General features: G+C 62.7%; 2 protein-coding genes across 16 annotated transcripts; both read right to left on the bottom strand.

Annotated features, from left to right (window-relative positions):
• Positions 1 to 19,592: 19,592 nt before the first annotated feature.
• LOC135879486 (transcription factor COE3-like) lies at positions 19,593 to 102,010 on the bottom strand. 15 transcript variants are annotated; one of them, XM_065405485.1, is made up of 17 exons: positions 101,877 to 102,010; positions 84,647 to 84,803; positions 83,159 to 83,222; positions 82,325 to 82,380; positions 81,223 to 81,296; positions 79,863 to 79,931; positions 50,716 to 50,797; positions 44,268 to 44,385; positions 42,506 to 42,529; positions 40,093 to 40,226; positions 39,383 to 39,509; positions 35,851 to 35,939; positions 25,152 to 25,217; positions 23,345 to 23,522; positions 22,240 to 22,425; positions 21,491 to 21,694; positions 19,593 to 19,624 (listed from the first exon to the last, which is right to left on the bottom strand). In XM_065405485.1, exons 1-17 carry the CDS (start codon positions 102,008 to 102,010, stop codon positions 19,593 to 19,595), a joined length of 1,794 nt encoding a protein of 597 aa, XP_065261557.1. The 15 variants fall into 15 exon arrangements, with proteins under 15 accessions (XP_065261557.1, XP_065261558.1, XP_065261556.1 ...); XM_065405486.1 differs by having other exon boundaries at positions 40,093 to 40,223; XM_065405480.1 differs by lacking the exon at positions 19,593 to 19,624 and adding an exon at positions 20,352 to 20,422.
• A 22,098-nt stretch (positions 102,011 to 124,108) lies between these two features.
• Positions 124,109 to 138,634, bottom strand: LOC135879276 (RING finger protein 145-like). The gene is made up of 10 exons (XM_065405197.1): positions 138,469 to 138,634; positions 135,735 to 135,843; positions 135,229 to 135,320; positions 133,687 to 133,922; positions 130,139 to 130,314; positions 129,661 to 129,801; positions 127,926 to 128,108; positions 127,143 to 127,290; positions 126,006 to 126,362; positions 124,109 to 124,498 (listed from the first exon to the last, which is right to left on the bottom strand). Exons 1-10 carry the CDS (start codon positions 138,632 to 138,634, stop codon positions 124,109 to 124,111), a joined length of 1,998 nt encoding a protein of 665 aa, XP_065261269.1.
• Between the last annotated feature and the right edge of the window lie 390 nt (positions 138,635 to 139,024).

The raw sequence follows: 139,024 nt of genomic DNA, 5'->3' as shown, positions 1-139,024 counted from the left end.
GATGGGGAAACTGAGGCTGGAGGGGGCCGATGCCTGGCTCACCCAGCAGTGGAGCGGAGAGTGGAATCTAAGTCTTGCCTTAGCCATTAGGCCGCGCTGCCTCTCCTCACTCATTGCCAGGCTGAGGGCCGATCCGAGCCGGGGGTGGCACCCTCGCTTCCCCTCCCTCTGCCTTGGGAAGTGCTGTCCTAAGGTCAGGGCTCGGGGCCCCTTGTGCCAGGGGCTGGACACCGTGTAATGAACCCCCCTCTCCTGGCCCTCAGCCCGGCGCTTCTCCCAGCTCCGACCCCCTCCCTCGTCCCCTGTGATTCCCGCCCCGGGCTCCTCTCCCCTCGGAGCCATGGGGGACGAGGCGCCCTGATGGTGGCCCAGAGGACTCGTGTTTCCAGCCCAGCGCCAGTGGACCCACGGTTTCGACTGCAGCTGCTGAGCGATGAGCATGGCGTGGCTGGGACGGTCCCAGGAGGCTCCTACGAGCCTTTGCTCCAGTCGCCCGGCTCCCTTTCCCTGGCGTGCCCGTGGGCCGCTGCAGGTCACCGCCCCCCCCGCAGAGGATGCTTGCCAAACCAAGCCAGGAAGCAGCTGCTGTGCCATGGGCATTAGACGCACCAGGGGGGACGCTGCCATCCGGAGAAGGGGGCTGGGGTCTCGTTCTCCTCTCGCGACGGCATCGCCGGACACTTTGCACCAGGAGTCGCCGGTGAAACAAGGCGCCAGGCCGGGCTAGCGGAGCTGCTCCTCGGCTCGGCTGACGTGTGGCCCGCAGAGCTTGTGAACCGCGAGGTCTTGGTGTGGTCGTGTTCCCGAAGGAGGGGCAGGATGCCAGCCTGTCCGGGGGGCGCTGAGCCCCTCCTCTGCGGCCCTGAGCAGCCTCTGAAGGCCCCCGGCAGGGCCAGACCACGCCTGGGAGGAGTTTGGACAAGGACGGGTTTGATCATTCGTTTCAGCCTTTACTTACCTGCCCGGCCCCAGTCTGTGGCTCTGACGCCTCGCTGTGCGGAGCAGCTGCCATGTCCGCATCCCAGAGCTGCCCGGCCTGGGGCTGCGTTGTGAGTGACCTATGCACATGATGGCAGGAGCTGGTTTGCATATTTGCAGATAATGTGTCTAGCCACCACCTGCAGCATGAGCGGGGTGGGGGGGCAGCCGGTGCCCGGGGGGCGAGGTGGCTGGACAAACTCACGAGGGGTCAGGAACATCCCTGCCAACCTCATCCAGCAGCTGCTAATGCTACGCGCTGGCCCTAGCCAGACTGGGTCAGCCCCGAGGTCCAGCTGGCCCCAGGGCCTCTCGCCGGCGGGCAGTGCCAGGGGCTGCAGAGGCAGGTATCAGAACCTGCAGTGGCAGATGGGGGATAATTCGGGCTCCTCCTGGGCTCTAACAGTCAGAGGTTGCTTTAAACCCTGAAGCGAGAGGGTTAAATCCCTACCAACATTTCACCATCATTCGCTCTGGAGAGTCCACAGGTATGTCTAGTCCCCGTTTGAATTGTGCCAGGTTCTTGGCCTACAATGAAATCCTGTGGCAGAGAGTTCCACAGACTAAATCTCGCTGTGTGGAAAAGCGTTTCCTTGTACCAGTTTTGAATTTCCCACCTTTCAATTCCATTGACTGTCCCCTCGTTCTTGTGTTAGGAGACGGGGGAAGAGAAGCCCCTGATTCCGTTCTCCAGCCAAGACGTTATTTTAAAGATTTTTATCACGTCCCCTCTTCATCGTCTCCTTCCTAAGGTAACAAGCCCAGTCTTGTCAATCTCTCTTCATAGGAGAGTTTTCCAGGCCCTTGATCATTCTCATCACTCTTCTCCGAACCCCCTCTAGCTCTGCAATATCCTTTCGGAGATGGGGAGCCCAGTCCGGTTCCCAGATGGAGGCCACCATGGAGTCACACAAGGGTGTTCGAATATTCTGTGTGATTCACCGTCCCATTCCTTATTCATTGCAGCTGGTCCTGAACCGAGTCAGGCCGGAGTAGTGCTTGAATGAGGAGAACCCAGGGCTGTTGGAGGAGGGGAGGGGGGTGGCTAACTCAGGAGAGCGCATTCCCTCATCACAGTCCCCAGTCAGCGGTGCTAAGAGGTGCTACCTTTCAGCTCAACACCTCCCTTAGTGACGCCATGTTCCCTCTGGCCTCTTCCCCACTGTTCTGGCTCAGTGCTGGTCTGTGTAATGAAATCAGGTCTCTCCTCCCCCCACATTCTCCAAGACCAGGGTGGCTCTCCTGGTTTTATCTCAAGTCTCAGGGGAGTTGGTGTTTTCCAAAAAGCCCCAGCTCCTGGAGGCATGTGATTTGTCGGGAATCCCAGAAAACGTAACCCCTTGAGGCTCCAAACCCAGAAGGCATGGGGAAAAACATTGATCGATTGGCTTTGTGATGGGGCATCTGCAAGAGGTTAATAGGGCCCCAAGGGGGGCGGCGCAGGAAGCAGCCAATAGGAGAGGCTGTGAGGAGCAGCCAATCTGGGCCGGGCAGGCCCATGTAAGTAGAGCCGCAGGGCAGAGCCGGGGCAGTTGCTCCCTGGAGCTCAAGGAGGGAGGACTGGCTGCCTTGCGGGCAGAAGGAACCTGGCACCCTGGACAGAGCAGCGCTGGGAGCTCCCAGCTGGTGGCTAGGACTGGCAGGCTGAGGCCCCGAGGGGAGGGTGAAGAAGGTGCTGGGGCCACGGGAAAGTGGCCCAGGGAAATGTACAGAGCAGTTGGAGGGGACAGAGCACATGGCTGCCATTTACAGGGTCTCTGGGCTGGGACCTGGAGTAGTGGGCGGCCCCGGGTGCCCCCCACTTGCCACTGGGGAAGTGGCTGGACAGCTGACTACAGGGCCCCCGCAAAGTCAGGGAGCACAGCCCCTGACACACCCAGAGGGCTGTGTCCTGAAGAGGACGCCGCAGTCCTTGGAGCGACGTGGGCCCAGGAGCAGACGTGACGGGTGGCGAGGCACCACTGGGAGAGGGCGCACTGACCTGCAGCGTTAATCCCCAGCAGGAGGCACCAGCGTGGCGAATGGTGCCCCATCACAGGCTTCAAAATGGTGAGAGATTAAAATCATCAGCTGAGCGTTCAGGGGGGACTGATGTGCTGGCAGTGCTGCCCATGGCAAGGGGCTCCTTTCGCACCCAAGGCCTCCAATCTGCTCACATTTTGCTCCCCAGAGTCCTTTGCACTCCTACCCCAGAATCCTTTGTGCTGCTTCAACCCAGCAGGCCAGAAATACAGCAACACAGAAGGATGTTCTTTTGTATTAATTCGTTAGCTGGAAATAACGAGTACTGGCCGTTAGCTCGTGGATGTACCTGGGAGGTAACTTCACATTAAGAAACGGACTGAGAATGTGTCCAAGAGCCAGGAACTCCTGGGTTCTGAGCCCCTCTCTGACACTGATTTCCTCGGTCACATAACTGATCTGTGCCTCAGTTTCTCTATCTATAAAATGGGGACAATAAATGCTACTGACCTGCCTTGGGAGTGCTCTGTGCATTAGGGGGTTAATTTTATAAAGGTGCCAAATGTTATTATCTTATTGAAACTGCACAATCCCTGATGTGCTTTGAATGATGTATCTTTGACAGCGTAAAATACACAGGGTTGGTTTTTTTAATTCCATGTTGTTCATATCGATTCGCTGCTCAAAGCTGGGGCAGTTCTGAGTGAAAGGGAAGGGCAAGGGGTGGTTTGCTCACAGTCTATAGGTGTTTACGAGAACTTTGCGAATTGGCTCTTCAGTCGAGCAGACAAAGGTCTAGCGAGATCCAGCGGCTGGAAGTTGAAGCTAGACCAGTTCAGACTGGAAGTAAGGGATGCATTTTTAGCTGCGAGGGTAATTAACCATTGGAACAACTTACCACCATGACTTACCGAGGGTCATGGTGGATTCTCCATCCCTGGCAACTTTTCAGTCAAGACTGGCTCTTTTACTACAAGGTCTTCTCTGGGGCTTTTCCGGGAAGTCCTGTGTTTTTCGGAGGTCGGACTAGATAATCAGAGTGTTCCTCTCTGGCCTCAGAACCTACAAATGGCTGGGTGGTGAGTGTGGCCATGTGGTTGCCGTTAGATCGGTTTCATAAGTACAAGCACTAAAAAGAAATAATACGACCAAACAGCCACGTGGTATTTATACGTGTGATTTTTAAAATCATGAAGAACACAAGTGTAAAACAGCTAGAATTATGGTCAACAGTTAAACTAAGTATAAAACTCTGTACTTAAACGTGCAAAGGTATTGGAGCCGAGTGTTTGGAAGGGGGGCAGGAGGGGAGGGCGGGTTAAGTTTGCCAAAGATTTGTTATTTTTCCAAGACTTACCCAGGAAAGCCCTGACGACGGCATATATGGAATCTTGTCTTTTCTGCACACTGTAAAACGCAGGCTTCCCGCACGCTTTGGGCCGGGTTAGGTTACAGGAGATTCAATAAACCGACTCGTTGCAGCAGCTGACGTTTGGAAAGTTCCTTTTGAAATCCACAGGGACGGAGAGATTTGTTTCCAGGGCAAGTTTAGGGGCTGTTGAAAATCTTGTCTAAATCTCCCGCCCCACCCGGGAGAGCTCCACGCTTTGGAGTCACGAGGCTGAGGTGCTCCTTTGTGTGGGGCAGAGTTGGGGGCGACGTGGCCCCCATGCAGTGGGGGCAGGGTGCTAAGCAGCTGAGGGGACACGTGAAGCCACAGCGTCCACCCCGGCTATGCAAGCCTAATCCCGGCCCGGTGTGGAGTGGAGGCCGCAGGCTGGGGAGCGACCCTGCCCCTCGCTCAGCAGTGGCTTCTGTCCCACGGGGCTGGACCCGGCTCCCCACTCCGGGCGTTGTGCCCTGCTGCACGGGGTCACAGAGCTGTCAGCTGCTCCTCTGTCATGTCCCTCTCCAAGCCCCCCCGCCACTTCCCCCACCTCCCCGGGGCCTCCTCTCCGCACCAGGCTGGAAGAAGCAGATGTCTGGTTTTACACCCTTTGTTTCATGATTTCTGTGGGTGCCGTTGAACCCCAAGTGCTGTTATAGAGCTGTTGTGTTCCTCTCCAGAGCGGGCGCATTTGCACGAAGGGACACTTTCCGATCAGGCTGAAATTCTGTTCTCCTGTCCTACCCGCAGCGCACAGTCAGTCGTCTCTTCGAAGGGCGCTTGCTCCTGGTGGGGCTTAGGGACACCCTGTTTGGTCACCAGCATAGCCTGTCTCCTGACTCCAAAACCACAGCCACAGCCTGGGGGGTCACTTGGGGGTGCAGACTGTTGGCGGGGGTCCTGTGCCAGGCGTTTGCCTGGGGTCATTCCTCAGCTTCCACTTGGTCACACTGTCACCAGGCTCTGGCCCGCCAGCTCTCACTCCATAGAGTGCATTTCCGTGCGAGGGCTGTGCCCGGGGAGTTGTGCTAGAGGAGCCAGGTTCTCCGGGACCGTACACGTGGTTACTCCCGAGCCTCGCACGGGGTGTTTTGGGGCAAAGCTCCCGGTGCACGTCAGCCTCTGGGGTGGTAGAACATGCCCATGCCGTGGGGGTCGTGGCTCACGCATCCATGTTTCTCTCTTCTGCCTGCTAACGGCTGCCTGGCTCGCTCAGCGTGGGGGTCGGCCGCACAGTCCCTCTGCTGAGCCCACGGCGCTGCCTGAGCTCGGCGTCGGTTCTGGAGCGGCGTGACCACGCTGGGGCCCTGCACTCCGCTGCGGAGCACGGCCAGCCAAGGTTCCTGGAGTTCACGTCCTTTTCCAGCCTCTCACGGGGCTCTTGGCATCTTGCCATTGACTCACTGGAACTTGGGCAAGTCGCTTCCCCCCACTGTCAAATGTGGGCCCACCTTTGGAACATCTGCGGAGACGCCGCGGGGCCAGCACCTGAGAACGGCCAGACCAATGGTCCATCCAGCTCAGCATCCTGTCTGTCAGCAACGGCCAAGTGCCCCAGAGGGAATGAACAGAACAGACAGTTATCGACTGTCGTCCAGTCCCAGCTTCTGGCAGTCAGGGGCTTAGGGACACCCAGAGCATGGGTTTGTGTCCTGCCCTTCCTGGCCAAGAGCCGTTGATGGACCATCCTCCAGAAACTTATCTAGCAATTTTTTGAACCCTGCTATCGTCTTGGCCTTCACAACATCCTCTGGCAAGGAGTTCCACAGGTTGACTGTGCATTGTGTGAAGAAATACTTCCTTCTGTATGTTTTAAACCTGCTGCCTATTAATGACCCCCTAGTTCTTGTGTTATGAGAAGGAGTAAATAACACTTCCTTATTTACGTTCTCCACACCAGTCATGATTGTATAGACCTGTTTGCCAGAAGCTGGGAATGGGTGACAGGGGCTGGATCACTTGATGATTCCCTGTTCTGTTCATTCCCTCTGGGGCACCTGGCAGTGGCCATTGTTGGGAGACAGGACACTGGGCTAGATGGGCCATTGGTCTGACCCAGTAGGGCCGTTCTTATGACCTCAATCATAGCCCCCCTTAGTCGTCTCTTTTCCAAGCTGAAAAGTCCCAGTCTTACTAATCTTCATACAGAAGCTGTTCCATCCCCCTAATCATTTTTGTTGTCCTTTTCTGAACCTTTCCCAATTCCAATAGATCTTTTTTGGGATGGGGGGACCACATCTGCAGGCAGTATTCAAGGTGTGGGCGTACCATGGATTTATATAGAGACAACATGATCTTTTCTGTCCTATTATCTATCCCTTCCCTAATGATTCCCAATATTCTGTTTGCTTTTTTGACGCCGCTGCGCATTGAGTGGATGTTTTCAGAGAACTCTCCACAGTGACTCCAAGATCCCTCTCTTGAGTGGGAACAGGTGGTTTAGACCCCATCATTTTGTATGGATAGACCCTGGTGTCCGGGCTGAGCCTCGGCAATGATCCTTGTTCTTATCTGGCCCCATTGCTGCAGTCTGGGCGGCAGGGTGGTTCAGAGAGGAGCTGCGGCACAGGGAAGCTAAGGGACTGGCCCAAGGTGACACAGGCAGTCAGTGGCAGAGCAGAGACTTGACTCCAGCTCTCCCGAGTTCCCCACTAGTGCCTGTTCCATGGGGCCACCCTTCCCTCCACAGCCTGGGTCAGGCCTACAGGGGCTCTGCGCTGGGTGCCGTAGAGCAGAGTTCCTCAGGCTCCTTCCGGGTGCGCAGCCAGCACCCTGCCGAGAGGCTGTGTCTGGGCCCCCGCCCCCTGGGTGCCATCAGGCAGGGCCCGGGCAGCACGGCGCAGGCTGGAGGGGAAGCCCCAGAGGGAACGTGGTGCTGCTGTTCCAGTTCTTGAGGCTGGTAGAGCAGCGGAGGCCAGCACCAGGGGAGCAGTTGCCTCCCGGACCCCCAGCAGGCTGCCTGCTCTTCCCTGGTTGGGCCGCAGCCCACCCCGGGTGAGCCGGGAGCACCGGGCCCCACGCTGAGGTGACGGCTGGTCCTGCTGGGTCCCTGGGGCGTGTCCTGAGCCGTGTCCCTGGGGCAGGACTGGGAACCAGCAGGACGCAGCTCCCCCGGACATGGCCAGGAGCTACTGCTCTGAGGGCCCAATCCTGCTCCCCTTCAGGGTCTTTTCCCAGGGGCTCCCAAGGGAGCAGCCTCAGGATCTCCGGCACTTCCCAAGGTGGCTGGGTGTTTCCTTCTCCTGCGGGGAGACGGTTTCCCCAAAGCCTGGTGCTGCTGGAACTGGGCTTCGCAGCCTCTTCCATCCCCGTCCCTCCGCTGCAGGCTGCACCTCCCCCGCCGTGAGCAGCATGGGAACGGCCAGGAGGTCGGGCCCCCCAGCGTGAGAGCCCCTGTCCTGGGGGGGGGGGGCGCAAATCTGAGCTCCCCGGCGCATCTGGGCCCTGCTGGGGGAGTCCCAGAAGGGTCTGACGCCAGACTCAGGCTAAGAGCCAAGGACCCCCAAATCTTTGGCTTTGCAGCACGTGTGTTGCTCAGTTGAGCTAAAGGAGTCGCTCCGTTAGCTGCTAGCAGTAGGAGGCTCTTATCCAATCCGAGCTGCGGCTACTGATCCAGCTGCAATGACTCATTTCAGGGCTAGTGATTTTCCGATTGTTGTTACGGTAGCGCCTGGCGCAGTGGTACCGGGTGCTGCCCAGACCCACAGGGAGCAGGAGTCCCTGCCCCACAAGCTCACAGTCTAGACATCCCCCCACTCCACCTGCTTGTGGGGGCCGCTGTCTCCCCCGCCCTGTTACATGGGCTGGTTTCTGGGCACCCGCCCCCCTTTATTTCCCACGTGGACCCGGTTTTAGGGGCCCAGCTGCCTTCCTGAACAGCCTTGTGCTCACCCGGCCAGAGAGCCGGCAGCGCGTTAGCTTTATTTGGCTGCCCGGCCTTCTGCGGCCCTTTGAGCCCCACAGACTTGGGCCACGTCCCCTCCCAGCACAGCTCAGCCACGCAGCAGATGGCCCGGTCCGCGCGAGCCTCATGCCGCTGGGCGCCGGACTGAGACCCTGCACGCTCACTGCACATGGGCCACCCCGGGGGCCAGCAGGGGCAGAGATTTTCACTGTAGCTTGTGCAAAGAGCTGGGGGGAATGTGACCCCGGGGGCTGCCACCAGGCCACGCACCCTGATTTCGGTTCTGCAACCCGCCTTCTGGTTGGGGGTGCTGGGATCCAGCCGCCTCGCTGACTGGCACTGGAACAGACCCACGGCTTGTGAGACTCACCGTCTGTCACTGTGTAGGACCCCAGGGTGGCAGGGGGGACACAGAACTCAGCTCCCCCTTCTCCCAGGACGCAGTGACTCTCCTCGAACTAAAGGAGAATCTCCATGAGCAGTGTAGGGTCTCTGACACGCAATCGAGCAGTTCTGATTCCATCCAGCAGAGGGCAGCGGTGCCAAGCTCACGCCAGCCCGGTCCTTACAGTACGGGTGCCCTGAGACCAAGGGGCTCAGACATCAGCCCCTTGCCACGGCTGCTGGAGGGCGAAGCTGAGGACCTGGGGCAGCAACAAACACGCTGGATGATGGCATCACGGGGGCGGGTTCTGTATCATGGCAACGTATGCGCCCTGTGCAAACCCGGCACGGGCCTCAGGGTGCTGGAGAGCCGGCCCTAGAGAACCCGCTGGGTCTGAAACCCTCCCCTCCCTTCCCATGTGCCCCCTCCTGTCCCCTCCCATGCATGGCCCCTCCCCTCTCTTTCCATCCCATGGGCACAGCCCCCTCCTCTGCCATGGGCATCCCCTCCCCTCCCCTCTGCACACCCCTGCACGAGGGCGGCTGCACACGCAGCACGAGCTGGGCTCTGGCCATGCCACCGGCCCACGTGCAGGCAGCATCTCACATGCGTGGGAGGTGCAGGCGGAGCTGGACACAAGGGCACAGAGGCGGGCACCGGCCAGGCTCACATACCCCACGGGCCGGGGTCACGCTGAGGGCGAGACACAGGCAGAGACCCGCCCACAGGGCAACGCCCAGGTTCACGCCCCGGTCACGCGCACGGGCAGCCCTGGTTTCGCTGGGACGTGGCTCAGGGCCTGACACCCCCAGACCCCCATCCGCCCCTGCCCCCCGCCCAGCTAGTGCACACATCCCCCTGCCTACCCAAGGTGTTTCTAGGCCGAGCCAGGGCTGCCGGTTGAGCAGCTCCCTCCTGGGGAGGGTTAGGGGGGCGATGGGGCGACAGCCAGGCCAGCTGTGAAAACAGTCTTACAGCTGCGGCCACCCGGCCTCCCCTAGCCCCCGCCTGCCCTCCCCGCTCGGCTGCATTGGGACAGCTGGGCAACCTTCCCCCAGCCAAACCCCTGCTCCCCGGCTCAGCCTGCCCCCCCCCTGCTGCCCCCCGCAGCCTCACCTGCACCCCCTCTTCCTTCCCCTCCTGTCTGACAGCCCGGCCTGCAGCCCCTTCCCCCAGCCTGCACCCCCTCCTCCTCCTGCAGCCCCTTCCCCCAGCCTGCACGCCCTCCTCTCCCTCCTCCTCCTGCAGCCCCTTCCCCCAGCCTGCACGCCCTCCTCTCCCTCCTCCTCCTGCAGCCCCTTCCCCCAGCCTGCACCCCCTCCTCTCCCTCCTCCCCCTACAGCCCCTCCCCCCCAGCCTGCACCACCTCCTTCTCCTGCAGCCGGCCTGCAGCCCCTCCCCCCCCACCTTCTCCTGCAGCCGCTCCCCCCCCAGCCTGCACCATCTCCTTCTCCTGCAGCCAGGCCTGCACCCCCTTCCCCCCAGCCCTTGGGGAAGCCCTGCGCTTTTCACCTGTCAAACCCCGCCAGGCCTGAGGCGGGTTGGGGCGAGCGCCTGGCTTGGGCCTCTCCCGCCTCTCAGGCCCCTGCTGAGTGGGGTGGCGGAGGATGGCGCATCCCATGACCCAGTGAGAACTGGGGTGGCCCCTCCAGGCTGGGCACTGCCTGCCGGCTCCACTCCCCCGCTGCTTGGCCATCAGAGACCCGCCACTGCCAGGGCCCCGGCTGCCAGCCTGTCGGCCAAGCCCAGCTCCCGCGCCTCGCCCCGCCCCGCCCAGCTCCCGCGCCTCGCCCCGCCTCGCCCAGCTCCCGCGCCTCGCCCCGCCCCGCCCTGCCGGCACCGGGTTCGGGCCTGTGTGTGTGCACTCGAGTATCGGGCCGCGTGCCCCGTAACAACGAAATAAACCCTGAGCCCGGCCAGTGCCCCCTGCAAGCCCCCAGTGCCCCCTTTGCCCCAGGCCAGCTCCGGGGCTGGCTAGTGTCGAAGGGACGGAGAGCTGGGGGAGAAGGAAGCTTCCTTCCCATGGCAGCCCCCATCCCCCCTCGGCAGCCCCACAGCCGGGAGCATGCTGGGCAAAGGTGGGCTGCTCTGGAATTTGCCGGGAAAAGCTGGAGCAGGGGCCGGGTGCGGATCCCCTTCACCCCGCTCCAAGCTGGGGAGCAGCAGTCGCGCTCAGCTGTTGATGCAGGCTGCCCCTTGGCACGGCGGGCGGCGCTCGGGCTGCCCAGTCCCCCTGCCCCAGCCCCCCCACTCCCACCACCCGTCCACGGGGCCCAGCCGCAGCTCTCGCCCCGTGGCAGGCAGCACGTGATTGCCCCCCCCCCCCACACACACACACGCAGCACGAGCCAAGAGGCTGGGCGGGATGGATCTGGCTTCGATTAGCCCCCTGGCAAAGGGCCCTGCTCTCAGCGCTGGCCAGGGAACGGCTCCCCGGGGCCCAGCACATGCAGCTGGGGCGGGGCTCAGCAGTGCTCCTATTCATTGTTCCACTGCTTCCTCCCGCCCCCCCAGCCTCGGGGGCTGCAGCCCCACAGCGCTTTCAGCCCCATCCTCCCCGGGCCAGGGCTTGAGTCATGTGGGCCCCTGTCCCAGTGGGGGCTGAACGGGGTGGGGACCAGTCCCAGTCCTGGCACAGTCGCCACAGACAAAGGAAGGCAGATTAGCCCTGTTTGCCAGATGGGGAAACTGAGGCACATAGGTGGGCAGCAACTTGCCCAAGGCCACCCAGGCTGTCAGTGGCAGAGCTGGGGATGTACCCTAAATGTCCTGACCCTCTGTGCTCTGTAACGATGAGAGGGAGGCCCAGAGAGGAACACCAGAGCCCGGCATCTCCCCCACCTGCCTGGGCTGGGCCCTGCCCCCCTGCGGGGTGAGCTGGTGGGTAGCCTGAGTCCGCCAGCCTGCCCCGGGCTGGTGCATACCTGTGTGTGTGTGCGTGCGCGAGCGTGTGCGTGTGCATGTGTGTGAATTTGTGAGTGTGTGCATGCGTGTGTGGTCTGTGAACATGGGTGTGAGTGCATGGGTGCATGTGTGTACGAGTGTGCACAACTATCTGCATGTGTGTGTGCGCATGTGTGTGTGCACGTGTGTGAGAGCAGGGGTGTGAGTGCATGCACGGCTGTGCGTGAGCATGGGCGTGTGTGTTTGGGCGTGTGTGCGTGTGCGTGTGGGGGTGTTGTTACAGTAGCACCTAGGGGCCCCATTCCTGGAGCAGGGCCCCTCCTGCCGTCCCAGCTCACCCCCGGGCTCTCCATGCAGGGCGGGTTCGGCCAGGCCAGCTCCAGGCTGGGCCATCGCATGGAGCTGCTGGGCCGCAATGGGGCACTGCCTTTTCCTTGCTTGGCGTCTGGGCCCCGCGGGAGGCGAGCGAGGGGCCTGGCCAATGGAGAGACCAGCTGGCCTGTAACGCCCAGCAGCAGCCGCCTGGCCTGGCTCCCTCCACCAGCCAGCGGCAGGGCCCAGGGACGCCCGGCTGTGGTCGGTGCTGGGCGCCTCGGCCTGTGTGCAGGGAAGTGGGCGCTGGGCTCCAGCCTCTGCCACGGCCCCCTGCTGCAGCTGCCGGCCAGGGGGCAGCCAGTGCCCATTGCTCTGGGGGGCTGCGCCCGTGTGGATTGGGTTTAAAGGCAGGCCCAGCCCCTCCAAGGGGCCACAATCCCAGGGAGCTGAGCCAGCGCGGGGACCCCGAAGCCCTTGGCGAGCGGGCGCAGCGGCTGCAGGACTGCACGGTGGGGGCTGCTCTGGCGCGGGGGAGGGGGGGAGCTGATCTGGCCCTGCCGCCCGCGCTGGAGGCTGTGGGGCTTGCACCTGCTTCCTCTGGGCCGCGCTGCGGTTTGTGGAGGCGGAGGCAGGATATTTGCCTTGGCTCGGGCCCCCCCGGCGCCGCTCAGCGCAGGGAAAGCAGCACCAGCCCGAGGGCTTCGGCGCAGAGCCAGAGCCAGGCAGGGGCCCACCAGCATCCGAGAGGCTGTGCCGGGGCCCGCAGTGCGAATTGACAGCTGCTGAGTGGGGCGCGGGCACCAGCCCTTTGATCCAGGGGCTTCTCATGCCCAGGCCAGAGCAGGGAAAATAAATAAATTAAGGGAGATATCCTATTACCTAGAACTGGAAGGAACCTTGAAAGGTCATTGAGTCCAGGCCCCTGCCTACACTAGCAGGACCAAGTACTGATTTAGCCCCAGATCCCCAAGTGGCCCCCTCAAGGATTGAGCTCACAACCGTGGGTTTAGCAGGCCAATGCTCAAACCACTGAGCTATCCCTCCCCGCAATAGCTCAGAGGTTGGGAGCTCTGGGGCAGGGCTTGGTGAGCAGCACCGGGGATGGGGGGGGGGGGGGTAGCCTGAGTCCTGCAGTGCGTCCCAGGGCTAGTGCATGTGTGTGCAAGTGTGTACGTGTGTTCACGTGCATGTGTTTGTGCATGCATGCATGTGTGTGTGCATGTGTATGTGTGCATGTATGTGTGCACATACGTGTGTGTGTGTGTCTGTGCACCCCCTTCCACACTGGATCTACCCCCGGCCGCACTGCCCGAATCCGCCCCCTTCCACGCTGGCTTGTTGGGCCATGTTGTCTAGTGTCCAGCTCATCCCAGGACAGCACTTGGTGTCATCACTTCTTTCTTCGTGCTGCCCGGCTCCCGGCTGACCGACAGTGGGAGGCACAGCAGGGCAAGGCTGGTGCCAGCTCACTGCATCGCTGGTCCCACATGCCCCCCCCCCAGCCCCAATGTGCTGCAAAGCCCCCCTGCCCCCCCAGCTCCTCCGCTCTGACAGAGCACCCCCTTCCCTGCCCCCAGCCTCCCTGTGCCGACAAATTCCCCTCCTGCCCTGACCCCCTCAGCTCTGACTGGCCCTCCCCTCCCTACTGCCCAGCCCCCATAGACACCTGTGTACACAGCAGGGTTAAAAGCCCCCCGCCCCCATGCCGTGGGGTATAACCAGTGCGGGGGAGGGGGGGCATGCCCCCCAGGCCTGCCGTTGGCACAGCACGCTGATGGGGCCCTGGCCCGTTCCTTGCTCAGCCTGGCTGCGAGGTGGGGGGCAGGAAGGGGTCACTGACCCAGCACCCCGCGTGTGGGCAGCAGAGCCAGGCTCAGCTGCGGCCGCCCCACGGGCCCAAAGGGGGTGACTAGGGGCACAAAGGGGTCAGGGGTGCCTCCCCCACCCTGCCCCCGCGTTTCACCGCCAGCCCCGAGCAGCTGCCTCAGTGGGGCTAGAGTGGGGACGGGGGCGGGGGCGGGGTGTCAGCCTCTTCCCAGAGCAGCTCCAGAGCCTGGCTTTGGAGGCCAGGGGGGTGGGGGTCCAAGGTGCTGGGAGGGGAGGGTGCTCCTGGGGAGCCCTGAGGCCAGTGGGTGCCCCTTCCCCCGGGGAGACATCAGGGCACGTGGACGGCCCCGGGCTCATTGGCGGGGGCTTCGAACGGGGCCATGAGCCAGGGAGGAGGGACACGGTGCCGGGGCGCGGGGGGTGTCCCCTTTGATCCAGACTGTGTCCCCAGCCCATTGCGGGGCTGGGCGAGGCAGCCGGGGCTGCCTCACGCTGCCACGGCCACCACCCAATCCCTGCAGCCTGCTAAACCCCTGTCTGCCCCCGCTAGCCAGGCCTCGAACCCCGCCCCCCCCAGCCTGGCCTCGTACCCCACGCTGCCCCCGCTAGCCTGGCCTCGAACCCCGTCCCCCCCCCCAACCTGGCCTCGTATCCCATCAAGCTCCCCCTAGCCTGGCCTCGAACCCCGTCCCGCCCCACCCAGCCTGGCCTCGTATCCCGTCCCGCTCCCCACAGCCTGGCCTCGTACCCCGTCCCGCTCCCGCTAGCCTGGCCTCATACCCCGTCCCGCCCCCCTAGCCTGGCCTCGTACCCCATCCCGCCCCCCCCCAGCCTGGCCTCGAACCCCGTCCCGCCCCCGCTAGCCTGGCCTCGTACCCTGTCCCGTCCCCGCTAGCCTGGCCTCGTACCCCGTCCCGCTCCCGCTAGCCTGGCCTCGTACCCTGTCCCGTCCCCCCTAGCCTGGCCTCGTACCCCGTCCCGCCCCCGCTAGCCTGGCCTCGTATCCCGTCCCGCTCCCGCTAGCCTGGCCTCGTATCCCGTCCCGCTCCCCCCAGCCTGGCCTCGAACCCCGTCCCGTCCCCGCTAGCCTGGCCTCGTATCCCGTCCCGCTCCCGCTAGCCTGGCCTCGTACCCTGTCCCGTCCCCCCTAGCCTGGCCTCGTATCCCGTCCCGCCCCCGCTAGCCTGGCCTCGAACCCCGTCCCGCCCCCGCTAGCCTGGCCTCGTATCCCGTCCCGCTCCCCCCAGCCTGGCCTCGAACCCCGTCCCGCTCCCGCTAGCCTGGCCTTGTATCCCGTCCCGCTCCCCCCAGCCTGGCCTCGTACTCTGTCCCGTCCCCCGCTAGCCTGGCCTCGTATCCCGTCCCGCCCCCGCTAGCCTGGCCTCGTATCCCGTCCCGCCCCCGCTAGCCTGGCCTCGTACCCCGTCCCGCCCCCCCAGCCTGGCTTCGTACCCCGTCCCGCTCCCCACAGCCTGGCCTCGAACCCCGTCCCGCCCCCGCTAGCCTGGCCTCGTATCCCGTCCCGCCCCCGCTAGTCTGGCCTCGTACCCCGTCCCATCCCCCCCCAGCCTGGCCTCGTATCCCGTCCCACCCCCCCTAGCCTGGCCTCGTATCCCACCCCGCCCCCCCTAGCCTGGCCTCATACCCTGTCCTGCCCCTGTGACGAACTGGGACTGTTCTTAATGTGGTCTTTGAATGCTGAGTGGGGAGTGTTGGCCGGGGAAGGTTGCAGGGGAGTTTGGCTGGGATGGTCTGCACTGGGGGATGGGAGACTGGCCTTGAGGGAAGTTACCTGAGCACATACCATGAGAACCCAGGAAGGGGTTGGAGGCCAGGTGACACCTCTGCCCAGCAAACTGGACAAAGTCTGGGGGAGGAGCCGGGGGGAGGCTGAGGGAGAGATGCTGGAGGGAGTGAGAGTGTCAAGAGCTGGCTGGTGGAATGGAGGGAAGCCCAGATGGGGCTCGGGCTTCCCAAGGGGGCTGGGGTGCCCTGGGACCCCAAGATGGACCTAACTGGAGGGGGATCCTGTTGTCTGTGCCTGCAAGACCTGTCTTGGACCGTGTTCCTGTCGTCTAAATAAACCTTCTGCTTTACTGGCTGGCTGAGAGTCATGGTGAATCGCAGGAAGCCGGGGGTGCAGGGCCTTGTCTCCCCCCACACTCCATGACAACCCCCGCTAGCCTGGCCTCGTACCCCGTCCCACCCCCGCTAGCCTGGCCTCGTACCCCGTCCCACCCCCGCTAGCCTGGCCTCATACCTTGCCCCCCTCGTGGCCCACCAGCCTGGCCTCCTGCTAGCCCTATGTGCCCGGCATCTCTGAAGGCTGGCGTCACCCTCTTCACCCTGAGCTGGAGGCCTGTATGCGGCACAGGCCCGGCCCCCGAGTCCCCTGGCCGGGGTGTGTGTGTCACCTTGTTACCCTGTCCCCCAGCGTGGATCAGATTCTGGGGGGCTGGACTCCCCCCCCCGAAACAGGGCTCTGCAGCCTCAGTGAGGTGCGCGGGGAAGGGGGAGAGGGTCTTTCTGGCTCTCTGCCTCCCTCCTGCTGGTACGGAGCAGGCCCAGGCGTTTCTGGGCATCGCTCCTCCCAGAACTGGGCGCCGGCTGTGCCAGGGCTGCGGGTGCCCGGCTGGGCAGCCAAGGCGCTTTCCCCCAACTGCTGCCTGCCAGCCTGAGCCAACCCCGTCATGGGCTGGATGGAGCCCCCTTCCCGGGCCAAGCCTGCGAAACCCCACTGGCCCCTTTGTCTCCTTGCCACATGGGTGGCTCCCTGACCCCCTACAGTTGCCTTCAGCCTGGGTCCTGTGGGGAGCCGGGCCCAGGGCTGGTCTCCCCAGTGGGGCACAAGGCCGGAGAGCGACGGGGTGGGCTGCAGGCTGGGGAATGGTGCCCGGCCTGGGCGTGGCCGAGTCTCCGAGGGCAGGTCTGGGAGCCCAGCGCTTGGGACTAGATTGGCCCCGGCCCTGGAGCATGGACTTGGGGGGCCCAGCCCGCATTGGCCAGGGCGGGGGAACGGCCGGGCTAGTCGCCCCAAGGGGCTTTCCCCAGAGCGTGGCTCAGCCACGCTGACCCTCAGCTGCCTCCGCGGGGAGCCGGCGCAAGGTGGTGCCGGCAGGTGGTGGCAGGGGGCGCTGCCGTGGGGAGCCGGTGCAAGGTGGTGGCAGGGGGCGCTGCCGCGGGGAGCCGGCACAAGGTGGTGCGTGCAGGTGATGGCGGGGGGCGCTGCCACGGGGAGCCGGCGCGAGGTGGTGCGGGCAGGTGGTGGTGGGGGGCGCTGCCACGGGGAGCCGGCGCGAGGTGGTGCGGGCAGGTGATGGCGGGGGGCGCTGCCACGGGGAGCCGGCGCGAGGTGGTGCGGGCAGGTGATGGGGGGGGGCGCTGCCACGGGGAGCCGGCGCGAGGTGGTGCGGGCAGGTGATGGGGGGGGGGCGCTGCCACGGGGAGCCGGCGCGAGGTGGTGCGGGCAGGTGGTGGTGGGAGGCGCTGGCCCTGGGAGTGCTCGCCAAGGGGCGCGGGGAGTCTCCCGGGCTTGGTGTCCAGGCTCGATATGGGAGGTCTGGCTACAAAATGCCGCGGGCTCCCCCAGCCGTTCTGGGCGGGTCAGGAGGCGCTGGCCAGGGTCTCTGCCCAGGGCTAGGAGGGCAGCCTGGCTGAGTGACCTTTCTGGCCTTCGCATCTCTGCCCCTTGGACAAGTTTTGCTGCTGGGAGTCCATGGCCATAACCCCTCTCCCCCCATAGCAGCTCTCTGCCCCACAGGAACAGGGGAGCTACATGAGTGCAAATCCACCACCATCCATGGCCTTGCTCTGGATTGTCACCAGCGTAACCAAGCGCCGACCCAGCCCTGGTGCTGAGAAAGCCCCGGTAGGGAAGCCGGGCAAAGCTGGGCCTTTGGGGATTTGTGGCTCGGCGCGGGGCAGAGACGAGCACACGGACACGCTGGGAAGGCAGCGTCAGGCAGTATATTCTAGGCCCCAGCGCCTAGTGGGTGGATACCGAGGCTAATATTCGCTTTACATGTGCTTACATTTACACAGTGCATGAAGGTAGCGCCAGGGCTACTGTACAGGCTTCACAGACACACAACAGACAGAGTAAAAAAGTCAGCGTGGGGGAGGCGCCCGCCCGGCAACCAGAGACACACGGAGAAGCCAGGGGCCCAGCCGGCACCAGGGCGTTCCCCTTTCCTTATTTACACCATCTGGGCCCCTCGCTGCCGCCCGGGGCGAACGAGCCCTAAACCCATCCTGCCCCCGTTTATCGGCACTAACAACCGGGGGTGGGGCTGGTGGGATTTAGTACATCTCAAAGCCGGCAGCGTCTGCGCCCAGGGGCCACGGCTCGGGCCCGGCTCCGCGGGGTTAAAACGGAGCCGAAAGGAACAGGCCAACACCGGGTTTTTACACAGCGTTTCTCCCAGCGCAGCAGGGCCGTGCGCTCGGCCTCGGGCATTGCCTTTCGCTGGAGCCGGCCTGGGCCTCTCACGCTTTGTTAATTCCTGCCCCGGGCCAGGGGAAGGGCAGAGGCCGGACCCCAGCCCAAGGACTCCAGTGGGCGTTAGAGGCGGCCCTGGGAGAGCAACCAGCAGCTGGCCTGGGCTCCGGTTCCTCCTCTGCTTGGCCCAGCCAGGCCTGGCCGAGCTCCACCCCGAACTACCCCGCCCAGCGCAGAGGCCTGGGGACTCCAGCGTCCGGTGCCGGCTGCCGTGGGGATCGGTGGGTGGGCAGCTCCACAGCTGGCTGGGAACGTCCCGCTGCTGAGCGTCCAGCCCACGAGCCGAGCTGGGAAGGGAGGGCGAGGGGCTGGGGCCTGCGCTGCGGTTCTAGGCCCGGGCTCCGAACGCTGCGGGCTCTGGGCTGTGCTGGGGTCTGGTGCCGTGAGCCCATCCCGCGTGGCCCCTGGCGTCCCAGCTCCAGCCCCCCGCTCAGGTGACCCTTCCAGAGCTGCGTGGCCAGGCAGGAGGGAAAGAAAGTGGGCTAGCCGGGAGCGTCTCCCCCCCAGATTTGCCCAGCACGTAGGGGACAGGGCACGGCCGGGGGGGCTGGAAAAGGCACGAATTGCCCTGAGCCTCTGCCCCCAAACTCCAGCCCGGCCCCTGAGCTGGGCTTTGGGGTTTTGACATTAAAATAACAAAGTTTGGTTAATGTGGGAATGGTCAGTTCCCACCCCCAGGTCTCTGGGCTTCCCCGGACCCTGGGCGGCTAGTTTGGACACTGTGGGGCGCAGGACACGTCGGCAGCGCCTGCAGGGAGCTGTCACCCCAGCTGGTGGTGCCAGCGCTCCAGGGACCCGAATCCGGCCCAGCCTCGGCCCCCTGCCAGCCCTCTTTCCAGACGGGGCCGAAAAGGGGCAGCAGGTCGCCAAGGCTGCAGAGGGAGTCGGGCGGAGCCGGGATCAGAACCCGAGAGTCCTGGCCCCAGAACCTGGGCTCAGGCTGCTGCCCTCTCTGAGCTCCCGTCTCAAGCCCCAGAGCAGAGCCATGGGGCAGAGCTCCCCAGCAGGGGCCCTTCCCCCCACGGCAGAGCCCCTCATCTCGCCTAGCGCCGCTGGGGGGGTGTTACCAGGAGCTCTCCACCTGCGGCAGCCTGGGGGAGCCCCCCGAAGGAAGGAGGGCAAGGTGCAGTCAGAGTGAGAGACCCCCTGCCCCCAACCAGCCCCCACCCCTTTGCACTACGCCGTGGAGGGACCCAGCCTGCAGTCCATGCAGCCAGGCCCCGGGGGGAGCTTGGCAGGAGAACTGCCCCTGGCTAGAGGATACAGCTTCCCCTCCGGCTGCAGCCTGGCTTCCCACTGAGCTGCGTCCTTGGGGGGGGGGGGGGGGATTTTGGGCACGAGCCCCCCGCAGCCCCTGGGGCCCCAGAGTCAATGGTGAGGTTCGGTCCCTGTGCGTGGTCCGCTCCCTCCGGGGTCCTGGTCCAGTCCCGGGTCACATGGGCGGCACAAGGAGACCTGACATAGCTGCAAGAGAAGGAGAAGGTGTTGGCCGGCATCCCTGGTGCGGGGGCCACGGGGGGGGGGGGGGGGGGCGCGCTCGGGTGCCGCATGCAGCCGAGGAGAGCGGGAAGCGCCAGCCCCACCAGCAGGGCGTCGTGCGGGGAGCAGAACAGAGCTGGGGGGGGGGGGGCGGTGGCAAAGCCGGGCACCTGGGAACCTCCCACAACAGCGTCCCGCTGCCCTCTCCTGCCCAGGGGGCCTGTAGCTCAGTGCTGCAGATGCCAGCGCATGGAGAGAGGCGGGTAGGAGCGCCAGGATCCCAAGCAGCCGTCCTCAGCCTCTCACCCCTTCAGAGCGCTGGGCAGGGCCACGAACCAACGACTCGCTGGGGCCCGGCCCCACTGCCCGGGAACGTCCTGCCACCTTCCCGTCCCCGCGGGCAGGGACGGCCCCAGCTGTCACAGCCCGGCGTGTCCGGCCCAGCTCAGGGGATGCCCAGGCAGTGCAGGCCGGCGGCCTGGGGCAGTCACAGGCTCTGAGTCTCTCCAGGCCAAGGCCCTAGTCACCGGGCCGGGCCCACTCCCACCAGCGATGGGGAGAGGCCACTGGGCGAGCCTGGGTCCCCCCCAGCCCGGCTTGCAACGCGAAAGCTTCCCGTCCCCACAAGGAGCAGGGGACCCACCCAGAGCCCTGGGGGGCGGCCCCCCTCCTCACACAGGGGCAGGGGAGCCAGTGGAGAGACGTACTGTGTCTAGGAATAGGCCAGTCCTTGGAGCGACCGAGCAGGGGGGTGAAACTTGTCGGAGTCCTCAAAAGACTGGTCTGGGCAGCCGAGCACAGCGCAGCAGGGAGGGAAGAAGAGAGGGAAAGTGTCAGCGCGGGAGGGAGGGCGAGAGACAACCAAGGGGGGGGAGCTGGAGCCAGCGCGGCCACTTTACCCCCCCAGCCCACCGGCCAATCCGCGCCCGGCCCCCAGGAATTACACGCCCCCTGCGTGAGATCCCCACCCAGCCACGGCGGGGTCTGCTCCGCTCCACCCCGTCTCTGCTGGGATCCCGCCTGGCCAAGCTGGGATCCACTCCGCCTGGACACTGCTGGGATCCCACCCAGCCATAGCGGGGTCCGCTCCACCCCGTCTCTGCAGGGGATCCCACCTGGCCAAGCTGGGATCCACTCCGCCTGGACACTGCTGGGATCCCACCCGGCCATAACGGGGTCCGCTCCACCCCGTCTCTGCAGGGGATCCCACCTGGCCAAGCTGGGATCCACTCCGCCTGGACACTGCTGGGATCCCGCCCAGCCATAGCGGGGTCCGCTCCGCCCCGTCTCTGCAGGGATCCCGCCCAGCCATAGCGGGGGTCCACTCCGCCTGGACACTGCTGGGATCCCGCCCAGCCATAGCGGGGTCTGCTCCACCCCGTCTCTGGCCAGAGTTAGGCCTCACACCTTGGTCCAGAGAAGGCGCCGGGGCTTGCGAGGAGGTGCCCCAAGGCAGGAGCAGCGGGAACGCCATGTGAGCCGAAGGGAATGCATGCTAGAGCAGGCAGGAGCGGTACACTGTTAACCTGCGGGACTGGCTGCCGCAGGGCGGGAGAGTGGGGAATGACTTCGATGCTTCCAAAAAGAGCACAGGCAAAAAAGCGAGGGGGAGAGATGGACCCGGGCCTGGCCTGGCTCCCTGCTTGGCTCCAGGGCTGGGAGCAGAGTGGGAGGGAGAGGAGCTCGGCACCTTGGCAGGCGGGGCGGCCCCCCAGTGAATTTCTAGCTGTGCCCGTCCAGGGCGTTAGTATCCCAGCCCCCTGTGGGAATCCAGGCCAAGGCCCTGTCGGGCCCCCGCTGCCCACGGATGCAGAGGGGGCGCACGGCGACCCTAGGGTGCAGCCGACTCACCCTGCAGGCTGTTCCCGTTGGTGCTGGTGCAGGTGGGGGTGGGGGAGGTGGGCGGCCGCACCACGGGGGCGAAGGCGCTCTTCTGCTTGACGGCGGAGATCATGTTGACCGGGGAGAAGGAGAAGACGCCGGCGGGGGTGGAGGAGCTGGCGCCGGACGGGAGGGTGATGGAGGAGGCGCCCAGCGGGGGGCTGGAGGGCATGACTGCAGCGGGCAGAGGAGACAGTCAGACAGGCTGGCAGGGGCCCGGGGAGCAGTCAGGTTCAGGACATGGTCTGGGGGGGGCTGGGCAGGGGACTCTGGGGGGTGCCCCCTGCCCCACCCAGCACCAGAAGCTCCAAGGGGGGGACACACCCTGCCCCACCCAATGCTGGGGGCCATGGGGGGCACACCCTGCCCCACCCAGCACAGGATACATGGTGGCGGCATGCGAGGAAGACCCTGAGAGTATGTGCACAGCAGGGGGCAGGGCTGGGGGCTCCGTGATGCTGTGGGGCAGGGCTGTATCGGGCAAGGGGCCCTGGAGACATGGGACCCCCCCTAGAAAGGAGCCATTCCAATGGGGTTACAGAACAACCTGGGGGTCCAGTGCCCGTCTGCACTCTCTGGGGGCGGAGCCGGGGGGGTAAGGGGCGCCAGTGGAGTCACCCTTGCCCAGGGAGTCCCCCATGCAGCCCCCTATGGACGTACGGCAGGAGGTGCCCCCTGCACAGGATGGCAGTGCCCGCCTGTGCCCCTCTGCGACTCACTGGCGTAGGGGGAGTTGGCGGTGGAGCCGTTGAGGAAGCTGGGGGAGCCGGGCACCCCGAGGCCGGTCATGGCCGCCCCCCCGTAGCCGTTCATGCTGGACGTGATGGTGTTGTAGCCGCTCTGCTGCGGGGTGGAGCTGGGCACGTAGCCCCGCGGCGAGACGCTGCTCGTGTTGCGGGCGTAGCCTGTGGGCGACAAGGGGCAGTGTTGGCGGGATGGTTGGGGTGGGGGGGACTGCTCCCACCACCCGCTGACCCTGCTACCTGGTCACAGAGGAGGAAGGAACGCCCCCCCCCCCCCCCTCGGCCAGGTGCATTATGGGAGTGGACTCCCTGGGCAGGACATGGCACCAGACCCCCTGGCCCATCTGAGACCACGCCCAGTCCTCTCCCCTCCCTGACCCGGGTTCACCACAGAGTCAGACCACCCCCCCCGCACCAGAGCCCCCGCCCCGAGGGCAGCTGGCAGGGCCGGGGGGACACAGCGCAGGACCCACCTGCTCCCCAGGACCAGCTGGTGGCCCCGAGGGCTGGGCTGGTCCGAACAGGCAGCGCGATGGCCTGGGGGCTGGACCGTGCCCTGCGTTCCCGGGGGCTCGCCTCGCTGCGGGCACCGTTCAGTCTAACAGGCTCCAAGCAGCAGCACAACCGGCCGGTCTGCCCGAATCACCGCGCAGCTCTCGGCCACCCACGGACTCGGCCCAGAACCTGCCCCCTCGCTGCCTGGTCTGCCGGACCCCCCCAGTGTGACACAAACAGCCCTTTGCACAAAGCATCAGCTCCAGGGGCCACGCGCCTCAGCACTGCAGTGCAGCCACCTCTGGGGAGGGCGCGGCGGCTGTTTAACAGCCACTCAGGTGCAATCTCCTCTGCCAGCTGGCGCCTCTGCCGGCACGGTGCCCCAGGCTGCCAGACTCCTCTCTCCCCTGGGCGCTCGCATGCCTCAGGAAGCTGATTCGCCTGCTCCACATCTTCGCTTGGAGGGTACTGACCTGCCTGGCCTGCCCTGCCCCGCCCCCTGCCCTGGCACTCACAGCACTGGGGCCCCGCGGCTTGGGGCTTTGCTGCAGGGGGAGCGCTGCCCCCCCCCACCCCCCGCACACACCTTGCTCGGTGCCCGGGGCCGAGTCGCTGATGTTGATGGCCAGCTGGCTCCCGAAGGAGTTGACGCCCATCATGCCTGCGTGGGCGTGGTTCCCGGCCAGCGAGGACAGCTGGCTGGGGGTGCGCGGGACGCTGTACAGGGCCTCGGCGATGTCTGCTGCTCGCTTCAGGATGATGTCCTGCAGAGACAGGGACTGCCCGTTACCCCTGGCGACTCGCCCAGCAGCTGCCAGACCGGAGCATCTACCTGGCAAGCCTGGCGTGACCAGGGCAAGGCAGCCAGGCCTGAGGGGCCCACCCCCCACAGCCCGTTCAGACCCTTCCTGCTGGCCGGGGGCACGGGTGACCCCAGCTGCCCGGCCGAGGGGGATGGGGGCTGAGGCCTCCCAAACTTGTGTCATGCAGGCCTGGGACAGCGTGGAACCAAAGGGGCTTGCCAGAGCCCCGGGTGCAGGGAGCTGAGACCCGCGGGGGTTCCTGGGGGTTCGGTCGGCTGGGCCGGAGCAACGTCCATCCAGGGGGCAGGCAGCAGAGGCTGGGTGGGGGCCAGGGGAAGTGGCAGCCCCTGCACGCGGGCGGAGGCAGCTCCCGGAGCTCCTTACTCAATGGCCCTGGAATTCCTGATGTGAAGCAGATGTGGGGCTGGGGCCCAGCCAGCTCCACCGCCCCTGCCTTCCCCAATGGGGGGGAATGGGGGGCAGGGAACAGAGGGGGCAGGGGGATGGGGGGCACACAGTGGAGGGGGATGGATGGGGCAGTGAATGGGGGGATGGGAGGGCATAGGGGGGTGTGGGGGGGAGAGGGGGGGTAGGGAGTGGAGGGGGATGGACAGGGCGGTGAAGGGGTGGGAGGGCATGGAGGGGTAGTGGGGGCAGGGAGAGGAGGGCGACAGATCGGGCAGTGAAGGGGTAGGAGTGGGAGGGCATGGAGGAGGTGTGGGGGGGCAGGGAGCTAAGAGGGATGGACGGGGCAGTGAAGGGGTGGGAGGGCATGGAGGGGTAGTGGGGGGCAGGGAGCGGAGGAGGATGGATTGGGCAGTGAAGGGGTGGGAATGGGAGGGCATGGAGGAGGTGTGGGGGGCAGGGAGCTAAGGGAGATGGATGGGGCAGTGAAGGGGTGGGAGGGCATGGAGGGGGTGTGGGGGGAGGGGCAGGGAGTGGAGGGGGATGGATGGGGCGGTGAAGGGGTGGGAGGGCATGGAGGGGTAGTGGGGGGTAGGGAGTGGAGGGGGATGGACGGGGCAGTGAAGGGGTGGGGGTGGGAGGGCATGGAGAGGATGTGGGGGGAGGGGGGCAGGGAGTGGAGGGGGACAGATGGGGCAGAGAAGGGGTGGGGGTGGGAGGGCATGGAGGGGGTGGGACTGTGCACGGGGTGTTATCTGACCCAATCTCTGTCTCACGGTGCCAGACCGTGCCCACCCCCACTCCTGGGCTCTGGGAGGTGGGCGCTGATGCCAGATGGCCCCTCTGGGTCCCAGCTCGCGCTCTGGGGCAGGAGCCAGTCACAGAGTGAGGGGCACGGGGGGGACGGGACACGTCCCTCTGGCAGGAGACTGTCACTGCTCACAGCCTCCCCAGGCACCAGGCTCTGGCCGGGTGGTGGCAGGACCTGTGTCCCGTCTCCTGCCTGGGTGCCGGCGCGGGGCTGTCACGCCGTCACAGGCTTTGGTCCCCAGGCCACGTCAGGCAGCACAGGCTGGGCAATGCCCAGGAAGGGGGGGTCAGATGCCCTGGTGATGGGCAGGCCGACGGGGCATTCTCCCACCCCCTTGTCCCAGCCAGTCCAGCTGGGCGCCAGTCCTGCGGTACCTGGTTATTGTGCGGCATCCCGTACAGGGCCTCCACCAGGTCTGCCGCCCTCTTCAGCAGGACTTCCTGGGGGGAGAGAGGGGGCTCAGAGGGGGCCGGCGGGGGCTCCGCCCGGCCTCCCCAGGCTGGTAACACTCAGCAGAAGGAGAGTTCTCCAGTCACCTCTCAATGGCGCCGCACCCCCGCAGCACGCCTGGCGTGTTAATCCACGGCCTCTTCACAGCGCCACCCCCAAAGCCAGATGCTTGGCAGGGCCCTCGCCCGCTCACCCCCACCTCCGCAGTGCACGGTGCCCATCACCACTGGGACGGGATGGCCCGGCCATGCCCTGCCTCTACCCAAATCCACGCGCGTGCCCATTCCCACCTCCACAGCCCCACTTGCCTCTGGGCATCACCCCACTGTGATGCTGCAGAGCAGGTGCCAGCTCCTGCCAAGGTCCCCGTGTCTCAGCTGAACAGTGACCAATTCCCGGCTGGAACCAGTCTGGCTGCCCTGGGTGCTCGTGTTGTGAAAACGGGCACGAGGGGGAGGAGAATGTGTTTGGTGTTTTAGGGAATGTTTGTGAGCTGCTGCCTGCATTAATCTCACTGATCCCAGCTGTATCCCAGGTAGTCCCGTGTGAGCATTTGTACTGCGAGTGTGTAACTCACCAGCCGGGAGAGGGACAGGAGTGTGGGAAGTGCTGGTCTCCAACAGGTGCCGTGTCCTGCCCGACATGAGTCGTGCAAGTGGATTCCTCCCGTTGGCTGAGTTCGCAGCTCAGAGCACGTGGGGAAAGGGGGATAAAACCCCCTAACAAGAGGGAATTGTATCTCTATGCGGCTTGGACTTTGGGGGCGAGAGACCGGAGCGCCCAAGGGGACGTCTGCTGGACGTCCATGGTCAGGCTGTTACGGGCCCTGAGGAGTTTGCACTTGGTAATTGGTTGGTGAAATCGGAGCACAGATCTCCCAACCAATGTGGGGCTTGTGTCCTGGTTCCTGGCAGCCTGCCCTGAGACTGGTTCTCACGCTCCTGAGCCCCGGCAGGGCAGCCTGATGCGACCCCCAACATCCAGGTGTCACAGATGCTCCTGAACGTGCCCCAGGGTTCATAGAATATCAGGGTTGGAAGGGACCTCAGGAGGTATCTAGTCCAACCCCCTGCTCAAAACAGGACCAATTCCCAACTAAATCTCCCAGCCAGGGCTTTGAGGTTCCCCTATTCTACGCCGTCTTTCCCCTCCTTACGGCTATTTCGATCTGCCACTCCTGCTGCGCCATGCTCCAGCAGGGAAGCCTCCAATGGGCCCCAATGGGGAGAGGTCTGGTCGAACCTTACCTCTTCTGTGTGACAGATAAGCTGCTTTCCGGCTCCAGCGATGGCACCGCGCCCCCGCTCCATGCCAGCCTAGCTCTGCGCAGTGCGGGTCAGGGTTTCACAGCCTGCACCAGCACTGCGCCAAGCCCAATGTGAGCAGCATCAGGGCAGGACTCAAAGGGTTTGCTGAGATCAGGGCTGGCTGAAACTGGCTCTTTAGACAAAACCTTTCTCCCAGGCCTGGGTCCAGGCCTCCTGCTCCGGTTCCCCTTTTTTGTAGGGTCTGTTCTGGGGTCACAATGTCACTAAACCCCTTTACAAACCTCCGGTGATAGCTGGCCAGACCTGCTGCTTGGTTTGTGGGGCAGGCCAGCTCCGCATGGCTTCCACCTTCAAAGGGTCGGGGTGAACCAACCCACTGCCCATCCTGCGTCCTAGGCAAGGTACCTCTGCGGCCCCCAGCTTGCCAGTGAGGTTGGCTTCTCTACCCCTCTGCAATACAGTTCCCACATGGCTCAGGTGGTCTAAGAACAGCTAAGCCGTCTGCAGAGGCCCTGGAGAAGGTCTGTGATCCCCGCAGGACAGCCCCCCCCACCCCCGCATTAATGAACCTCCACCCCCGAGAGACCAGGTTCCACTGGGAAAACTGACCTTTCCTGGCCACAGCATTCAAGGGAATTTGCCAATAGCCACGAGTCAAATCCAGAGTGCTTATGAACTGCGCACGCATTAACAGGGCCTCTCTCCGCAGTGTGGGGTAAGGGCCAGGCTGGCCTTTACTCTTCTAAAACCCATCTCCTGGTTTTATCCCTGTGAGGTACCATCCCGACAGGAGATGCCCAGGGGCTTCATGCTCCACCTTGTCCTGAATCTGTCGGATTTCTCCGATGGCCCGGCATGCTCCTCGAGGGGCAGCGGGGGCCCTGCAGTGTCAGTGGCATGCGCTGTTCTGTTAGTTAAACCTGGCCGCTTGGAAAATACCTGCCAGCAACATCTCCTGCTTTTGGGGTGGGCTCAAACCCTGCCACAGCTCTGTGCTCTCCAGAGACATCTCTCCCTTACCCTCCCTGACCAAATCTATTCACGGGGCAGGAAATGTTCCCACGTTCCCCTCATCGCCCTTTTGGGGTATGCTCTCCATCTGCTGACATGTCCCGTTTGCATGGCCACGGGGCTCCCCTACATTCCCTGCCCGCATTCACGCTCTCCAGCGCCCCCAAAGTGCCTCCAACAATCCTGCATCTTGTCCTTCCTCACTGGAATCAGCGCTGGCCCCACGGCGTCACCTGTGCCCAAAGACGTTTCTCCAGCCTGCCCACCAGCCCCAGTCTCCTTCAAGGTTCTGACGCACGGGGCCATCACAGCCTTTACATTCGCTATCACACTCCCCTACTGTCCTGTCTCCTCTGTACCACCCTCCCAAGACCGGGGTCCCCACACCTGTCTCCCCAAAGGAGATTGAAAGGGGCAAACCCCAGAGACTCTTGGGTAATGGGAGCAAGGGCTGAAGGTGATCATGAGAAACTGTTTGATCTGGTGGCCAAGGAGCAATTGTTGGGGTAGTTACAGAGGAGGTGAAGGCAGCCGTGTGCGACAAAAACCATCCACGGTTTTAGAGGCTGCAGAAGTTGCTGATGAATATAGAATCCTAGAATCGTAGGACTAGAAGGGACCTCGAGAGGTCACCTAGTCCAGTCCCCTGCACTCAGGGCAGGACTAATTATCTAGACCATCCCTGACAGGTATTTGTCCAACCTGCTCTTAGAAATCACCAATGACGGAGATTCCACAGCCTCTCTAGGCAATTTATTCCAGTGCTTAACCACCCTGACAGTTAGGAAGTTTTTCCTAATGTCCAACCTAAACCGCCCTTGCTGTAATGTAAGCCCATTGCTTCTTGTCCTGTCCTCCGAGGTTAACGAGAACAATTTTTCTCCCTCCTCCTTGTAACGTTTTATGTACTTGAAAACTGTTATCATGTCCCCTCTCAGTCTTCTCTTTTCCAGACTAAACCAACCCAATTGTTTAAATCTTCCCTCATAGCTCATGTTTTCTAGACCTTTCATCGTTTTTGTTGCTCTTCTCTGGACTCTCCGATTTGTCCACATCCTTCCTGAAATGCGGTGCCCAGAACTGGACACAATACTCCAGCTGAGGCCGTATCAGCGCAGAGTAGAGCGGAAGAACGACTTCTTGTGTCCCGCTAATACATCCCAGAATGATATTTTTCATGATCACCATCGGCCCCTGCCCCCATTATCCACTGTCTCATAAAATCACCCATTGTGTGCACATATTCAGGTGAGTGACCCTGTCAAACACTCCGATGTTTCTATACGTCACTGAAGAGGGCTCAGGGGTGAGCTCCAATCTTTCCAACACATTTTCTTTACAAATCTTGTCCACCTCAGCATTGCCCTGCTCCAGATCGTTACAAGCTTGTCTGGCTTTCCCAGCTGATCTGGTTAAGAGGCATGTGCTTGGCCTCTGGGACACTGCGCGCCCCACACAGTCTCTCTTCTGTGCAGTCGGGCAGACCTTCTCCCACTCCCTGGTGCTGGGGGTGTGTGTGTGATCACTGGTTAGAGAAACTCCGTTCGCTGCTCCAGTCCTTTGGGCTGCACTGCTGGAGCTCCCGTCTGCCTCTGGTGGGGTCTGCCACTGTCTGGGCTGCTTCGGTCTCCCTGACCCGCAGTTCCCCCATCAGTCTCTGGTGCTCGTGTTCTTCCTGGGCTCTTGGGGGTTGCAGTCGGGCCAGTTCCCCTGTGGGGGGCTCCTCTGTTGCATCTGGGGCTGGAGGGTCCTTGGCCTTCACCACCTCTTCTTCCCCGGGGGCCTGGTCCAAGCTCTCAGTGCCTGATCTGGAGTTTTCCTGTTATGGGATATTCCCCTCTGCAAACGGATCTGTTCCAGGGCTTTCCCCGCCATGGGTCGCTCATTGTGTCTATTCTGTGACCTGGGCAATTCTCAATACCAAGTTTACACTTTTAACAGCGCTGCGGTCCTGCTCTGTAAACGTCACTCATCTGGGGGATGTGACGCCTGCCACAGCTACGCGGGGGTCAGGCTGCCCTGCAGGGGCTCCAGAGCGTGAGAACCAATCTCAGGGCAGGCTGCCAGGAGCCAGGGCACAGAGCCCACACGGGCGGTGAGTTCTGTACTTCGATTTCACCAATCATGTATCAAGGGCAAACTCCTCAGGCACCAGAACAGCCTCAACACGGAGTCACAGCCAGTCCCTTGGGTGCTCCGATCTCTCTTGCCCCCCTGGTGAGCTGCCTCGTGACAGCTGGTCCCTCTCACCAGGAATCACAGCACTATTCAGCTTACTTCCCGTCCCAAAGGACCAGTCACTTACCCCAGATCAGTTGCACCTTAGATCTCACACAGAGACACAATAAACTATCTAACGATTAACTAGGAAAAGGAAATGAGAATTATTTACAAGGTTAAAGCAGGTAAACATACACACACACAAGTTCCAATCTTAAGCTTCAAAAGGTAACACAATCTTCTATAATAAACAAGTTCTTTATGTCCTTTAGGGCTAACCTGGGCTAAGCACTGGGGATCTTTTGCTTATGCCGAGAAACCTCAACCCCCAGAGTCCAAGCATCATAAAGATCCCGTTCCTTCTTGCTAGGGGTTTCTATTCCTTGCCCCCGCCCCCCATGTGCTCTGAGCTGCAAACTCAGCTGATGGGAGAAATCCACATCTTCACGGGGGGAGGAGGGCAGAACAACCAATGTCTTTTGTCCTCGTTAATGTCCCACAATAGTCCGTCTGGTGTCGCCGGCCCTTCCCTGTGGGCCAGGACGTAACACCTGTTGGAGACCAGCACTTCACACCAGTTACTGTCTCTCTCCTCTCTGGTGAGTTACAATGTCAGACAGGCTCACAATACAACCACTCAAACAGCACCTTACAGTACGGGCCACAGATGCAGTACGTGAGATTAACGCAGGCAGCAACTCACAAGAGTTCAGTAAAGTCTAAACACCAAAAACATTCTTATCACCCATATCCTATTTTACCAGCACTCACAGGGGGGCAGGCGGATCCCAGCTACATATTTGTCAGCATTCAGTTGAGACATGGGGACCTTGGCATGAGCTGGCAGCGGGTCTGCCTGTGTCGCACCCACTCCATGCACCTCCCGGACCCGCAGCACAGTGCCCAGAGCGTTAGCGTGCCCCCCAAGGGGCCCATCAACAACCTCACCCCCAAACCCTACAATAGCTTCTTGTCCCCCTGCTCCTTCTGGCATGGGGAGCTCTCCATGGATCCAAGACGCCCTGTTTGCCCTGGGCGCTGGCTTGTGGCTGGGGCTCAGGGATGGGGGTGTGGGCTGGACGTGGGGTGGGGGCTTGCGGCTCCTGGAGGGGACTCTCGCTCCTCAAGGCTGCGTTTGTCTGGCGGAGTTGAAGAAGGGGCTGTTCCCCCAGGGAGGGGGGTGTCCGGGTTACAGCTGGGGCTGCCTGCCCCTTGTTCCCTGCCTGCGCCCCAGCCCGCTGGGACGTTGCGCTGCCCCACTAGGGCGAGGGCGGAGTGAACCCCTGGGAGCCACTGGCGTACACTGGATTGCAGCGGGCACTGCCGGTGCGCTGGCTGGGCCCTGTCTCCTGGGCTCGGCTCCCCATCTCTGGGGGTGGGGCTAAGGCACTGGCCATGCCCAGGAGGCCTGAGTAAGGGGAGGGGTCCCAGGATGGGGGGGCCCAAGGAGCAGCCCTGGTTGGAGCAATACACACCCCGAGAAGGAGAACCAGCTGGCCCCACTGCAGGGAACCTGGCAACCACCCGCCAGAGACACTGGGCTCCCGGTGCCAGGGGGCCCGTCAGGGCATGGCCAGGAGCCCGGCTGCCCATAGACTGGAGGAACCCTGTGACCGTGCCCTGCTTGGGCAGGTGAGTGCAAGCGGGCACAGCGGTGCTCCACACCCAGCAGGGGCCTAGCCAGGCGGGTCAGAGGCAGGGCTGTGCCCAGGGTGCCCCCTGCAAGGAGGTGTGCGGGGAGACCACGACAAGCCACGGGTGAGCAGCCCTCCCCTGCTACCTCCAGAGGCTCTGGCGCACAGCGAGCCAGGGGAGAGCGCCCCCTACTGAGCCCCTCCCCGCTCCCTGCAGCACTGCGCCCCCTAGCACCAGGCTGGGCACTGGGGAGAGCGCCCCCTACTGAGCCCCTCCCCGCTCCCTGCAGCACTGCGCCCCCTAGCACCAGGCTGGGCACTGGGGAGAGCGCCCCCTACTGAGCCCCTCCCCGCTCCCTGCAGCACTGCGCCCCCTAGCATCAGGCTGGGCACTGGGGAGAGCGCCCCCTACTGAGCCCCTCCCCGCTCCCTGCAGCACTGCGCCCCCTAGCACCAGGCTGGGCACTGGGGAGAGCGCCCCCTACTGAGCCCCTCCCCCCTCCCTGCAGCACTGCGCCCCCTAGTGCTGTACTGGGGCATCGGGGCCAGCCCTGGTTGATTCGCCGTGGCTGGATCAGGACCCCTTGCCCGCCTTTGGGCGAGCGCAGGTTTTCGCGAGAGGACGTTAGCAGAACCCCGAAGCGCCTGCAGACACTGAAGTGAGGAAATGCCGTCCAAGGCCCCCGCTCCGGGCGGCTCCTTCCAACGGGCTGCGCGCCCTGTCATCAGCCAGCCAGCCATCACGGGGCAATCACAGCGCCCGCACGGCGACTGCCCGAGGCGCGGCTTTCCCGAACGGCCCCGGGAGACTCCGGCTGGCTCCAGGGGCTGGGATCAGGCCCTCGGACTGCCAGCTCCTCGGGCAGGGATCAGTGCTTCGTGTCTGGGCCGTGCCCGGCGCAGGGGGGCCTGTGGCCCAGGGAGCCGTAGATTCATAAATGCCAGGGCCAGAAGGGCCCACTGTGCTCACCTAGTCTGACCCCCGGGAGAACAGGCCAGAGACCCGCACCCGCCCGCGCCGCAATTCCTTTGGCCCGAGGCATCACCCCGCCAGGGTGTTGAAAGCACTGAAGAAATAAGGCCCAAGAGGGAGCGATCCCTGGCTACACCCCCAAGTCAAACCGGTTTAATTTAAATCAGGTTCAGACTAGTTCAGTGAGAGTGGTGCAGAGCCAGTGTGGACACTCCTCCCCTACGCCAGGGCAATCGGTACAAGCCATGTTCCCTCTGGAGTCCGAGCGTCCACATGGCCAGGGGGCCACGGCACCACTTCCGGCTCAGCCCTGCAGCCCTGTCTGCACCGAGCGGTAACCCGGCGGGCGGGGCGGAGCTGGCGGTGCAGCAGCCGGTCCTGAGGAGCGCCAGGCGTGGACAGTCGTACTCAATCCCAGGGGGACAAGCCCCGTGTCAGGTGCAGCGCAGACCCGTGGGTCCCTCGGGCCCAGAGCGGGCAGCCGGACGCACCCAGGCTCCCCAGTCCCGGGGCCGCAAGGGGGGTGACAGGAGGGGTGATGTGAGGGACGGGCAGGGCGGGGCACTGGGGGCGCTCTCTGGAGCCGGGGGGGGGGAGGACGGAGATCAGGAGAGGGCACATCCGGCGCGATTTTACCCCCAGGGGTCAACCATAAAGCCACAGCTGGAGGTATGGGGGCCCTTTTCTCCTCTCTCCAGTCCCTGCCCCCCCTCGCCTGCCCGCCCCAGCCTCCCATCACCCCTGCCCCGCAGGCCTCTGCCAACGCAGACACCGGACAGCAACCTGACCCTGGGCCGTGTCGTAACTGGGGTCAGCCACTAGAGGGTGCACCCTCCCCTGGATACACCACACACCCCAATACACAACACACACACTCACATCCCGATACACAACACACGTGCCCCGATACACACCCACCCACCTGATATACAGCACCCACACCCCAATACACAACACACACATATACACAACACACTTACCCCCTGATACACACAACACACCCACCCACACTGATACACAACACACACACTCACATCCCGATACACAACACACTTACACATCCCCCCAACATCCCCGATATACAACACACACACACACACACACACTCACATCCCGATACACAACACACGTGCCCCGATATACAACACACACCCCAATACGCAGCACCCTCGATACACCCCTCCCCCAATACACAACACACCCACTCACATTGGTACACAACACACACACTCACATCCCGATACACAACACACCTGCCCCGATACACAACACAAACACACCCACTCACATCACGATACACAACACACTCACACCCCCCCCATCCCCGATATACAACACACACACCCCAATATACAGCACCCCAGATACACACATCCACACCCCCGATATGCAACACCCACACCCCAATACACAGTACACCCTCAGATACACACCACACACACCAATATACAACACACCCTCCCCTAATACACAGACACCCCCCCGATATACAATACACACATTCACCCAGAGATACACAACACACACACTGGTATACAACATACACACACACACATCCCCTGATATACAACACACACAGCACCCCCGATACACTCCCCCAATACACAATGCACACACACACACAGATACACCCCCCAGCCCAGGGGAAGCTGGTGTGTGGAGGGAAAGGCACTGAGAAGGAGTCTGCCAGGCCTTGGCCCCCTGCCTGGTTCCCAGCTGTTTGCCCAGGGCCCCCCAGCGTGCGGCAATGGCGTGCGTGGGGGCGAGGCGGGCAGCGCCTGTCCGTCCAGCCCCCCCGCCACTGAGATCCGTAGTATTGACTTGTTGTCAAGCTAAGCAGGGGCAATCCCAGCCACGCGCTCGCAGGCCGTCTGTTTCCTCTGTCCAATCAATGCCGCCATGGAGAAGGCCCGGCTGCAGCCCGCACCCACCGCCCGCTCGCTCAGGCTGATCACCAGTGCGGGCGGCACTGACCCTGGGATTGCTGGGGTGCGGGCAGGTGGCGAGTGGGCTGTGACTGCCCTTCTCCGGGCACACCGGGCCCCCGGCCTGGGCTGGCTACTTTGGCTACACCGGGGCCTAATGCAGCCAACCCCTCCGCGCCCACGTGTCTCAGCTATGGGCACGGGCTGGGGGCACCAAACCTCCCAGCCACGAGGGGGGGGGTCATGGCGGGGGGGCCCTCATCTGGCCCGCAGCACGGACACAGTGCCCTTCGAACAGCCGCCCCAGCCAGTGCTAAGCCGGGACCCGGGGAGGGGTGGGTGGTCCTGGTACAGCCCTGGACGCCTGGACACCCCATCAGCACCCTCCCCCATGCCCCACACGCGCACGCCTGTCACAGCTGGGGGGAGAAACTGGGGAGCAGTGCAGGCCTGAGGGAGAAGTCCTGGCTCTCACCCACTAGACCCCACTCCCTTCCCAAAGCCAGGAATGGAACCCAGGAGTCCTGAGGCCCACCCCTTGCTCTGCCCAGCGGACCCCCCTCTATCTGACAGTAGGTGGCACAAAGAATGCCGTGCTGTTCCCCCACTCCCGGCAGAGGACTCGGGTTCTAATCCTGCGTCTGGGCCCTGGGGCAGGTCGTTCCCCCTTGCGGCCCCCATGTGTATGCTGGGACGGGGGGTCCCTGCCCCCATCCCCGCAGGGGCAGCAGCGAGCGCAGCATGGGCAGCTGGGCCCTGTCACCACATGATGAATGGCTCCAATTTGTCAGCAGCTTCGGCCTGTCACTTCTCATCAGGCGGCCCTGGCCCAGCTTGGAGCCATTAGTGTCACTGCGCGCGCGGGGGGGGGGGGGGGGGGAGACAGGCCCGTCTGGGCCCGGCTCTCTGCAGCGCCCCAAGGCCCCCACCTCTCACGCAGCCCAACACTGGCTGTGCCCCCATCCCGGCTGCCTGGCCTGGCACCAGCAAACCGCTGTCCCCGTCCGGGGCAAGGGGCGCCAAGGGGGGCACAGGGAGGGAGGGGTGCCAGAGGCGGCACAAGTCTCGGAGGCACCCGTTCTCTCAGGGGTGCGGCATGCCAGGCCTGTAGTCCCCAGCCAGCCCGACAGCCCCTCCCCGTTGCACCCCCTGGGCCGGTCGGTCAGGCTGTGCTCTCCCGGGCAGCGCTGGGGTGTCTGTATGTTGGGAAAGTGCCTCGGGAAACAAAACCCAGATTCGCATTGATGATGGTGGCCTCGATCCCGCGAGCAGACCCAGCTGGGCGGCCCTGGCAGTGGGGACTTCCCGGCCACTTGCGCCTCAGTTTCCCCCTCGGGAGGCGGGGGCAGGACAGGGTGACAGCAGAATAGGAGGGAAGATGTTCGGCCAAGCCGCGCCATTCCCCTCCCCTGCCGCCTCAGCCCGGGTGCCAGTGTGCTGTCCGGGCACGGGGAGCATGGGGCCAGAGCCGTGCAGCCGTTCACTGGCAGTGCTGTGGAGCCACCCGCTAGTCACCCTGCTGGGCTGGCGGCACGGGAACCTGACCGCCGTGGGGCTGTCCACCCTCCGTGCCCTGCGGGGGAGCACCCTACCTTGGGTAAGCGCTCGGGGTCTCCGGGGTGCCGGGGGATCACCTTCTGCAGCCGCTGGAACCCGTAGTCGATGGTCGGCTCGTTCAGTGCTGGGGAGGGAGGGAGACAGCGAGGGTCAGGTGCCATGGGCCGGGGCTCCCTCTAAACCCCACCTGCCTGAGGGGAGGGGCTGGCGCGGTCCTTGTGGGGGAAACTGAGGCACGGCGCAGGGGGCTGACCTACCCATGGGCAGAGCCAGGCCACAGAACCCAGGAGTCCTGGGGTGACAAAGTGGGAATGTTTTGTAATGATTCTATGACCCCGGTGTGCGCCTCAGTTTCCCCGCAGCCTTGCCTGGCTCCCAGAGGGAGGAAAGGACGACATTCGCTCTCAGGGCGGCGTGCATGTCGCTGAGCTGTCGGGCTAAAGAGCGGGCGAGTCTGATCCAAAGCCACAAGGACCCGAGATGACGATGGACAATCCCCGAGGCCAGAACGCTGACCCCAGTGGCTCTGGGACTGCGATCTGGGAGGGGACCTGCAGGGATAAGGGGCCGGCTCCTGGCACAGGCCAGAGAGAGCCAGAGCTAGAGGTGAACCCGCTGCCCCCGACTGGTGCTTTGCTGGGGGCAGGACAGACGGTGCTTTCACCCCTACGTCTCAGGGCTGCCCCAGGGCTGCGTCCAGGTGCCCGACAAACCGGGCTCGGTCTGCGAATGCAGCCGGGTGTCACTGCATAACCCTGGGGGTGCACTGCTCTGTGCAGGGGGCGAGGCTCTCCCGGGGGCTGGCCCCATGCCACTCGCTGGGCACAGCTCCCTGCGGGAAACGGGGATGGAGCCCAGAGGCTCCATCTAGGAAGTGGGGCCCAGGCGAGGAAGAGTGGGACCCAGCGGGGGCCTGGCATACTGAGGGGGGCTCCCCGGGACTGTTTAAAAGGTGGGGCGTTGCCCCGATCCCATGGGTCCGTGACCCCTGGGCCCAGCCACATGCTCTGCTCCCGCCTCCTCGCGTTCGTGACATGGAGTCTATCCAGGGGCCAGGATGTCCCTGTCTCTCCCCCAACCCCCGCAGCTGCATGGCCAGAGACCCAGGGCCCAGGGCCAGAGGGGCAGACAGACAGACAGCGGGCGGCTGGGTGCGGAGGTGAGAGGACAGGCACTGCAGGCTGGCAGCAGGAGCCCCTGGCCGCTCCGGGTGGGACGGGCTGGTTCCCGGGGAAGGCTTGGGGATGGGCAGGCTTGCCCCGGCCCCACAGCAATGGCCCAGACAGGCCGTCTCCCCCCCCCGTCACCCCACGCTCTGAGCTGTGTGCTGGGGGCGCCCGCCAGCGGCTCCACCCCGCAGCGGGGAGCACGGCACCCGGCCGGCCGGGGCCCAAACCGCCTGACAGGGGAGCCGCCGCTCAGCAGCCAGGGCTCCCCCAGAGCACATGCCAGCGGGGGGCAGTTGGGGATGGAGGGAGAATCACTGACACACACACACGGTGTGACATACACACACTGCCTCACACACAGCATCACACACAGGGTCTCACACACACGCGGTATTACTAGGATGAGCAGATGTCCTGATTTTATAGTGACAGTCCCTATATTCAGGGCTTTATCTTATATAGGCTCCCATTACCCCCCACCCCGTCCCGATTTTTCATACTTGCTGTCTGGTCACCCTAGGTATTACACACACGGTGTCATGTCACACACACAGTGTCTCAGACACGGTGCTACACACACAAGTCTAACACACACGCGGTGTCACACACACGGTGTCATGTCACACACACAGGGTCTCACACAGACGAGGTGTCACACACAGCAATGCCCCTCCCAGGAACACACATGTATTGATCCCCCCCCCCACACACACACACACACCTTCTCAATCTTTCATGGCTGGGCAAAGCCAGAGATGCTGGAAATTGGGACCTGGCCAGCGGAGCAGGGGCCAAATCAATCACTAACCGCCCCCCCCCAGTGCCTCAGCCGGGTCGACACGCACAGAACAGGCCTGATCTGGAAAGGGAGGCTGAGCGCTGGGCACACCCCCCCCCAGGGTCCCCTCGGACCCCCGCACAGCAGGCAGGGGGAGCGGGAGGGGGTGTCGGGGAGCCCAGACTAGTGCCCTACAAAAGGGAGCAACCCGGAGCATCGGCTCTCTGCCCTCCTGTCTCTCCCCATCCGTCCCCCGCCTGCATCTCCCCCGCACCGACCCTCCTCCCCTCCCTCCCTCCATCTACCCCCCCACCTACCCGTCCCCCGCCTGCATCTACCCCCCACCGACCCTCCGACCCTCCCTCCATCCATCTACCCCCACCTACCCATCCCCCACCTGCATCTCCCCCGCACCGACCCTCCTCCCCTCCCTCCATCCATCTACCTCCCCACCTACCCGTCCCCCACCTGCATCTACCCCCCACCGACCCTCCGACCCTCCCTCCATCCATCTACCCCCCACCTACCCATCCCCCACCTGCATCTACCCCGCACCGACCCTCCTCCGACCACCCACCTCCCTCCCTCCATCCCTGCCTCTCCCATCCCCCCACCCACCTACCCATCCTCCATGCATCTACCCCCCACCGACTCTCCAACCCTCCCTTCATCCCCATCACTCCATCCATCTCCCCCCACCTATCCATCCCCTGCATGCACCTACCCCCCACCGACCCTCCCTCCATCCATCTACCCCCCCACCTACCCATCCCCCGCATGCATCTACCCCCCACCGACCCTCCGTCCATCCCCTACCTACCCATACTCCATGCATCTACCCCCACCGACCCTCTTCTGTCCACCCACCTCCCTCCCTCCAGCCACCTACCCCCCGACCTACCTACCCATCCTATCACCAAACCAACCCTCTATAATCTACCCCCATGTACCCCTACCTACCTACCTCCATTTACCCCTCCGCCTCGCCCCATACACACAACCCTCTAGCCATCTGCCCCCTCACTGTTCCCCCCCCAGCCCCTCTGGGTCTAGCCTGGGATGGGGGGTGATTCAGAGCTCACCAGGGTCCGGACGGAGGCCCCCCTCCCACTCCTGCATTCCCACGGGCTCAGGGGAGGCAGGTCCTTGCTGTCCCGCCCCTCCGTGCCCAGGCTGGGGGCACCCGTCAGAGCAGGGGCCCGGTCTGTGGGCCATTGGCAGGGAGCAGTCTGGGCAGGACACAGCACGCCAGCCCAGGGCTGCCCCCCACAGGCCTCCCACCATGGGGGAGGAGGAAATGGCATCCCAAGAGCAGGCCAACGAGACAACGGCCACCAAGGATGATTTCCTGGCCATCCAATGGGCTCGAGGCCTCGGGGGCGACCGATCACCCACCAGTCCCTGGCCACCCAGACCCCCAGTAACTCCCAGAATCCCCCGGGGCGGGGAGAGGCAGTGCTGCCTAGCAGTTACACCAGCAGGTTCCACTCCCACCTCTGCCACCCACTCGCTCTCTGGCCCTGGGCACGTCACTCGTCCCTCCCGCCACCGTGGCCGAGCGGTGGCGGAGCAGGTGAGCGTGGCTGGGAGTGCCCTGCCCGGCCTGGCCGCGCCCCTCACCTGTGTAGACGAATCGGCCGGGCGCTCCCTTGCAGAACTGCTTCGACTTGTAGGAGAGTGTCACCTCCACCACGCCGGGGATGTGGCGAGGCGGCGTCTGCACCCGGATGGCGTGAGGGGTGATTAGCTGCAAGGGGCAGGAGAGAGGGGGGCTGAGCCCATGGGCAGTGGGGGGGGGGAGATGATGACCGGGGGGCAATGGGGGGGTGATTAAGGCCCCGATTCAGGTGCAGATTCACTCTCCTCCCCCCGCGCCCCCAGGGCTGAGCCCAGCTGGCTCCCCCGGCCTCTCAAGCTCACAGACTAGCCAGTGCAAGGACCCGTCGCTGGCCAGCCAGGGGCACGAGGAAGCTCCATCACAGCCCCCCCTCGTGGGGAGCCCATCCCCAGGCCCTCTGCCCTCGCCCAGCTCCCCAGGCCAGGCTGGGCCGGGGCTCCCTCCGGGGCAGGGGCTGAGCCCTGGGCCAGGAGTGGCCTGGCACTGGGAGATGGGCGGTAGGGATCGGGTGGGGCCGGAGCTCTGAAGGGAGCCTGGCTCCACACCTTAGGGTGCTGCACAACACAAGGCCAGGCCCCTTGGCCTTGACCCACAGCTACCCCTGGCCCAGCCCGAAGGGGCCCTGCCTGGCGCGGTGGTGGGAGGCCTCAGGCTGGACAGAGGCGTGGGGGGCGGAGAGGCACCGGGGGAAGGGGGCCCCACGCTCGCCCACCTCGCTCCACACCAGCATGGTGCCGAAGACGACCTGCAGCCCGTCAAAGAAGTTGTCGCCGATGACGATGACGGTGGCGCCGCCCGTCGTCCACCCTTCGCTGGGGCTGATGGCCTTGATGCAGGGGGTGGCTGCTGCGGGCGGGGAGGGAGAGACAGGGCGTCATCAGGGGGTGACAGAGAGCGGGGAGCACGGGGAGAGCTGGGACGCGGAGGAGGAAAAAGCAGGTGAGGAGAGAGCAGGGATAGGATGGGAGACAGATAGATAGATAGATAGATAGATAGATAGATAGATAGATAGATAGATAGATAGATAGATAGATAGACAGGAGGGGTGTGAATGGGGATCGAAGGACAGAGGGAGGGGTGAGAATGGGGACGGATGGATGGAGGGACAGACAGAGGGGTGTGTAGGGGGATGCATGGATGCAGGGGTGTGATGGGGGTGGAAGGACAGGCGGAGGGGTGTGTATGGGGGCAGATGGATGGAGGGACGGAAGGACGGAGGGAGGGGTGTGTATGGGGAGGGATGGACGGAAGGACTGGAGGAGGGGTGTGTATGGGGGTGGATAGACAGAGGGGTGTGATGGAGTGGTGAGAATGGGGAGAGATGGATGGATGGATGGAGGGGTGTATATGGGGGTGGAAGGATGGAGGGTGTGTAGGGGGACGGATGGATGGAGGGAGGGATGGATGGAAGGACGGATGGAGGGGTGTGTATGGGGAGGGATGGAGGGAGGGAGGGGAGCGTATGGGGAAGGATGGATGGAGGGATGGAGGAAGGGGTGTGATGGGGTGGAAGGATGGAGGGTGTGTAGGGGGACAGATGGATGGAAGGACGGATGGAGGGATATGTATGGGGAGGGATGGATGGAGGGATGGAGGAAGAGGTGTGATGGGGTGGAAGGATGAAGGGTGTGTAGGGGGACGGATGGATGGATTCATAGATTCATAGATTCTAGGACTGGAAGGGACCTCGAGAGGTCATCGAGTCCAGTCCCCTGCCCGCATGGCAGGACCAAATACTGTCTAGACCATCCTGGATAGACATTTATCTAACCTACTCTTAAATATCTCCAGAGATGGAGATTCCACAACCTCCCTAGGCAATTTATTCCAGTGTTTAACCACCCTGACAGTTAGGAATTTTTTCCTAATGTCCAATCTAGACCTCCCTTGCTGCAGTTTAAGCCCATTGCTTCTTGTTCTATCCTTAGAGGCTAAGGTGAACAAGTTTTCTCCCTCCTCCTTATGACACCCTTTTAGATACCTGAAAACTGGTGGGAGGGAGAGATGGAAGGACGGATAGAATCAATCATAGAATCATAGAATCATAGAATATCAGGGTTGGAAGGGACCTCAAGAGGTCATCTAGTCCAACCCCCTGCTCAAAGCAGGACCAATTCCCAACTAAATCATCCCAGCCAGGGCTTTGTCAAGCCGGGCCTTAAAAACCTCCAAGGAAGGAGACTCCACCACCTCCCTAGGTAACGCATTCCAGTGCTTCACCACCCTCCTAGTGAAATAGTGTTTCCTAATATCCAACCTGGACCTCCCCCACTGCAACTTGAGACCATTGCTCCTTGTTCTGTCATCTGCCACCACTGAGAACAGCCGAACTCCATCCTCTTTGGAACCTCCCTTCAGGTAGTTGAAGGCTGCTATCAAATCCCCCCTCATTCTTCTCTTCTGGAGACTAAACAATCCCAGTTCCCTCAGCCTCTCCTCATAAGTCATGTGCTCCAGACCCCTAATCATTTTTGTTGCCCTCCGCTGGACTCTTTCCAATTTTTCCACATCCTTCTTGTAGTGTGGGGCCCAAAATTGGACACAGTATTCCAGATGAGGCCTCACCAATGTCGAATAAAGGGGAACGATCACGTTCCTCGATCTGCTGGCAATGCCCCTACTTATACAGCCCAAAATGCCGTTAGCCTTCTTGGCAACAAGAGCACACTGTTGACTCATAACATGAGTGGATGGAGGGGTGTGTATGGGGAGGGATGGATGGAGGGAGGGGAGAGTATGGGGAGGGATGGATGGAGGGATGGAGGAAGGGGTGTGATGGGGTGGAAGGATGGAGGGTGTGTAGGGGGACGGAGGGAGGGAGGGAGGGAGGGGTGGATGGAAGGACGGATGGAGGGGTGTGTATGGGGAGGGATGGAGGGAGGGAGGGGGGCAGATGGACTTCCTCGGGGCAGCAGGGCTGGGACACCAGTTCCCTGTGGGAAGGGCAAAGCTTCCCTCAGGGTGGGGGCTGGGGGGAGCTCTGGAGTGCGGCTCTGCGCAGGGCCGCTGGGCACTCCCGGCCCCAGAGAGGGTCTTGCCTGCCGGGCCCGGGGGGTCAGCGCTGGGGGAGACGCAGACGCCGAGGCCGGGGGTTTGCCAGCTGGGACCGGCAGTTCCACAGAGGCCGTAATGTAGCCCGGCTGGGGGGCCTGGCCCCCAAATGCCAGTGGGGGTGGGGTGGGGAAGGAACAGAGGGTGGACTTATGCAGTGTCACAGCAGCTGCAGCGGGGAGAGGTCCCAGGGCCCGGCGGGCGAGTGGAGGTTCGGTGGTGGGGCCGGGGGCACCCACTTCCCCAGGGACCTGTGCAAGGGCCAGCGTCAGGGAGCATGCGCTGGGCTCCTGGTACCAGCCCTGGCAGGCCGGGAGGGAGGGTGCGAGGGTGTCCTGCGGGCCTGCGCCTGGGGTGTCCTGGGCTTGGGGTGTCCTGTGGGTCTGGGCCTGGGGTTCTGGGGGCACTCAGTGTTACCAGCTGCTCAGAGCACCCCCCCCGGGGCCGGCAGCGCTGACAGTGAGTGCTGTACAGGGAGCGGTGTGTTTGGGGTGACGTACAGGTCCCCCCCATCTGTCCCAGAACAGCCTGCGCCCAACAGGGCACGTTGCCCTGCTCCTGCGGAGCCTGCGGTGGGACGTGCTGGCCGCTAGCCGGGAACTTGGGGCTGCCCCGTTTGCAGCATCGCGCCTGTGGGCAGCTGGGCCGTGGCAGGTTTGGGGCGGGGAGCAGCAAGCCCTCAGGGGGCTGACAGGGTCGTTCACAGGGCAGCGCTGTGGGATTTGGTGCCAGGCCGTTTCTAGGGCGCATGGCGTCTGTCGGATCCTCTGCAATGCGGGGCATCGTGCCCGCAGAGCCGGCTGGCTGCTTCCGGGGGACGGGCCTTGCCCGGGCCCAGCCGCCCATGGGGAGTGTGCAGGGGCCGGGTCTTGGGGATGGCTCGCGTTTCTTTTATTTTGGGGTGGGGTGCTGGTTTCTGGCTCAGGCCTTGAAAGCGGGCCCGGGTGGGTGGGGTGGGTCGGGGCCTGGTGCGATCACAAGGGGAAATGGAGCTCACGGCTGTGCAATGCTGGGGAGGCCCGTGCGAGGGGAGCGTTCATGGGACTGCTGGGCGGGTTGTGTCTCTCGGGGCCTGGGCAACATGCTGGGCAGGGTGGGACCCCACGTGCTCTGGCATGGCTGCTCCATTGCCCATGGGCTGCGCTCTGGGTTGCTCTCTGAGGCCATTTCAGGGCTCCGCCACTCCATGCCCGGAGACCCCCTGCACGCTTAGCTGGGCCCCCCCCTGCAATTTCCCAAAGCGGCTGCTCATTCTGAGCCCCCCGCTCCCGGCGTGCAGCAGAGGGCTGGTGGTGATACTGGGAAACTGGAGTGTCTCAGGCTAGGTCTACACTACAGCGGGGGGGTCAACCTAAGATACGCAACTTCAGCTACGTGAATAGCGTAGCTGAAGTGGCGTATTTTAGGTCGACTTACCTGGCTGTGAGGACGGCGGCAAGTCGACCGCTGCCGCGCCGCCGTCGACTCCGCTACCGCCTCTTGCCGTGGTGGATTTCCGGAGTCGACGGTAGAGCCATCAGGGATCGATTTTATCGCGTCTTCACTAGACGCGGTAAGTCGATCCCCGATAGACCGATTGCTACCCGCCGGATTGGCGGGTAGTGAAGACAAGCCCTAAGGGAATTGCTTGTGTGACTTGTGGTTAGCCAGTGGGGTGAGACCAAAGTCTTCTCTGTCTGGCTGGTTTGGTTTGCTTTAGAGGTGGAAAAACCCCAGCCTGGGGCTGTAACTGCCCTGTTTTAAGCAATTTGTCCTGAATTGGCACTCTCAGTTGGGTCCCGTCAGAACCAGCATCGTTACAGCTGGATGCTCTGGCAGAGCTCGGGGGGCGCTCACCTTCAGAGGGATCCAGCCGTCGCGCCCGGCGCCCGTGCTTCGAGTTATTGTGGACGAACATGTTATCGGACACCGCCAGGACGTGCCCGTCCACGTTCACCGTCGTTGACACCACCACCTGGGGACCAAGAGCATCTCAGCGTTACGCCAGTCGCACGGCAGGAGAGCCAGGCCAGACGGAGACCCCGGCATCCTGGTGCACTGGGCGGCACGGGGCCCCCGCGGCAGCTCTCAGGGACCCATCCCCAGTTTGTTACATTGCCTGTACCCCGAGAGTACAAACTACAGGGCACAGGCTGGTCAGGGCAGGGGTAGAGTCCCCCCCAAAACGGGACAGCCCATACCACCACAGAGTCCTTGGAAACCCCCCAAAATGGGACAGCCCATCTCACCACAGAGTCCTTGGAAACCCCCCCAAACCGGACAGCCCATCTCACCATATTGGCCTTGGAAACCCCCCCAAACGGGGCAGTCCATCTCACCATATTGGCCTTGGAAACTCCCCCAAACGGGACAGCCCATCGCACCATAGAGTCCTTAGACCCCCCGCAAAATGGGACAGCCCATCTTACCACAGTCCTTAGCACCACCCCTTAATGGGGCAGCCCATCCCACCACAGAGTCTTTGGAACCCCCCCCAAACGGGACAGCCCATCTCACCATAGAGTCCTTGGGAACGCCCTCAATGGGGCAGCCCATCTCACCATACTGACCTTGGAAACCCCCCCAAACGGGACAGCCCATCGCACCATATTGTCCTTGGAAACCCCCCCAAACGGGACAGCCCATCGCACCATATTGTCCTTGGAAACCCCCCAAAATGGGACAGCCCATCTCACCACAGAGTCCTTGGAAACCCCCCCAAACGGGACAGCCCATTGCACCATATTGTCCTTGGAAACCCCCCCAAACGGGACAGCCCATCGCACCATATTGTCCTTGGAAACCCCTCAAAATGGGACAGCCCAACTCACCACAGAGTCCTTGGAAACCCCCCAAAATGGGACAGCCCATTGCACCATATTGACCTTGGAAACCCCCCCAAACGGGACAGCCCATCCCACCACAGTCCTTAGCACCACCCCTTAATGGGGCAGCCCATCCCACCACAGAGTCTTTGGAACCCCCCCCCCCCAAACGGGACAGCCCATCTCACCAGAGTCCTTGGGAACCCCCTCAATGGGCCAGCCCATCGCACCACAGAGTCCTTAGAACCGCCCCCAAATGGGGCAGCCCATTGCATCGCAGCGTCGGTTGAACCCGCCCCCCAATGGGGCAGTCCGAGGCACTGCACGGCCCCTGAATGCCAGCCGTGGCCCAGCCCTCTCGGGGGGGCGGAGGGGGAAGTGCCATTACTAGGGGCTAAGTACCAGGGTCTGACGCTACTTAGGCGATGGCCCATGTCACCCACCGGTGCATTGTGGGAAAGCTGAGAAGGGAGGTTCTGGGGCACGGGAGCTTCTCAGGCCTGAACCCTGAGCCGCGGCAACCCCCTGCTGCCATGCGCCCTGCGGAGCCAGCCTTGACGTTATGGACATGAACTGGGACCGTATAGATCACTGTTGTAACCAAGGTCCTCCCGTGGCACTAAATCTTGTACAAGGGAGGTCAAGTGAGGTGTCTTTGAAAAGGTTGTAGTTTGCTGGTTAGGATGATGCTGTCTGTATGTGTGTATCATTTCTGTATTTGAAGTATGAATATTATCTATGTACTTGTATCTCAATGTGTTTGATTCTAAGTAGCACCAGTGAAGCATTTGATCAGCTTCTTGAGAAAGGAATTTTCAGATGAAGTGCCCAATTAAGAAACTCTTAATTGACAATAGACCTTGGGAGACTCCAATCCACATCTGAGGAGCTTTCCTGGGAACATTCAAGGCAGCATGTGAGCAATGGCTGCTCTACCTGTAAAGAACTGAGTCATGCATGGAGGGAGGGATAGCTCAGTGGTTTGAGCATTGGCCTGCTAAACCCAGGGTTGTGAGTTCAGCCCTCAACGGGGCCACTTAGGGATCTGGGGCAAAATCAGTACTTGGTCCTGCTAGTGAAGGCAGGGGGCTGGACTTGATGACCTTTCAAGGTCCCTTCCAGTTCTACGAGATAGGATATCTTTATTTATTTATACTAGGCAAATACAATTTAGATGGGGCTACTACAAGGTGGGTGCATAACTGGCTGGATAACCGTACTCAGAGAGTTGTTATTAATGGTTCCCAATCCTGCTGGAAAGGCATAACGAGTGGGGTTCCGCAGGGGTCTGTTTTGGGACCGGCTCTGTTCAATATCTTCATTAACGACTTAGATATTGGCATAGAAAGTACGCTTATTAAGTTTGCAGATGATACCAAACTGGGAGGGATTGCAACTGCTTTGGAGGACAGGGTCATAATTCAAAATGATCTGGACAAATTGGAGAAATGGTCTGAGTTAAACAGGATGAAGTTTAACAAAGACAAATGCAAAGTGCTCCACTTAGGAAGAAAAAATCAGTTTCACACATACAGAATGGGAAAAGACTGTCTAGGAAGGAGTACGGCAGAAAGGGATCTGGGGGTTATAGTGGACCACAAGCTAAATATGAGTCAACAGTGTGATGCTGTTGCAAAAAAAGCAAACATGATTCTGGGATGTATTAACAGGTGTGTTGTGAGCAAGACACGAGAAGTCATTCTTCCGCTCTACTCTGCTCTGGTTAGGCCTCAGCTGGAGTATTGTGTCCAGTTCTGGGCACCGCATTTCAAGAAAGATGTGGAGAAATTGGAAAGGGTCCAGAGAAGAGCAACAAGAATGATTAAAGGTCTTGAGAACATGACCTATGAAGGAAGGCTGAAAGAATTGGGTTTGTTTAGTTTGGAAAAGAGAAGACTGAGAGGGGACATGATAGCAGTTTTCAGGTATCTAAAAGGGTGTCATAAGGAGGAGGGAGAAAACTTGTTCACCTTAGCCTCTAAGAATAGAACAAGAAGCAATGGGCTTAAACTGCAGCAAGGGAGGTCTAGGTTGGACATTAGGAAAAAGTTCCTAACTGTCAGGGTGGTTAAACACTGGAATAAATTGCCTAGGGAGGTTGTGGAATCTCCATCTCTGGAGATATTTAAGAGTAGGTTAGATAAATGTCTATCAGGGATGTCTAGACAGTATTTGGTCCTGCCATGCGGGCAGGGGACTGGACTCGATGACCTCTCGAGGTCCCTTCCAGTCCTAGAATCTATGAATCTATGTGACTTGCCCAGGTGACTGCAAACTCCACCTTGCTGCTGTGATTTTCCACAGTAAGAACAAAGGGGTCCTTCCACATGGCAGAGAATATAAAAGGCCCTGGGAAGATCCTCCATTTTGTCTTCGATCCTGCTTCTTACCTCTGGAGGGACTTTGCTACAAACGGAAGCTCTACACAAAGGACTGAGGACCCATCCCAGCTGGGGATGTTCCAGAGACTTGATTTGAACCTGCAGTTTATTCCATCACTGCTACAAGCCTGAACCAAGAACTTTGCCATTACTGTATGGAATTTATTCCATTTAACCAATTCTAGCTCTCATCTATATTTCTTTCTTTTTATGAATAAACCTTTAGATTTTAGATTCTAAAGGATTGGCAACAGTGTGATTTGTGGGTAAGATCTGACTTGTATATTGACCTGGGTCTGGGGCTTGGTCCTTTGGGATCAGGAGAACCTTTTTCTTTTACTGGGGTCTTGGTTTTCATAACCATTCGTCCCCATAACGAGTGGCACTGGTGGTGATACTGGGAAACTGGAGTGTCTAAGGGAATTGCTTGTGTGACTTGTGGTTAGCCAGTGGGGTGAGACCGAAGTCCTCTCTGTCTGGCTGGTTTGGTGTGCAAAGGACACCCAGCTTTGGGCTGTAACTGCCCTGCTCTAAGCAATTTGTCCTGAATTGATACTCTGAGGAGTGTCCGGCCAAAGGCTGCTTCGTTACACCAGGGTCAGCGTTCCAGGGGCCGAGGGGGCCGGGCCAGCTCCAGCCCCCAGCCTGGCTGCCAGGTCTCCTCCCTGCCCCCACCTACTCGCTGGCTCGTCGGGGTGGCGGGCTTGGCTGCTCTCCCAGGAGCCGCGGCGCTATGCAAATTGGATGGGTTGTTAATCATGTAAAAATGTCACAATTATCATATCTTTCCGAGAGGCCCTAATGAAGGCGCCGCGCTGGGTGTGAGCTGGGGAGACGGGCCAGAGCCGCCACCTCCGCCTGCCGAGCTGCACCCGCCGGGCACCACGGGGGAGCTGGGCATGGCAGGCCAGAGGGGGCTTGCGAAGCGATGCAGGGGCAGGGCTGGCGTACCTGGGAGAGATGCAGGGCTGTTCTCCTGCTAACGAGCCCTCGCCCTGTGATACAACGGGGGGCGCTGTGATGAGGGTATGTACCCCTCTGGCTGGGAGAGCCAACAGGGAACGGTGACGCTACGCACAGTGGGCCCTGGCTCTGCCACTGCACTGTGGGCGACTGTAAGTCACTTAACTTTTCGTGCCTCAGTTTCCCCATCTGTGAAATGTGAGAACTGCAGAAGAATGGAGGACGAGAGATACCAGCGAACACTTCGGGGTTACAGCTCCCTGGCTGTCTGACACAGTGCGGATGGTAGAACAGGAACAGCTGCCCCAGGGTGTCCAATACAATTGCCTGCCCCCGTCCTACCCAACGAACCACAGCAGCACGCCTTGGCCAAAGCCCTGGTCCCTCCAGAATCCAGCTTCCCGACTGCCCATTCCTGCGGGGGGGGGGGGGGGGCACAGCCACTCGGCACAACGCGGCTCAGTCCGGTGAGCTTGGGAGCACAGCTGGGGCCTCGGACACACGGCTCCCAAGACTCTGCGGTGCCCTGGACTGGCAGGCCCGCCGATGCCCCCAGGAGCTGGCAATGGTGCCAGGCTGGGTATTCACATGGTCTCCAATGTCAGAATCACTCTGGCACTGCTCAGAGGGGACAGGCAGACAGACAAACCCCCTCCCCACCCTGGAGAACGGCCCGCCGGGCACAGCGGCGACTGCCTCTGCCTCCAACGCCGCAATGCTGCCCTCCGACCCCATGTAACGCCACGAGCAGCAGAGACAGAGACATCCCCAAACCACCCCCCCCAGACAGCTGGGCACCCCGCCAGCTGCTGCACTGAGCCAGCCGAGGGGCTAATGGAAGGGGGAAGGTGCCGCTTTTCGCTGCTTCCGTCTGGGCTGGGGCGAGGGGGCAGGTAAGCAGCTCCAAGGAGAGCAACGGTGCCAGAATCCAGTGAGATCAGACAGTGGAGTCACTCCGGGGGGGGGGGGGGGGGGGTCGCTCCCAACTCCCCTAGGCCCTTCAGAAACTCCTACAGCTCTCAGGCGCTCAGAGGTGGCGGTGACCAACCCCCCCGAGAGCGGAGAACCGAATCCCGCTCCGGTGGGGCTCTCGGCCGGCCAGCGTGTTCCCTGGGGCTGCGCCCGGTGCACACAGCCAGCAATGGGGGAGACCCAGCGAGAGGGCGCTGTATCTCGCTTCACTTTGCTCCGAGCCTGGTTAGAATCAGAGCCAAAGTCCTGCCCCCCAAGCCCCAGGACTCCACCTCGGCCAGGGGGTAACGGGGCCACAGCGTCCCAGCTGGCCCGGGGAACGAGGGAATGGCCCTGATGGGATTTGTCAGCTGGTCCTGCGGTGGGTTTTAACCCCCTCCCTGCTGCCGGGCCGCGTGCAGGCCGGGAGTCGTCGCTGCGTGGATCTATTGGTGGGTTTGGTGCTGGCGAGAGGAGCCGGCTATGGCCCGGAGAGCAGAGGACCCATCATTCCCAGCCCCACATGTGCTGGCTCTCCGGGGGTCCCCAGAGCGGGCCTAGCTGCAGTCTCTGCAATGAGCGAGGACACAGGCCTGGTCACGTCAGACCGCGGGGATCCCCTGGGGGAGCGGGGTTCTCCCCTCGCTGCGGGCCGAGAGGAGGCTGAGCAGCCGGGGACTCAGATGTGCCCCCCCTGACCGGTTACTGCCCAGAGACAGGACTGGTCTCCCTCCAGCCCCTGAGCTCCAACGCGGGGCACGGGCTGAGCCAGTCAGCCGCCCCCCAGGCAACCGGCCAAGGGGAGCAGAGACGGAGAAGGCAGCCAGGCCCCTGCCCCCGCGAGCCAGGGCACCTCTCCTCCGCCAGACCTGGTCCAGCCATGGCCAGAGCGACGGACCCCCCAACCCGCCGCCTCCACACCCCCAGATCTCAGTGCCAGGAACACCCCGGGGTTGTGCCCTTCCCCACCAGGCCCGGCCCAGGCTGCGCTCGTAGCTGCCTCCTGGGGGGCCCATGGGGCCCTTCCCCAGCCCGACGCCCTCTTTTCCCCCACCCAGGGGGCGGGCAGCGGGGGCCTGGCTGGAGGCCTGACCGAGCCCCCGCTATCCATCCCCAGCCCCGGCGCCTGAGATACAATGCCGAGCTGCTGGGCCGGGGCCGCTGTCCCGGGGGGAGGGGGTTCACCTGGAAGCGGCGCATGTCCCGGGGGTTCCCCGCATTCTTCAGGCAGTTCTGGTTGCACTTGAGGAAGAACTTGAGGAAAAATCTGAGAGAAAAGAGGAGAAATCCAGATATTTAATGTGTGTGTGTGGAGGGGGCTGTCCTACTGGTCCCCCAGCCTATGGCTTCACCCCCCATTCCTCCCCAACACATCTCCTCCCATCCCACCCTGCCTGCCCCATCCCACATGGCCCCTAGGGAGATCCGTGCCCACCGAGCAGGGGCAGAGCCCGCTCCCCCCACCAAGCCCTGGGTGTCTCTCCCCCTGGGCCGTGGGGTGGGGATGTCCCGGGGAGACGACTGGGACCAGGCCAGTGCCCTTGGGGTGACATGGGGAACCAGCCCCATTCCCAGGGCCCTGGCTTCCTGGTGGGGGCCGTGCAGGCCAGGCGGGATGCCAGGCCAGGTCTCTCCTCCGCCCCCCAGGCGGGCAGCAAGCTCGGGCGGCTGGTCAGACAGCGGTGGGGGGGTGGCGAGGGCTGGCAGACCCGTGGCTGGCTGCACGAACCACCACACACTCCTCTCCCACAGCAGCGCCCCCAGCACCCGGCTAGAGCGCCCCCGCCCCAACTCCCGTGTGCAGCCGCCCCCGCCCGCCCGCGGCCCGTCGGTCCCTACGAACACGGCTCCAGCCATCTCTGCCGGCGAGCGCCGGGCTGGCCCTGCCAGCGGCTTCTCCCCGGCCGCTCTGGGTATCGATCGTCACCTGAGCCCGCCCTGGCGGCAGGCAGCAAATGGGCTTGATTGCTGCAGAGCCGATCGATCAGGGAACCCGAGCCGGGGGACCCAGGAGCCCTGGGGGGAGGGGAGAGTGGGTTGCGCTGCCGAGGGCTGTGGGGGCCCAGCCATTTCCCTTGGCTGCTGTAGGACGCTCCCCGGAGGAGCAGCCTGGACAGCAGGGGGTGAGAGCCCCAGGCGTGAGAGGGGCTGGGGGGTGCATGTGCGGGGCCAGAGAAGGGGAGAGGAGTCCAGGAGTGTGGGGCAGCCCAGCCCGGCCCCCCAGGGAGAAGCCGAGGCAGCAGCAGGGAACAGCCTGTGCTGAGCCCCATCCATTCCCAGCAGCATCGCGGCCTGATGAAATATTCAGGACGCTTGTACAGGCCCCGTAATCGCCATCACGCCGTCAATTATTAATGGGCTGCAGCAGCGAACGTGCAGGGGCTGGCATAGGAGGGGAACACCCTGGCACCTACCGCCACGCACAGCCGGACACCCCGGGACCTACCCACATGCACAGCCGGATGCCTGGGACCTATCCACACGCACAGCCAGACACCCCGGGACCTACCACCACGCACAGCCGGACGCCCCGGGACCTACCGCCACGCACAGCCGGATGCCCCGGGACCTACCGCCACACACAGCCGGACGCCCCGGGACCTACTGCCACGCAAAGCCAGATGACCCGGGACCTACCCACACGCACAGCCGGACAGCCCGGGACCTACCGCCATGCACAGCTGGACACCCCGGGACCTACCGCCACGCACAGCCGGACACCCCAGGACCTATCGATGTACAGCCAGACACCCTGGGACCTACCCAAATGCACAGACAGACACCCGGGACCTACCAACACCCAGACACCCTGGGACCTACCGCCATGCACAGCTGGACACCCCGGGACCTACCCACACGCACAGCCGGATGCCCAGGGACCTACCAACACACCCGGACACTCTGGGGCCTACCGCCATGCACAGCCAGACATCCCGGACCTACCCACATGCACAGCCAGACACCCCGGGACCTACCCACATGCACAGCTGGACACCCCGGGACCTACCGCCACGCACAGCCGGACACCCCAGGACCTATCGATGTACAGCCAGACACCCTGGGACCTACCCAAATGCACAGACAGACACCCGGGACCTACCAACACCCAGACACCCTGGGACCTACCGCCATGCACAGCCGGACACCCCAGGACCTATCGATGTACAGCCAGACACCCTGGGACCTACCCAAATGCACAGACAGACACCCGGGACCTACCAACACCCAGACACCCTGGGACCTACCCCCCCCCACAGCCGGACTCCCTGGGACCTACCCCCCCCCACAGCCGGACTCCCCGGGACCTACCGCCACACACAGCTGGACACCCTGGGACCTACAAACACCCAGACACTCTGGGACCTATCCCCCAACACAGCCAGACACCTCAGGACCTACTGATGCACAGCCGGATGCCCCGGGGCCTACCCACACGCACAGCCAGACACCCGGACACCCCAGGACCGACCCACACATACAGCTAGACACCCAGGGATTCTACCTGCTCCCCCAATAAATCAATCCGCACACACACACCCCAGCCAGGGCACCGTGCCCCCACTGCAGGCAGCCCCCGTCACGGCCGTCACTCCATGGCCCCCCGCTGAGCCAGACACAAGCAGGGAGCAGCCCCTGTACCTGGGGAGGCACGGGGACCCTGGAGCCCCCTAGACTCACCCGAGGACCAGCCACGGGCCCAGGACCCCGGCAGCGATTCCTTCCAGACCCCCCCACACCCAATGGGTGTGACACCGGGCGCTCGCTCCCCCCTTGGCCCCAGGATACGGGCCTGGTAGGTCTGCTCCGCCTCCAGGCTTGATTGGCTGCGGGGGGGTTGCCCCTGCCAGTGCCCGGGGCTGGCGTTAGGAGCCCGCTGTCAGCACCCGCAGCTGGGAGCGAGAGGGCACAAAAGGCCAGGGCTGGGAGCAGGAGCTTTGCCTGGCTACAGGGGCCAGCTCCCCTCTCCACTCAGCAGTGGCACCACCCGGGTGTTAATACAGGGAGTGTGCTGGGGGGAGCCCTGTGCGTGTGTGAATGGGGGGGGCGCGTGCACGTGTGTGTGTGTGTGCACGTGTGTGTGTGCACATAGGGGGTGTGTGTGTGCGCGCATGGGGGGCGTGTGCACATGTGTGTGCATGTGTGCGTGCATGGGGGTGTGTGCACCTGTGCGTGGGGGGGTGCATGCATGGGGGTGTGTGTGCACGTGTGTCTGTGTGTGGGGGTGTGCGTGCGTGGGGGTGTGTGCGCGTGTGTGTGCATGTGGGTGTGGATGTGTGTGCACACGTGGGTGTGTATGCACGTGGGGATGTGCGTGCGTGTGTGTGTGTGCGTGTGTGTGCACACGAGCTGTGGATCAGGGCTCTGCTCTCCGCCCCCAGGGGTTACCGTGGCCAGGGCTATGTGAGGCTGGGAGCGCGGCCCCCCCTTTGCAGCGCGGGGGCTGGGAGTTCACCGATCAGGACGTGTCTCCCGGGGCCCTGCTATCCCGTCCCATGTGCACAAGCCCAGCAGCTTCCACGGAGGGAAGGGCTAGGTCTGGGACCCTGGGCTGCTCCCCGCTTCCCCCCACTCCACACCGGCAGCCCCGAGTCTTTCAGCCTTGGGCACCCCTGCCTCACTGCTGTGCCCCCAATCCTGACCCACAGCCCCTCTACCCCAGCCCTGGGCTCCCCCAAACCCTGCCAATCCCCCCCGTCCCGACCCACAGCCCCTGCTACCCCAGCCCTGGGCTCCCCCAGCCCTGCCGATCCCCCCAATCCCGACCCGCAGCCCCAGTCCTGGGCTCCCCCAAACCCTGCCGATCCCCCTGAATCCCGACCTGCAGCCCCTGCTATCCCAGCCCTGGGCCCCCCCCGGTCCCGACCCGCAGCCCCTGCTGTCCCAGCCTGTCTGCACCCCCCAGCCCTGCCGATCCCCCCGAATCCCGACCCGCAGCCCCTGCTATCCCAGCCTGTCTGCCCTCCACAGCCCTGCTGATCCCCCCCAATCCCAACCCGCAGCCTCTGCTATCCCATCCCTGATGATCCCCCCATCCCGACCCGCAGCCCCTGCTATCCCAGCCCGTCTGCCCCCCCAGCCCTGCCGATCCCCCTGAATCCCGACCCGCAGCCTCTGCTATCCCAGCCCTGGGCTCCCTCAAACCCTGCCAAACCTCCCTGTCCCAACCTGCAGCCCCTGCTGTCCCAGTCTGTCTGCACCCCCCAGCCCTGCCGATCCCCCTGAATCCCGACCCGCAGCCTCTGCTATCCCAGCCCTGGGCTCCCTCAAACCCTGCCAAACCTCCCTGTCCCAACCTGCAGCCCCTGCTGTCCCAGTCTGTCTGCACCCCCCAGCCCTGCCGATCCCCCCAATCCCGACCCACAGCCTCTGCTATCCCAGCCCTGCCAATCCCCCCCCAATCCTGACCCACAGCCTCTGCTATCCCAGCCCTGCCAATCCCCCCCCAATCCCGACCCACAGCCCCTGCTATCCCAGCCCATCTGCCCCCCCAGCTCTGCTAATGCTCCTCAATCCCACCTTGCTCCAACCCTAGCTGTTCCCCCACCCCCGTCCCAGCCCTCCTCCTGCTCCTGCCCCACTGCCGGGAAGGGGGCAGAGTTGGGGCAGGGGAGCAGAGCAGACTGTGGGGAAAGGAGGTGAGGAGAGGAAGGGGGATGCGGCCAGGGGACCGTGAAGGACGGGGCAGGAAGGGGGGCTGGCGGAGGGGCAGATGGGGGAGGGGGGTTGACTCAGCCGAGAGGAGCCGCAGCGGGAAGGAGCCCACTTAGCAGCAGCCCCATTAGCTGCTGATTGAGCAGCGAGTGTGGAGTGCAGGGGAGGGGCAGAGAGGAGCTGGGGTCACTGCGGCGAGCCGGAGACTCGGGGCGTCTCTGGGACACCCGCAGGAGCCAGGCGGCGTCAGAGGGGCAGCGGGGGCCAGGTCACAGCTGTTCCCTGGCCCGGTGCCAGCCCTGTACCCAGCGCCCCCCCCCCAGGTACAGGGACCCCTGGGCCCCGCGAGCACCCCATGCTGGCTGCACCAGGCTCGCCTTAGCAGAGGTCGGGGGGACTGGATGGCTCGGGGGACGGGGCCTGTCACCTGAGGGGACGAGTGGGGGGTCTCAGTTTGGCTCCCAATGGGACGGGCGGCTGCACCTCAAAGACCACGGGTACCTCCTGCCCCCCCCCATCAGCGGGACAGGCCCTGGGGATGCAGCCCCTGTCCTAGGGGCCCGTTGCCAGGGCATGTGGGGGGAGCTGGCCCCACCCCTGTCCTGGCAGCCTGGCGCCTTTCCCCAGGGCTGGACACAGGGAAAGGCTCTCAGTAAAGTAACCCCCCCCCCAGGTAACTGCCCCCAGCACGCTCCCCCCTTGCTGTGGGCGCCTGCCCAGGAGCCCTTGCTGGCAGGCTGCTCCCCTGGGTGCCCGACCCTCCCTGTGCAGTGTCCGGCCCACCCACCTCACCGTAGCCGTTCCTGGCAGGCCTGGGCACACGGCGGAGCAGGCCGGGGTGCTCTGGGAGAGCCGGCCGGCTGCCGCAGGAGGGGGGGTCTGTCGGGCTGTGAATGGAGGACGGCCCCTGGGACATGGCAGAGTAGACAGGACGCAGCCTGGGAGAATGAACCCACCTGCAGTGGCCCCAGGAGCTGAAGGAGATGGGACCACACGGGCCTTTCCCAGCCCTATTCCCCATCATTCTGCCAGCTCCCCCCTGCTCCCCGCTCCCAAAGCAAACGCAGCCGGTTCTCCAAGGCCTCGCTACCCCCACTCCTCTCCCCGTCTGTGCCAAGGCCCTGCAGCCCCCTGGGATGGCGACGCTCCCCCGAAGGATCGCAGGGGGGCTGGGGCCGAGGGACACCCCAAGGGATCACCGCTCATGTGAATGACGATGGGAAAGGAAGGAGCCTGCCCCACAGGAACAACTCCAGGTCATCCGCCGGCCTCCAGCTCTCCCCACTCTCCTCCGGGAGACAAGAGCCAGAGGGGCTGGACTTTCCCGTGGATGACAAGAACATCCCGGGTGATCCCAACTAGCCCCCCAAGTTCCGGAAGGGATATTACACCTCCTGCTTCAGGGCCTCGGCCAACCTTAGCTACCCAAGCTCTGCATGTGCTCAAGTGCGATGGAGTCACGTCGGCAGGGCCTGCGGAAAGCCACCCAAGGGTGCTTTGGGAACTAGGTGAAGCCATCTCGGAAGCGTTGGAGATGGTCTTCGAGAACTCAGGCAGGACGGGTGAGGTCCCAGAGAACTGGAGATGGGCAAACAGTCTTTACAACGGGGGAGAAAGAGAACCGGGATGTTACAGACTAACTTTGATACCTGGCAAGATACTGGGACAAATTATTGATCAATCAGGAAGAGCCAGTACGGCTTTGTCAAGAACAAATCATGCCAAAGCAGCCTAATTTGTTCTCTGGCAGGTTACTGGGTCAGTGGATTGGGGGGACCAGCAGACATGATACATCCTGATTTCAGGTTTCAGAGTAGCAGCCGTGTTAGTCTGTATCCGCAAAAAGAACAGGAGTACTTGTGGCACCTTAGAGACTAACAAATTTATTAGAGCATAAGCTTTCGTGGGCTATGCATCCGAAGAAGTGGGCTGTAGCCCACGAAAGCTTATGCTCTAATAAATTTGTTAGTCTCTAAGGTGCCACAAGTACTCCTGTTCTTTTATCCTGATTTCAGTCCTTTTGGCACAGTCCCACGGGACATCCTCCTAAGGAAATTAGGGAAACGTGCTTTAGATTGAATGACTGTGAAGTGGATGAAAGAGGAGCTGTCAATGGTTTGCTGTCAAACTGGGAGGGCCCATCTGGTGGGGTCCTGCCGGGCTCAGTCCCACGCCTGGTACTAATCAGTAATGACTTGGACAATGGAGTAGAAGGGATGGGTATCAGATCTGTGGCTGACGCCAAGCTGGGAGGGGTTACAAGCACTTTGGAGGACAGGATGAGGATTCAAAAGGACCCTGACAAATTAGAGAATTGGTCTGAAATCAACAAGGTGAAATTCTACCAAGACAAGTGCACAGGTACTTCCGTGGGGAAGGGAAAATCAAACGCCCAGCTACAAACTGGGGCCTTGCTGGCTAGCGGCAGCACTGCTAACAAGGCTCTGGGGGCTGTCGCGGAGCACAAATTGAATAAGAGCCAAGGGGATGCAGTCCCCAGAAGGGCTAATATTCCAGGGTGTAAGACATGGAAGATGACTGTCCCGCCCTTCTCAGCACTGGTGGAGCCCCAGCTGGAGCACTGCGGCCAGTTCTGGGCATCACACTTAGGAAAGAGGAGGATAAATCGGAGAGTCCAGAGAAGAGCAGCAAAACTGAGAAAAGATTCCGAAAACCTGACCTGAGAGGGAAAGTTAAAACCACGGGGCAGGTTTAGTCTGGAGGAAAGACACCTAAAGGGGACCTGATGACAGCTGTGCAGGGCTGTGCTAAAGGGGACGGGGACAGGGATCCATTGTTCTCCGTGTCCACTGGAGGCAGGACAAGAAGTAACGGGCTTAACCTGCAGCCAGGGAGATTTAGGTCAGGGATTGGGAAAAGCCGTCAGACTCTCGGGGGAGTGAAGCTCTGGAGCAGGCGTCCAAGGGGGGTTGTGGGATCCCCGTCACTGGAGCTGTTTAGGAACAGGTTGGACAAACACTTGTCAGGGCTGGTCTAGGTGTGCCTGGCCCTGCCTCTGCACGCGGGGCTGGGCTAGTAAACCTCCCGAGGTCCCTTCCAGCCCGGCCTGTCTACGAGTCTATGAATGCAGGGGGCAGATTATCCCACATCTGCTCCTGTGGGGCTCTCGCACTTTCCCCTGCAATGTCTGCTGCCGCCCCCAGCCCCAGCCAGGACCCCGGACACAGGGGTGTGCTTACAGTCCCAGAGCCGCCCTCCCTGCCCTTTGCCCCATGGCCCAGAGCTCGCTGGGGATGGAAAGGAAACAGAAGGCAGCCAGGAGCAGGACTCCACCACCAGCACTTTAATTACAGTCCCCATCTCTACACACTGCACCCTATGGCCCCCGCCCTCCCACGCCCCACATCCATCTCTCCCCACAAACCCTGCACTCCCGTAGCCCCATCGCGCGCACCCCATCCCTGCCACGTCCCCGACCCTGACCCTGGGGCCTGCCGGATTCCCCGGGGGCGCACTACGCGGAGGGCGTCGCTTGCAGGCACCTGTGGTTGTTACTATTTGTCGTGTGTTTCTCAGCGCTGGACGGAGCGCGGAGAGAGGGAGACTCTGCCGTGAGCAGCGTCCCACCAACGCCCTGCGTGCCCCCACACCGGAGCGCTCGGGCGTGGCCGCTCTCTACAGGGCCATCCAGCGGGGGCTGGCAGAGCCGCTCGGGTCTCACCACTGGGGTACTTGGGGCTTCGGGTCTGCAGGAGGTTCCAGGCATTCAACATGCTCCAGTCGTCTTGCTGGCCCATGGCTCTGACCACACCACTCCCCTCTGCTGCTCTACACCGCTCCCAAAGGCTGGGGTGTCACCTTTTCCCCCAGTGACCCCTCCTGGTTAGCCAGGATCGAGCCCCCCCATTTAGCCAGCTGGGAAGGGCAGGGTGGCCAGGACCCCAACACCTGTTCTCAACCTCCCTCAGTGTGGGGAGTCCTGGGCTGAGCCCCCCAGCTGCTGTGATAATGGCAGGGCAGCATAGCCTGGGCGGGGGCTGCCGGTCCCTATCTAGTCTGTTTAAAACCCCCACGCCCCCACTCTGAAATGCCTTGGAACCACCAAGCTGGGCACATGGTGCCCAGCATCGGCTCCTCCTTCCCTCGTATCCCCCCATCCAGCTGGATCCTCCGGTGGGTTCCTGGCCTGTGGGCAGGGACTCTCTCTTTGCTCTGTCTGTCCGGTGCCTGGCCCCGCTCTGGGACGCCGGCTCCTAGGCGCTACCACTGTACAAAGAATAATTAATCAGCAGGAGACAGACCTGCATGCCCCACCCAGCCTCCTTTCCCCATCCCTTTGTGGTCTGGGACACCGCCCCTCCCACCCCCCGCTGGGCCGATCTGCCAGCAAGTGGGAACGTCAGCCACACCCATCGACACCAGCTAAGGGGCTGGTTTTAATTAGCCCATGAGAGCTGCGTGGCACGAACCACGTCTCCGCATAGCTCTGCGCCATGCTCAGCACAATGGGACCCAGCACAATACAAAGAACACCTGCCCGAGCCTCTTTGCTGCCCCCGGAGCTCTCCCCCGGGGTTACTGCCCATCAGGCTCTGGCAGACAGTTCTCAAGTCCCTCCTTTAGTCATTGCTTAGCCAAACAACTCCGTCCCTCCAGCCCCCCGAGCTTGTCCGTGGCTCTTCTCGGAACCCCCCCCCGCATTTCTCAATATCTCCCTGGTCAAGTGGCGTCCTGACCCGGCCGGAGGCACTAATCCAGACCCGGCCACAGCAGAGCTGTACAGCGAGGGACTGCCCCATCCGCTGAGCCAGGACATTGTGCCAAAGAACGTTCCCTCGCAGACTGAGCTCAGACAAACCCAGAGCAAAGAGCAGGTGTCCTACACCTCCAGCCCCAGAGAATGGAAATCTGCCTCCTGGAGAGAGTGGTCTAGAACCCCGAGCACATGCTGCCGATCTAGAACCATCTCCAGACCCCGCAGTGTGCACCGCTGTTCTAGAACCATGCTCTAGAACCCTGGGCGCATGCCGCAGCTTTAGAACCATGATCTAGAGACCTTAGCACACACTGCTGCTCTAGAACCCCATAGGAGACACTCCAGAACCTGTAGCACCCACATGAAAACACATGCTGGAGCTCCTCCGTGCCCACACTAGAATGGCTCGAGCTCTGCCCCCGGCCTGGACAGCACCTCTAAGACAGTCTCAACCTTACACACATGGCATCTCCCCGAGCTGCAACCACCCTCCTGCGTTCAATCAGGACTGTCTCGCCCTGTGTGCGTGGCTCTCCCCCACGCCAGCGGGAGGCAGGGTCCAGGCAAGCGGGCGATTCCTCCCCGGGAAAAGTCCATCAGTCCAACTAAATGCACTGAAAATACAAAACTGTCTCGGGGAATCAAAAGAAGGAAAGAGAGAAAATCTCTCTCGTCGTGTCTCCCGTTCAAATTAAAGAAATAACCCAGCCTTTGAGGCTAATCGGTCCAGGAGATAACCTCCAAGAGCGTGAGAACGTGGAAGACAGAGCGACAGAAAGGGAGAAGGGCACCTAAGTAAGGATCCCGTTTCTAGGAGGCCCAGCCATCGTCCCAGGTGGTAATCAAAGAAAGGAAGGAACATGGAAATGCGGTGAGGGGGACACTATTCCCCCTCCCTATCCCGGGAAGGATCCAAGATTGACAGCAAGCAAGTGAGCTCTGATCCCCCAATGAACCCCCACATGGCTGCTCCCACCCCCCTCCAGCACCGCCGACTTTGACTAAGAGGAGAGGGGGGAAAAATAATAGTAAAACCACGTCGGACTTCTTCACCTCCTTAAGCGGCAGCCGCGCATATGGGCCCGGGAGTTAAAAATAAAGACAATGTGCATACATTAGCATCTATAATGCACAACACTCCCCATTTAATATGCAAATTCCCAGCAACGCTGCCGAACACCTTCTGTTCCGAGCGCATAAATTTGAATTTGCAATTAGAATAATCTTGTATAATTAATGAAAAGCGTCAATTTTAGCTCCTAAGTAATTTGATTAACATGTTGATAGGGCACTTATCGGGCCCTCTAAACCAGTGGGGCTGGGCATCAGGGAACGCGGGAGCAGGGCGGAAAGGGGAAGGGAGGCTGGAGGAAGGGGGGGGCTGGGGAGATCCTTGCCCCCCAGCTGACCTGAACAAGGCCGGGGAGGGGGAGGGATGGACGGAGAGGGGCGGGGAGAGAGAGGAGGCTGGAAGGAGAGATGGTGACCACCGATGCTGGATGGAACGAAGGGAGACCCGAGTGAAAAATAAGGGGCCCGGCTTTATTTGAAGAGACCTTTTAGGGAAACGCCCTTTCGCTCAGCATCTCGCCTTTCTGCTGCCCCAAGCGTACAGCCCCACGCTCACAAGCTCCAGGTTAGTGGTTTACATGGTCCTTCTCCACAGCGTTACCACCAAACAAGAGGCGGGGAGTCCGCCCAGCAGGAGGGGCCCAACAGGGATCCCTGCCCCACAGGGCCCTGAGCACCAGTGCGGGGCGCAAGGGGGATGAAAGAGGGAGGCATGCGGCCGGGAAGAGGAGCAAGGAACTGAGACGCCCCAGCCTCCCAAGGGGCAGCGAGTCAGACACCCTGGAAGGGCCAGCGGCCGGAGGAGTTCCGGAGCCCTGCCCTGCTGGGGAACGCTGTAGCCTCCCGGGGAAGGCCTAGCAGTGCGAGGCCGAGGGCTGCGCCAGCCCTTTGGCCATGGAGCGTCCTTCCCGCCGGGCCGCAGGGGCTGGAGCCGGGCAAAGAATACGTGTGGGCGCAGGCAGAGCCAGGAGAGCTTCTTGCAGCTGGAACATTTCCCCATCTGGTTTGCATGGGAATCACCGCCGGGCCGGGCCGGGCCCCTCGCTTACAGGGGATTCACCACCGGGCCCCTCGCCTACGGGGGACTCACCGCCGGGCCCCTCGAACTATGGGGGAATCAGGGCCGGGCCGGGCCCCTCGCTTACAGGGGATTCACCGCCGGGCCCCTCGCCTACGGGGGACTCACCGCCGGGCCCCTCGAACTACGGGGGAATCACTGCCAGGCCGGGCCCCTCGCTTACAGGGGATTCACCGCCGGGCCCCTCGCCTACGGGGGACTCACCGCCGGGCCCCTCGAACTACGGGGGAATCAGGGCCGGGCCGGGCCCCTCGCTTACAGGGGATTCACCGCCGGGCCCCTCGCCTACGGGGGAATCACCGCTGGGCCGGGCCGGGCCCCTCGCTTACAGGGGATTCACCGCCGGGCCCCTCGCCTACGGGGGACTCACCGCCGGGCCCCTCGCCTACGGGGGACTCACCGCCGGGCCCCTCGAACTACGGGGGAATCAGGGCCAGGCCGGGCCCCTCGCTTACAGGGGATTCACCGCCGGGCCCCTCGCCTACGGGGGACTCACCGCCGGGCCCCTCGAACTACGGGGGAATCACTGCCGGGCCCCTCGCTTACAGGGGATTCACCGCCAGGCCCCTCGCCTACGGGGGAATCACCGCTGGGCCGGGCCGGGCCCCTCGCTTACAGGGGATTCACCGCCGGGCCCCTCGCCTACGGGGGACTCACCGCCGGGCCCCTCGAACTACGGGGGAATCAGGGCCGGGCCGGGCCCCTCGCTTACAGGGGATTCACCGCCGGGCCCCTCACCTACGGGGGAATCACCGCCGGGCCCCTCACCTATAGGGGACTCACCGCTGGGCCCCTCAAACTACGGGGGAATCGCTGCCGGGCCAGGCCCATCGCTTATGGGGGAATTGCTGCCGGGCTGGGCCCCTTGCCTAGGCGGGGATTCACGGCCAGGCCAGGCCCCTCCCCTACGGGGGATTCACCACTGGGCTGGGCCCCTCGCCTATGAGGGAATCACCGCCAGGCCTGGCTCCTGAGCTACGGGGGAATCAGGGCCGGGCCGGGCCCCTCGCCTACAGGGGCATTACTGCTGGGCCGGGCCTGTGCAGCCGGAGTGGGGCCCGCAGAGCAGAACTGAACGCCCTGGGAACTGGAACCAAACCAGACCCGGACCTTCCCGGCTCTCGCCTGGAACCCAGGGCTGGGCCTTGGCTGCTGTCGGAGCCCCCCTCGTGGCTAGCCCAGCGGCACGTGGCCTTGGCTCCTCCAGGGGGTCAGAGAGGAGCCCAAGCCTCAGCCTGCACAGCTGCCCCCACCCCAAGCAGGGCTCTGGGCACAGCGGTCTGGGGACAGGGAGTGTTGCTGGGGGGGAACAGCCCTGGTGGAGGAAAGGCCCCTTAGGCTACACAGCGGGTGTTGGGGGGGCACGGGGGGGGGACCCCTAAGGGCAGTTTGCTTCACTGTTAGGCCTTCCTAGAGGTCCGAGACCCTGACCCCTACAGATCTGCCAGAGGCTCCCGTCTCCCCCAGGAAACCCCGGCCCCATGCACTGAGCCCCTCTGGCCCCAGACCCAACGTTCATTCGCCAGGAGAGGGGAGGTGCAGCGGGAAAGAGGAGGAGGATGGCGCAGAGATGAAGAAGCTGGTGGGGAAGAGGGAGAAGCCAGAACAGCCAGATGGAGATGGGGGGCGGGGGGAGGAACTGGTAATGATGCAGTGACATTGCAGAGAAATCTGGACCTGGGAAGAGAGAGTCTGATGCAAAACAAGAGATGGGTCAGGCGGCTCCCCCCTGCCCTGGCCTGCCCCGAAGGGAACTCGGCGTCTTCAACACAGGAGACAATACAGAGTCTCTTGTCTGTCAGGAGAGACCAAAATGTCCCCAGTCAACAATGCCTTGGAAGCAGTGTCCGGAGGGAGAGGGCGAGGTGGAGATGGCGGAGTGAGGGCGGGAGATGGCGAGTGGGGGGAAGATGGGATGGCGTCCCCCAGGGAGAGCAGAGGGTTTTGTCTCTGCGCCGGTGGGAAGGCGAAAGGCCAAGAGAACACATCAGGGATCCCAGAGCCTCTCCCATGGGACCAGCAGTGGCAGACAGCCACAGTGATGTCCCTAAGGCCGGCAGGGGTTTGGTGGACGTTGTGCTGGAAATGACCACCCCACCAACCACTTTGTGCCCTGACAGATCCCAAGAGCAGGGATATCAACCCACGTCTTGGCCAAAACCCAGCTCCTGTCTTCTTGGGATTCTTCCTTTCCTGTTCGAGGCGGTTTCATAGCACGTTCCAGCTCAGCAGTGGCTGCATTTCACTGGTGGCTGCGAGGTGTGATCCCTGAGGATCCTGCGGTTCTGCTACGCCTATGGACAAGGTGCAATTTCCTCTCATTGATTCCTCATCAGACTCATCTTTTCGAATGGTTTTATTCACTCCAAGGATTCTCGTGGGCACTTCTAGTCTTCCAGCTCTGAGTTGCACCGGTTCTTTGTGACTGGCCAGACAACCACATGGTCATGTCTCTGCTCCCGGACTGGTTACAGCGGGCAAGCCCAGCCAGCGTGAGCAGGCTCTCGGTAGCTCTTGTCCCAGGAACACCAGTGAGGTTCAGATGCCATCACCCCAGGGCTCACGGGCCGAGAACACGAAGCTTGGCTGTCGGCGTGGACGTTCCTGGAGAGGGTTTATGGATGCGGCTCATCCACCACCAGCGTCCCTCCTCCGGGATGAAGGTGCAGATCCGTCTATCCCGCGCTTCGACGGCTCCCATTGCCACAGTACCAAGCACTTCAGAGCCATTTGAGCTTTTCTCTTCCCACGTCCTGGGCGGCCAGGACCCCGCCGGACACCGGGAACTGCAGCATGGTGACAAGGGAACTGGGAATCCAACGCTGAACTCCTGAGTCCCCCTGCAGGACCTCCCCTTCGCAGAAGACGCTGCTGCTGTTATTGTGTGTCGTGGTGTCCAGAGACCCACCAGCATCCACTTGACTCAGAACAAAGAGGGAAGGGGGGTGGGAGTCGGAAATCCAGTTCCGGTCAGCTGGGAGCATCTTCCCATGGAGGCTGTGGTGGGCAGGCGCTCGACTCCATCTCCTCCCCCAGCTGGCCCACGTCTCATTCGCACGGGTCCAAGTCGGGAAAGCAATGGCTTGCCAGGTGCTCAGGTCACCCGGCAGCCACCAGCAATGACAGCAGCACGAGGCTGCTCCCCTGGGCCGCCAGGCGGGGATCGCCTGGATGAAGCTAGCAGGTATTCAGAGGGTCTCCCATGCAGCCTGCCCCCAGGCTGGGCTGATGGGAGGTTTAGGATGGACAGTGCTGGAGGCTGGAGCCCAGCACGGTGAGAGGGACAGGGAGACGCATGCCCAGCCACACCCCGAGCCACCCATCAGCCCTGCCCTGCAGGGGCAAGACAGCAGCTCAGTCTCCTCAGGCCATTCAGTCCTTGGCCTCAGGGCCGCGGCTGCTGACAAGGGGGCCCGTCAGTGCCAGGGCTGGTGCTTTCTGTCCTGTGCACACGGGGCCTCACTGGGACCCAGGCTGAGGCCCTGGGCACCTGAGGGCCATACACCAGATGGGGACAGGGGCCCTGGCACCTGAGGGCCATACACCAGACGGGGACAGGGGCCCTGGCACCCGAGGGCCGTACACCAGACGGGGACAGGGGCCCTGGGCACCCGAGGGCCGTACACCAGACGGGGACAGGGGCCCTGGCACCCGAGGGCCGTACAGCAGACGGGGACAGGGGCCCTGGCACCCGAGGGCCGTACACCAGATGGGGCCGGGAGCGTGACATTCTGATCTTCCAGACTGGGAAAGACCATAGGAGCAGCTGTTCTAGGAACCGAGGACACCACTCCGGAGTGTCTGACGCTTCGCCCCTACCCACAGCACCAGCACCGCGTCCCGTGCCCGGACCCTGGAGATACGAGGGACAGAGAGACTCCGTCTTTACCCTCCACCTTGGCCAACACTGGAACTAAGCGACTTGTTCTCTGGGACGGGTCCTGGCCGGGACGGGTCCTGGCCAGGCCGGTGAAAGCTGGAAAGGAGCCTGGGGGTGAGAGAAACCGTCGTGGACAAAGACTGGATCTGCTAGGTTACGTTTTCAATGCGTGTAACCGCCACTGCCTTTCTCCTCGTCACCTGGGATCGCTTCACCCCACTGCCACGCCGGAGTGTTTTCCTGTCTGTGCAGGCAGCTCTGGGAGGGCCCAGAGAGGGACCTGTCTCTACAGAACATGTAGGGATAAAGTGAGAAAGGCCAAAAGCCATGTAGAGTTGGACCTTGCAAAGGGAATTAAAACCAATAGTAAAAGGTTCTATAGCCATATAAATAAGAAGAAAACAAAGAAGGAAGAAGTGGGATCACTAAACACTGAGGATGGAGTGGAGTTAAGGATAATCTCGGCATGGCCCAATATCTAAACAAATACTTTGCCTCAGTCTTTAATGAGGCTAATGAGGAGCTTAGGGATAATGGTAGGATGACAAATGGGAATGAGGATATGGAGGTAGATATTACCACATCCGAGGTAAAAGCCAAACTCAAACAGCTTAATGGGACTAAATCGGGGGGCCCAGATAATCTTCATCCAAGAATATTAAAGGAACTGGCACATGAAATTGCAAGCCCATTAGCAAGAATTTTTAATGAATCAGTAAACTCAGGGGTTGTACCGTACACGACTGGAGAATTGCTAACATAGTTCCTTTTTTTAAGAAAGGGGAAAAAAGTGATCCGCGTAACTGTAGGCCTGTTAGTTTGACATCTGTAGTATGCAAGATCTTGGAAAAAATTTTGAAGGAGAAAGTAGTTAAGGACATTGAGATCAATGGTAATTGGGACAAAATACAACATGGTTTTACAAAAGGTAGATCGTGACAAACCAACCTGATCTCCTTCTTTGAGAAGGTAACAGATTTTTTAGACAAAGGAAACGCAGTGGATCTAATTTACCTCGATTTCAGTGAGGCATTTGATAGGGTTCCACATGGGGAATTATTAGCTAAATTGGAAAAGATGGGGATCAATATGAAAATTGAAAGGTGGATAAGGAACTGGTTAAAGGGGAGACTACAATGGGTCATACTGAAAGGTGAACTGTCAGGCTGGAAGGAGGTTACTAGTGGAGTTCCTCAGGGATCGGTTTTGGGACCAATCTTATTTAATCTTTTTATTACTGACGTTGGCACAAAAAATGGGAATGTGCTAATAAAGTTTGCAGATCACACAAAGCTGGGAGGTATTGCTAATACAGAGATGGACTGGGATATCATACAGGAAGATCTGGATGACCTTGTAAACTGGAGTAATAGTAATAGGATGAAATTTAATAGTGAAAAGTGCAAGGTCATGCATTTAGGGATTAATAACAAGAATTACTGTTATAAGCTGGGGACGCATCAGTTGGAAGTAACAGAGGAGGAGAAGGACCTTGGAGTATTGGTTGATCACAGGATGACTATGAGCCGCCAATGTGATATGGCCATGAAAAAAACTAATGCGGTCTTGGGATGTATCAGGCGAGGTATTTCCAGTAGAGATAAGGAGGTGTTAGTACCGTTATACAAGGCACTGGTGAGACCTCATCTGGAATATTGTGTGCAGTTCTGGCCTCCCAGGTTTAAGAAGGATGAATTCAAACTGGAACAGGTTCAGAGAAGGATGATCCAAGGAATGGAAAACCTGTCTTATGAGAGGAGACTCAAAGAGCTTGGCTTGTTTAGCCTAACCAAAAGAAGGCTGAGGGGGGATATGATTGTTCTCTACAAATATATCAGAGGGATAAATACCAGGGAGGGAGAGGAATTATTTAAGCTCAGTACCAATGTGGACACAAGAACAAATGGATATAAACTGGCCATCAGGAAGTTTAGACTTGAAATTAGACGAAGATTTCTAACCATCAGAGGAGTGAAGTTCTGGAACAGTCTGCCAAGGGGAGTAGTGGAGGCAAAAGACATATCGGCCTTGACTGTGGAACTCCCTGCCACTAGAGAGAAGAGGCCACAGCCTGGGAAGACCCAAATGGCTCATTCATTTCTTCAATAAATTCTTCACACCCAGACACACCCCCACAGCCATCCCCCCAGACACTCGCCCACCGCCACACCCCCAGCCCCCCTTCCCACACCCCCACTCAAATGAACCAGAGATGCCCCCTTAACTAAGCAAGTTGTTTCACTTGCACACTCGGGAGGGAGAGAGAGATGGTTATTTCGAAGGCTAGGGGGGTTCAGATCCTGCAGTGACGGGGCCAGGGAGCTGGGCAGCTCTGTAGAGGGTTATCTGTGGCACGAATGGAGGAAGTCACAAGCTACTGCTTATTGGCGTTACTCAAATGGCAGTAACCCGTACAATGCATGGGGTGATTTCCCAGCCCAGAGGACGACGCAGGCTCTGCCCCACCGGGTGCCCAATACAAAGTACCCCTAGGACAACGCCGTCCACGACCAGCCGCTCGGAGACGGCTTTTCAGCTCCCATAGCGAGTCACAGCCAGCGTCCCACGTGGAGACGGCAGGGCCTCTCGCCCCACTCCGGCCCCTGCAGTGTTACTCAGCTTGGCTCGGCTCACGGGACTCTCACCCGCGCCCTCGGGTCCCTGGCTAAGGCTGTGTCTGCACCATCGCTACCGGCCCCAGCACCGTGCCCCTGGGGCAGCAACGATGGAACAGCCACCGGGCCACAGGCCGGCCTTGCTCGCCTCTGCCCTGCCGCCTGCCGGACAGCCCCGGAATGGACACAGTGTCCCGGGTGCGGGCACCGCCCGTCGCACACCCAGGGTCTATCACCTGCCAGCTCCGTGGGGTGAGACCCCTGCACAAGCCGCCGCTGCAGCTGCCCTATCCCGCCGCAGCCTCAGACCTAACCGCCTGTCTCCAGCCGCCTCCCCGGAGCACGCTCCCCGTCCACTCCATCTAATGGGCCCGTCCGTCAATGTCACTGCAGCCTCCTATTTCCCCAGACAGCCCGGCCCGGCCCCCCTCCATTCGAGGGCCCTGAGCCGCTGGGCTCCTTTGTGCAGGGATGAAATGCCTGGCCAGGGAAGGCGGGTGATGTTTGCACAGGCTGGGAAAAGCCAATTTGACTCCTGGCACTCTCAGCACAATGCTCCCTGCAGGAACAATAGCTCCCAGCCGGCCCCTCGCTGGCGCCTTCGGCTTAAAGGTGCCCGGCACCTCGCTCGCCGTTAAAGGGACGGGCAGACACTACCCAGAGGGGTCGGATCTGCTCCTGCAGGCTGGTCGGCTGCCCTTGCCCTGGCAAAGTGCTCTGAACGCACAGGGCCCTGTCTGCCACTGCCCGTTCCCTCCCCTCTCCAGGAGCCCCGCCCCGGCACTGACCCCTCCGGTCACGCCGGCCCGAAGAGGCAGCCTGGACAGGCTCCGTGGCCAGCGCAGGGGAGGCCTGCTGCTGCCTCGGGCAGCTCTTCTGGCTTTAGCTACGTGCTACAAACCTGCGCTGACGGGGGCAATGCAAACCTGGGGCTCAGACCCAATCCCTGTTACCCCCAGTGCTTCCACCGAGCTCCCCTGGATTCACACCAGGGCAACAGAGAGCGGATGAAAGGAGAGGATCAGGTAGATGGACAGACAGACGTGTATAGGGACAGCCAGCCAGCCAGAGTGCCCTCCCCAGGAGGGCCCACAACCTCCCTGTCCAAACCACCCTCCCCAGCCCTCCGAGGCCCCGCACTGGGGCTCCAGGGGTGAAGGCGGGCAGGGGAGGGGAGGATGAAAGGCCGTGCACACAATGGGTGTGCGGACTGGCTGTAATGGGTTTGATTCTTCTCCTTCTAATCTCGTCTGCTGCCCTGGGAGCCCCTTTTCTCTCCTCCCAGCTGCTGGCTCCCTGGCTGCCGGCTGAGTGACAGGCTCTGTCCCTGCTGCTCCAGCCTCAACAGGACACATCAGATGCTATCGAGACAGACAAAACCCGGAGAAATGTCACCGCGCTATCAGCGCTTCCCCATCGCCGCCGGGAAGGGCCTTTCTTCCCAGCCCATTCTCCAGCCCTCGGAGGGAGAAAGGGGGGAAGGAGACAGACAGGGGATCGTTATTGCACACAGACACACGCACACAGACCCAGACACACACACGCACTAGCACACACGCACTAACACGGATGCGGGGAAGGGGGGAGGGAAAACCAAGCGCCCAGGCAGCCGTATCGCTGGAGAGGGGCAGGGGGCTCCAGTGGATCACACACGAGCACGAGGCAGTTCCAAAGGCGGCAACTATATTCTGGGGGGTATTACCAGGAGTGCCGTACGGCAGCCCCAGGGGGTCAGTGTCCCCCTCTGCTCGGCACTGGGGAGGCCTCAGCTGGAGTCCAGTGGCAGGTCTGAGTGCCACGCTTTAGGAAAGATGTGGATAAAGTGCAGAGAGTCCAGAGGAGAGCAACGAAACGGCGAAGGGTTTCAAAAAGCCGCCCTCTGACTGCCCGAGCTGGGACTGGGCGACGGGACGGATCACTGGCTAATTGCCCTGTTCTGTCCATTCCCTCTGGGGCACCTGGCATCAGCCGAGGTCAGAGGACAGGATATGGGGCTAGATGGACCTTTGGTCTGACCCAGTCTGGCCGTTCTGAGGTTAAAAAACCTAGATGTTTAGTCTTGAGCAAAGACAGCAGGGGCCTGCTCCCAGTCTCGGGTATATTAAGGGCTGTTCTAAAGGGGACGGGGATCATTTGTTCTCTATGTCCACTGCAGGCAGGACAGGAAGCAATGGGCTTAATCTGCAGCCAGGGAGCTTTAGGTCAGATACTGGGAAAAATTCGTTAAGCTCTGGCCCAGGCGTGTGTCTACGGGCGGCTGAGGAATCCCGGCATGGGTGGTTTGTAAGAACAGCTGGACAGACACCTGCCGGGGCTGGGCTGGGCGCACGCGGTCCTGCCCCAGGACCTGAGCATCTCTCAGGGTCCCACATGTCGAGGATTCCAGGTGCGCTCGCACACACCCGCTAACATCACACACCCGGACACACCCGTATACACCGACTCCTGCAGCCACACCGAGACACCCCGCCCCGACAACGCCCCCCCGCTGACAGTCCAAACCCCTCACCAAGGCGCTCCGGCACCGTCCCTGGCTGCAGCCCCCAGGGCGCAGTGAGCCCAGCAGGTGCCCCCCTGTGCTGCCTGTGCTGGACCAGCGTGGGGAAAGCTACTGGGAACAGTGCCGGGGGGAGGGTGTGTGTGCGCAGGCCCAGACGCGGGGTCACCTCTCACCCCCTGTGCCCGCCCCTTAGCCCTTCCGTTTCCTGCCACGGGGGGGACGCAGCGCATGCAGGGCTGGGGGGCCTATTGCACTCGAGCCGACTCCGTCCCCGGCCCGCCAAGGTGACCAGGAAGTGACCCACCAGGGTGCCCACCGAGCGCCTGTACCAGAGTGGGCAGCCGGGGATTTCTGCACCCACTGGCCACGGCGCACCATCCCCGGCACACGGGGGGAGGGGTCCACCGTCCCCTGAAGTATCCACTGCTGGCCGGGTCGGGGAGGGGGTTACCAGACTACATGGGCACTGCTCTGTCCTGATTGGCCAGGAAGGGGGAATCCCGCTGTAGATGGGCCAATGGTTTGTCCTGATTGGCTAGGGAGGGGGGGACCTGCTGCAGCTGGGCCAATGGTCCGTCCTGTTTGGCCAGAGAGGGCGGATCCCTCTGGAGCTGGGCCAATGGTCTGTCCCAATTGGCCAGGAAGGGGGGATCCCACTGGAGATGGGCCAATGCTCTGTCCTGATTGGCCAGGAAGGGGGGGATCCCACAGGAGATGGGCCAATGGTCCATCCTGATTGGCCAGGGCAGGGGGATCCCGCCGGAGCTGGGCTGATGTCTGGCCCAGCCTGGCACTGCCGTGTTCCTGAAGTGCTGGGGACGGGAAGCGAAGGAGGGTTCTCCCCGGATTCCCCTGTTCTGACTTAAAGGGCAGAAAAGACTCCGGCGCCCCCACTGGCGGGGCCTGGGGCTCCCCAGAGACGGAGCTCAGTGTCTGACCCAGCGACCGGCCAGAATGGCTCAGAGCCAGCATCCCCTGCCCTCAGCTGGCCGTTCCAGTTCCCTACATCCCACCCGTCCCCCCAGAGGAAGGCTCCCCCCGCTGCCCCCCAGGAGGGGTACGGTTTCTCCCGGGAGCAGGACGCTCACAGCCCAGCCCAAGCAGCGTTTGGGGTGCACAGGCATCATGGGGGGTGCACCCTCCCCTTCACCTGGCCGCCACGGTCCCAGCTGCACGGATCGGTCCTGGTGCCAAGGGACAGGGAGCGGTGATTTGCATGTGCAATTAGCTAACGAGCTCCCTTCCCTTCGTCGGCACATCTGGCTCCCCGCATCACACCTCATTTCTCAAACTGACAGCTGGGCTCCTATCGCTCTCCCACAATGCACCCTGGCGCCCACAAAATTAATTGTCAGCCTTCCCTTTTCTGCTCGGCGCGTCCTCCCCCCCCCCCCCCGGCTCCCCCCTCACCTTGAGCTCTTCCCGGTGGGGAGCCAGAGGTAGTGTGGCCCTGGCCACTGGGGGGCCATCGGGGGTCCCCTGGCACGTTCCTTCCAGAGCTGGAGTGTTAACCCTGGTGTCCAGCCCATCGCAGCCTGCTGCCCTCAGACATCCCGACTGTCTGCGCTGGACTCACGATTCCTCCCCGCTGCCTCTCCGACACTGCTGAGTGGCACTGCCGGGTGGCAGCTGCCACCACCCCAGAGGTGGCCACATTGCGGAGGCCAGTGACGGTGCCTGTGTATAACTCCTGCTCAGGTCAGTTCACTGGGTCCTGCAGGGTGACAGGTGCGGTGCTCATAGAACGGGATTGTTTTAGGGAACTACAGGCCAGCAGGACCAGCTCTCCCCCAGCTGGCCCTGTCCCAGGAGCGTCCCTGGTCACGGACACTGGAAAACTTTTTATAGTGGGGCTGCTGAAAGCCAGTGAAACTGGCCCCAAACTTTTTACTTTGTGCCCCTCTTACCCCTGTCTGCATCCCTGCCCCCCAGATGGGGGTAAGGGGGCCGGGGTTGGGGCCATGGCTGGGACCCCAGACGCGGGGCCGGGAGCAGAGCCCCCCGCACCCCTAGTTCCCGTGCCCATGTCCCGGGTCCCAGCACACATTCCCTGGCTACCGCAGAGCTGCGGAACCAGAGAGTCAGGGTGCTGCGAAGACACCCCGGACTCTGGTGGGGGGTGGGCCCCTCTACCTTTCCCAAAGCGCGTCCCTAGCTTGCAGGGATGGAACTGTCCCCCCTCCTCAGCGGGAGCCAAAGCACACGGCTGTTACCTGCAGGGATCTCCGCCTCCTCGCCCCCTGCGCGGCACCTGGTGACGCGGGGATGCAATGGTGACCCCGTCTGGGGCAGCTGTAGGGATCGAACCCAGGAGCTCCGGGAGCAAATGCACAAGGGACCGGGTGCATTAGCCAGCAGGAGGGTCAGAGACCTCTTATAGAGTGGGAACGGTCCCTCAGAGGTCAGTTCCCCATATGGACCATCACCTGTAACGACTGGGTGAGCAGCTTGCGGGGATCTACAAGTCCACCTGAGCGCCAGGCCAGCCCTGCTGGGCAAACCTCTCTGCACGCTCTACCACTAGAGGGGGCAGAGAGCCCCACCCTGCTAGCTTGGGCCGGCTGGGGGCAGAGCAGTGGCCCATCTAGTCTCCTGCCTCCACCAGAGGCCAGTGACCAACGAGTCAGCGGAAGAAACGCTACCGGTGACAATTACAGAACCACCTGCTCACAGAACATAAGAACGGCCGTACTGGGTCAGTCCAATGGCCCATCTAGCCCAGTGTCCTGTCTGCCGACAGTGGCCAGTGCCAGGTGCCCCAGAGGGAATGAACAGAACAGGGAATCATCAAGTGATCCAGCCCCTGTCCCCATTCCCAGCTTCTGGCAAACAGGCTCGGGACACGCAGAACCCAGGGCTGCTGACGGAGCTCTTGGCCTCAGCGCTCTCTCCTGGCAGAGCCGTGCCAGCTCAGGCTCACCGGGGAGATGAGCACTTCCCTGCGGCTAGTCTAGAGTTACGGATTTCCGGCTCCATTGACGGCGATCATATTAGAGCGCTCCCGGCTCACCCCTCGTTCTGCGCGCCAGGATCGTGTCAGTGTCTTTACAAAACACACACGCAGGAAGACCATCCCTGCCCCAAGCAGTGCCCCATCGGCATCGACAGGACACAGAAACAATGGGAGGGGCGTCAGCCGGCAGAGTCAGGAACCGAGCCCAGCTCTTCCAGGCACCAGGCAGCGGCCCTGCCCACTGGGCCGTGCTGCCTATCACGTCCCCTCCAAGTCTTCTCCTCCCTGAACCGCACAGGAAAACCTGCTACTGCCTGAAAAGAAACCGCGTCACGCCAGGCTCTGGGAGAACGCTGCAGATACAGGCTCGGAGAAACCGCCGCACGGGGAAAACGCAAAGCAAAAGCCAGGTCAGACCACGGCGAAAAGGGAAATCGAGGACGGGGGAAACGCTGCACGTGATTATCAGCGGCTCCCTCAGCAGGCGGTTATATTGTACTGTCTGCCAGCCAGCAAGCGAGCGTGTGCTTACCGACTGCTCTGTAACGCATACACCTAAGGGCGCAGAGGGAGGGGTAAGGAAACACGGGTAACTTTCTAGCACCCTTCCCCATGCTCAGTAGCAACGTACTCCACAAGCAGGCAAACGGAGGTGCTCAGAGTAAGGTGTTCTTTTAGTCCAGGAAGAACCCAGCCCATCGCTTTGGCTTGTTTATCCTTAAAATTCCCTTCACAACGTTTTTGTCTGGGTGGAATTGCCTAGGTTGTTTAAAAGGAACACTCCAGACCGCGTCACTACTGGCTAGACACTCTCGGAACAGCGACACAGCTTAGGACGTCAGTAGGAACAATCGCTTTCCCACGGCTTGCTTCGGAGCCAGGCAGATTTTGTCTTCCAGGATACACAGTCACTGACCCAGGGTTCCTGTCCCAGTCACTACACACCCACACCACAGCAGCTGAACTAGCCAGGCATGTATGCACAACACAATCTCCTTTAGCACAACACAACGTCACCAGCTGTGCAACAGATCACTGCATGGATCCTAATTCCGTAAATCCAAACCTGTTTTCACCCAGACATTCATGGACGCTCCTCCCCAGGGAGCCAATTTTTAACTTTTGCCCTTTGGCTTTAAAGGCGGAAGGGGGGGGGGGGCGGAAGGTGGCAGGAGTTTTCTGACAAGGGGGAAAGTGTGTGTGTGTTTTGGGTTTGTTTGCTGTGGGGTTATTTGGTCATTTTATTCTTACTCAAAAACAGCTAAACTGTTTGTACCCAAATTTTCCAGAAATATTCACCCCTGGGCAGAATCCAAACATGGGAAATTTCAGCCTGGAAGTTCAACTCTTCAGAAAGTTACGTGGGACTGAAACCAGGCGAGTCTGAGGGACCCTCAGTAATTCCCAGGGCGGTCGGGCCAGGGCTGCCCAGGCACTGTTGTCTCCTCCGGGGGTTCCGTATTTGAGTCTCTTTGATCACATTCAGTCATTTGACAGGGGTCAGTTGGGGTTATACAAAAGAAACTAAATATTCCAAGGACCCCCCTTCAGTGCAGCTGGAGGGTTCAGGCCCAGAGACCATCTAGGTCTCAGAAGTCGGAGTCAGAGTGGTGGGTGTCTCAGGGAATCGGAGCCGGCTACAAACCCTTCCCGCGGCGGGGGCTGAGTCATTCCCTGCTCACAGGTGGGGAGGCAGCTCACGCGCAAGGAGTCCGGGGGCCTCAGCCACGTTCCTAGTGGTCAAATCTCTGCTTTGCAAAACCTGCCGCTACGACTGGCCCCTTGGCAGAACACCACGGCCTGGCCTGTGCATCTCAGCAGGCCTGTGTGTTCATAGCGTGTTCCATGAGTGCGTCCTGGTGCATGGTGCATCTGCACCTCCGTGGGGGTGCTTTTGGCACATTGCATGGGCATGGCATGGTTGTGTGTGGGCACGTCGTCTTCATGGCATGGACACACGTGTGTCTGCGCAGCTGAGTGGTGAGCATGCATGTGCATGGCTGAGCTGCACAGGGACAGCTTGTGCACATGGTATGTTCACATGTTCACTTGTGCATGTATGATCTGCACAGGCTGTGTGTGCAAATGGCCTGTGCCAGGCATGTCTGCATCTGTGTGGGCCTGGTGTGTTTGTGTGCCAGCTGTATCTGTGTCCATACAGGGCGTGTGCATGGCGTGTTTGTGTGACGTTTGTATGGGCAGGGCCTGGCTATGTCTGGATGGGGTAGGGACACAGGGGTGTCTGGATTGGTGTGTCTGTGTGTGTCGCGTGGGTGCCGTGTCTGTGTCCACACGTGTCTTAGCCCTGCACGGCGTGTGCCCGGCGCGTGTCGCACGTTCGGTGTGGCTGTCGCGTCCCGGGGCAGTGGGAACGGCGCTGACACACATTCCCCGTTTGGCGAAGGCAAGCAGCTCCATGTTGTTTGTATTATTTATTTGTTTTATTTGCAATGAAAGTGCTGCGCTGACGGCAAATGTCACTTCCACCATCTGCCGCGTCTGGCTGCCTGGCTGCCGCGCAGCAGCGAGCAGGAGGGAGGCAGCCAGGAGGGGAATCTGCTTTCGAGTACGCAGCTTGTGTCCCAGCGGAAGGGGCTCCAAGCAGGCGACGAGACTGAGGCCTCATCAGCCAAACCTCCCCGGGGAAACCCCCCTTGGGAGAGAGACACAACACAGGCAGGGAACTGAGTCAGCACAGGGTCGGAGGGACCTCGCTCTACCCCGGCATCTCGTCCAATGCAGGGTCCGAGGGACCTCCCCAACCAGGAGCCGATCTAGTGCATGAACTGAGCAAACTCACCTGGCCCAAACACCCTCGGCCACCTCTGATTCCTGGGGTCCCCAGCACAATCCCTAGCCCACGGGCCCCTCGACCAGCCAGCCAGCCCCCCGCGGGCGCTGACGCGGGCAGGAGCCATCGCCTTGTGTGGGGGCAGCGAGAGGCCAGGGCGATTTACAAAGCACGGCCTAATTTGCTACCAGCAGCGGCTGGGACGAGACCGTGAATTCGGCCCATTAGCCACCATGGAGGCAGCTGATGCTAGTAGTTTGTGGCGGGGACAGAGGCTCCCTTGTTTGCCTGATTTACGGACCAGCTTCGGGCCCCGAGCCGGGGCGTGCGCAGACCCAGCCCCGCTGGGACCCATACAAAGAACCCGGGCCGGAGCCTCCAAACCGGGGCTGGCGCTGGCGCCGCAGAGCTCGGCCCACCAACAAAAGAGGTGTTCGCTCCCCAGATCCCCGAGGTTCCCCGACCCGCTTCCAGGATCCCCAGGGGAGCCTGAGGCTTGGGGGGGCTTTGCGGTGAGACGGTTTTAATGGGGGAATTTACAGCCCTGCTTATTCCGGGGAGTCAGGGAGCAGAGGGGGACAGATGGCAAGTGCTCCCCCACTGCCCCTCAATCCTTCCTGCTGACCCAGCCCTGGCCTGCACCCCCCAGCTCCGCCGGTGCCCCTCAGCCCCAACCCGCAGCCCCCTGCCCTGCACCCCCTCCCCGGCTCTGCCGGTGCCCCTCAGCCCCAACCCGCAGCCCCCTGCCCTGCACCCCCTGAGCTCTGCCAGTGCCCCTCAGCCCCAACCCACAGCCCCCGCCTTACACCCCCCAGCTCTGCCAGTGCCCCTCAGCCCCAACCCGCAGCCCCCTGCCCTGCACCCCCCAGCTCTGCCAGTGCCCCTCAGCCCCAACCCACAGTCCCCTGCCCTGCACCCCCCGAGCTCTGCCAGTGCCCCTCAGCCCCAACCCACAGCCCCCGCCTTACACCCCCCAGCTCTGCCAGTGCCCCTCAGCCCCAACCCGCAGCCCCCTGCCCTGCACCCCCCAGCTCTGCCAGTGCCCCTCAGCCCCAACCCACAGTCCCCTGCCCTGCACCCCCCGAGCTCTGCCAGTGCCCCTCAGCCCCAACCCACAGCCCCCGCCTTACACCCCCCAGCTCTGCCAGTGCCCCTCAGTCCCAATCCACCGTCCCAACAAGTGGGAGTGGAGGGATTTTCTGGGACATGCCATCAGAGAGGGCCAAGCGAGCCCTTGGATTCTGCTGAAAGCACCAACCCCCAGGGCAGAGGCCCACCAAACTCGTCTTGCACTGGGGCCAAACACAGCCACCGGCTGAGAACAGCTTCTGGTCACTGGCGCCCTGGTCAATTTTCAAACCCAGCGGAAGGTTCCCCAGGTCCGGTTTGTGTGCCCCGAGCCATGGGGGGTCTGAATGCAGGAAGGGGCTCTGTGACCCAGGCCTCTTCCCCCGTGTCCCCACCTCTCCCCGCCCCCGCCCCACTCCCAGTCGGGGCGCGCAGATATCTGGGTGCTGCCAGGAGGCACCAGCCCCATGACTCGTCGCCTGGACGGGGGAAATGGCCGTTATGCAGCATCACTGCCGCGTGGCTCTGTGCCCTGCGGCCGCCCACGCAGGAAACCGGAGCTGGCTGGGGACGGCTCTTCTCCAGGGGACGAGACGCGGTGCACGGGGGAGTGGGGATACCGGGAGGGGGGAGCACAGATCTGGCTCGTGCTCCCAGGCCAGCTCTCCCCTGCTCTCTGCACTGGCTGTCAGGGAATGTCCTCCCCACGTCACACACGCTGGAGCCCCGTCCCCAGCACACAGCATTAACAGAGACACAAAGCCAGGCCCCTAGGACTCAGCCCCAGAGCTGGCACGATGCCCATGCTGGAGGCACTGAACAGCAACAGCATGGACAGAACTCAGCTTCTCCTGCCACTGCAGCTAATGGAGAATCGCTGCTATTGGCAGTATAGGGCCTATGACACAGATTCCATCCAACAGAGCGCAGTCACACACAGAGTCTGGCTAGTCCAGTACGGTGTCCTGTCTGATAGCACCAGCATCGGACGCCCCAAGAAATCCCACAATGGCCAATTACGGAATAACCCGCCCCAGGGGGGTTTCATCCCAGGCCCGGCGGTGGGAGGGTGGCTCATGCCCAGCAGTGGGAGTTACATCCCCTTCCCTTGCCCCGCCCCCACAATGTAACTGGTGTTCTCCTTATCGATGCCAATGCCCGATCCAATGGAATCCTGCAGAGCTCTCCTGTGGCAGTGAGTTCCACAGGCCAGCCGTGTGCTGGGTGAGAACGGACGTGCTGTCTGTCCAGCCTGTCCTGCCCAAGGGCCATTCGCCAGCTTTAACGCCTTTCACTGCACAGCCCCAGGCGTGTAGGACTGCATCAGCACCCCCAGCGCACAGCTGGGGGGACCGCGGCATGGAGCAGGGCGCTAGCCAGGCTGGAACCCCGATTTCCCCATCCTGCGGTCACCCTTTCTGCACCCGGCCAGCCACGATGCCAGCGGGCAGGAGCAGACAAGGGGCTGAACGGAGCCAGGCAGCGCGGTGCCCAGCCCAGGGAGGAGACAGCCACACAGCCCGGGGACCAGGGAGATGCAGCCGAGGGCACCCCAGGGCAGCGGGGGAGGGAGAGGACGGGGCTCTGAGCACCACCCCCACCTCAGCCAAGCCAGGTGCCCGTCTGGGGGTGCTCAGCTGGTGGGGTCGGGCACGGGCACTGAGCCCCATCTGATGAGGATCCAGCCCACAGGGCCAGGACAGTCTGGGGGGGTCCCACGGCCTGGCTCAGAGGACGGGGCATGGGGACAGGACCTCAGGACAGTCGGGGGGGGGGAGGTCCCACGGCCTGGCGCAGGGGACGGGGCGTGGGGACAGGACCCCAGGACGGTCGGGGGGGGTCCCACAGCCTGGTGCATGGGATGGGGCGTGGGGACAGGACCTCAGGACAGTCTGGGGGGGTCCCACGGCCTGGCGCAGGGCACGGGGAGCGGGACAGGACCCCAGGACGGTCGGGGGGGGGTGTCCCACGGCCTGGCGCAGGGGACGGCGCGCGGGGCCCGCTCACCTGTCGATGATGACGGGGTCGGAGGGCGTCTCGTTGCGGTTCCCGCAGCTCTTCTTGTCACAGCAGCGGCTGGGCCGGGCGAGGGGGAGAGAAGTCGGGGTAAGTGGGGGAGGAGAACCCAGCACCCCCGGCCTGGCGCCCCTCCCACCCCCAGGGACGGCTGATGGGGGCAGGGGGACAGGATGGCCCAGGCTAGGAGCCCCCCACGACCCCTGTGGGAAGCCCCAGAGAGCTGGGGGGTGCCCTGGGGGCCGGGAGTGCTGTTCCCTGGGTGGGAGCGGCTGTCATGGGCCCCGCACAGCTCTGGGGGTGCTCTGGGGCTGGGGGTTAATCACACAGGGGACTAGGCCCTGCTGTGAGCCTGGGGGCGAAGCACCGATGGAGAGGTTAGTCTGCTGGGGGCGCTCAGCCCCCCGGCTCCCCCTGCGCCCCTCTAGCTCCACTCCCCGAGCCCTGGGTACATGGGGGGGGGGTCGCTGGTGCTCGCTCACTGCCAGCCAGGTGGGTTCGAAGCACTGGCCCTGCGGGGGAGGCTCTGCCCCCCACCCCCGGCCCAGCCCCAGTCGCAGCTGGGCCATGGTCAGGATGGCTGAGGCCGGGGCTCAGGCCCCCAAACAGGGCTGGGCGGGAGACGAGCGGGAGGCTGGGCCCCGGGCAGGCAGGGGAGCCCCTGGGCGGCTCAGTTACACAAACAAAGCCGAGGCTGGGTACGCAGCCCCCCCCCCGGGACCCCACTAGTCCCTGAGCCCCGAGATCATTAGTGAGGCTCCTGGAGATCAATTAGCTGGGAAAGCCGGCGCTGACACAGCCGCTAATTCCCACAAACACCGAGCACGAGGCTCATAAACAAGGCAGCTCTAATGGGGCACCAGGGACCCCGGCAGAGACGCAGCTGGGGGGAGACGCTCCCGGCCCCGCTGGCTCGCTGCCCACCCCCCCTCCGCCCACCTGTGTGCAGCCGGCTGGGAGGCACGGGTCTCCGGCGCTCCAGGGCGGCGCTCCGGGCTGGCCACCTCGGGCTCCGTCCGTGTGTCGGGCACGGATGCCCCCCAGTTGCCCCCTTCCTCCCACCAGTGCGCCGAACAACCCGGGAAGGTGCCCTGCGTTCCCTCCCAGCCTGGCTGCGGGGGCCCGGGGGCACGGAGAGAGGAGGGCGGTTGACGCTGCGCGCGGCGCGAGAGCCCAGGCAGAATCGGCGGCCGTGCTGGCAGTGCCCCCCACCGGCCGCGTGCGCAGTGCATGCCGTGCCTGCAGGCCGACTCCTGCAGCCGCGTGGGTGGCTGGACGGGAGCCGGGCGGGGACGTGGCCCCTGCGCGCTCTCGCTGCCCCGCCGGCCCCGAGGCAGAGCCCGGCACCTACCTGCACATGATCTCGTGGGTCAGCAGCACACGGCACATCTCGGGGTTTTTGTCCTGCCCCTCGTAGATGATGGCCTGGTGGGAGAGAGCGCCGGGTGAGGGGATCTGCCAGCGCGCGGCCCGGGGGGGGTCTCTGATCACAATGGGCACCGGCCAGGCGGGCGGCTTGGACCCTCGCAGGCCGGGAACCTGGGACCGAGCGTCTCAGAGTCCCCGAGGGAACGGAGCAAACCGGGAGCTGCCCGGCCAGGGGGCTGCGTGGGCCGGCCAGCCCATCCTCCGCTGGACCCCATCGCTCCAGGACCTCGCCCCCAGGGCCTCCCCTCACTCTGCAGCCATACAGGCCCTGGGCGCCCGCCGGGGGCGATCTCTGCTGCCCGCCAGCTCCGCGTCCTTCCTGCGCTGAGCCCGGCCCGGCTGTGGGGCCCTCTCACCCCCAAGCGACTTCGCTCCCCCTCGCTCTGCTCCCCCACCCCCTCTCGCTGCCCTTCCCACCCCTCGGGGCAGCGCAGAGCCGGCCTATCCGGGGGGAGCCGGGGTGGCACCGCTGGAGGGACGCAGGGCTGCGTGCAGCCAGCCCAGCCCCAGGCTGAGGGGAGGCGCGAGCTGGGGGCGGGCGAGGGAACCCCTGGACCTGCCCTCGCTCACTTTGCCATGACCCCCAGTGGCTGTGCTGGGCCCGCAGCGCACTCGGCGCAGTACGGGGCACGGACAGCCCCTGCCAAGGGAGGGCGACCGACGGACAGGGCCAGCCGCAGGCAGCCCAGCGGAGAGCCCAGGCTCAGGGCTGTGTCTGCTCCAGGGGCGCGGCACGGAGGGTGCCAGGGAAGGGGGCACCTTTGGGCGGGTCTGGACGGGGGCAGGGCTGGGTGCACCGGAGCCATGGGGCCGCTCGCACCCAGGGGGCAGTGGGGAAGGACACGGGTGCTCCTGGGGAAGCCCTGGGGGCAGAAGAAGGCCTGAGATGCAGGCCAGGCCAGGCTGGGGCTGGGTGGCACCTCAGAGGCACAGGAGTTCCTGGGAGTGGTGGAGGGGTGACCCGGTCTGAACCCCCAGCCCCGGACCAGGCCTCCCCCTGCACTGTCCCCAGCTGGCAGCGTTACCTGCTTGGACATGGAGTCGATGAGCCGCACATAGAGATCCTGCTCCGTCCGCAGCCCTGCAGGGGGGGAGAGGAGACAGTCTCACCTGGCCTGTGCAGCTCCATCGATCCCCTCAATCCCGAACTGCAGCCCCCCGTTAGCCCAGTCCTGGGCTCCTCCAGACCTACAGCTCTGCCGGTGCCCCTCACTCCCGACCCGCAGCCCCCCGTTAGCCCAGCCCTGGGCTCCCCCAGCTCTGCCGGTGCCCCTCAATCCCGAACCGCAGCCCCCCGTTAGCCCAGCCCTGGGCTCCCCCGGCTCTGCTGGTGCCCCTCACTCCCGACCCACAGCCCCTGCTAGCCCAGCCCTGGGCTCCCCCCACCCACAGCTCTGCCGGTGCCCCTCACTCCCAACCCGCAGCCCCCACGTACTCCAGGACCCTCCCCTGAGAACGTGCAGCTCGGCACATCGATGAGGAGGCAGGAGACCCACCCGGCCCCTGCTGGACGCAGGATGGACGTGAGAGGGTGACAGGGCTGCAGGCGCTGGGCTGGGGCCGGGAGTCAGTCCTGGGGGCCACACATGGTGCTGAGGCCCCGGCCCCCAGCCCCAAAACCTCCTGATCCCACAGCCTCCTGCTCTCCAGCCCCGCAGCCCCCCGGCCCCTGCCACCGGCCCCCCCAGCCCCTGCCCCTGCAGCCCCCCTGCTCTGTAGCCCTCAACCCCCCAGCCCGCATAGCCCCTGCCCCAGCAGACCCCTGACCCCATAGCCCCTGCCCCCTGCCACGCAGCCCTGTCCCCCCGGCCCCTCTGCCCCATAGCTCCCGACCCCGCAGCCCCCTGTCCCCCCCTTACCGTTGCTGTACAGCAACTGCAGGCGGTAGTGGATGCCATTGTTGGTTTTCTCACCGTTCTGCTCCTGGGGAGGGAGACAGCAGGTCGGACGGTGACCGGTGGCTGGGAGCCGAGCCCCCCGGGGTACCTGGGACACGGCTCTCTGCCCCCTCTGCCGAGCTGGGGCAGTCTCCTCCACCAAGCAGACGGGCGGGGTGGGATGGACTGAGGATCTGCCGGCTACACGGGGTCCCCCACCCGGGACGTGAGTTTGGGGGGGTCTCGGCCCCCTTGGGGGATCGGTCTGAGCGGGAGGCTGGGGCCGGACTCACCCCGGGGCCGGGCTGAGGGGCCCTGGCCAGACGGGGGACAGAACAGCTCCAGCCCAGGCACCGCTCCCCACCCACGGCTCTGCCGATGCCCCTCAATCCCAACCCGCAGCCCCCGCCGCCCTGGGGCCTTCCCATGAGGTGCCACGTCCCCACTCGCTCTAGGGCCACCTGCAGGGGGCAGGGGGCAGGGAGGGGGAGGGGCTGGCCACGGGGGGGGGCACAGGAGGGAGGGAACAAGGTTGCAGGGAGGGGGCGAGGCTGGCCATGGGGAGGGGGCGGGGCATAAGGCAGGGGTGGGAGTGGGATGGGCCACGGGGCAGGAGTGAGGCACAGGGCGGGGTCTAGGGTTGCCAACTTTCTACTCGCATAAAACCGAACCCCTTGCCCCGCCTCTGGGGCCCCGCCCCTCCACTGAGGTCCCGCCCCCGCTCATTCTACCCCCCCTCCCCCATTCATTCACTCATTTTCACTGGGCTGGCTGAGGGGCTTGGGTGCATGAGGGGGCGAGGGCTTCGGCTGGGGGTGCAGGCTCTGGGGTGGGGCTGGGGATGAGGGGTTTGGGGTGCAGGAGGGGGCTCCGGGCTGGGACCGAGGGGTTCGGAGGGTGGGAGGTGGATCAGGGCTGGGGCAGTGGGCTGGGGCGCGGGGGGAGGGTGAGGGCTCGGGGAGGCGCTTACCTCAAGCAGCTCCCGGAAGCAGCGACAGGTCCCCCCTCCAGCTCCTAAGCAGAGGCGCGGCCAGGCGGCTCCCAGAGCTGCCCTGTTTGCAGGCGCCGCCCCCGCAGCTCCCATTGGCCACAGTTCCAATGGGAGCTGCAGAGCCAGCGCTTGGGGTGGGGGCAGCGCACAGAACCCGCTAGCTGCTCCTACACCTAGGAGCCGGAGGGGGGACCTGTCGCTGCTTCCGGGAGCCATGCGGAGCCAGGGCAGGCAGGGAGCTGCCTTAGCCCCGCTGCCTGGACTTTTAACAGCCCGGTCGGTAGTGCTGACCGGAGTCACCAGGGTCCCTTTTTGACCGGGCGTTCCACTCAAAAACCAGATGCCTGGCAACCCTAATGGGGGTAGGGCAGGCCACTGGGTGGGGGTGAGGCACAGGGGCGAGGGCGACCCTGGCCACGAAGAAGGGGGTGAGCACAGGGAGGGGGCGGGGTTGTCCCCGGGGCGGGCCAGGCTCTCACCCTGTCCTTCTCCACGAAGTCGATGAAGGAGGTGCGCTCGATCTCCACGGGCTGCCCCTGCCGGTCGTACATGGCCAGCACGAAGTGGAAGAAGTTGGATTTCCGCAGGTTGGAGGGCGGCTGCTTCTCGAAATGGGCGCGGGCCAGGCCCACCCCGCTGCAAGGGAAAGCGCAGGCTGCTGAGTGCCAGACGCCCGCAGGGCCCCCCAGCCGTGCCCACCCCTCGCTCCCAGTGCCCGGTGTTCCTGCCGCGGGCTCCACCAGTCTCTCCCATCTGGCTCCCCCCGGGACCCCTGGGCTCCCCCTCGCAGGCCCCGCTTGCCCAGACCCCGTCCCCCTGGCTGCCCCCCGCTCCCTGCGCTGCCCCCACAGGCCCCGCCCGGTCAAACCCCGTCCCCCTGGCTGCCCCCCAGCTCCCTGCTCTGCCTTGGCCCACCGGCTGCAGAGAAACACCCTGGACGGCCCCCTCCCCAGGGTGCCCAGGCACCATGTTACAGCCGGTGTCACACTACTCCCAGACACCCACAGTCCCACCGAGCGGGTCTCCCCGTCTGCTGGGCCCTCCTCCCCCCGCGCACAGCCCAGGCTCCGTCGTCCGCCTCACCCCCCGCGCCCATCGGGCCCACACAGACCCTGGCCACAAGGCGGGAGGTGCAGGGGCTGGGTCTGCCCCGTGCTCTGTGCAGCACCTAGCGCGGCCGAGGCCTGACTTAACCCATGCGCGGCTGGTGAGTATGACGCAGCGGGGCCGAGGCTCTGGTGGTCACAGAGGCTTCTCCCCCCAAACCCTGAGTGAACGGGCCCCCAGAGACCACCACAGCCCCCTGCTACGAGCCTGCGTCCAGCACCAGGGTGGGGGGGAGCCCAGTGGCCGTTGCTGAGGCGCGTCGAAAATGCCAGAACGCATGACTGAGCTCCCCCCGCCCAGCTAGACGCGGCACATCCTGCCCCACGGCCTGGCAGCCCTGGCTTTCCCAGGAGAGCACCAACCACCACTGCCATGTAATTCGGACGTGTCGTACAAAGTCTGCCATGTGAGGTGTCAGTCTAAACGTCTTGGTCTGCTAGACAGTCAGATCTCATTGGGTGGGCTGTGCTCTCGTCGGGTGTGAGGTTACGGAGTTTGGCTTCGTATGTGTTACTGGAGCGTGTTGGGGGTTGAAAACACCCACAAGCCGCCTTTCAGGTACAACCGTAAAAAGGCCAAACAATGTTCATGGCTCACTGAGGAAATGCACATGAGGGGACGTCACTCTCCCGACAACCACACACCTGGAAACACCCGAGGGGCAAGGACTGAACTCGGGGAGGTGCTGGTCCCGGGCTAGAGGGATTGGTAACCTGTGTATGAAAAGCTGGGAAACCCACGCTGCAGAGCCAAGGTAGCCTGTGTCTTAAGCCTCTGCCAGGCTGTTTAGCACTCAGGGTGAGAATCTGCGAATTCATCTCCTACCTGTCTGGTGTGTTAAGCTCAGTTTGCAGTTTTGTTTGTTTGCTAGGTAATCTGCTCTGTTTGCTGTCACTTATACTCACCTAAAATCTATCCTTTTGTAGTTAATAAACTTCTTTTATAGATTCATAGATTCTAGGACTGGAAGGGACCTCGAGAGGTCATCGAGTCCAGTCCCCTGCCCGCATGGCAGGACCAAATACTGTCTAGACCATCCCTGATAGACATTTATCTAACCTACTCTTAAATATCTCCAGAGATGGAGATTCCACAACCTCCCTAGGCAATTTATTCCAGTGTTTAACCACCCTGACAGTTAGGAACTTTTTCCTAATGTCCAACCTAGACCTCCCTTGCTGCAGTTTAAGCCCATTGCTTCTTGTTCTATTCTTAGAGGCTAAGGTGAACAAGTTTTCTCCCTCCTCCTTATGACACCCTTTTAGATACCTGAAAACTGCTATCATGTCCCCTCTCAGTCTTCTCTTTTCCAAACTAAACAAACCCAATTCCTTCAGCCTTCCTTCATAGGTCATGTTCTCAAGACCTTTAATCATTCTTGTTGCTCTTCTCTGGACCCTCTCCAATTTCTCCACATCTTTCTTGAAATGCGGTGCCCGGAATTATGTTTTAATCCGAACCAGTGTGCGTTTGACTAAGGTGCCTGGGGAAAATCTCGGCGTGGTACCACAAGTGTGCGTTGTTCTCTTCACATTGAGGGAGAGGTGGACCAGGTATTAAACCCACAGACTGGCCAGATTTGACCGGGGCAGGACGGTGCTGCTCTGGGGCCTAGCCTGGGGGGCTGGCGGTCAGAGAGCCTGTGTGTAACTGCAGCTGGGCGTGTCCCTACCTGTGTGAATGCTGGTGAAAGTGCAGGCTGGAGGGTTTGGCACCTCGTCACAGCAGTACAGTGTAAAGGGAGTCCAGGCTGGTGGCTCAGGAGGCTCAGTGGTACCCCAGTTCCAGGTGGCAGCCCAGGGGAACCCGTCACAGGAGCACCAAAGACGGGGCTGGGAGGGCACCAGAGTGGCTCTGTGGTAGCTGGTGCAGGGCATGTGGCCACCTGGTCGTGGCACGGACGCCTTGGGCCAGGCAGACGTGGGTGCAGACTGACATGCACTGCACAGACCCCTCCCCTGAGATTGGGGGACCCCGTCGCGCCGGGCGCTGCACAGACCCCTCCCCCGAGATTGCAGCCCCCGCTCTCCCCTTTCGCGGCACCGCTTGAGTGGAACATGGCTCAGGCCAACAGGCCCTGGGAGGAGATGTCCGCATGGCTTTGCTCCTGGGAGGGGCTGGGTCCCTTGGTGTGAACTGCAGCCCCCACTGGGGACCGGCATGAAGGGGTTGGTTTGTGCCTAGACACCCGGCAGCTGGAAACGACTGAGTAATTTCACGCCGTTTACCAAGCCCCTGCTGGCACCGCGACGCTTTCAGACGCTGCTTAGCCACCACCACGTCTGCCCGTCAGACAACGCCTCACACCCCGGCAGATCCCAGAATGCTTTGCAGCCTTTACACTCCCACAAATCACTTCAACTACCACCAAAATGCAGCCACCTCTGAAACAGGGCGTGGCAGCTGTTTAGCAGCACACAGCACCGCTACCCAACAGCTTAGGGCAGGGAGTGGAGAAGATTCGTCTAGCAGAGGGGCCTGTGCTCCAGTCCCTCCCGGCGGCGCGCACAGGGGTCGGCCTGGCCTACCTGCACGAACGGGGGAAACCCGCAGTGTTCAAAACTCCCTGCCGGTTTTATCTGCCTTCCGGTTTGGGAGGCTGGAGGTCATGCTGGGGTCACACGGCGCTGAGAGCTCGGAAAACAGAAGCTGGGTTCCCTGGTAACCCTGCCTCCGGGAGCAGGAGCTCCGAGCAAACCCCCAAATAGTGCCAGACCCACGACAACCCCCTGACTGCTGCATTCGCCCCCGGCCAGGGGTTCCCACGTGGGCTGCGTCTGAGCCGGCTCTGCCAGGGGGGCCCACCTGCCAGGATGGGCCGGGAGTCTCCAGGGATGAAAGATTCATCTTGATTTAAAGAGGATGTCATGTGATGAACCCCCCAGGGATATGTCCAACCACGACTGGCCCCCCCAGGCTGCCACCTTACGGCAATCCCGCGTGCCCACATCATACGCAGCGGGGCAAACGCTGCCCTCAGTTACCTGGGTGTGACTGAGAGCAGGATCTGGCCCTGGATCTAGGCCTGCGGTGCACACAGCGGGTCAGGGGACGATGCCAAGGGAAATAAAGAGATCAGGAAGAATTCCTCCCGCCCCATGATCAAAGAGCGGCCGCCCTCAGGCTGCGGGACGGGCGCTGGCTGGGAGCGAGTCCCCCCCCACAAGCTGGCCAGGGAGTTACGCGGCCGTTTGCTTTCCTGCCCCGTCTCCCGTTCGGGGATGGGGACAGGCCGTGAGGCGGGGCGGTCTCATGTCAGCCGGTTCGGAGCCCAAGCGACAAAGCCGTAACTGTCCCATGTGGTGCACGGGCCGGGGGGGGGGGGGGGTTGTTTAAAGGCACAGTCTGGGGAGACCCCTGTGCAGCTGGCTCTGGAGAGACCCCCCCCCCCCCCCCCGGTCTCTGCCCCAAAGAGCAGCCCCGCCCCCGGATAACTCAGCACGCAAAGGTCCAGAGCCCCCCAGGCCCACTCATGCGGCCGCCTGCCGGGCCCTGTCTCCTGACCCCCCCCCCCCCGTGCAGCAATCAGTGCAGCCCGCGGGAGGGTGGGCGTGGGGCAAACTCCCCCTGCCCCACACAGCAGGGACAGGCCTGTCGGAGAGACCTGCCCCCCCGCAGGGAGCCAGCAATTCAGCCTCGGCTGGGCCCGCATGTGCAGAGACCCGGGATGCCCAGGCCCGGGGACACTGCAGGGAAGTGGGCCCGGCCTGGCCCCTCTGCCGACAGCAGGGAGCTCCCTGGGTGGTTCGGGGCAGTGGCGCCTGCTCTCCCTGGGGGCCGTGTCCTGCTGCCCCGTCCGGTGCCACGTTTGCCGGTTCGAGTCCAGGAGCCGCCCCTGGCTAATGGCTGCTGGGTGACCCCAAGTGCCATGAGTTCGGGGGTCTCAGCCGCGCTCCTCGCTGGGAGCACCGGCACCAACAGCCTGGGCGGGGCGGCCACCCGAACTCCCCTCGCCCCAGAGCGGGGTTCCCCCAGGGCAGGGCCGGGGGACAGCCGGACCGGCCATCGCCCAGGCGGGAGGGGGGGACAACGAGGGGGCATCAGGCTCCAGGCCCCTCGTGCCAGCCCCAGGCACCCACGAGCACAGCCGATAAAACATCACCACCTGTTGGCCCTTCTGCCAAGTGCACCAGGAATTCTCCCCTGCCTTGACCCTCCCCTGCTTCCCCGAGGCCGGATCCCAGCCGGCCCAGGCTGACACCCTGGCAATCCCCCCGGGCAGGGGCCTGCCAGGCTGTGCCCGGGTGAGGGTGTCGCTCCTCTAGGGCAGAGCCCACTGTCCACAGAGCCTAGATGCCCTGGTGACTGGACAGATGGACAGACAGGGTGAAGGGAGCCCTCAGGGCCCTGGGTGCGAGGGTGTCCAGCTCCCCCGGGACCCCTCTCTGCATAGCCGAGGGGCAGAGCCCGTCCCTTGGACACCAGTGAGTTTGCCATTGATGTCAATGGGGCAGCCCCAGGGCTCCCCCTCTGCAGCCAGCCCCAGCTCCCCAAGGAGAATGGGCCCTGCCCCACCTGCTGCACATCTCTGGGTCAGCTCACCATATGCAACCGAATCCAGTGGCTTAGACCTATCAGAAAATCAACACACACTTTGCAGAAATCCGGGGGGGCTGCGGGTCGGAAGTGAGGGGCACCAGCAGAGCTGGGGGTGGGGGGGGGGGGATCCCAGGGCTGGGCTAGCAGGGGGCTGCGAGTCAGGAGTGAGGGGCACCAGCAGAGCTGGGGGTGGGGATCCCAGGGCTGGGCTAGCAGGGGACTGCGGGTCGGGAGTGGCTGGACTGTGTGTGGGGAGCTTGCCCAACTCACCCCTGACTCTAGCCAGCGTTACCCAACCCCTCCCTTTCACAACATTCAATTCCTGGTCCAGATCCCCCCCGGCCCGATGGATCCCGGCCCGGCCCGGCCCCTGTGCGCACAGGGCAGGGGAGGAAACAGCCCATCGCCCTTCGCAGCAGGGCTGGCGCTGCCCTGGCCCCCCTGCGGGTGGGGAAGCTAGAGAACCAGTGAGAGCCCCTAAACGTCCATGTTGGGGCTCCCATGCAGCACCCCCAGCCTAGGGACCCCTCTGACTCGCCACCCATCAACTCCCCATTCATCTGGAGGAGCCCATCTCCGGACAGCCCATCAGGTCACAGCTCCACCCCCCGTACCTTGGCTGGGTCCGTGCCCTCCGTCTGGGCACTTCCTGAAACACCCACACCACTGACCGGACGCTGCCACGATGCACACAACACTAGTCATGAGCCGGCTGGTGTGGGCCCCCCTGCCTCCACCGGATGGGATCAGAAAGGCTGGCTGTGTGTCATGGGCTCTATACTGGTAACGGAGATTCTCCTGAAAGCTGGAGGAGCCCAGTCCTACTCCAGCTGCTGCCACCAGTTTCCAGGCAGCCTTGGCGAGCAGAGAAGTAAGAGCTGCGCGGCCACAGGGTGTCACAAGGGCCTTGCCCCTGGAGGCAGAGCCCCCAGCAGAGCTGAACCCCATCCTCAGACTGGCCGCCTGTAACGAGGAGCTTACGCCCAACTCTCAAAGAGACAGTGGGGAGCTGCAGCCCGGGAACCGGCTCTCTGCCAGCCGGACCCACTGACAAAAGCTGTGCATGAATCAAAACGTATTGTGATTTTAAAAAAATCAAACCTGCCCCCCCCCCGCACCCCTGGCCTCTCTCTGCCTGCGTGGGGTCACGTCTCCAAGTCTCCCCACAATCAGGCAGGGCAGAAACGGACTTTGCAAGTGAATCTGAGCTTTCCTCTAAACCCATCACGTGACTCCAGGAGCTGGGGCTCTGAGAGACGCACCAAATACCACGAGACTCGCGCTGCAATCCGTGATGTACTAGATCACAGCACACCTGAGCAAGGACACGCAGGTCCCAAATCACTAGCCCCCCTCCCCATCAAACACTCCCCCCCCCCACTGTCCGCGACCCACACGCCTGGGAGAGCGAGTAACAACGAGCGGGCGTTTGTGTCTCGTTTTGCTCCTTTGTGACGGGTGAAGAGAGGCTGGAAGGTTTCTTCCAACAGCCCCTTTCCCCTGCTTGTGTTTCACACGAGCTCTGATCCAGCAAGCCAGGGGATGACGAGCACGTCAGCCGGGTTGTTCCGAGGAAGCGGATTCTAGTCGGGCTCTTGAAGAGACCAGTGGGTTTGGTTCCCACCTATTGGACTCCAATGCTTGGTGCACCCTGGGGAGAAAGAGCCTCTTTGCTAAACACGCCGCCCTGCAGCCCTTTGACGCGCGTTTGCCATGAACTGCCCGGAGAGCTCCTCCTCCGCCCGAGCCCGGGGAGAGCCCAGCCCACATCCCTCATATCTCGCAGATAAAAACCAAGGAGACCCCCAGCTGCCTTTCTCCACCATAGAGCACCACACAAGGGGCCATGTTGAAAAGCCCTTTAGCGGCAGCCTGTGAACACCCCCCACACGCCGGGCCTCAGCCCAGGGCCCTGAGAGGTGACGCTGCCCGGAGACGGCCAGGGAAGCCCGGCTCAGCGAAGGGCCAAAGGCGCAGGCTCCCTGGGATCTCTGAGCCTGTGACCGGCCCTGGCCCTGGCCCTGGCGCGCCCGGCGAGTTCCAGCAGTGCGGTACGCCCCCGGCCTTGGCGTGACTGCGCCCCACGGGAGGGACGGGAGGGAGCTACCGCACTGCTTGGCTGACGCTCCTCAATCCCGACCCGCAGCCCCGGGCTCCCCCCACCCCACTCTGCAGCTGCCCCCCGGACCCCGGAATTGGAGCGATTCTGGGGCTACCCCCCACAGACCCACCCTCGCCCTCCCAAGAGGAACCCCCACAGTTTTGACTCCTTCGACATATATCTAGAAACAAGGCACCGTCGTGACCCAGGGGTCCCCAGGGAGGCGGCTTCCCCACGCCCCGTTTCATCGAGCCCACGGCTTGGGCCCCTCGCGCCCCGGCCTGCTGGGCCTGGTCTGAGAACGTTACACGCCCCAGGGAGGCCCAGCCCCTGTCGGCCCCACTGGCAAGAGACCGTCTCTGGAGCTGACCCTAGAGACTCCCCCGGGGGCGGGGACGCGGGGGCGGCAGAGCACAGGTGGGGGGACCCCCGATCACCACAGGGCGAGAAGTGCGAAGGCGCATGGCCCCCATAGCCCCGGCATGGAGCCACCGAGAACCAGCCCCTGGCTTGTGGGGCGCCGTGGGGCCAGGGGGACCCGCTGCGATCCAGCCGTGCTCAGCAGCGACAGAAACCAGCCCGGACCCAGGCTCACCTCAGCCTCCTCCCCCCTGGCCAGCCCACTCCTGCGATGCCCAGGCTCGCCTGCCCATCCAGGGGTCAGCAGACTGCCACCCGCCTCCCCCCCGAGGGACGGGCACCCCGTGTCTGTCTGTCAGTTCCGCGGGCTCTCAGCAGCTCTGCGTCTAGTCCCAGGCCCGGGGCCATGCGGGGTGCGGGGGTGGGCTGGGCGGGACCCATGGCTGCCGTCCTCTCTGCCCCCAGCCCCCTCTCCTGCTGCTCCATAGCACTCCCCTCAGAGACCGATCCGGGCGGCTGGGGGGGCTATGGAGCCAGGAAAGCCCTGGGGCACAGACACGCTGAGGGAGCCCCCTCGGAGGGAAGGGGGAGCCGCTCCCCAAGGTCTAGGCAGCTCTCGCCCCCCTGCTGCGGAGCTGCTGGCTCTAGGAGCTGGGCAGAGCCCCCCCAAACTCAGTTCACCCGTGACCACCGAGCAGCATTTCCAGGCAGGGCCAACGGGGAGTCCCCACTGCCTCCTGGAGGGGCATGACGCTACCCAGCCCCCTGCCCGTCTCTCTCGGCACATCTACCCGGCCCTCTGCCAGGGCCAGCTCCTGCGCGAGCCCCTCGGACACCCACGGGCAGCGCGCGTCTCCAGCCTCCGGGCCGCACCATCGCGGGAGGGATAGCTCAGTGGTTTGAGCATTGGCCTGCTAAACCCAGGGTTGGGAGTTCAATCCTTGAGGGGGCCATTTAGGGATCTGGGGCAAAAATCTGTCTGGGGCTTGGTCCTCCTTTGAGCAGGGGGTTGGACTAGATACCTCCTGAGGTCCCTTCCAACCCTGATATTCTATGATTCTCCCGGCACGCGGCTCCCTGGAAACCTGGCTCCTGCCACAGGGCCCAGCCAAAGGTCCCCTCCGTGCCCCCTTCCCACCAGCACAGCCGCCCCAAGCCCCTTTCTGGTGACATGCCTGCGGCTCGGCCGAGGGCCAGGCGCCCGTTTGTAACCTCGTCCCTGGTGGCCGGAGCCGGGGGGGCCGGGATGTCGCTAGACTAGAACTCGAGGGGACGCGGCGAGACGAGCACCCAGGCAGCAAAGTGGCCAAGCGGGCGGGTGGATCCATGAACAGAGCCGCTCCGTCCCCAGGGCTTTGGTTTCAAGCCGTGGTGGAGAGGAGAACCCGATTCTGCTCCCATTCAAATCAACGGCAAAACTCCCCTGAGTTCATCGGCGCCCGGTCGGCCCGGATCCCCAGGGGCCCACGTCCAAGGACTGGAAGGGACCGACGCAGCTTCATTCAGACCAAAGGTCCATCTAGCCCAGTATCCTGTCTGCCGACAGTGGCCAGTGCCAGGTGCCCCAGAGGGAGTGACCAGCCGTCATTCTCTGGCTCCCCTGCCAATAGACAGAGCTGGGCCAAGCGCTCCCCGCCCCCGGCTCATTAGGGACTGTCCCTGGCCGTGCAGAGGGCAGCCGGCTCCCCGCCCGCTCGCCAATCCTCCGCGGCAGAGTCTCGACCGGCTCTCGGCCAACGATCGTCCCCCTTTGCCCAAAGTTAGGCCTGTAGGTCCCGTGGCAGCCCCCTGACAACACAGGGGGGAGCGCAACAGCTCCCAAGCGAGCGCTCCATGGCTGGGAACGTGCTCCTGGCGAACGCCCGTGTGAGCGTCTCCTGCACATGGGCTCCAGGAAGGGGGAGGAGGGCAGCCACGAGGCAATGGCCATGGCTGGGGACTCGGGAGACCTGAGTTCAATTCCCTGCTCTGCCAGAGTCCTTGTGTAACGTGGGCCAGTCGCTCTGTGCCTCAGTTTCCCCTCGGTGCGATGGGGAGAATGACCCTGCCCTGCCTCCCAGGGGTGCGCGAGGATGAAGCCAGGAAAGAGGGATGATACTATGGAGATGGGGCAGACAGTACCCGAGCTAGAGCCCCAGCGACAGCAATTCACACAAACCGTCCCAGGAAAAGCCTTTCCACTACGTGCTCAGTACCGATGGCAAACCCGCCAGCCAAACCCTGCTCAGAAATCCCCCCGGCCTTTGTCGCGCGAGGCCCCCTGGGACAACCCTCCACTGCCACTCCCCCCGGGCCAGCTCCGACAGCGGGTGTGGACGGGCTCCAGCATCGTGCTATGGGGCAGCCAGCCCTGGGGGACACTCAAAGCCAGGGTGGGGGCATCCTGGCTGTTCACTTCAGAGTCTTCTGGCCAGCATCCCGGTTAGCTGGGGTGACCAGATGTCCTGATTTTATAGGGACAGTCCAGATATTTGGGGCTTTGTGTTATACAGGCACCTATTACCCCCCACCCCCATCCCGATTTTTCACACCTGCTGTCTGGTCACCCTCTGATTAGCCCAATATTCATATGGGGCCCTCGAAACCTCACAGCCTGGCTGGGTTTCTTGGTTTATAACCTGGGCGGGGGAGGGTTAAAAAGCTCCAGGTTGGAAGAAGAAAATAACTGAAGGATGCGCTGGGTTGGCAGGGGCGGGCGAGCTCACTCGCCGGCCAGCTGGGGAAGCCGATTGGCCTGATGGCTAAGAGAGCCGGCAAACGCGCCGAGGCCCCTGGGGCCGCCCCGGCTCGGGCTCAAGGCCGTTTGCACGAGGTGAGCGTTGCCTTGGGGAGCTGCGGCTCCCCACAGGAGAGAGGCCGGGGGGGAGCAGAGAGAGCGGAGAGGAAAGTGTGGCCGGCCTCAAGGCTCTGTCCTCCGGCCCCGCGCCCTGCGCCTGCACCGTGTGGGCGAGGACGGGCGCTCTAGAATCCGACGTAGCCACCCGCCATGCTGGGCCCGACGCACGGTAACCGAACCGCGCTGGTGCTGCCGCTGCTGCCGGACGGCTGCCTCCCCTTTGCTTCTGGGTTCCTGCTGGGAAGCCAGCGAGCCCGGCTCTTAGCGGCCAGGGGCTGACGGGAACGGAGCTGACAGCTGGATGCTCCCCCCCACCCCGCTGCAGGTAGAAAGCCTGTTTCGCTGCAGCATTTCTCATGAATAAATCACAGGGAACACAGGTAGGCTGCTCTGAAAAAGCCCTCTCCCCCCCCAGCCACGCAGCCCCCGCTGCTGAGTGCCACGTTCCCATCGGCTTGCCGCGATTCCCTTCCTCCCACGGCTCCTCTCTGTCCATTCGCTCAAACGCTCCGGGGAGGGCTGGTAAGTTTCAGGCACAGTGATCAGGCTGCTGCTGTTTGGTTTGGGGGGGATTTTAACCCAGCCTCGCCTTTTGTTTTTCACCTGAAATAGGGCAGCCGTGACTAGAGGGGCCGGGACTGGGTGGCTCCAGCACTGACCCTGCACGTGCTCTCGCCCACGGGTGACACAGTCACCGGAGCTGCCTCGTTAGTCCAGAAGGCTCCACCTACATGGTGACTCGCCGGAGTCAGTCTGCCGGATCGGGGCCTTCCCTGCCTCTGCTGCCCCCGCGTCAGCACGCAGCCCGCGACAATCCATCGAGGGCCCTGGCCAAAAGCTAGACCTAGCAGCCGGGTGGGACCGATTTGGCCAAGGGCTGCGCGCAGCTGCCGGGGCCGCGGGAGCAGGAGGGAAACGCTGCCCGAGCCAGACCCTTCCGCGGGGCCCGGGAGTGTGCAGCGGGCGACGGCACGGCAGAAACCCGATCACATGCCAGACAACGAACCAGAGAGTCCTCGACCGCCCAGCCGGGCTCTGAGCCGTTTCCAGAGCCACCTCGCTGCCCGCTCCCCACGCTAACCAAGGAGAGACTGGAATGAAACCGCCCCATGGGCCCTTTGCTTGGGCAGAGGTGGCTGGAGACACAAACCCCCTCGCACATGCTAGCAAGGCAGGGGAGCCGCTCCATGCCGAGTGCTGGGCTATAACTTCCCTCTCGAGTGGGCGCAGAAGGCAGGAAAGGGAGGGCTCACTACGCCCACCCTGCCCGGCCTGCCGCGGTGCCATGTACGGCCTGGCGACGGCTCGGGAAGGTCATCCCGTGGAGCCGATTCGGTGACCTGCTGGCCCATTCCCCCTGCTCTCCCCCATCCGGCTCCCCCGGGAGGTGTCCCGGCTCTGTCCAGTCTGACGCAAAGTGTCACGATCCCCTGGCAGCTCCCGGGAGTTGGCACCCAGGCCTGCCACCTTCCCTTGCCCGTCGGGGCGATCACGTGCCTGCCTTTAACTCCACGCCACTTCCCCACGGCCGGGGAGGAGCGAAACAAACAAACAGGCAAACTCCGAGCGCCCGAGGCAGCCGCCACGCGGTTAATGGCTGCCTCTCTCGTCTCGGCGCTGCGGAGACCCCGGTGCGCTGAGTGCCGGGCCCGGCTGCCATTAATTATTAAAGGAAATCAGAGCATTTCCTAGCAAACGAGCCCAGCGAATGTCTGTTACAGGAAAGCATCAGCTTCCACTCCTGGATCCTCCAGGAACAAGGGGCACCAGGCAATTACGCTGCCGAGATTCTTCCTTCGTTAATTCCAGAGAGGGGCCAGAGCCCCAGCTAGCGCAAATCAGCAGAAGTTGATGGAGCCACTGATTTACACCAGCTGGGCCCTGGCCCTTCGGCTCTGCAAATGGCCACACCGGGTCACCGGGTCTCCACTGATTTTATCCTCCTGCTGGGAGCCCGCGGGAGGGAATGATCCTGCATTGGCCCGGGGAGGGGGGGGGGGACGGACGGGATCTAACGGGTCTTTGCAGGTAGCGACTTGCGTGACTTTACTTTTAATAACCGGCCCCCGAGCGGAGCAGCCCCGGGAGCAACTCCCACAAAGAGCCCAGCGATGCGCCCGAGCAAACCCAAACCGCAGCCCCCGGCAGCTGCCTGAGGGCAGAGAGCGAGCGTGTGCGTGCAGCCCACATTCCCGCCCGGGTCTGCCAGTGTGCGCCACACCTGCCACGCCTGTGTGGTGGGCGCTGGCTGGATCTGGTCAGTACAGACATTGGGAGACAAGAGGATGGGAACGGGGGACCGCAGGGAAACCCGGGCCCCCAGCTGCCCTGGCTCTCGCGGGGCGGGCTGGGATAGGCACTGCCCAGCCAGAGACACACGCTCCCAGGCTGCTGCCTGACTAGTTCCTGGGCTGGCCTGGGTCTGCCCCCTGGAGATCAGGCCCGGTTGCTCCCCGGCGCTGGCCGTCTCCTCGCTTTCAACACACACAGCTCTCAGCTGTCGGCCCAGGGGCCAGCCCGGGTTAACCAGCTCAGTGCGAGCGCTGGCCGGGGGCCCTGGCGACGGCAGGGCAGGCCATTTTCTCCAGCCCTCCTTCAGCACTCAAGGGGTTAATTCAACCCGCAGCACCCCAGACTTGCGCCCAGGGCTTGAGCGGGAAGCCTTTGGCCCCTCTCCAGAGGGCTGACCTGGGTCCCAGCGGAGCTGCAGGGAGCTGGGGGCACACAAGGAAGGCAGGATCAGGCCCCTGGCGTACAGCTCAGAGGTGGCAGCAGAATGGGGGGGGGCTAGAGCCAGCCCCCAGCTCTATGACGCTCTGCTCAGGGGAGCTGCTCCCTGCCGCCCGGGTACACAACACTCCCGACAGGGCCAGATCCTCGCCGGGTGTGAATGAGTAAAGGGCCTAAATCTGCTTTAATACGAGAGCGATGTTGTTCTTTTCCACTGCAACAAATTCAGGTGTCTCTCCCTCCCCTGCACAGCCAGGCCCTGCTCTGCCCCTCCTGTCTCCTCTCCTGGCACACTCCCTGCCCGGTGCCCACTTCCCCGTCCCGCAGTGCCCCTGCTACACTGGCCCCCCTCCCTGCACAGCTCTGTCACATCCCTGCCCTCCCCTTCCCAGCACCACCTGCCCAAGAGTCCCCGCTGTAGAATGCGCCACGGGAACGGACCCAGACCAGCTCCACTGAAGTCAAGAGAACCCTGCTGATTTACGCTAGCAGAGGGTTTGGCCCAGCGCAGTTCATCTCTCCCCCCAGCCCTCCGTGCTGGCTTATTGTCTTGCACTGGGATCCCGCTGGTGCATTTGGAAAGGCCACACGTGCTCCTCCAAACCCTAAGGATTAATTAGCGCCTCTATCCAAACCCTGGGCTGAAAATCCAGCTCGGGGGAACCGTGGTTTTGCCCTGGTAAAATTGCTCTTCAGTCAGGGAGAGGGAATCACTCAGCCCTTGGGGTTAAGGGGGGGGGTGAACTACTTGGGGAAGGGGAAAAAATCCCCATCAGGTGCAATTAGCCAGGAGCTCAAATTGTTCCTGCCTTTGATCTAGTCCCTCCGCTGACATTGACGAAAGGGAGATCTGGGCCAGGATGCCTGGGGATCAGGATAAGGCAGCGAAGTTAAGGACAGCCTCCCGCGCCCAGGAAGGGGTTCGGTGCCTTTCTAACAGCACCAGTTTGAAGAACTGCTGCGTGTTTCTGCACCCATTGTCCCAGCCCCAGCCCCCAAGCAGAGCCCGCCAGCATTATTAGCCACGGGCGTTAATTTGGACAGCAGAGTTAATCCCTGGAACAAAAGCCAACATACATTCGGTACTGCAGGAAACCTGTCTAAGTGCAAACCTTCTCCCCCGTCTGACCTCAGAATTCAACCCGAGCTCTCGCAGGATAGCGGGAGGGTTTGGCTACAAGGCCAGGCTGGAAATCTTTTATTAAGCGTAATTTTGGTTGGGTTAGGCAATATGGGAGCCCCGAAAAGGGGGGGGGAGGGGGAGAATCTTGGAATTTGTCAGTTTCCCTGTGAACATCTGTCTGGTTCTGCCTGTTATTTCAACCAGTGTGAGGGGGAAATAAATCTCCCCTTTCATCCTACGCCATTCTGCCCTGCGTTATGTATTTATTTTTCAATCCCAGTTTCGCCCCTCCCCTCCCTGGCAGGGGGCTGGGAGGGTTAATTGCTCAGTGTTTGCAAAGCGCTGTCTGAGTGCTAACGGGGCAGAGCCCAGCCTCGGAGCTGGGCGTGGGGCTCCAAGGGCCGCTGCTGTGCCTGACGTTGCAGGGGGTTATTCCCTCAGCCATCAAGGCTGCCTGGCCTAAAAGACGCTTCTGGGGACCGGCCCCACCAAGCCCAGGAGTGGAAGAAGGGGATGCTGATCCCTATGGGGAGAATACCAATAGCACTGAGGAGAGGCAGGGCCTGGCGCTAGCTACAGAAACCTAGCCCCAGTCAGCTGTGAGCGCCCCTCTCCTCCGTGCCCCGCACACAGCCCTCGTGGCTGGGTGTCAGGCACAACCTGGGGGGTGCTTCAGAGAGACGGGGCAGAATTCCTGCTAATCTGCCCTGCTTTGTCTGGTGCCATTTGGCCCACAGAGAGTGCCTCAGTATAACCTTCGGGGATGGAAGGCGATAGGTGGATCTGAAAAATGTACTAGGTTAAGTTAAGCACTGGAATGGGTTCCCTAGGGAGGTAGTGGGATCTCCTTCCTTAGAGGTTTTTAAGGCCTGGCTTGACGAAGCCCTGGCTGGGATGATTTAGTTGGGGTTGGTCCAGCTTTGAGCAGGGGGTTGGACTAGATGACATCCTGAGGTCCCTTCCAACCCTGAGATTCTATGATTCTGTGATAAGATAGATCGATAGACACAGGGGTATTTGGGGATAGATAGATAGATAGATAGATAGATAGATAGATAGATAGATAGATAGATAGATAGATAGATATGACTTTTGTATGGTTACGATCACAGGGTTTTAAAATAAGCCTTTACAATTTCTCCAGGGACCGCCACACAAACACCAGCCCCAAATACATTTAATAGATAAAGTCCTGCTCAGCCTGCTTGCTTCTGATGCTTAAAACTAGCCTAGACTCAGAATTAGGAAACAGAGAAAACGGAACAGCCAGCTTGGGGATAGACCAGACAGGAACTAAGAGGTCTTGTACCGTCTCCTCCGCAATTCTACCCTGGATATTTCAGTTTTGTTTGACAGTTTGAGGTGAGTTTCCAAGTCCAGAATAGCAAGAGGGAAATGATACATTACACCCCAGGAGCTGCTGTGCCACACGCTGCAGGGAAGAAGGCTACATTAAGATCAGGGCTTACACCAAGGTTTGGTCAAGTTCACTGCCTCTTGTTTCATAGAGAAGGTTAGGAAAATACCCGGCTAGGGAATTTTGCCTAAAGTCAAGCGCTCCAGCACCTCTCCTTCTGTGAAAATCCAGCTGGACAGTGAGTTGGAAAGACAACCGAGATGCTAAATCATATTACATCGATCTATCTATCTATACACACACACACTTTACAGATTATCTAATGCACATTATTTTCAGAATCGCAATTTCCCCTCTGCGTAACTGAACTAAAATAATTGTTAAAGGAGAGCAGAAATCAAAGCTTTGGGAACATTCAAGGATCAATAAAAAAAACAAATTAAATGAAAAGAAGCAAAAATCTATGTCCTCCAAGCACAGAGACATGGGATTCACATATTCCTATTTAGCAACGTACAGAAACAATCTCAAGGGGATGAAGTCAGGTCCCCTGTAGGTAGCTGTAGCCATCCTACACAACAAAGAGAGGTGTCTATTTGTGCATTAGAAACCTGAAAAGTAACGCCTGCCACGCTTCTAAATTTCCACATTAAAATCCACGATCCTGGTATGGAACATCAATAAAGTCACCAATTAAAAAACCAAACCAAACCAGTCCCCACACATCCACCAGTCCTGAGAACTTTCCCTGACAATTAGAGTCATGGATCTGAAGTTTCAAAACTGTGGGTGTTAGGCAAAGGAGGAGGGGGGGGAAAAGGAACAATTTTTCCTGCATCTTGGAGATCTCAGCTATCTTTGCAACACAGTTTGGCCATTTCAGCCAGAAGTGTTAATTTCAAAACACTTTCCAACTGCCTGGGGAAAGGAAATATAACACCGATTTTTTTTAATAATGTTAACTGATCTCCCTTGTCATTTCCAATCGAAATCCTTTATGATTCTGCTGAGAGATACATCTGAAAGCATTTATATTTCTGCAAGTTCTGACGGTTTTCACAGCTTTAAGAACAACCCCCAAAAGTGCATTTCTCTCTCTGGTCTCCTTGGTATCAGAACAGGTTTAAATGGTTTATCATCACTAGGCAGAAGGCGCTTCAACAAAACGCTGGTAATTTTAAACCTCCCAAACTTGAGGGGGGAGGGAAGCCAGAAGGATAATATGTACGAAGAACAATAAGAATTGGGCTCTGAAATTCCTCTTAGTTAATTCTCCTTCCAGGAAGCCTCAGTATTTACTTCTTTGGCGGTTTCCTCACCAACCAGCTCAAACAATAAAGAAGCCAATTAGAATAAAATTCACAACTTTCCTACATAAACACACTCCCCCTCTAGCCTAAAGCTGTGGGCCAGGTTTGTGCTGGTCTGGCGGGTCCAGGATGGGCTCCCGGGGGTCGGGGTCTGGCTCTGGGAGGAGATGTGTGCCCGCAAAGCGCAGTGGGATGACAGATTGCTTTGCTGGGAAGTGTCAGGGCTGGGGCAGGCTGGTCCCTTACCTCTGGGCTGCCGTGTTGGCATCCAGGATCCCAGTGCTTTGCATCCAGGACCTTACGGATGTCAGTCCACTGGTCAAGGGTTCTTCTTTCATGGTCAGCCCTCCTCTGGGGAGACCCTCCTGGATGGAGAACATCAAAACAGCCTTTGAAAGGGGAAGGGGGGGATCAGCTCGCCCCGCAGCGCCCCCAGGCCACCTCCCGGGGGGAGACAGGAGGGATCCAGGCTCCACTGAAGCAATGGACACAAAAAGTTTGTTTGGCCAAACTTATAGAAAATGCTATAAAAGGGGGTGGGGGGTCCGAATCCCCAAAGCCCAGCTCAGAGCAGCCCAGGGCTCTGGGTCCAGGGCAGGGTCAGGCCAGTATCCTCCTGGCCACCTCCCCCCCAGCCACAGCCCAGGCGACCCTCAGGTCCCAGCCAGGGCAGCCGCATCTGGGTGTGTTGTTTCCAAGCGGAGCGAGGGCTGGTTCTGGGGGGCGGGAGGTCCAGGGAAGTTGGAGAGAGGAGCAGCCGCCAAGTGCAAATCAGCGGCGGGGAGGGGCAGGGTTTGCGCAGGGGGGGGGGGGGGGGGGGGGGAAGCCGAGCAGGGCAGGAAATCCCAGCGGCGGGGCCGGGGGAGGAGGAGGCAGGCGGAGGGATGGGGGGAGCCGGGATGCGGGCGCGGAGCGGGGCCGGCGCTGGTTACCATCCAGGCGGGGGCTGCGGGCTCGGCGCTCGGCGACAGCAGCAGCAGCAGCCGCGGGCGCTCCCGGGGGAGCCGGGGGGCCGGAGCGCTGGGCCGGCCGCCTCCCCTCCGCCTCCTGCCGCTGCGGCTCCTCCGGCCCTCGCCGGGCAGCAGCACCATGAGCAGCACCAGCCCCCCCGCCGCCGCCGGCCCGGCCCCCGGGCAGCCGCCGCTCTGCGCCCGCGGGCGGCCCCGTCCCCTGCCGGCCTGGCCGACCCGGGCCATGCCGCCGCCTCCTCCCCGGGGAGGGCGGCCGGGGGGAGGCGGGGGCCGGAGCCGGGCAGGCTGACATCATTCCGGGGAGGAGCCGGCGGCGGGGGGCGAGGGGCAGCGCCGGGGCAGGGAGCAGCCCCTGAGACCCGCCCGGGGAGCGGGACCCCCAACGCGCCCCCCCGATCCACCGGGTTAAAGGGACCCCCAACGCGCCCCCCCAAATCCACCGGGTTAAAGGGACCCCCAACGCGCCTCCCCAAATCCACCGGGTTAAAGGGACCCCCAATGCGGCCCCCTCGATCCACCGGGTTAAAGGGACCCCCAACGCGCCCCCCAATCCACCGGGTTAAAGGGACCCCCAATGCGGCCCCCCCGATCCACCGGGTTAAAGGGGCCCCCAATGCGGCCCCCCCAAATCCACCGGGTTAAAGGGACCCCCAATGCGGCCCCCCCGATCCACCGGGTTAAAGGGACCCCCAACGCGCCCCCCAATCCACCGGGTTAAAGGGACCCCCAATGCGGCCCCCTCGATCCACCGGGTTAAAGGGACCCCCAACGCGCCTCCCCAAATCCACCGGGTTAAAGGGACCCCCAACGCGCCCCCCCAAATCCACCGGGTTAAAGGGACCCCCAACGCGCCCCCAATCCACCGGGTTAAAGGGACCCCCAATGCGGCCCCCCCGATCCACCGGGTTAAAGGGACCCCCAACGCGCCCCCCCGATCCACCGGGTTAAAGGGACCCCCAACGCGCCCCCCCAAATCCACCGGGTTAAAGAGACCCCCAACGCGCCCCCAATCCACCGGGTTAAAGGGACCCCCAATGCGGCCCCCCCGATCCACCGGGTTAAAGGGACCCCCAATGCGGCCCCCCCAAATCCACCGGGTTAATGGGACCCCCAACGCGCCCCCAATCCACCGGGTTAAAGGGACCCCCAATGCGGCCCCCCCGATCCACCGGGTTAAAGGGACCCCCAATGCGGCCCCCCCGATCCACCGGGTTAAAGGGACCCCCAACGCGCCCCCCAATCCACCGGGTTAAAGGGACCCCCAATGCGGCCCCCCCGATCCACCGGGTTAAAGGGACCCCCAATGCGCCCCCCAATCCACCGGGTTAAAGGGACCCCCAATGCGGCCCCCCCGATCCACCGGGTTAAAGGGACCCCCAATGCGGCCCCCCCGATCCACCGGGTTAAAGGGACCCCCAACGCGCCCCCCAATCCACCGGGTTAAAGGGACCCCCAACACGCCCCCCAATCCACCGGGTTAAAGGGACCCCCAACGCTCCCCCTCCCAAATTCACCGGGTTAAAGGGACCCCCAACGCGCCCTCCGATCCACCGGGTTAAAGGGACCCCCAATGCACCCCCCGATCCACCGGGTTAAAGGGACCCCCAATGCACCCCCCGATCCACCGGGTTAAAGGGACCCCCAACGCTCCCCCTCCCGAATTCACTGGGTTAAAGGGACCCCCAATGCTCCCCCTCCCGAATTCACCGGGTTAAAGGGACCTCCCAACACGCCCCCCGAATCTGCCCAGTTAAAGGCCTAATACAGCGTAGCAGGTGAAAGGGACTACCCCCAATACTACCCCAAGTTCACACAGCTCAAGGACACACCAATGCACCCAAACTAATAGACCTCCCAATGCGGCCCCCAAGTCCACCCATCCAAGGGGAGCCCCAATATTGCCTCCCCAAATCCACCTGGTTAAATGGGCCCCCATATTGCCCCCCAAATCCATTCAGCTAAAGGGACCTCCCAATATGCCTTCATTCTCCCCAACACTGCCCCCAATCCACCCATGTAAATGGTACCTCAATACTGGCTCCCCCATAATCCATCTTATCCAAAGGGACCCCATTACAGTCCCCCCAAAACCCTCCCAGCTAGAGACCCCCAAAACGCTCCCCCTTGGCGACCCCTAATACTGTACCCTTCAATGGATCTATGTAAGGAGCCCCCAGTTCTGCACCCGGATCTGCAGCTAGCAAAAGGGACTCCTCAAATATTGCACCCTAAAGGCTTCTGGTGAAAGGGGCTCCCCTGGACTGCCCCCCCCCCATCCACCCCAGCTAAAGCAAACCCTCAGTGTCGCACCTCAACATCTCATCAGGGAGATCAGGGCCACACCATTTGCTCAGCCAAGCTAAGCAAGCCTCACCCACTGGGACCTCCCCGTCTGCCCCCCAACCTCCAGCCCCGCTAAGGACACCTGGAGATTAGCTGCAAACCCTCAGCAAGGATAAGGAGGTGGGATGCAGTGGCTACGGGGCGACTGTCAGTCAAGTAGTGACTCGGGGTGGGGGCAGACAGTTCACCGGGGACACTAATGTGGGCACAGCTGCACGGATGGGATAGAACGAAGGGGGCCAGGAGACGTGGGGAGGGAGTAAAACAGGATCCCCTGGGAACCCTGCAGCTGACACATCTTGGGGGGGAGAGAACCCGGGTGCTCGGTAGGAGGGTGGATGAGGAATGGCTGAGACGTGTAGTGGGCTGGGCAGGCGGCCAGTTCGACACGGGTTACGTCTACACTAGAACGGCGGCAGCGGCGCCGCGGTTCTTCCAGTGCTGGAGCTGCGCTTCCGTCCTCGAGCGGTGTCTACGCCTGGTCGCCCGGAGCGTGCCGTTTCCCCTGGCCCTGCGCGAGGCGTTACGCCGCCCTGTTTGCCGGGCAGAGCAGCCCGGGGGTAGTACTGAGCTCGGGCTCCCAGAAAGGGCCAGGGGAGTTTGGGGCTGCCCGCGGCAGAGAGAAGCAAAGCGTGAATTGTCTCTGCAGCCCAGGACCTAGCACGCTTCCCAGGGCTGCTCTGCAGAATTGGGTCGGTTTAGCGACACCGTCCAGGGGGGGAACACGGCTTGGCCGGCGTGCACTGAAACCCCAGTGTGGGCACTGCCAGGTGGCTGGAAGAATTCTCCCACGGCTCTAGCTGCTGCCTCTCGGAGAGGCGGATCTCCTACGGCGATGGAAGTCGCGGTCGGAAGTGTCTGCACTGCAGCACTCCAGCGATTCTGGCGTAGACGCAGCCTACGAGGGACTGGGCATTGATATGGACAAGATTGATCAGGGCTGCCCCAAGGGAATGACCCTGCTCGAAGGGAGAGGCTGCCTCATGCACCAGTGTTTAAACTGAACTCTCAGGGTGAGACCTTCCTAGTGGCAGACAAGCCCACACCTGCTACTGCAGGGTTCTCGCACCGGCAGCAGCCGGCGCTGGCCCATCACAGACGGGACCCTGAGCCAGTCCGGCCATTCCTCCGGCCCTCTCCAGGGAGAGGCTGTCTAGTGCCTTGGTGCCAGGGCACGGCGTTCCCTGGCGGAAGGCGTTAGTACCGTTATACAAGGCACTGGTGAGACCTCATCTGGAATACTGGGTGCAGTTCTGGTCTCCCAGGTTTAAGAAGGATGAATTCAAACTGGAACAGGTTCAGAGAAGGGCTACTAGGGTGATCCGAGAAATGGAAAACCTGCCTGATGAAAGGAGACTCGGAGATTCAAAGAGTTTGGCTTGTTTAGCCTAACCAAAAGAAGGCTGAGGGGGGATATGATTGCTCTCTATAAATACATCAGAGGGATAAATATCAGTGAGGGAGAGGAATTATTTAAGCTCAGTACCAATGTGGACACAAGAACAAATGGATATAAACTGGCCATCAGGAAGTTTAGACTAGAAATTAGATGAAGGTTTCTAACCATCAGAGGAGTGAAGTTCTGGAACAGCCTTCCAAGGAGAGTAGTGGGGGCAAAAGACATATCTGGCTTCAAGACCAAGCTTGATAAGTTTATGGCGGGGATGGTATGATGGGATAGCCTAATTTTGGCAATTAATTGATCTTTGATCATTAGCAGCTAAATATGCCCAATGGCCTGTGATGGGAGGTAGATGGGGTGGATCTGAGTTACTACAGAGAATTCTTTCCTGGGTGCTGGCTGGTGAGTCTTGCCCACATGCTCAGGGTTTAGCTGATCACCATATTTGGGCTCGGGAAGGAATTTGCCTCCAGGGCAGATTGGCAGAGGCCCTGGAGGTTTTTCGCCTTCCTCTGCAGCGTGGGGCACGGGTCACTTGCTGGAGGATTCGCTGCACCTTGAGGTCTTTAAACCATGATTTGAGGACTTCAATAACTCAGACATAGGTTAGGGGTTTGTTACAGGAGTGGGTGGGTGAGATTCTGTGGCCTGTGTTGTGCAGGAGGTCAGATTATGATCATGATGGGCCCTTCTGACCTTAAAGTCTATGAGTCTATGGAAGGGGGGTCAGGGAGAGGATGCTGGTGGGACCGGTTTGGGAGGAAAGCTGAAAAGAACGAATCAGTCTGGATTAGCTAAGCAAGAGCCGCGGTCCCAGACTAGGGGCGTGAGAGGGGCATGCACCCCCAGGAGGGAGAGAAGTTAGAGGGGGACGTGGGGTTCTGGCCAGGAAGTAACGGGATGAGATTAAGACGGGAACATTTTGGCCGGACGTCAGGATGTTTCCTGGCAGGAGAAGTCGCTGGCTTTGGGATTGTTTCCGTACAGAAGGGGTGGGAGCCCTGTTGCTTGGGGTCTTTAGCACTAGCCGGGGCAAAACCCTGGGGAATGTCGTGCAGGGATCAGTTCTGGAGAGGGCTGTTTGTTGACACGGCACCATCGATTAATAGGGATGCTCTACCGGGAAAGGAGCTCGCTGCTGCCCCCCACACCCAGGCCACTGCACCCGGCCAGAGGGCTCGGAGATCCCGGGCGCCGACAGCCAAGCTCCCCAGAGGGATCCCTAGTTCTGTGCCCCAGCCCAGCCGAAAGGGGGCCTGGCCCCACCAGCCAGCCAGGCCGGAAGGAGAGATTCTCAGCCCCTCGCTCTGTTCACCGTCCCAGCGCTCAGGTCCCCCTGCGGGGAGAGCCGTGTCATTTGAAAAATACAATTCCAGCCGCAGGGAACGGGCTGCACCAACCCACCCGGCTGAACTGCTGGGACCTGTCCGCTGCCGGGCAAAGGGGGCTGGAGAAGGAGGGAGGTCTCTGGCTAAGGCACAGGCCTGGGGTGCAAAGGACCTGGGTGAAGTTCCTGGCTCTGCTGCAGGCCCATGGGGTTGGGCCTGGCTCCCCCTCTGGGCGGTGAGACCTGGCACACGGGGTTGCAGCACCAGGCAGGGTCGGCTCCGCGATGGGGGTCAGGCAGGCCAAACTTCAGTGAGTGGCGTGGGGCCGTGCCCTGGGGTGGGCCAAGCCTGAGTGGCACCGTGAGCCCGCCTGCCAGGGCACGCTGGGAATGGGGCGCTTGGCCCAGCTCCCAGGGAACAGGAGCGTCCGTTGTGGGGTGAGCTCGGGACATCAGGCCCAGTCCCGGGGGACAGGAGCGGCAGGAGCCGCTGCTGCCTGGAGCAGCAACTCCCCCATCCCCCAGCTCTCCCGCCTCACTGGGCAGGCTGAGGGGCTGGCGGTGCCTGGGCGCAGGGGCCTGCAGCGGGTGGTCAGTGCCCCCCGGGCAGGGCGAGGAGGTGGGCATTATTTAATCATACTCCATGGAGCAGTCAAGGGAGATGTAGCGACCTGGGACTCTGTTGTCATTTCCCGGGGCTCTCCCAGAAAACACCAGGGCCCGGCTGCAGCCCGAGGCCGAAGCAGTGAGAGGTTAGGGGCCTTCCTTCCTGACCCCGGCAGTTACGGGGTGGCTTGTGCCCTGGAGGGTTCATCGCCCAATCACGTGATTTCCATGCCCAAGGCAAAGGAGGGTCAGTGCCCCAGCCAGCGAGGGGCAGCCTCAGGTAGGCACCAGCGAATGCGGTGGGCCGAGAGGCGAGATCACCTTCTCCTGGTTCTTGCTGAGAACTCGGCTGGTATGAGGCAGGGAAGGGAGATCCGCTGGGTTTTCTGCCCTGGTCCTTCTGCCAGGAGCCAGCAGAGACGGCGTGGGTGGCAGAGGAACGGCCCGGAGGAAGGGGGAATCAGATGGGGAGAGCGCTGGTACCCTCAGCGCGGGGCAGACCAGATGCTGGAGACGGGGGGATGGAGATGCCCTGGGAGCTCAGGGTAGAGATGGGCAGAGCTGCCAGGCAGAGCTGCCAGCCAGGGCCAGGGGCTGGCGGTGCCAGCGCCACTCACTGCAGGCCTGGGGAAGGAGGCTGGCAGGGGAGCACAGGGAGAGTCTCCCAGACTGGCACGGCAACAGGAGACGGACCAAGTGACTGCAGAAGGGTTTCGCAGAATGGGGCAGACGGCAAAACATTGCCCAAAAGCGTCACCCGAGACCCAGCACCAAGGTGCCGGCTGGCAGCCTCGGCCATGGGAAGCACGACAGGGCTCTGTCATTTCCCCAGAGCTCAGCCTGCCCGCGAGGAACAGCGCCCCTGCTGCGGGGCAAACAAGCCCCCCACCAGCCGGGGAAGGAGCAGCATCCCGGGACCACAGATCTAGGCTTGCCCAGCCCAGCAGGTCCCACTGGGCGAGAGAGCAGATCTAGGCTTGCCCAGCCCAGCAGGTCCCACTGGGCGAGAGAGACACCCCCCCCCCCCCGCAGGAGGCTGGCCCAGAACTCGGGAGATTGTTGTGAGATAAAAGATTCCCTGGTGCCTTTGGTGAACCCCCAGCCCCGCCCCCAACGGGTGTGTCAATGACACAGTGGCCAACTCACAAATGTCTAGGGAAGCCGAGCTCTGAGCCCCACGGTGCTAGGCGCTGTACAAACACAGGCCCTGAAGAGCTCACACTCAAGTGCAACCCATGAGGGGGAGTTAGTGACCTGGGGGGCTGGGACCTCACAAACTCACCTCATAGAGGGGCTGCTGAGCTTCCACTGCATGGGAACAACTTCCATCCGCGGCGGAGCTGGATTCAGCCAGGTCACCTGCCGGTGAATGGCTCTGGAGCTCATTAGCAACACCCAGCGCAGCCAGTCCCCAGACGCGCTAGTGTTACGCCTTGGAGACGGTGGCTGCTGTCTGGGGAGACCAGGCGATTAAATCCAGGGCTGACCTTTCCAGAACTCATGCAGGCGAGTCTCCCACATACTGCCCTCTCGCTCAAACACTCTCAGCTGCCCCCAGTTCTTAAAGGCACAGCTCCACATAAACCATCATAACACAACAGTGGTGCAGCTATGAGCACAACACCCAGCTAAGATGTTTTGCAATCTCAGATCCTACCGACAGCGATTCTGGGGGGTCACACACTCACATTTAGACAGCCATGTGTTTTTTCACCCACACATGCAAGGTTTGAACCCTCAAATCTACCCCACACAGATCTCAGCCCCCTCTACTACAGGATTATTGGTTATGTGTGTTACCAAAGCATCCAGTATGGCCAATGCCCTGATTGCGCTAGGTGCGGTACAAACACGCTCCTGCCCCAAAGCGCTCACAAGACGAGAGACAACAGATGGAGGCAGACAGCGGGAGAGCCCAAGGGAAAAAGGAGACAGTGCTGATCCCCACGACAGGTGGCAGAGGTGTAGGGAAGGCATGCTGCTCTCCTCTGGGTGAGGCAGACCACACGGGGGAGCGTTACAGGCTGTCAGCGGGATTCCTGCTTTCTGGGCCTGGCAGAGTGTGGTCTAGTGGTTGCACACAGCAAATGTAACAATGCCCGTGTTTGGGCCAGAAACCCGTCACCAGCTCCATGGCACGGCAGAGGCCCCTGAATGCCTCTGAGTCACTCATAAGCCTGTACCCGCCGTGTGCTTTGCAGAGCGAGACCCAGCCACTCTATGTCAGTGTGGGTCACGTAAGCACCAACGCTGCCCGTCCCCGGGAAAGGCTGGGCTGGGCTGGCAGAATCTGGGCTCTGTGCCCAGCTCTGTCCAGAGAGGCCTCGCGCAAGCTGTTGACAGGTTTATCATGGGAGTAGGGGAACAAGCGCGACCCCTTGCCAAGGCAGCGGCATGAGACGTGGCACCTAACAGGGGCTATGAAATGCACCGAAGCATTGTTAGCAGCCAGCAGAAGCGCTGAGACTGGAACACACGGGGCTCTGGGCTTGCAGTTTAGTGCCTCTTCCCCTAGGCCACTTGGCCCTGCCTGGCCCTCGCTGCCACCCCAAAACTGCAGCTCTTTTCCCCAGCACCGACCCGCCTGCAGCAGGGGCCAGAACCACCCCCGTGCGGGTCAGATCATGAGACCTGGCAAGCGTGGGGCAGTGCCTGGCCCTCCTGTGCCATGTCGCACATGAAGAGAGATCCATGGGGTGCTGTGGGATCTGTGAGCCGAGGGGCTGGATGGCGCCGGCCTGGGCCAGCCCCTAGCCCGTCTCAGCGAGCGCAGCTCCCTCTCTCCGCCAGGCCAGGCTGTGGGTGTCTGCGCTCCAGCATGTCTCTAGGACTGGTACCGCCCTGCCCATGCTGCAGAGAGGGGGCAGAGCCTGGCGTGTGGCCCCTCTGGGAGCTCACGGGGCCGGATAGACAGGAGGCGGCGGCACTGGGCTGCGCTGCCCACCCAACCCTGGATAAATCCATATCCCGGGAGGCCGGGGTTCGAGGGGGAGGGAGGGGGGACGGACAGGCAAGTTAACCCTTTGCCTCCCCTCAAGCCCTTTCGTATCCAGCACCACCACCGAGGGGCCACCACTGCTCCCGACAGGTGCATGCACAGGGCACTTTGCTGGGCATGTGCGTGCCCTGAGCTCAGCGCACGCTGGGCACAGGGCTGGGAACCAGGAGCTGGGCTGGGATGTAACCCTGGCTCTGCTGCTACGGGACCTTGGATGAGTCCCCCCCCCCGCCCCTTTGTCTGTCTTCTCCACGTGGCCTGGGAGCTCCCCGGGACAGACTCTGCCTTGGCCGATGCTCCCATCCATAGTAGCGCGACCATGCGTGGCCCCTGTTGATCAGTGGGGGGAGGAAACGCCTGGGAACGGCTCCGGCCCTTCCTCAGAGCCTTACCCCAGAGGGGTCCCACGTCTCCTCCGGAGCCCTCAGCGGCCGAGTCCCACCTGGCCCAGTCGTCTCCCCTCCCTGCAGTGGGCGGGAGAGCTGTCGAGGCCCCGGGCTGAGATCCCTGTGTAACGATGCAGTTCTGTCGGGACCCAACTGAGAGTGCCAATTCAGGACTAATTGCTGAGAGCAGGGCAGTTACAGCCCCAGGCTGGGGTCCTTTGCACACCCAGGCAAACCAAACCGGGCAGCCAGAGGACTTTGGTCTCACCCCACTGGCTAACCACAAGTCACACAAGCAATTCCCTTAGACACTCCAGTTTCCCAGTATCACCACCAGTGCCACTCGTTATGGGGACAAATGGTTATGAAAACCAATACCCCAGTAAAAGAAAAAAGGTTCTCCCCATCCCAGAGGACCAAGGCCCAGACCCAGGTCAATATACAAATCAGCTCTTACCCACAAATCACACTGTTGCCAATCCTTTAGCATCTAAAATCTAAAGGTTTATTCATAAAAGGAAAGAGATAGAGATGAGAGCTAGAATTGGTTAAATGGAATCAATTCCATACAGTAATGGCAAAGTTCTTGGTTCAGGCTTGTAGCAGTGATAGAATAAACTGCAGGTTCAAATCAAGTCTCTGGAACATCCCCAGCTGGGATGGGTCATCAGTCCTTTGTGTAGAGTTTCCGTTTGTAGCAAAGTCCCTCCAGATGTAAGAAGCAGGATTGAAGACAAGATGGAGATGAGGCATCAGCCTTATATAGTCTTTTCCAGGTGTAAGAACACCTCTTTGTTCTTACTGTGGAAAATTACAGCAAAATGGAGTCTGGAGTCACATGGGCCAGTTCCTCCATACTTTGCTGAGTTACAAGGCGCATCTGCCTTCTCTCAATGGGTCAGTTGTATAGCTAATGGTCCTTAATGGGCCATCAAGCAGGCTAGGCAGAGCTGACACCAACTTGTCTGGGATGTCACCCAGAAGCATAGCAGAAGTTTGAAATACAGACAGTGTAGAGCCAATATTCATAACGTCAACTACAAAACTGATACACACATATAGACAGCATAATCATAACCAGCCAACCAGAACCTTGTCTTAGACACCTCATTTGACCCCCTTTATACAAGATTTGGTGCCACTGCAGGACTTTGGTTGCAACCATGTTCTATATGGTCCCAGTTCAAATCAATAACGTGACATCCTGCAGGACGCTGCCGTCCCCAGCCCTGCTTCTCCCCAGCATCAGATGCAAACCGCAGCTGCACGCTCAGTGCCTAGCCCCGGGGTGCTGCCCGCTGGAGGGGGAGATGTGGAAGAACTTGTGCCATTCGTTAGCTTTGTGTCACCCTCTCGAGGCAGGAGAGAGGCTGGCCAGGCGCTGGGGGTCCCGCTCCAGGCAGGTGCCTTCCTCCAGGGCCTGCTGGTTTCTGCTGTCTCGCCTCACACGCTGCCCCGCTTCCCCCAGCTCCAGGCGCATCCGCGCTCCTGTCCCCACGCTCCCTGCCGGCTCTGTCCTGAGCCTGCCTCGTCCCAGCCCTGTGTCCCGTCTCCTGCCCCGAGCCCTGACGCCCCGTGTGTGGCCTGCATCCCCCCCTCGCTTAGCCGGGGAGGGGGATTTTCCTGCCTTCGTGCAGAGACCCAGATAAAGCAAGTGCCCAGGCGCGGCGGTGATGGGGGACCTGCTCAGAGCCTCTTGCCCCATGTCAGAACACGGCTCCTCTGACCCTGGCAGGCCCAGCCCACGGGCTCCTGAGGGCCTGGCCAAAACGCCCTGGATCCCCCCCCCACACTTCCTAGGAGCCCCGACATTCACGCACAGCCCAGTGACCCACAGCCCTGGGCTGATCCTTCCAATCCCTCGCTGGAGCCGGTCCCCACTCTGATCCCCTGGCTAGCCCCGGATCAGCCCCCGGCTGGGTGACTCACACATGCCATTGACTGCGTGGAAGCGAAGCCCGGCCACGCCGGCCGAGGGGCTGGCCACCACCTTCCTGCTCACAGCCCTCTCCGGGACCTCGAGGGCCCCTGGCAGCTCCCCCCGCTGGCACACTGGAACTGTCTGCTGGGGAGGGGAAGGAGCTTTCTCGGGGGGCTGGGGCCAGGCAGTGGAACAGGCCCCGTAGGGATGGACCCTCGCCGCGCCCCCATCCCAGCGCGATGCACACAGCTCTGCACTAACCCCCCCTTGGTGCCAGGGGCGAGGATATGGGCCAAATGCTGGTCACCGTTCTGCTCACGCTGGCGCAGGGCGCCCTGAAGCCACAGGGGTGGGCACAGAATAAAGGCCCGGTGGCGGTTCTGGCCCCTCGGATGGCCCTGGATACTGGCTCAAAGGCAATGGAAAGATTCGCATCCAGGCCAGTGGGCTTTGGGCCCCATCTCCAGCGCTTCCTATGGCATCCTTTCCTGCCCCGCTGGGGCAGCCTGTTCCCGGGGGGAGCCGCATGAGAAGGGAAGCCTCTGGCAAGCCCCCCCGACCATCCCCGGCCTCTGAGCCCGCGCGTTCCCCTGCCCTGGCCTCGCCAGGCATAACCGAGTGGCTGTGACATGGTGTCACGGACTCACAGATCGTGCCCACTCTTGGCCCCGTGCGGTCCGTGGGGGGTGCCCCTTTCAGTGCGAAAGCCCTTCTCGGGGGTCCACTCTCTCTCGGGGTCCGGCCCCTCCACCTCCTGGATCCGCACCTCTCTGAGCCTTAGCACATCTGTCTCTGCCATGGGCCCCCTCAGGGAGTCCACTCGCTCTGGACCCCCCAGGCCTTCACCCCCGAAGGGGTTGATGCCACCCTGTTCTCTAGACCGGAGTGACTCTCAGCCAGCATAAAACAGGAGGGTTTATTGAGAGTTGAACACAGCACAGGAAACTCTCAGGGCCTCAGGCCTGGCCTCCCTCAGCCCAGCACATCCCAGTCTCCCCTGCACCCAGATGGGCTCTGCCTGCTCCCCCTCTCCAGCCCCGAGCCCCCCTGCTTCCCAGCTGGGCATCTGAGATCCCGGCCCCAGGCCCCGCCTCTGTCCATTGTCTTCTCTCCAGGTAAACAGGGTGTAAACTGGGGCCTCCTCTCCTCGCTTCTGTCCTCTGGCTGGAACCGGCTGGTTAGGTCACTGGCTCCTCACTCTGCAGGCCATTGTCCTCCCACTGGCCAGAACCGGCTGCGATTCCTGAGCTGGGTCTCCGGTCCGGTCGCTGGGGTCTCCATCCTCCAGGCCATTGGCTGGGGCCCCAAGTTCCCTCTCCGGTCCTCTGTAACAACAAACTCCCTCTCCCCTCACCTCGTTAAACCAGTAACACCCAGGGAAACTGAGTCCCACCCCCCCACCCCCGCATGCAAACCATTGAAACCCCACCGAAAACAAGAAACCCCCCCACTTTGTCACACATGGAGGCCAGTGGCTCCTTCCAGAGTAGCCAATGCAGGGCTGCTCAGAGCCAGCGCTTTAGTGAAGAAGGGGGGCTGTCTGCCCCCTCTGCAGCCACCCCTGAAACGCTCCTGCCACTGGGCGCATGGGCACCAGCTGTACACAGCAGGACACCGTAACCCCAGCCAGAGCGCAGGGGCCAGCTCGGGGGGTGGGGGGGTGGGGGGTCACCAGCCCTTTCTCAGGGGCTTACGCACCCCACTGGATCCCACCCGCCCCAGGGGCCGCGTGACCAGAATGGGGCCTGGCGTCCCAATGGCGCCCCGTGGTGCAGAGCGTGAGCAGCACAGCTCCGTAGCCCCCAAGGGCTGCACTGCTGGGACCCTCAAGGGCAGCGGGGGCCCCGGGCTGAGCCGTCAGGGGCTGGGGGCCTGGAGAACCCTGGTCTTTTCGCAAGCTGGGGGGCATGTGCGGGGCGAGCCAATGGCTTGCACTGGGATTGTCCTGTAAACAGGGTGCATTCACCAACGGCTGCAGTCCACGCCCAGGGCACCCAGAAATGGGGGGAGACACAGGAGGAGTGGGGGGGGGCACTGTCCTGGGTCCAGCTGGCACAAGAAGGGGCCGAGAACACAGCTGCAGGCCGGCAGGGATCGGGGCCCCTTCCACCAGCAAACGCTGCCTTCGCCTCCCTCTTCCAGGCAGCATTAGCTGGCTCAGCTCCCTCCAGGGACAGCGCGTTGCTAAGCCGGGGCTACGGCCCCTGGGGGAGCTTTGTTTTCCAGCTCGGTTCTCTGCTGCGCTGATGCAATCCACCCCTAATGGAAGGCAGCCCAGCCGGCTAACGACGCGCAGCGGGGAGGGGGAGGGGGCAGGGCCCGAGGGGCAGATCTGCTCGCCCCAGCGCTGCTGGAGGGCAGGCGATGCCCTGTGGAGTCAGCCCCAGGCAGGACACCGTGCATTGCAATGCGGGTGCAGGGGAGAGCTCGCGGCCAGGGGACCCCTGCCCCTTGCAAAGCCGTGTGTCATGGGGGCTGCACGAACCCCCCCCCCCCAAAGTGGCCTGCAGCCGTCCAGCTAGCAAGGGGGGGGGCCCTCCAGAGAGACATGGGCTGGTGGAATCAAGGGGTGGCAGAACCCGCCAAGCAGGTTCTCAAAGCCCGACCCCCTAGCTAGGGGGCGCCCTTGTCATTGCTGCCCAATACACAGCGGGCCCCAGGGATTCGCGGCAGTCAATACCACTGCATAGAGCCCGGGAGCTAGGTGCTGTTCTGAAGCGCTCCCAGCCGCTCCAGAGACGGGCCCTGCAGACTAGAAAGGGGCCGGGAGCGACCCAGCGACAACGTCCCCGTCAGCAGCCGGGTTCCTGCGGGCGTCATGGCACATGCGGGGGTCTGGGCCACGGGGTCGCTGTGCCGTTGGCCCAGGGGGGCGGTTCCCGGCTGGGACACAGGGGCTGAGTCAGGGCCGGGAGCCAGGCAGAGAGGATGGAGAACTGAGGTGCAGAGACTGGCCCAAGGTCACCCAGGGAGCCTGGGGCGGAGCAGGGATTTGAACCTAGCTCTCCTGAGCCCAATCTGGGGCCTGCCCCATAAGACCATCCCCTTAGGGGGAGGGGGAGAACCACGGGCTGAAGCAGGAGGGGCGGGCGAGGGGAGGTGGTTAGGCTGTCTGGGGGGTCTCAGCCGGGGTGGAGGGCTGGCTGCGAGCTGCCAGGATCTGGGTGGGGGGTGGGGTGGATCCACACAGGGGGAGGCCAAGCTGGGCCGGGCGCAGCAATAGGGTGGGTCAGGAGGTACCGAGCTGGGTGACGGCAGCTCCGCCCCGGGGAGCCCTGCTGAGAGGCCTGGCCGGTGCCCCAGCGTCGAGAATGTGACGTGCCTGAGGATGGGGCGGGGCGGAGAGATGGAGCCGGCTGGCCCCGAGGGTCAGGGAGCAGGGCTGGTGCCCCTAGGAGCTGAGGGGATGCAGCGGGGGGCCGTTCAGGGCGTTCCAAGCGCTACCAGCCCAGGCGTGTGGGGCTCTGCCGGCCGCTCCCGGCGGGGCCATGGACAGCGCCCGGGGAGGAGCCCCAGGGGTTCATTCCACTTTTGGCGCAGAAATCCATGGGGTGCTGACGCCTTCAGACAGGCCCACGTGGGGCAGGCAGGGAAAAGTGGTGCCGGTCCCCGTCCCTCAACCGCTGTCCCTTTAAACACCCCCCTGGCGAGCACTAACTGGGCCCCTGGGGCAGGGCCAGCTCCAGGTTTTCTGCCGCCCCAAGCGGCAAAAAAAAAAAAAAAAAAAAGCCGTGGGAGCGTGATCGCGCCGCTCCACCCTTTGGCGGCAATTCGGCGGCAGGTCCTTCGCTCCGGGAGGGACTGAGGGACCCGCTGCCGAATTGCCGCTGAAGACCCAGACGTGCTGCCCCAATAGCGGCCGGAGTGCTGCCCCTTGGTATTGGCCGCCCCAAGCACCTGCTTCTTTAGCGGGTGCCTGGAGCCGGCCCTGCCCTGGGGCGAGAGACGCGGCGCAGACAGGCCCTGGAGACACAGCTCCCCTCAGCCCCTGGGACGGGCACTGCAGAGAACCGGAGGCCTCAGCCCTGCTCAGCCCCTGCCCCAGGAGAGCAGTCGGGTGCCCGGCAGCCTATCGCCCCCTGCCCAGAACCCCGTGCGGAGCCCGTGGCCGGGCAGCGGTGCCCCAGGGCGGGGAGAGCCCTGCAGCTCCGGAGGGTCCCCGCCAGCCCGCTCTGGGTTTGAGCCAGCAGCCAAGCCGGAGAGGCCGAGCCCGCAGCAACGGGCCGGGGCCCGAGGTGATAGGCTGCGCTTTGGCCACTCCAGACGTCTCGTTTGATGGTCCCAGCTGCTAAGAGCCCCTTTGTCTGCCCAGACGGCTGGGCATGACCTGACACCTAATGGCAAAGCAGCCACCACCTCGGAGTGCAGGGGGCCTGGGGAGTGCACAGCTATCAGGGGTGGGGGGGGCAGCCCCGTGCCGGGCTGAGTCCCACACGGACAGTGCGGGGCCGGGCTGCACGGGCACAGGGAGAGACGCCCAGCGGTGCCAGGCAGGGACAGGGGGTATTCGATCCAGCACTGCCCAGCCGGGCACACCCTCTGGCTAACAAGGGAACGGGTTGTTTGGCCATTCGGCACAGGCAGCAGAACCGGGCTGGGCAGGCTCAGGAGAGCTGGGGAACCAGCAGGCCTCGCCGCAGGCAGGAGGGGGCTGAGGGATCGCCGGGCAGAGGGGAGGGGGCCGAGGATGGAGGCCTGGAGGTCCAGGACCACACCCCAGCTGGGGAGAGCGCGGGGCTGGGCCGGGCCTGGCCTGGGTGGGAGGGGGGCGGCGGGGCTGGGCCAGCGCTGCTGGGAGGGGGAGGGAAAAGCCTGGTTTCCCAGGGGATTCTCGCCTCTCCCCAAATGGGTTTTATCGACGGGCTGCTCTCTCCCTTTCGCTAATGGGCTCGCGCAATTCCCTGCTGGGCCACTGCCATGGCCTGCGCCCGGCGGGTAAGTGCCTGGGCGGGGCAGCGCCGGAAGGCGGAGGGATTCCATTTACTGAATCCCTGGGGGCGGCCGCAGCCCCCCAGGCGCAGTCGCTTCCCCTGCAGCTCTCTGGCGGGCAGCAGCGGAGTTCCAGACCCCGCTCCACCACCGCAGCCCTGCCCGGGGCAGGGGGGAGCTGCTCTTGGTCTTGGAGCTGCAGGGGCAAATTGGGGCCAGCACCGGCTGCGAGGGGAGAGCGCCCCATGCTGAGCCCCCCCTCTAACAGCTGCTCCGGGGGTTACTGGGGGCAGGGCTCTGGCTTGGGCAGCCTGGACCAGTGGTTCTCAGCCAGGGGGCCGGGGCCCCCTGGGGGGCTGTGAGTAGGTTTCAGGGGGGCTGCCAAGCAGGGCCGGCATTAGACTCACGGGGCCAGGGCCGAAAGCCGAAGCCCAGGGCTTGAGCCCCGCCGAAGCCTGAGCAATTTAGCTTTGTGGGGGCCCCTGTGGGGTGGGGCCCCAGGCAATTGCCCTGCTTGCTACCCCCTAATGCCGGCCCTGGCTTGTATGTGCAGAAACCCAAGTATTGTGGCCCTGGAGGGCCGTGGAGTTTTTATAGCATGGGGCGCGGGGGGGCTCAGAAAGAAAAAGGTTGAGAAGTCTTGGCCTGGATGAACCCGCCGGTCCCTGCTGGCCTTGGACTCCACGAGGCCCGGGGCAGCCACGCTCAGCGCCTGAGCCCTGATGGGGACATTACAGCCCCAGCTGACATGAGCCTGAGGGGACGGATCCAACATTTCACACTTCCTTTCCCCCGCATCAGTCCCTGGCCGCTCAGCCTGGGGCGCTGGCATTGCCAGCTGGGCTATGGGTGTGGGCACATCCCAGCCGCCCAAGTCACAGGCCAGGCAGCCGGAGCCACCCGGGGCCGGGTTTACGGGAGAGCCAGAGGCAAAAGGCTCCGTCCTCCCCGGGGCGTCTGCACCCAAACCAGAGCCCAGCGTGGCGGGGGCTGAGTGCCTGTAGCGCCCCCGGCAACTCAGCCATCAGCCCCTGTTCGTTCTGGTGCCAACGGAGGAAGATTTTAGCCCGTGCGCTAGCCAGTGCCACGTGGTGCCGGGGCTCAGTACGGCTGGGCTGGCCCAGGGAGGATGGAGAGGCTGCGGCTGAGTCCCTGCCCTGGGATGCCGAAGGGCTGGGCTGGTTCCCAGCACCCCCGGAGCGCTGAAAGCAGCAGCAGCTTCACCTCTACCTGCCAGGTCACAACAGAGCCAGGCGAGCCGCGGAGCCAGCCCTGCCTGGGGGAACCGCAGCCTGCGGGCGAGGGCGCCTGGACCTGCGAGCGTTGGGATAATGGTGACTGGACAGCGATGGCAGCTCGCGGCCCGGGGGGGCCTTGCCACGCGTGGGGAGAACCCGATGCTCAGCCCAGGGCTGTAACCCAGAGGGGAAGCCGGGCCCACGCTTGCAAGCGTTTGGGGGATCCCAAGTGCTCCTGAGGGCTTGGGCAACCTCCTGCCTTCCTCCCCCCCGCCCCGGGCTGGCGGCCAAGCTGCTGACTCGACTAGTTTAAGTGCCAGAAAAGCCGCCACCCGCAATTCGGTTCCCTCTGTAGCGAGGCCTCTCCCCCATCTAGTGGCAGAAGCCAAAACGACACCAGGCCTCGCTGCTCTGCCCAGGCCTTTGAGGGGCCCCCCGGCACCCCCCCATCTAGACGAGGCCCGGGCGCTGTGCCCGCTGGGAGGCCAGGCATCCGCCAGAGGAGCGGGCCCATGAGGAAAGGGGCTCAGAGCCCTCTGGGGCCCAGACGCCACTGGGGCACGCAGGACCTAGCCAGCCCCCCCCCCCCCCCCCAGTGCCTCCACCCGAGCAGGGCCACGCTGGGGAGCCGACACTGTCAGAGCGCCAGCCTCTGCCGGAAGGGACCCCACCACTCTGGCCTTTAACCCCAGCTGCCAGGCCCAGCCCAGCCCGGCCCCTCCAGAGGGGGACGGGGGAGACGCAGCAGCACCATGGGGGTGGGTTTACAATCAGGAGGCTTGGGAGCCAATGCTTGGCCTGGTGCCAGCTGCCCCCCTCGCCCCCCGCCCCAGGAGTGACCCACTCACAGCACCATCGCCCTGACCTGGCTGCACCTCAGCTGCTGGAACAAGGGACTGAAGGGGGAGGGATTCCAGAGCAAACCTCAAACCTGGGCAGGACCTTTCATGTCCATGGTGAGCAGAGAGGGCCTGCAAGGGTCACACTAGTCATAATTCCCCCCGCCCCAGCCTGAGGGGCACGGTCCAGGAAATCCCCATCCCGGGAAATCCCCATCCCAGTAACTTGAATCATAGACTATCAGGGTTGGAAGGGACCTCAGGAGGTCATCTAGTCCAACCCCCTGCTCAAAGCAGGACCAATTACCAACTAAATCGTCCAAGCCGGGGCTTTGTCAAGCCTGACCTTAAAAACCTCTAAGGAAGGAGATTCCACCACCTCCCTAGGTAACCCATTCCAGTGCTTCATCACCCTCCTAGTGAAAAAGTTTTTCCTAATATCCAACCTAAACCTCTCCCACTGCAACTTGAGACCATTACTTCTTGTTCTGTCATCTGCCACCACTGAGAACAGTCTAGATCCATCCTCTTTGGAACCCCCCTTCAGGTAGTTGAAAGCAGCTATCAAACCCCCCTCATTCTTCTCTTCTGGAGACTAAACAATCCCTGTTCCCTCAGCCTCTCCTCATAAGTCATGTGCTCCAGACCCTTAATCATTTTTGTTGCCCTCCGCTGGACTCTTTCCAATTTTTCCACGTCCTTCTTGTAGTGTGGGGCCCAAAACTGGACACAGTACTCCAGATGAGGCCTCACCAATGTTGAATAGAGGGGAATGATCACATCCCTCGATCTGCTGGCAATGCCCCTACTTATACAGCCCAAAATGCCGTTAGCCTTCACCCGTTGGGCTCAGAGACCCAAGGAGGCCACTGCCTGCCCAGTCCCTGCAGCGCGGAGCCAGGAGATCTGGCTGGTTTGGCCTTAAACATCCTCACCTGGAATGAAATGAACAGCCCCCCCCAGCAGCACAGTGCTGGCACAGAGGTTTAGCCCAGACTTGGGGGAGTGGATTCAGGGGGGACTGGGAGAGGGTCTAGGCCAGCAGCCAACATCCCCTCAGCAGGGCCGAGGGAGCCGCCAGAGATTCGAAGGAAGGAATCAAACTTGCTCCAAGAAACAAGCAGAAACATGGCTGCAGCTGGTTCGTGGTGACAGAGACCTCCTCACGGATCTCCCCCCGCCTGCTCCTCAGCATGGCCGGTGGTGGGGAGAACTGCCGCCCAGAGGGGAAGGGGCCAGCTGGACCCCTCCAGCCATCTGGGACGTGGAGGGGCAGGGCCCTGCTTCCCCACTCACCTGGGCAGGGCAAGCCCCACGTGAAGAGCAGGGACAGCGACGGTCCCATGCGCTCGTTGGTCAGTTTCTCTGGCCCAGGGCCTGGCCCCACGGTGTGCAGTAGGCCCTCGGATCGTCCCTCCCCTGAGAAGGGGGATTACTCCGGGACACTGCGCCAGCTCCATGCCCCAGCAGGTGGGCAGCGGTGTCTCCCCTCCACGATCCCGCCAGCCAAGAACCTGCGCTAAGCCCGCTGCCTCTGCTCTCCAGAGCCCTGCGCCCGCAGCTCTGAAGTAGTGGCCAAGGCCCGGCTAGCACGGAGGAACAGGCCCACGCAGGGGCAACCCTTGGCATCGAGCGGGAGGGGCAACAGCCTCCACAGGCCCCTGCCTCACCACCGAGCCCAGGGCCCTGCGGCTGGCTGAGCCAGGCAGCACACTGGGCAGCGGCACTGGGAGGGCTGGAGCAGATCAGGGACTGGGGCACACCGAAGAGCTGAGAACGGGAGGGGACCTGGCCAGACCAGCGGTGCCAGAGCAGGTTACCGGCACCAGGCAGTCCTGGCCCTCGGTTTTTGAGGGCAGGTGGCTGTTTAGGCTGCGGCCATTCCCTTTGGCTCAGGGTTACCCACGCAGTGGAGCGGAGCGGGACCCGCCCTGCCCCCCCTCCCCCCAGTTCACAGTGACGATCCACACAAACGTTCCTTGTGTTTTTAATGGCACTTTCGTAGCCACCCTGTGCTGGTCGCCGGTCCGAGTGCAAACGGCCCACACAGCGCGACAGCTTTAATGGGAATCTGCAAATTCCAGGCGCTTTGATCGCCCAAAGGTACCACGAATAAGGCTGGACGGGGTCCCTTCCAAAGGGAAGAGAGAGCTGACGGTGATCGAACACCTCACTCCAAATGGATCCAACACGCTGCGCAGACATGCCCAGCCCAGCTGTACGAAGGCCCGTCCATCTCCGGGAGAAGCCACAGCTTCCTTGGAATTACTAATCCCTGAGGCTTTAAAAACGAAAGGGGTTTTCTATTCAAGTTTCATCACATTCCCTTGGGACCTTGCATGGGAAAGGGGCATTGACCTGTGGTGGATAAATACTTCAGAGGGCAGAGTACAGAATGGGGGAGACTTCACGGCCTGTCCTTGCTTTGCCTACCACTGGTATGCAGCCACCTCTGGGGTGAGACATGGCTGCTGTTAGTGCATAGCTACGCGTCCTTGTGTCACAGCAGCAGCCTGGCCCCTCCCCTGCCAGGGCAAACTCCTCTCAGAGCAGAACTGGCCTGGTACAGGGAGAGGCTCTGCGGGGGATGCTGCAGGCTGAACCAGCAGAGGGAAAGGGCACTTTGCCCTGCCCAGGGCCTAATCCTGGGATGTGCCAAGGTCCCCCCCAGGAGCCTTGTAATACCAGTGGTGCAGCAGGCCACCTCCGCCCGTGCCCGAGCAGACAGGCCCGGCCTGGAGAGCACAGGGCCTGCCCAGATAGGTTCTCCCTCTTCCTGCACATGGTCCCAAGCAGCTGCAGGATGCCCCAGTCACCCCAGAGCCATCAGGCCCGTGCGTCTCGGCCTCTCCCACTTCGGCAGGGGGAGGGAAGGGAAGGGCGGGTGCGGCCGGCTGCCTTCGGGCTGAGAGCCCACACAGATCTGGCACCCAGCTTAGCAGCAGCTGCCGAGTGACTAGGGAGCCAGCGGTAACACCCCCATTCTATATCCGTGGGCAGCCCAGCCCGGTGGTGCTCGTTCGCAATGGAGCACGAGCCAGCAAAGTGCCTCGCGGTTGTTTCCGTGCAGCCGGAGCAGGGCTGGGCTGGGCCCTGCTGCCTTTCTAAAAGCCAGGCGTGCTCCGCCCTGGCACTGCGCTGGGGACTCCGGAGCTGAAGCAACTCTGCAGACTCAGGCCTGTCCTGTGGGGCTAAGCGGGCGTGTTCCAGGGCAGCGCACGGGCAGTTACACTTCCCAGCCTGGCAGCGGCCGTCACACCACCTCTGCTGGCACCGGCCATGCCTGGCACTGACTCGCTGGGCACTCGGGTTGCAGGGATGCCCCAGCCCAGGCTCCGGGGGTGGGGGGCTGGCGCTGCAGGCTGAAGAGGGGCTGTGGCTGCCGTCGGAGACCGTGCCGGCCCCGGCTCCTGCCCCACTCCACCTGGGCGCCGGGCTGGGGCTCCTGAAGGAGCCGGCTCCTCGGTCCTGAGGGGCAGGGTGCCCAGCAGGGCTGTGCGCCCCAGATAGGCACGCGGCTATTGAGTGCAGCCCTGAGACACTGGCTGGGGAGTCCTGCTCCCAGCTGGGTCCATGGGCTTGCCCCCCCCACTGGGCACAGCTTCTGGGAGCAGTCCGGCCCTGCTGGGCTCTGCCAGTGCTGGGTTCTCCTGCTCCTCAGCGGTCCTGCTGGGGCCCGGGGTCCTTGCCCTTCCCGCAGCCTCGGCATCTGCATTCTCAGGCGGCTGCTCCTCTGGGATGGGCTCTGGCTCCGCCCGCTCTCCCCCGTCTGGCTGCGGCCCCTCGGTGGCCGAGGGCTTCACCGGCTGGTGGCACATGGGGCAGGTGTCCTGCACATACAGCCACTTGCGGAGGCAGCCCGTGTGGAAGAAGTGGCCACAGTCGGTGATCACGGCCACGTTCATCTCCTGCCCGGCAGAGGAAGGAGGGTTAGTGGGGAGCCGGCCAGCACAGCCAGGGCTGGGACAGACACCGCTGTCCCGGCTGAAACGGGACGGGGGTACGAAGATCCAGTCTCCAGTTACCCGGGGCACAGCCTGGTTCAAGAGGCCGTCCCAGGCTCCCTGGTGCCATCGAGGGCAAGGGGGTGTTATAGGGGTGCTGCCAACCTCACACCAGCCTCTCCAGCATGGCTGGCACCCCAAGGCGAGGCCAGGAAATGCCCCATTACCCAGCACCCCTCTGCCTGCCCATTGGCCCTCTCATTCAGGGCCCCTAGGAAGTCACCAGGAGACGTGAGCCTCCCATCCTGCTGGGCAGCTGCGCTGGGAGGCACCTGCCAGCCTGGGCTGTCACCAGAGGCCCCCCCACTGGCATCCTTTGTACCGCACAAGTCACGGGTCTCAGCACAGATCAGCGAGCTCCTGTTCCAGGCTGCCTGCAGACTCAGGCAGTCGGTGCTGCATTCCTCCCCCTCAGGCCAGGTTTCCCTTCTCAGCGGTAAGGGCTCGAATCCTTGTCAGTGTGCAATTCTGCTGCCCGCCCGTGGCCATGGAGCCTGGAACACGTGGGCCTGGATTCCAGGGCAGGTGAGCACACGGCCTAGGGCAGTTACGGGGCCCACGTAGCATAACCAGACTCAGCCGAATCTCACGCTCATGGCCTTGGAGTACACGTGCCAAACGGGCCCAAGTGTAACGGGAGCGGCAGCGTCCGCCTGAATCTGCAGGCAGCCTGAACCCAGGAAACTCCTCTGCCCCCTAGCAATGCTGAGTGGACGAAAGAACTGAGCAACTAACTGCCCAGGGTTTAGCCCAGCGGGTCCCACACTCTGGGGGGCAGCCCGCGTGGGGTCGGACCAGCTGCAGGAGGGGTCACAGCAATCACGAGGGGGCGGAGGATGGCATTTTACAAACTGGCGTCCTCCGCACATCGTGACCTTGCACCGCCGGTGCACGCCAGGTCACGCCGGTGTTCTCCAAGCTGCCTGGGGCCGCAGGGAGCAAGACATCCGACAAGGGGGCTGTGCAGGCGACAAGTCTGGGGTCCGTTGGGTCAGTCACTGTCCTTGATCTCAGTGTGAACCCCCCAGTGACACCCCCCCCCCCCCCAGCCCTCGCAGCCTGTTCGAAGTGGATCCAACCCTACCCCCGCTCTAGGGCACGTGGAGGCCAACTGTGGAGCTCGGGTTGTACAACCCCCCGAGAAGCCACCTCCTAGCGCAGAGCAGGTTGGGCTGGGGAGGGGGCCCCCCGAGATACACGCAGTGCACTCAAGGGGTTTCTGATCTGCAAGAGAACTGGCCCCGTCCCCCGCACAGGCTCATTGAAAAGCAGGGGAAGGCGCCCCAGCAGTGACCTACTCCGCGGGGCAGGAGGAGGGCGCTGGAGACCCCCTGTGCCCTGGAGAGGGAGTCCCCGTCCCCGCTGCTGAGCGCTGGCACCACGGCGCAATCCCGCGGGGGAGGCGGCTCACCTGGAAGCAGATGGCACACACGTCGTTGTGGTCCCGCAGCTGCCCCCTGGTGGCCCTGGGCAGCGAGTTGATCTTCTTGGCAGCCTCCCTGCGGAGCAGGAAGCTCTTCCAGCCCGACTGGGCCCGCAGCCACACGTTGAAGTAGGAGTGGATGATGATGACGGAGGCGCCCATCCAGCTCCACTCGCCGAAGACGGACTCCCAGGTGCCATAGGCCACCACGCAGACGGCCACCAGGAACTCCAGCACCCGGCTCACCGCGTTGACGTAGTAAATGATCTCGTCCGTCTTCTCCAGGGGCGCGTCCTGGAGCAGCTCGATCATGAAGAGCGCGTAGACGAAGAGGGTGCCCATCACCTGGCACAAAGGGTCAGAGAGTGGAGGCGATGCTCCGTTGCCAATGGCAACCAGGTCAGTCGGCCCCACGCCCCTCGCAAGGGGCAGATGATGGAAAACCAGGTGACTCTGGTTACCACGACTGTCCCATGCCCCTTGGCAAGGTGCCACCCCAGGGTGGGTGTGAAGGGGGCGAGGTGTCAGGGACCGGCCCAGGGACGGGGGACACTGAGTGGCCAGGTTTCAGGTAGCGAAGGGTTCCCAGCGAGGGCACAGGGCTCCGTGCTGTGGTCGCTGTTGAACAGAGTCAGTCATGCTCTGCCAAGGGGCTGGCAGGGAAGTCCCAACATGTGCAGAGGGCACAGAACGTGGGTTGGCCAGGAGGGCAGGAGGCTGCGAGGAAGTTCAGAGGGTCCCAAGCCAGCCAGCGCAGCACCATGGGAGCTGGGATTCGAGGGTGGCAGGGCTCGTTACCAGGAGGAACAGACTCCAGCTGTATCCGCAGGGAGGAGAGCCCGCAGCTGGGGACCTGGATCAGGGGTAGAGGGACCCGGCTGTACCAGTAGGAAGCGCAGCACACGGCTGGGGACCCAGACCGGGGGAAAGGGGACCCAGACATACCCACAGGGAGGGGAGCACGTGGCTGGGGACTTGAATTGGGGGGAGAGGGACCTGGCCGTAGCCACAGAGAGGGGAGCGCGCGGCTGGGGGTCGGTACAGGGAGAAGGGGGCCCGGCCGTTCCTGCGGGGAGGGGAGCGCGCGGCTGGGGGTCGGTACAGGAGAAGGGGGCCCGGCCGTACCTGCAGGGAGGTGAGCATGCAGCTGGAGACCAGGATCAGCAGCCAGAAGTCCATGTGGAAGAAGCGAGCAATCTTGTACGCCATGAAGCAGGGGAAAACCAGCAGGAAGAGGCACAGGCTGAGGCTGCGGAAGTGCTTCCAAGGGCTCCTGGGAGGAGGAACATGTCAGAGGTCTGGCCAGGCCACAGCTCAGCCTGCAGGGCTCCGGCGCTTCCCCAGAGCCCCCCGCGGCGCCCAGGGGTCCCTCCCACCCCAGAGGAGAGGGCTAGGGAGCCTGCCGGACCGGCGAGGAGTGAGGGAGACGCACGACACTCTGCCCGTCCCCGCTTGGACAGGTGGAGCTAAGGGAGGCCTGAGGGCCCAGCCAGTTCTGCCCTCACTGCTCTGCATCCCATCAGCTCCTCGTGGCCGCTGGGGACGCTCCCTTGAGCCATGGCACCGGCTCCCAGCCAGGGGTCTCAGCAGCCCCGCGAGGGGCGAAGGGGAAGGCAGTGGCGTCGCTGCGCTCAGCAACAGCCTGTCCGAGGGCCTGAGACGTCAACGGGACCCTTTCTGGGGTGGGCCCTGGGAGAAGAGGTGCTGCATCGAGCCCCAGGCAGTCCCGAGGGGCGGCCAGGACTATGCCTGGTCTGGGGAGACCCCCATGCGATGAGCCCCAGCCATGGGGAGCGTTGGGACTCTGGTTGGGTGGAAGCTGTGCCACACCACCAGGGCAGGCTGCAGGGCATCAGGCAGGGCCGGATCCTGCTGCCCCCTACGGGAGGCTGGGGGATCAGGTGCTACCTGTTCTGCGAAGCCCCCAGCGCCAGCACAATGGGGTCGGCTATCTCGATCATGGACTGCAGGGTCGACGTCACCACGATGAAGAGGATGATACTGAGGAGGAAGGTTCTCTGCAGGATCTGCAGGTCCAGCAGCCCCGTCTGGAGAGCCAGCAGCAGCAGCGTCACACCCTCCGTCACACCCCTGCCAGGCGAGCAGGAGAAGAAGGCATGGGGCTTCAACCAACAACCGCGCGCTCGCTGGAGGCATGCGATCGCCACCGCGTGTTCAAAGCCAGGACCCACTAGTGCAGATAGCCAGGCGTGTCACCGGCTATCTGAGCAGCCAGCCACGGTAACCACACGTGCAGCGACCAGCCACGAACGCACACGCAGTGCTGCACCCCGGGACTCAGACCCTGCCCAAATCAGTGACACAGCCCTCGACCCGGGGGAGTGGTGCTCACAGCCCAGATCGCCGGGGAAGGCAGCCCAAACTCAGCACCCAGCCGGTCACCTGGGGCAGGGCAATCGGCACGCTGCCTAAAACAACATTTGGGGTGAGAAACTCCTACTTGTAACCCGTTTCTGTAGTATCTTCACCTTAGATTTCATCTTTGTTTTGTTCGCTGGGTAATCTGCTTTGATTTGTTTGCTATCCCTTATAGTTACTTCAAATCTATCCTTTGTAGTTAATAAACTTGGCTTTGTTTTCTCTAAAACCAGTTTGTGGAATCCGTAACTGGGCGGGAGGGGCAGAAAGCTGTGCATAACTTCCTCCACACTGAGGGAGGGAGCGAATGTCATGAGCTTACGCTGTACCGTTTTCTGGGCAGGGCAAGACGGTACAATATGGGGATTGCACCCCAGAGGAGGTGTGCACTGGAGTGCTGGGCGATCCCCTAGCTGATTCTTCCCATGCAGAGCTGATCTCAGTGTCTGTGTCTTTCTGCAGCTGGGCGTGTCCCTACCTGTGTGTGCTGGTGGAGGCTTGAGGGCCTGGCACAGCAGGACAGGGTGAGGGAGCCCAGGCTGATGGAACGGGCGGGCTCAGTGGCACCCCGGAGTGGGGGTAACCCGTCACACACGGATCCTGGGCATCAGTCACCCCCCCCCTCCTCTCCTGACAGCTGCCAGCGCTTTGCCTCAGGCCGATAACAAGCTGCCCCGGCTGTGGCAGGCGTTCTCTCCGCCATGCAGCACTACCGGAGTCACAATTAACCATGCGTGTTCCCCGCCCAGGGGAGTGTGATCGTGGGGAGGAGAGAGTCAGACCCAGCTCATGGATCACAGAGACAAGAAGGGAGAGCGGAGAGCGCGCCCGCACCACACCCCTGAGGATGACGGCACGATGCCATCCTGCTGCCCAAGGCGGAGTGGGAAGCCCTGCCCCTGGAGCCGGGCAGCTGCCGGGGAGGTGTCCCCTGCGATCAGAGCGGTGACTGCAGCACGCTTAGACAGACCTGAGCTAGCTTGCATCTCGCTCGCTCCAGTACCAGTATCTGGGAAGCCACGACAGCATGGGCTGGAGAAGCCCCCCCGGGGTACGTGTTCGAGCAGCTCGTCCACGCTGCCGCTGCTCCACTGCTCGTGACTGGAGTGAGCGCGATCCAAGCCAGCCAGGGTACGTCCATCCGTGGGGCCGTCCCCTTTGACTGCAGCACGGTCACCGGCAGAGCCGCCTGACCAGAAGCCAAGCATGCGGCCTCCTCGGCCCCAGCACGGCAGCCATGCCCGCGCCCCCGGGGGCCCCTCACCTGTGCATGACGTTGCCGTTCTGGAAGGCGTCGTAGCCCAGCAGGTAGAACTTGCAAAGGTTGAGCACGGCCAGGGCGAGGTAGGAGACGGTGAAGGTCAGGCCAAGGAGGGAGTAGGGCGTGCCGCAGCACTCCGCCACGCTGCCGAGAGACCACACGGCAGGGTGAGACGCTCCTTCGGGAGGCCCCGGGTCCATCCCCTAGCCCATACGGACAGGTCCCAGGGAATGGGCTAGGAGAGCAGGCAGGTACAGCACCGCAGCAGGAACACCAGGGGGCAGTAGGGAGCCGGACCTGAATCACTGGGGTCCAAGCAGGTCGGGTATGCGACGTCCCTTATCTCAAACCCCGGCATTAGAGGAGTTCCAGCCCAGAACGGCCTAGATCACCCCGCCCCCCCATAGGCAACCTGGGCCCACTGCTCCCTGGATCAGCCCTGGTGGCCCTCCAGGCCACTCCGCCCCCTGCCCCCTCCTACCTGCTGAGGAAGATGAAGAGCAGCCCCTGCTGGGCGAGAAGGCTGTTGGAAGAGGCCAGGAAAGAGTAGATCTGGAGGGTGAAGAGCACCAGCCAGAAGACAAGGAAGAGCACCGGGACGGCCAGCTGGCTCCAGAGGGACATGGCCAACGCCACCAGCCGGTACATCTCCAGTCCCTGGGGAGGAGGCACCCGTTAGCCAGCGCTGTCACACAGCTGGGCCGGGGGGCTGCCGTGGGGATCTACCACGGAGGAGTCACTCCCCCTTTTGGGTGGCCGGACAGAGCCCCAGCCCAGCTCAGGGAGGGGGTGTCTGATCACGCCCATCGCCAGCCGCTGCCTCCATCCCCCTCTGGTCTGAGTGATGGAGTCAGACACTGGACCGGAGGGACCACCGGGCTGGGCAGTCAGACTCCCGTACCAGCTCAGCCGGCAGGTTTACAGGGCACCTGGGGGCAGTGTCTGAAGTGTGTTAAGCTCTGGGCTCCCGGCCCTGGAGACAGAACCCCGGCTGCTCCCGGAGAGTGCCCTGTCCCCACCAGTGAGCCCCAGCCCGGCTCCCCAGGGCCAGAGGGGAGTCCAGAGCCCCAGCCCCTCCCTGGGGACTGTCCGTAAGGAGGTCGAAGAGGCCCAGTGCTGATGGTGGTTTGCATGAAGGGGCTCACACTAAAATGGACTCCGATTCATCAGCTTGTCTCACACGCAGCACCGCACAGCCACCCTGGGCTACGCAGGAACTAGGCTCTGAGCTGAACATAAGAACATAAGAAAGGCCGTACTGGGTCAGACCAAAGGTCCATCTAGCCCAGTATCTGTCTACCGACAGTGGCCAATGCCAGGTGTCCCAGAGGGAGTGAACCTAACAGGCAATGATCAAGTGATCTCTCTCCTGCCATCCATCTCCATCCTCTGACGAACAGAGGCTAGGGACACCATTCTTACCCATCCTGGCTAATAGCCATTTATGGACTTAGCCACCATGAATTTATCCAGTCCCCTTTTAAACATTGTTATAGTCCTAGCCTTCACAACCTCCTCAGGTAAGGAGTTCCACAAGTTGACTGTGCGCTGCGTGAAGAAGAACTTCCTTTTATTTGTTTTAAACCTGCTGCCTACTAATTTCATTTGGTGACCCCTAGTTCTTGTATTATGGGAATAAGTAAATAACTTTTCCTTATCCACTTTCTCAACATCACTCATGATTTTATATACCTCTATGATGTTCCCCCTTAGTCTTCTCTTTTCCAAACTGAAGAGTCCTAGCCTCTTTAATCTTTCCTCATATGGGACCCTCTCTAAGCCCTTAATCATTTTAGTTGCTCTTTTCTGAACCTTTTCTAGTGCTAGAATATCTTTTTTGAGGTGAGGAGACCACATCTGTACACAGTATTCGAGATGTGGGCGTACCATGGATTTATATAAGGGCAATAATATATTCTCAGTCTTATTCTCTATCCCCTTTTTAATGATTCCTAACATCCTGTTTGCTTTTTTGACCGCCTCTGCACACTGCGTGGACATCTTTAGAGAACTATCCACGCAGTGTGCAGAGGCATATTATGTTCTTATTATGTTCTTATGTTCTTATGAGTGGCAAGGCCCCATGTCTCATTCCTAAGGCTATGATTCTGTCAGGGATGTTTTTAGTAAAAGTCAGGGATCGGTCATGGGCAATAAACAAAAAACCACGGAAGCCGTGACCGGTCCCTGACTTTTACTAAAAACATCCCTGACAGAATGTCTAGGGAGGAGGGTCTGGCACCCTGCCCCCCGCAGCGGCAGGGAGCTGCAGGGACCCCATTTCCCAGTGGCTGGGAGGGGTCCCCCCGCTGCCCTGCGGGGCTATAGCTGACGAGGGTCCCCGCACTACCCTGCGGGGTTGGGAGCTGTGTGGGACCCCCCGTGAGCATTGAGCAGCTCCAGGGTTCCTCTGCTGCTGTAGGCTGGGAGCGGGGGGCGGTGTGGGGCTGCTCATAGCGGCTGAACAGCTGCGGGGCCCCCAGTGTCAGGGAGGTCGCTGGAAGTCACGGATTCCATGACTTCATCTTAGCCTTACTCATTCCCCCACCCTCCCCAAGCCAGCTAGTCTCCCACCCTAGAGGGGCAAGGCCCCGTGTCCCATTCCCACCCCCCTGACCTGACCAGTCCCCTCCCCTGCAGCTGGATTGGAACCAGCGCCCCCTACAGGGTCAAGGCCCCGTGTCCCATTCCCACCCCCCTGACCTGGCCAGTCCCCTCCCCTGCAGCTGGATTGGAACCAGCGCCCCCTACAGGGGCAAGGCCCCGTGTCCCATTCCCACCCCCGTGACCAGGCCAGTCCCCTCTCCTGCAGCTGGATTGGAACCAGCGCCCCCTACAGGGGCAAGGCCCCGTGTCCCATTCCTACCCCCCTGACCTGGCCAGTCCCCTCCCCTGCAGCTGGATTGGAACCAGCGCCCCCTACAGGGGCAAGGCCCCGTGTCCCATTCCCACCCCCCTGACCTGACCAGTCCCCTCTCCTGCAGCTGGATTGGAACCAGCGCCCCCTACAGGGGCAAGGCCCCGTGTCCCATTCCCACCCCCCTGACCTGACCAGTCCCCTCTCCTGCAGCTGGATTGGAACCAGCGCCCCCTACAGGGGCAAGGCCCCATGTCCCATTCCCACCCCCCTGACCTGACCAGTCCCCTCTCCTGCAGCTGGATTGGAACCAGCGCCCCCTACAGGAGCAAGGCCCCGTGTCCCATTCCCACCCCCGTGACCGGGCCAGTCCCCTCTCCTGCAGCTGGATTGGAACCAGCGCCCCCTACAGGAGCAAGGCCCTGTGTCCCATTCCCACCCCCCTGACCTGGCCAGTCCCCTCTCCTGCAGCTGGATTGGAATCAGCGCCCCCTACAGGGGCAAGGCCCCGTGTCCCATTCCCACCCCCGTGACCGGGCCAGTTCCCTCTCCTGCAGCTGGATTGGAACCAGCGCCCCCTACAGGGGCAAGGCCCCGTGTCCCATTCCCACCCCCCTGACCTGGCCAGTCCCCTCCCCTGCAGCTGGATTGGAACCAGCGCCCCCTACAGGGGCAAGGCCCCGTGTCCCATTCCCACCCCCCTGACCTGACCAGTCCCCTCTCCTGCAGCTGGATTGGAATCAGCGCCCCCTACAGGGGCAAGGCCCCGTGTCCCATTCCCACCCCCCTGACCGGGCCAGTCCCCTCCCCTGCAGCTGGATTGGAATCAGCGCCCCCTACAGGGGCAAGGCCCCGTGTCCCATTCCCACCCCCCTGACCTGACCAGTCCCCTCTCCTGCAGCTGGATTGGAACCAGCGCCCCCTACAGGAGCAAGGCCCTGTGTCCCATTCCCATCCCCCTGACCTGACCAGTCCCCTCTCCTGCAGCTGGATTGGAACCAGCGCCCCCTACAGGGGCAAGGCCCCGTGTCCCATTCCTACCCCCCTGACCTGGCCAGTCCCCTGGACAAGTCTGGTTTCACTGTGAAGTGCCCCGAGCTGCCCGCCTGAGGGCACTGCCAGACTCACTAATCTCCCCTCACCCGCCCTCTCCCTGCATGCCAGCCGCTCACCTGAGCCACCTCCCTGCATGCCGCAGCGGCCAGGTGGAAGGGAACCAGCAGGTGGGAGGCGGCCACATACAGCACCTCCACCACAGTGACGGAGGCGGCGAAGGTGTTGACCACGGGAAGCGCCTGGAGGGGGAAGCCGCAGAGCCGGGCCAGCAGCGGGAGCAGCGGGGCACAGAACAGCCACACCTGCTTGGTCTTCATCAGGAGGGCGCAGAGCATGCTCACAAAGATCTGGCCTGGCGGGAAGGCGAGATCAGGCCCGTTAGTTCAGCTGGAGCGTGGCCGTGGCTCACAGCCGGCCCCTGCCGGGTCCCTTCCCACGTCCCACGTCGCTCCCCTGTACAACCAGCATTCCCGGCATGCACATGTCCAGCTGGCACGATGGCTGCAGCCCACAGCCTAGGCAGCGTGGCCTAGTGCTTAGAACACGGGGCTGGGAGTCAGGACTCCTGGGTGCTGTTCCCAGACCTGCCACCGTCTCCTTGTCGGGCGTGGGCGAGCCACTTCCCCGCCTAGAACAGGCCGTTAATGCTGCCCCCCGCCACCAGGGGCCAGCGGGACGTTTGCTATTCAGTGAGCGTGGATGGTGCTTTGAGACCCTCAGATGAGAGGTGCTGCGTGAAGGGAGACTCGACTCATCACCAGCTCTCCCAGCCACTGCTGCAAGCAGGCCTGGGCTCACCCTCCTCCCCACGGCCCCCACCCAGCGGCACAGAGGCTGTATGGGAGGGGCTTGACCTGCACCCTGCCTGCAAGGAAGTGTTCCCCACTCAGGTTACAAATGGCCACCGGAGGGCGCTGTCCCCCTGGGTAGCCATTAGCCCCGAGCTGTGTCTGTCGTTTGAGGTCAGTTGGGAAGTTTTCGGTCTGCTCTACGCACAACCTCGCCCGCACCAACCCCTGTGCAGAGACACCCCTTTTGGGTATATCCACCCGCCACTCACTGACAAACTCCGCTGGGAGAAGCCGGATTGAAAGCCGAGCCAGGGCTGCGGCGTGTAACTGAACGGGTGTATCGCCCACACGGCCAGTTAACCCGCAGCGCGGGGCGCAGACCGGCCCTTACGTCCAAACCCAGCCCCCGTTCGAAGCCCAAAGCGGGGGGTGAAGTCACACGCCCCAGGGCGAGCCGAGATGCGGTCAGGATTCGGATTCAAACTCACTCGAGGTGGTGCCGGTCGCTCAGAGGTGCTGGTCAGCCGGCAGTCCGGCTGGGCTCCCCACCGCGCTGTGGGAGCGGGTGTGCCGTGGTCACACTGAGAGGCCATTAAAGGGCCCCCCGACCCGTACCGGTGCCAGCTGTGGGTGTCTCGGCTCCGCTCCGCTCCCTGAACAGGCGCTGGGGGTGGGGAAAGCGTACCCCGCATGCTCTGCGGCCATTCCGGTTTTGGTGGGAGGGATCCCATGGGAAAACCCTGACCCGGGGACACGCCCCTCCCTCGGGCTGTGGGGGCTTCCATCTGCTCCCCGTGCCGAAGGGGAAGATAGGGTGGCCCCGCAGAGAGGCGTCTCAGGAAGGGGGGGCCACAGGGGCAGCCTCACCTGTCAGGGCGGTCACGAAGCGGCTGAGCACCACAGGGTCCTGGTACACAGCCCCCTGGAACTCACCCTCCATCTCATGGCGCATGTAGTCCCTGGAAGGAGAGGGGTGGGGTCTTAGCAGCAGGTGCCTGTTCCGTCCCTCCACCCCCCCGCCTGTCAGCTCCACACTCACTCTAGTTAGCCAGAGCCCCAGGTATGCACCTGCGATCTTCTGCCGAGTCCCCACGCCAGTGAAACCCAGCCCACCTTCCTCTCCTGATCACACCGCAGGGGCAAGCACTACCCCAGGGCCAGGAGTCAGAGCCATGAAGTCACAGCCCGAGAGCACGCGCCTCCAGTCCCTGTGACAGCTTCCCCCGGAGCTGGGGCTCTCCTCCCAGGGTACCAAGCACTGCTGCGAGGCGCACTGCTAGCCCCCACAGCCCTGCGAGAGCCACGTACGCTGCATGCCCCTGACAGGGCCGTGGCGAGAGCACAGAGCCCTTGGGGCACGGCAGGGGGCTCACCTGGCCGTCTGGTGCCCCACGAAGAGCAGCAGCAGCGTCAGGCCGTACAGGTATAGTCTCACCAGGGATCTGACTGGGAGCAGCAGCACCACCACACACAGCACGTGGCCTGGGAAAGGGAGAGAACTGGTCAGCCAGCCATGCCTGCCGTCTCCCTTCACTGCGCTGCCCACCCATGCCCGAGGGCACAGCCGGAAATGGCACCCAGCCTTTAGCGCTAGCCCCGTGGGCGCTCTGGTCTCTCCTCTTCAAGCCTTTCCTTGGAGTCTCTCTGCCCCGGCCCCCATCCTCTTACCTTAGCGACGAAAGGAGAAACCAGTTCAAACTCAGCCACGTGTGTTAAGATACTGCGCTTTCCCAAACAACTCCATCTATACGCTACACGCAGTGGGAGCTTCGCCCACCACTGAAATGCAGCCACCTCTGGAGCAGGGTGCGGCAGCTGCTGAACAGCGACACTGAACAACAGGAAGGGGCTATCACCCATTGCAGAGGTGCACTAGTGTGGGTCATCCAGCAGGCCAGAAGGGGGCAGCTGCCTCTCTCCTGTAGGCCCTCGGGGCTCTGACCAGCCTCCAGCAGCCTGGGCCCAAGGTCTCGCACCCGACAACTGCAACCCTAACTCACAGAGCAAGGCCCAAAGACATTGGAGGCAACCGGTCTGTCTGCGGCAGGGTGAGTCGTTCTGTACCTGGCCTTGCAAAGCCAGGCCCGGAATAGTGCGTTCAGGCGTGGGTACCTCAGCGTGTGATTCCCTTACCCGCTCTGGGCCTCACTTCCTCTCTCTGGCAGCCTTGGACTCAAATCCTTTCTCCACGCAGGAGCCAACACTGGACTAGAAGGGGAAAACCTGCGCGCGCTAGTAAAAATGGCACCATGGGACTCTGTTCACTGCCTGGGGGGAGGGATAGCTCAGTGGTTTGAGCATTGGCCTGCTAAACCCAAGGTTGTGAGTTCAATCCTTGAGGGGGCCATTTAGGGAACTGGGGTAAAAATCTACCTGGGGATTGGTCCGGCTTTGAGCAGGGGATTGGACTTGATGACTTCTGAGATCCCTTCCAACCCTGATATTCTATGATTCAATGGGCTTGGATTGCAAGTGAACAGGTTTTAACAAAACCTGCCAGCCCTGCAAACTGCCCTGGGACCCGACCATCAAGCCAGGTCCTTCCTCCTCACACAGCAACAAGAAAGCGTCTGCATTCAGAATGTGGTTAATGATTCTCTGGATGATGCACGAGTCAAACCCATAAGAACGGCCAGAGTGGGTCAGACCAATGCTCCAGCTAGCCCAGTATCCTGTCTGCCGACAGCGGCCAATGCCAGGGAATTGCCTTCAGAGGGAATGAACAGTACAGAGCAATTAGTGAGTGATCCATCCTGTCATTCACTCCCAGCTTCGGGCAGTCAGAGGCTAGGGACACCCAGAGCATGGGGCTGCAGCCATGACTAATAGCCATGGATGGACCTATCCTCCAGGAACTTACCTAGTTCTTTTCTGAACCCAAACCCAGCTCCCTCGCCCAAGGCAGCATCCACCCTGCAGAGCTCACGAGCCAACACACCAGCTCCCGCTGGCCTGGGAAGGAGCCAAATGGAGCTAGTTACATGCCCAGACCTGAGGAGGAAAGGGCTATTTTGCAGCGGTGCCGTGCTCCCAGCTAGCACTCCCGGGACAACCAGCAAACCAAAGACCTTTATCCTGCTGTCAAACTGCCGGATCCTGCTGTCAAACTGCCGGAGATTAGAGCACCCAGGACACGGAGATCCACAGGCCTGCCGGTCACATCAAAGCTTGTGAGAGGTGTTGCCTAGACAGATACCTGGGGGCAGGGGAAGCTGGGCTGCCCTTCTGTCCGGGCCCATAGTTAGCTACTGTCATCGGGCAGCGAATGAAGCAGGGTCCCGCTGCGCTAGGATCGATCCACCACTCCTGCAGCCGATCCCCCAGCGATGTGACAGGCAAGAGCTCCACCCAAAATATGCCCCGTTCAGAGCGCTCTCACAAGCCGGCCTGCCACGCACACAGCCTAGTCTGACTTCTGTATTTGGGGGGATAGGGAACACCATGGGGTGGCTAATATACAGGAGCCCCCAGCTGGGGGGGCGCCTTGGAAGCCACAGCTGGAAACCACCCAGCCTCCAGGAGCTCGGGGCGGGGGCTCCCCACTCCCGCACATGGGTTTCCTGCTTACTCAGCCAGCCCCGCTCAGTCACATGGTGCCGCTGGGCCCCCTCCATGCACGTAGCTGGTGGAGCCCTGACCTTGGAGGCCAGGCAATCTACGCCCCGCGGGGAGAGGCTGGAACAGCAGCTGGGCGCTGCAGGGAGGGGGCGCCGCTTTTGTGGGAGCACGGTGAGGGCAAGGGAGGGTTGTGCCGGGGGATCGGAGGGTCTGACTGACTTGAGCTGTTTGGGGGAGCAGCCAAACCTTTAAATTGTGCCCCCCACTATCCACACATACAGATTGGGGGGGCAGCACCCAGTCTCCGCCCAGGACCCTACGCCCCCATACAGACAGTGCCCTGCTCCAGCTGTGGCGCATGCAGACAGCCAGCCCAAGCATGCCACGCGCCAAGGAGCAATGCATGCTGGGACTCAGTCTGCACCTCCCACCCGCGTCCAGATGAAACACGAGGGTGGGCGGCCCCGATACCTCCCCGGGCCTCGCCGTCCCCTCCTGGACGCTCCCTGGGAGGGCGCAGACCTCGCTCCCCCGTGCCCCCAGCCTCACCCAGGTAGTAGCCGTGCCACAGGGCGCGGCGGCGCCACGACGCCTCCTCCTGCTTGGGCCGGAGCAGCTCGGCAAAGGCCTGGACGTCCCAGCGGTAGAGCAGGTCCAGCAGGACGATGCCGGGCACCCGCAGCACCACGTTGGCCACCTCCTCCAGCCGCGGCATGGCCGGGCCCCGGGGCCGGGCCGCTGGGGGGCCACCTAGGGGAGCCAATGGGGGGGAGGGAGCCGTCTCTCCCCAGGGTGCGGGGGGGGGGGGGTCTCAGGGGTCTCCCTCCCTGGGGGTGCGGGGCTCAACCGGGGGGTCTCCCTCCCCTAGGTGTGGTCCCAGGGATGGGGGTCTCTCTGGGGGGCAGAGCTCAACTGGGGGGCTGTCCCGCGGGGGGGACTCCGGGGGGGGGCTCAGTGGGAGACAGGGGCCCTGTCCCACGGGGGGGCGCTCAGCGTGGGGGCCCCCGTCCCGCAGGTGGGGCGCTCAGCGGGGTGGGGGGTCCCTGTCCCGCGAGGAGGCTCTCAGCGGGGGGGTCTCCCCGTGTCCCCCCGCCGCCTCTCACCG

This window comes from Emys orbicularis, chromosome 5 (genome assembly GCF_028017835.1).
Source record: "Emys orbicularis isolate rEmyOrb1 chromosome 5, rEmyOrb1.hap1, whole genome shotgun sequence".
Classification (NCBI taxonomy): domain Eukaryota; kingdom Metazoa; phylum Chordata; order Testudines; family Emydidae; genus Emys; species Emys orbicularis.
This window is presented reverse-complemented; position numbering and strand designations above follow the sequence as displayed.

Coding starts and splice junctions, on each gene's coding strand:
- LOC135879486 (XM_065405480.1), bottom strand. CDS start 102,010: ATGTTCTCCATCCAGGAGGGTCTCCCCAGAGGAGGGCTGACCATGAAA. Junction 83,223..84,646: donor ACTTCGTGGAGAAGGACAGG/GTGAGAGCCTGG, acceptor CTCCCTCCCCAG/GAGCAGAACGGTGAGAAAAC. Junction 23,523..25,151: donor GGATGCCGCACAATAACCAG/GTACCGCAGGAC, acceptor CTGTCTCTGCAG/GACATCATCCTGAAGCGAGC.
- LOC135879276 (XM_065405197.1), bottom strand. CDS start 138,634: ATGCCGCGGCTGGAGGAGGTGGCCAACGTGGTGCTGCGGGTGCCCGGC. Junction 135,844..138,468: donor GTGGCACGGCTACTACCTGG/GTGAGGCTGGGG, acceptor TCCCTTTCCCAG/GCCACGTGCTGTGTGTGGTG. Junction 126,363..127,142: donor GCATGCTCACCTCCCTGCAG/GTACGGCCGGGC, acceptor CCTTTGTGCCAG/GTGATGGGCACCCTCTTCGT.